At 44.2% G+C, this 144,179-nt stretch overlaps 2 protein-coding genes, 3 long non-coding RNA genes and 2 other non-coding genes across 8 annotated transcripts; 3 read left to right on the forward strand and 4 right to left on the reverse strand.

The window, feature by feature from the left end:
* Positions 1-22,766: 22,766 nt before the first annotated feature.
* On the forward strand, positions 22,767-23,866 carry LOC135397861 (uncharacterized). Its single transcript, XR_010423812.1, has 3 exons — positions 22,767-23,213; positions 23,500-23,532; positions 23,812-23,866. It is a non-coding gene; the product is annotated as an uncharacterized LOC135397861 (long non-coding RNA).
* Positions 23,867-41,600: 17,734 nt separating this feature from the next.
* LOC135398497 (uncharacterized) lies at positions 41,601-45,767 on the reverse strand. The gene is made up of 3 exons (XM_064629898.1): positions 45,705-45,767; positions 42,922-44,512; positions 41,601-42,324 (listed from the first exon to the last, which is right to left on the reverse strand). The coding sequence occupies exons 1-2, from the start codon at positions 45,765-45,767 to the stop codon at positions 43,124-43,126; spliced, it is 1,452 nt and encodes a 483-aa protein (XP_064485968.1). The 3' UTR covers positions 41,601-42,324; positions 42,922-43,123.
* A 1,770-nt stretch (positions 45,768-47,537) lies between these two features.
* LOC135396552 (activating signal cointegrator 1 complex subunit 1-like) lies at positions 47,538-104,425 on the reverse strand. 2 transcript variants are annotated; one of them, XM_064627594.1, is made up of 8 exons: positions 103,878-104,425; positions 93,935-94,064; positions 92,713-92,810; positions 77,614-77,789; positions 77,374-77,507; positions 73,177-73,311; positions 71,540-71,738; positions 47,538-47,830 (listed from the first exon to the last, which is right to left on the reverse strand). In XM_064627594.1, exons 1-8 carry the CDS (start codon positions 103,945-103,947, stop codon positions 47,684-47,686), a joined length of 1,089 nt encoding a protein of 362 aa, XP_064483664.1. In that variant the 5' UTR covers positions 103,948-104,425; the 3' UTR covers positions 47,538-47,683. The 2 variants fall into 2 exon arrangements, with proteins under 2 accessions (XP_064483664.1, XP_064483663.1); XM_064627593.1 differs by lacking the exon at positions 103,878-104,425 and adding an exon at positions 97,986-98,145.
* LOC135396553 (uncharacterized) lies at positions 57,917-67,696 on the reverse strand. Its single transcript, XR_010423430.1, has 3 exons — positions 67,042-67,696; positions 66,870-66,931; positions 57,917-60,045 (listed from the first exon to the last, which is right to left on the reverse strand). It is a non-coding gene; the product is annotated as an uncharacterized LOC135396553 (long non-coding RNA).
* Positions 74,296-74,368, forward strand: Trnaa-ggc (transfer RNA alanine (anticodon GGC)). The gene has a single exon. It is a non-coding gene; the product is annotated as a tRNA-Ala (tRNA).
* On the forward strand, positions 74,626-74,698 carry Trnaa-ggc (transfer RNA alanine (anticodon GGC)). The gene has a single exon. It is a non-coding gene; the product is annotated as a tRNA-Ala (tRNA).
* A 24,185-nt stretch (positions 104,426-128,610) lies between the features above and the next one.
* Positions 128,611-129,499, reverse strand: LOC135397862 (uncharacterized). The gene is made up of 3 exons (XR_010423813.1): positions 129,243-129,499; positions 129,075-129,110; positions 128,611-129,017 (listed from the first exon to the last, which is right to left on the reverse strand). It is a non-coding gene; the product is annotated as an uncharacterized LOC135397862 (long non-coding RNA).
* Positions 129,500-144,179: the final 14,680 nt, after the last annotated feature.

Consider the following 144,179-nt stretch of genomic DNA (forward strand, 5'->3'; position numbering starts at 1 on the left):
GAATACCAAGCTTGCTCTCATGCCCTATGATGATAAACGCTATCAATTCAATGCCATCGATTCATACCCTTATGGAAGTTGTCAAATCAAGGAAGAAAATGTGTGAGTATGTTTCATTCTCATGTTTTTAATTGCCATCCTGTAGCATCTTTGTTGTCTTGTATGTTTCTTCTGTTTCAGGTGTGAAGGTTTATCCGCTGGGGTTTTCTCCTTCACACAGATTGGCAACACAATTGGCAACATAATTGGCAATCCCCCCCCCAGCACCATTGTCTTTAATTGGCATTACTAAGCATCATTGGCTTTAATTGGCATTAATAAAATATTTTTCACTTGTACAAATGTGTATGTCTATTGCTTGCATGTCTTCAGGAGGAAAGTATGCTATGTTAAGTGCGGTAGGAAACCTCCCCGCTCGGGGATGTATTAAAAGATGTGGAAAGGGAATAAGATGTATTTTGCATGTTCACGCATGTTCAAACGCGAGAAGGAAACCCCTCTCTACGCGCGGCCGCGAAACGCGCGGGGGCGGTCTTGGCTCGCGCTCCTCCTTGGGCGGAAAGTATCCTGCTCCAAATATCCTCCGATATCAGACCTTAGCGATGGTCGAATCTATCCTTGGACGATTTAATCCTGCACCCAGTACTACTGCTGTGATAATAGAATCATTTGGCAGCTCTTCTTTTTCGAAACAGCTTTTTATCATGTCATCCCATTACATTTGGTAACGAGTACAAAATCCATCCATCTCTTCGCTGAAACTTCCTTGTTTGTTCTGTTTTCTAGTGTGCTTCTACACTTAATTAAATCATATCTGTGCTCATTTTATTGATTAAAAATTTATTATGTTATCAGGTATAGAATATTAATAATATCCCGCGGTGAGAATTATGGAAAATGATTTACAAAAAGATGCGATGTGTAAGGAAAAATGTACGCTTCCATTGTCTCTGCTGTGTACAAAGGTTGTGCCTGATATGCACCAAATGCTCATAACCTCCAAACGCTCAAAACCTCCAAACGCCCATATGCACCGAAAAAAAGTTGGTGATTTTGAGCGTTTGGTGGAAATGAACAGGATGGGAGAACCTGCTCATAAGCTCCAAACGTCCAGAACACCCGAATGCTCATATGCACCGAATGGAGACTGGGAGGTCCGCAGTTCGAATCCGCGGGCCGGCTGTGCCGTCTGGGGTTTTTCCTGGGTTTCCCTCAGATGTGTAATAGGCGTATGCCGGCACAGTTCCCCTGAAGTCGGCCCATGGACGCAGCTATCCTCCCCCCGAGCGAATTCCGCTCGGTCTTCCACTTCACCCTTTCCTCTCCTCCTCTCCACCACCTTTCCCTTCCCGAGAAACATGCCGCCTATTCAGGTAGGCAGACCTCTCGGGTTCCTCCCAACGACACTCCTCCTCCTCCTCCTCCGCGGGAGGCCACAAAGGCGAGGAGGAGGAGGAGGAGTGTCGTTGGGAGGAACCCGAGAGGTCTGCCTGCCTGATTAGGCGGCATGTTTCTCGGGAAGGGAAAGGTGGTGGAGAGGAGGAAAGGAAAGGGTGAAGTGGAAGACCGAGCGGAATCCGCTCGGGGGGAGGATAGCTGCGTCCATGGGCCGACTTCAGGGGAACTGTGCCGGCATACGCCTATTACACAAAGGCCGGTTCTTCCTCTCCCGCATTTGGAACAAGGTCATAGGGTGAGAAAGGTGGAATGAATGACGATTACCAAGGCCGCTTAATGTGTCAGCTTGAAGTTTATGTAACAGCTTGGTCCTGCTTGCGAATAGCGCCTTCTCGTTTATGGATTTCAATTTGAGCTTTATTTTCATAGACATGGAGGCAGCCTAGGACGGAAAACTTGATTCTAGCTCGAAAGTACTCGGCTCCCAGGGCTGTAGCAGCAAAGAACGCGGCCTCCTCCGAACATATGTCCGGGCTCACTAGCAACAACAACAACAAATAAATTAATCACAATGAATGGGGAAATTCGCCACATAAAGTGTGGCCCACTACCCCAAGACACAATGGGCAGAATGAGATGTGTCCTGATGCTGAGGTGATGAAAGATGCTAAATAGGGTCACTTACAATGCAGAAGCTGGAATACGATATTTATGTAGGGTTTATAATATTATGCATGCATAGGCCTACAGTGAACATTTACGCAAAACCCTTCTTTCGAGCTTTGTTCTTCGCAAGTTGGTTAATCAATGCGTCATAGTCTATGAGATATGATAATCTTGCTTTCGGTTGACAATAAACTCAGAAGGCCTGACATTTCTCATGGTTGAGCGCAGGATATTCTTGATCGATCAGTTTCATTGTGCTGAAGCTTCTTTCAGCATCCGCGACAGTAACTGGTGTGGTCAGAAAATAGAAGCCTGACGCAAATTATGCAAGGATTCTGATATATCTCTTGGTGGCTTGCTTGTATGTGTACGTTAAAAATTGTTTAGCGTCGCTTTGTTTGGCGTCCTTTTTCTCAATGACACAAAACGATATTCCATTATGCGTTCGTTGGCATCAATGTCTACCATTTTCACTTAAACATTTTTGCCGCGACTCTCCAGTTCAAGTTCTCATTCACACTGCTACAAGCTGTTAGCGTTTTACAGAAATCCAAACAACTTTTAACCACTCCACGAGTTGGTCGATGAAACAGAAGATATGGCCTGATCAGTGAGAATAAGAAAGAACTGCAAAGATTTGAATTTTCGTTCTGCACAAAGACGACTCCTACTTTTTTCCTTTCTTTTTTTTTTCACTTTTAGGAGAAGGTAGCAGATACTGCACTTGATAGCACTTGATTGGCTATGATCCGGTTCATCAGATGTCCACAACAACGCTCCTGTATTTTCGGGCGCACGGAACCGCGCGGGGCCATTTTTTTCCGCCACGCAACCAGGGACCAATTTTTCCAGCACCAACTTTTCCGGACTACTTTTTTCCCGGAACTCCATCCAGCATGCTCTGCACATTCTCGCTCCTATAGGTCTTCAATCTTCGGTCTGGAAGATGACTGGCTTGGTTCTTTGGATGATTGCTTTTCAACTCATTTCTCTTTGCAAACCGTTTTAGGCATTCAAGATCAACGTTACTTCCTCCTATAAGTAGAACTCGGAAATTTACATGGTAAAACGATGACAACAGACAGGTATCTAGGCCCTCAAAAACACCTAAATAGGCAAGAACATGCAAAAACAGGCGCGTTGTAACACATGCCAAAACTACTTCTAATGTACGCTCCACGACGCAGACTTTATACTGTGGAAGTGTAGCGAATGCTACAGGGCCATTCGATGACGCCAGTGGCTGACTGCGACGCTGTGCAGCGTCAAGCCTCCTTCCTGCACCGCTAATTCAAGCTCACTGGGTGTTATCGTTGATCCTCCAACATATACTCAGTTTAATTTTATTTCATCAGTTTATTTTTACTACTCGTTTTCTCCTATGTTTACTCGTTTACTTTAGCATATATGTCGCTTTAGCCGCTATGGAGTAGACGGCGTTCCATGTTCATTATATTATCCGTCCATCGGTCACATTTTCTCTTACACGTTTTGTCAGCCACACTCTCCCTCACGTAGGCGAATTTAATCCACTGTGGTGATGATGAAAGGTCTCGCCGTTGTCGGCCTCACAGAGGTGGGCAACGTCACGACTGACGGCCTGGGGAAATGTGCATCCTGGTCCGACTTCTAAAGGAACTGTGCCGACATATGTCTGGAAGCGTCTGAGGAAAACTCAGGAAGAACCCCAGACAGCACAGCCGGCACCGGGATTCGAACCCGGGTACCTCTCAGTCTCGACGTGACATGACCAGTACGCTAACCACTGAGCCACGCGAGCTGTGGCATCGCTCATCACAGCTCTCTCGCGGCGTAATTCCACGCCAATTAGGAACATGCTGCATGCGCATGACAATAGAAGACTGACGGCGAACGTGTTTGTCACGTTCAAACACCCGTTGACTCACGATGATTCCATTCAAGCCCACACATCCAGCCAAATTCAAACTTCATAAACATCCAAACTGACACATTAAGCGGCCTTGGTAGTCGCCATTCATTCCACCTTTCTCACCCTATGACCTTGTTCGAAATGCGGGAGAAGAAGACCCGAACTTTGTTGTCTCCCGCCTTTCGGTGCATATGAGCATTCGGATGTTCTGGACGTTCGGTGCTTATGAGCAGGTTCTCCCCTCCTGCTCATTTCCACCAAACGCTCAAAACCACCAACTTTTTTTCGGTGCATATGAGCGTTTGGAGGTTTTGAGCGTTTGGAGGTTATGCGCATTTGGTGCTTATGAGCTACTACCGTGTACAAAGGCCACACTAGAATCCGTCCCTCCCTATCTTGACTTGGGTGTGCGGAGGGGCGAGTTTATGGCTTTCAACTACATTGTGTACCAAGGACCACTGGAGAATTCCCCTACTCCCTGCGGAACTGTGTCGACATTCGTCTGGAAAGTCTACTGGAAGCCCCAGTGAAAACCTGCGGGGATTCGAACACGTGTCAACTCTCAGTCTTGGCGTGGAAGGCGATCGTCGTAACCGTTACACCACCCGAGCTGGTTGGTCGTCGTCATCTCTCAGGTCGGACGTATGCTTGCTTCCTAGTTCTGGCTGCTAACTGTATCCGTTTGCACTTTGTCGAGCAATACCTGCCCCGCACGGCTACACTAGGTCCCAACAGCCGGACAACCAAGGACACTGCCCCGTCAAGTATATTGGCCATTGCCACAAAGAGCATCATGAATTTCGTGGATCAGCCTAGACAACAAAAGAAAAAGAAAACACAGATACGTATGAAGACACCTCTTATTGCCGAGGGAGTTAAAACAAGAAACAGAACGCGAAGCAGACCACACAAGACTAGGATAAGAAAGAGCAAAAATGCCTAACACACATACAACAGAGGACGACAACAGCGCGGCCGGCCCGATAACCACAACGCGACCCCTACGTCCTCCTCCTTGTCTCCGGAGTTTCGAGGAAGGTTCAAGGTCACTCACGGTCCACAGCCGGCCGCGCTGACAGCACCTCTCCGCCTCCGGCGTGCCACTTGCGTAGCCCAAACGACATACTGCAAACGTAATTTTATTCGCGATGTATTAATTTTCGCGAATTTCGCGACCGCTAAAACATCGCGAAAAATTGTACTCGCGAACACAGATTTACAGTGATCGCGCGGAAGGAAACATACCTGGAATCGCGAACTTAAATACTCGCGAATAACTTCCTAAATGAGATTCGCGACAATTAGTACATCACGAATAAAAATACGTTTGCAGTATCCGCAGCCGGCCACGAGTCCCATTGTACCCCCCCCCCTCTCAAACTCCGGGAAATGTCCACGGCAGTTAATTACACCCATTTGTTCCCCTCCTACTTTTAGGCGCAACAAATACAAAAATGATGTAATTAAATTTGTTTATCATTTTGGAATGAGTATTGTTTCTATTACTAAATAAACTTGACTTTCTCTCTTTGCTTCAGATGTTCACTCGATTGATATTTTGTGAGTTGGGAATTATGTATGCATGATTTATTAGTTGTGTCTATTGATTTCTTGATTGATTAACAATAATCTGAAATACATTTAGCAAAGATAGCTGGCTTGGTTGTACTGTGTGTTGGATACCTCCGTCAAGGTAATGTTTATAGTGCCTGAGTAGGGTGTATACGAAGAGGGGAGTCCGCCGGACCTCCGAAGAGGAGGTCCACGCTTCCTCAGGTACGCTTACATGAGGAAGCGTAAGCTTTACGTAAGCGTAAGCGTTACCTCCACGCGAAAGCTTGTACAAATTAAACTTAAACAAAAATTTTCAGTGTCGGTTTCTGTATTTTGTTTATGCCTGAGTAGGATGAAAATTGTATATTGTTCGACTAGATTAGGTCGCAAGGATGATTTTATGATAGTTCAAAAGATATATTATTTCATTTCAAGTTATTAAACTTGTACTGTTTCTTGTTTTGATAGTTTGTTTCACTATTATTTTCCTGCATGTGTCTGTTGTTTACACGTTGGCAGATGCGCCGTTCAGAGTGTTTCTCTGTTATTCAGCGTTAGCTCTGTGCTAGTCACAGTATTAAATTTGTAAGTTTCTTGTTTTGATAGATTGGTTTTTCAATTATTTTCATGTATGTATCTTTTGTTTACGTGTTGGATGATGCATAGGTTTGCCTCTCTGTTAGCTGTTGATCGTGTTTCTCATTATTTCCTTGCATGTGTGCTATTCACTTCATAATAAATTGATTAATTTTGTCGTGTTGTAATATTCAACTTAGCTTCTCTATTGTGCTTGAAATTACGTACATCTATCAGAACTTGTAATTAAAACTCCACTATTGATCATGGTGCTTGCGTCTCAGACATTTTATAATATAATTTGTAATTTGATTGTAATCGTATTGATGAAGAATATCTTCTGTGATTAAATGTGCTACTCCATTTTAATTCTGATTCATTGAAAACTTGCGTGTATGATTACCGTTAAAGGGACCATGAAATTCTTCATTCTTCATTTCGTTCGAAAGAAGACATTTTTCTGAGTCTAGAACCGAAATTTTACTTTCGTCGCGCGAGCGGATTTCTCGGGAGCGAATTTAAACGGAGCGGCGAAGGGAGGACAGCTGGCGCCGCGCCGTGACGAGCTGCCGAGCGGAGACACAACGGGTAACTTGACGCGACCACGGCCGGCTCAGCAACACGTCATCGTGACGTGTTGCTGAGCCGAGGAATCCCGCCAGGAGCATGCGCCGTAGGATCCCGCGTATGCGTTCATCGGGAGTGGAAATCTCCATGACAGCAGCTTTCGCGCGATCGGCAGATTTCGGCAGTGGCGGCAGCCACAGCGCGAGCTCGCGGCATTACTTGCCATTGTGCAATACCGGTGACGTAACGGGGAACCGAAGAGCGGTCCGTACAGTTACACCATCGGCAGGGAAATATGCGCGGGAGAGGAGGAACGCGGAAGAGACATTTCCAGCGCGCGCTCCTCGCAGAGTGGAGCGATTTCGTCCGGAAAAATTTGTGGCATATTAGTTGCTCTGCGGGAAGAACAGTTTCCATCGAAAAAAAGTATGGGGGTTCGGGAAATTTCATAGTCCCTTTAATACAAATATTGTGTTTGATTCTTTCTGTGTGATACCTCTTCAATGCTATTGCTTCATACCTGTAATAAGTAAGTATATTATTTATTATGTGTATTGTATTGTGTTTCTTCCGTTTCATATTTTTGGCTGGGTTTTTCTCCTTCACGCATAGTCACAACATAATTCCTGCCACCATTGGGCTTTAAAGCTCAGCTACGCCGATTTTCGAGTGTTACAGAATGGAATGGTACTCACACGATGTGTTCATAAGAGAACACTAATTATGTATGCAAAATAGTTATCCCAAACTCCTCGCGGTTTTCCGAAAAAGTGAATTTTTGGTTTCACTGACATCGCGTCTTGTGGCCCGCAAACCCTGTGTCGACGACACATTCGTGGCCTGCCCGCGCTCCAGCTTGGCATGACTTTTGGCTTGGTTTCTTCCGCCAAGCCGGCCAGTTTCTTCTCCCGAGCCGTCTGCTGCAGATTCACATTGGGGAAGTGATAACCAGTTCGCTATTAGGGAGCCAGTATATTTCTGGACCCACGAGGAACGTGAGTTTTGCTTCCTTCGACTGAAAAGCATTTGCTAGGCCAGTACAGACTTCCTGGTGTGATTCGCGTTCTGTGCTGCGTGCCGAGAATGCGTGAGCGTTTTGCTCCCGTCTGCAAGAACACTTCAGCATGCAGTTCCAATGTTTCAAACCACAATTTTCCGAAAGGCGAAAGAGAAATCTATTGACTGCAACAATCGGTTACAACTCCGACTGGGTGCCACATTCGAAAGCAGCGATTTGATCTGTTCATCTGGCTCATACGAATGTTACGGAAGCAATACGCAACTTGTTTCACAAGAAGCCGAAGATGTCTCGTCCGGGATGCTGTGCCAACCTTATCTGCAGCAGATAAAGGTAAGACGCCTAATGTTAGACAAGTCAGTCATGCGGTGCAAATTGCATCACGTAGAAGAGAAAAGTACGCTATCTGTCAGTTACTGCTTCATCCTTTGGAGATTACGCCCCAGCGGGTGTATTCTCAGTACAGATTTGGAATTGCCTTATTTGTTAAATGATTTCGCAGGCATTCCGGCACCACCGAAAAGCTTGCACTCCACGTCTCAACTATCGCCGCTGGGTTTCAAGCTGAAGGCTGTCACCAGTGCCAACCAGACGCCCCTTCAAAGTTCATCTGTTTTTGTTGACGGAAAAGTGACACCTGGTACTGAGACATTTCATTTTCTGATTAATCAAGTGCATTCCATCACTTGTGCTCGGCTTCTTGTGTTCGTATACCCTTGCTGTTGCTCGCTAGCTTAGAGCAACCATGCCTGAGGTGCCAGCGCTTTCAGGGTACATTTTGAGCAGTATCATCGTACCACATGCACGGCAGCACATCTTGTGTATTTTGAGTAAGGTATACATTCAATGTTGGCTCAGCTCTTGTATTTTGGTCACAAATAAGGTGTTCTTCCAGAGCGCTCAAGGGCAGTTCAAGCAGTTTCATGTGTGCAATAGCACATACTTTTTCTCAGTTTTGACTGAGGTAAATCGAAACCTTCCAGTCCACTTCATCATCACAATATATATGTTGTTGTTGTTCCAGTTGATATCTTTCGGTCATAAATTATGTTTTTCGAGACATTCAAACAGCATCATGTGTGCAACAGTACATACTTTTTCTCACGTGAAGTAAGGTAAATCTGTCCGCCGTGGTGTTCTGGCAGTGCAGCAGAAGCTTTTGTTGCATTCAAGTGGTATCATGTATACAAAAACTTGTTTTATGCCTTTCTGTAGCTGCTGTACTAATATTGTGAGTACAGAGACATTCCTGCAGAACATATCTGAGCATCTTGTGTGCTATTGTTTGTATCATCTGCAGCAGTATATTGATAATGTTAATTATTCGATGACTTCAGCTAACGTTTACATTCTTACTTCCAGCTAAACCTGTCACGCAGATGCCCTACCCCTTGGTATGCATAGTTCAAGATTGTACCGAAACAATCCACCTGGAGCATTATTCTTCAATTGGCAGTGGCATTACTATCACAACACACCACATACTGCATGTCTATGGTGCGCGTACAATGCATCAAACCTATTCTCAGGTACAGGCCAGCTGGTACGCAATTACAACATGAAACAACTGACACAGAGACCGTAAAGTCATGCCTTTTCCTCCGCGCCTCGGGTTTCATATTATTATCCTCACATGCAGCTCAATTCGCCTTGCTGTGCAGCATGAGCAAAAGCATATATTGTTTGTGGTCACATGACACGGAACATAAATACAGTGAAACCTTCCTATGTTGGACACCCGCACTGCAGCCGAAGCGTCTCCTACTTATAGAAGTGTCCGAGTTACAGAATATGACGGCAACAAAAAATGGAAGAGATCACAGCTGTGAGAAATGTCCTCCTTCTTCAATTTAAGGTCCTTAGTGGTACCTGGTGGTGGTGCCTGATAGTGGTACCTCTACCCACTCTTCACTCTTAATTATTACTGATTTTAGCATATTCAATTCCGTTCAGATTCTACTCAATGGCATTACCTCTGGAGCTTTTCGAACAGCAAGGACTTGTCTCTGAAGCGTCAGCCACTTCTCATAGCTTTGGTGCAGTGCTCGTTCAAAGGCTCTAGACAAACTGAAGACAAGTGCTCACATAAAGAATTACAATGTAGACTGACAGCACTTGTTTTTGGACTCTAAAAACTAAAGCAACAAAATGCTGAGACCAGTATAGGGGAAAAAAGGGGCAAAAGTCAAGGCCACTGGCTCATTTTGGGTCTTTTTGGTGCAAAGATGGGCCGATATTGAGATAATTTGGTCAGGGTTTTGTCCGACTTTGCAGGGAAAACCCTATCCTACTTCCAAGATAGGGAGGTGTCCGACATAGAGAATTTCGTCCCCATGTAGTTTCAATGGGAGCCTGCCCGTGCAATGAAATCATGGGGAGTTGTCCGAGGTAGGGAGGTGTCCGACTTTGGAGGTTTTACTGTACTATAGAGCATTCTACATCATGTAATCTAACAGTTGTTCACGTTTGGATATTTTAACCATAGAATTTACCCTGCATTCACCATACCATGTCCAAACACGAGCAACTGCTAGACAGCAGCATGTACTGTTGCCCTATAGCACTTATGGCTTGCGTCCTGTGATCGGAAACAGTGGTATCTTTTTCTGCTACAATCGGTAAACTACAGTAAATATTTAGAAATGCTGTGTCATACCATGAAGCACTATGGGAAATGGCAGTTTGAAAAACTGGAGAAGACTGTCATTAGAATGGGGGACATGAATTTTTTGCAGTATGTGCTGTACCACGTAATGCACTGCAGGCCCACCACAGTATGGTAACGCTCTGAATACTGATTTGCTCAAAAAAGGAACGTGTGCGTTTCTTGTACTAACTTCCCCTTATGCAAAGTAAAAGAAAAATGTTTTCAGCCAATGGGGAGGGAGAGGACATCATTCTGGAGTCTCGTTGACCTACAGTGTGTCGTGTGTGAAGGTCATTTTGAAGAGTGTAGGTTGTACAAGACTGTGTTGACACATTCTTGGCAGTGTTGACTAATAACCATAATAAAGTAGAGGGCACATTTCTTGCTTCATATATTTGTGTCATGGCAAAGTATGTAGAGATACATCTGTCTCAACATGCAGGTGCCAAAACTGCTTTTTGTGCATAAAATATGACAAATCGTTGTCTGCTCAACACCACTAATCATGTGCCGGCCTCCATGACATTCCAAAGTGATTAACATGTACCATAGATGTGTGCAATGCTGAAGATGACTGTGTACCTTCTATGGATTCTTGTTTCAAGAAAAGTACTGTGTGATTTGTACCTTCACAATTGTACATAAAAATATGTAAAGTTTCCGGAAGGAAACATCATGAAGGTCCATAGCGAAAACCCTGAGACGAGGGATAGGAAGGGACATACACAATGTCTCAACATAGCGTGTTTATGTCCCTTCTTGTATCTCCTCTTCAGGTCTCGCCATCATGGACACTATCACCAGCTCGCTTGCTGTTGAACTGTTCTTTCAACGATAAGGGTCACTTTCATGGACTGGATGGCAGCCAACATCTTGTCAATAAAAAGAATAATGGAAGGAGATCAATATGATCCTTAGGCTGTGCGTGGTCATTGCTTTCTGACAAATGGTGACTTAGAATTTCAGGACAGTGCCTGCAGTGGTAGTATTCTTGTGTTCTCACCCTTGACGCCCATTGTGTGTCATCGGTCACCTGTAATCTGCTAATATGCACATAGCTAAAACAAAGTATATTTGTATTTCTTTGAATACAGTTGGTACAGCACATTGTTTTTTGCGTGTTCTTTGGAAAATATAAATAAAAAAATTCTCTACTCTGCAAGTAGAGAGTGGTGTCTCCTGTCAGCTCTACAGAGCAGCTTCGAATTTCACTAGAAGCCACATGTGAAACCTAGACCAAACTAGTGGTGAAGGTCCATATAGGTCATAGATAGATACTATTATTATTATTAGATCATAGGTCAGGCTTAGGTCCTGGTTGGTAGCAAAGCATTTGAATCTTATTAAAAATTGGTGCAGGAGGTGACCAACATAACTAAATACACCAACTGACTCACACAAATTTTGTGGTGTTATACTTTTGAAACAACATTAATACGCTGCAGTGGTCTTTTCTCCTTTGTTCCTTTTAACCTAGAAATATTAGGTCTTCGGCATCACCAGCCTTAGTTGCTGAGCATGCAGTTATTTACGTTGAGCACTGCAGTTTCATGTTTGTTTCTCTGGACAAGCAAGCCCGCTTCCCCATTTTGATAAGAGTCTTTCAACTTTGACAGGGCATTTGTGGACAAGGAAAACATTTGGACTATTGTGTATTTTGCTATGAAGTGCACCGTACAAGGCAGAGGACACCATCAATCATTTCCACCAAGGTTATTAAATTTGTGATAAAGTACATATACCTTTTGTCACTGACTAATTTGGTAGCAAAGTTACTTGAGTGTCAGTTGTGCAATATTAAGCACATGTTTAAAAAAATAGGATATGGGAAGTGCTGACTGGTTGAACATGTGGAGTACCCAATATAATAATTGGGGGTTTACGTCGCGAGACAACTGAGTGTGGAATACACAGCACAGTGTAATGTTCCTTATTCTGGCAATGTTAGCATGGTTCAAGAAGTGGGAAATGTTGCACTGCCCTTAATAACATCTGTTGGGCCCAGCAAACAGGATACACATACCCTGATCTGAAGACACTATGCCTAACTCAAAAGCAATATGAGATCGACTCGTACGTGTTTATTTGCGAAACTATTATGAATGAAATATGGCCTGTGTGGTATAGAACAATGCCCACACTCAAGTAAACAGCAAAAAAAATACGTATAAGGGCTCTCGACCTACATGCCACGATGCGCTCTACGAGATAAACAACACACTACAAAACTACATCCAACACTTTTTGTGCGGGGCAACTCTAATGAGCACTTTCATATAACCGACGAATGGTTCAACGAATGCAGTTCGAGTGGTCACAATACATTCCTACGTCGTTCATTGCAGTCGCGCTATGATGCTGCACAATATATGTATCTCGTGTAACAAGCCTGGAAATCGCACGATGTGCATGGGCAGAAATACGGCCTTCTTTCTTTGAGACCAGTCCTCTGCAGGTATATGCTCAAACAATCACCAAGTCTCACGTTGTTGCTCAATCGCTCCCATTCCTGCACTTGTAGTGAAAGCAACAAACGGGTTGACGTGAATGACAGCTGAACGGTTGAACTGCGAAGTTCTCGAGCACACAATCACAATTTCACGCCGAAAATGATGTTCAGGTGAGTTCGCGGATGTTGTTTCCATCGTTCAATAGTTCTCGGGATTACCTCGGACGAAACATTCATCGTAGCCGGCGGCCATAACTGGACTTCCTCGCAAACGGAAGAAGATGCCAGGGAAGTCAGCGAAAGCCTCAGCTTTCATCCAATGAGACGCACGATTCTCTATCTACGTAGATGGAGCAGGTTTATCCCATCTACGTCACAAAAATGGCTGCGCCCATGGCTTGTTTTGGTTTCTTTGATTAATTAATTTTCGTAATAGGAAGACAAAATTGAGAAACGAAGGTGCGTTTCGGGGGCAGTTGGATGTGCTCGTTCTGAATATCACAACCGTTTCAACACATCGGGAAATCGGCGTAGCTGACTTTTAATAAATATATTTCATCTTGTACTTTTGTGTATGGCTATCCTTTGCTACTAACTACTAACTATACTTACATGTAAACCGTTCACCGCACGGCTGTTGTAAGGGAAAAAATGCCTGTGAAGCTGGCCCAGGTGTGATGGTAGCATTGCTTGGTTGTGTTGGCAGCGTGCATGTCTATACCTGCATGTAAACCGCCCACCGCGCAGCTGTTGTAAAAAATACGAATGAAGTCGACCCAGTCGGAAAAAAATGTGAATCAAGTCGGCCCAGGTGTGACGGCATCGTCGCTTGGTATGGTTGCCGGTGTGCATGTCCCTACTTGCATGTAAACGGCTTACCACACGGCTGTTGTAGCGAAAAAATTATGAATGAAGTCGGCCCAGGCGCAAAAAATGTGAATGAAGTCGGCCCAGGTGTGACGGCATCGTCGCTTGGTAGGGTTGCCAGTGTGCATGTCCCTACTTGCATGTAAACCGCCTAGAACACGGCTGTTGTAGCAAAAAAAATATGAAGTCGGCCTGGGCTAAAAAATCGTGAATGAAGTCGGCCCAGGTGTGACGGCACCATCGCTTGGTGGGGTTGCCGGTGTGCATGTCCCTACTTGCATGTGAACTGCAACGCGCCACCTGAAAAACAATGCGAACGAAGCCGGCCCAGGCGGAAAAATTGCCAAAGAAGTCGGCCCAGGATGAAAAATGCCCAACGATAAGGGCACGCACAGCCCTCCGGTCCACAGGTAAGCACCCGGACAGCTCCTCACCATCGCGCTAGAAAAAATTCGCGAGAGAAGTCAGCCCAGTTGAAAAATGCGCGACGGTAAACGAACGCACAGCCTCCGCCAATGTGTCGACCACCGATCACTTCATAAGAATCTAATTAAATTTATGTCATGTTGGAATATTCAACTTAGCTTCCCTATTGTGCTTGAAGTTACTTACATCTATCAGAACTTGAAATTAAAACTCCACTATTGCAATGATGGTACTCACGTATAGGAATGTTACTTTTTATAATAAAACTTGTAATTTTGATTGTAATCGTATTGATTAAGAATATCTTCTTTGATGAAATGATCTACTCCATTTTGATTCTGAATAATTGAAAACTTGTGTGCATGATGATTACCGTTCATAAAAAATTTTGTGTTTGATGTGTGATACCTCTTCAATGCTATTGCATCATACCTGTAGTAAGTATATTCTTTATTACGTGTATTGTATTGTGTTTCCCCTGCTTCAGGTTTTGCGGCTAGATTTTCCCCATTCACAGATTTACATTACAGCATTGGCTTTAATAAATATATTTTCACTTGTACTTTTGTGTATGGCTATCGTTTGCATGTCTACACTTGCATGTAGACCACCCACCGCGCACCTGTTGTAACGGAAAAAATTGTGGGTGGAGTCGGCCCAGGCTGAAAAATACGCTGCGATAAGCGCACGCCAGCCCTCCCCCCCCCCACCGGTAAGCGCGAGCACAACCCCCCGCACACGCGCCGCCCGCGGGAAAAAATACGCGAGTGAAGTCGGCCCAGACGTGACGGTGGCGCTGCCCTGGTGGCCATGTCTGAGTTTCTCATCCTATTTATACTACTTACTTTGCATAAGTGTCGGTAGGTTGCAACTTTTCCCAACTCGCAGTATTTTCCCCCAGGAACCGGAGAAAAGGCCCCGGAAAGAAGATCCCCGGAGAAAGGGTCCCCTCAAAACTCCGTCCCATGGAGTTAAGAGTTACATTTTATGGCTCGTAACTCAAATCAGTGACTGCGCGAATTTTCATGTCATTTTTTTTATTGTTGACGTGGTCTTGCACTTGAGCGCTCGAAACACGATTATGGTCCAAACTTATGGGGCTGATTAGATTAGTTCTCCACGAATGTAGCAAGTAGGTTGAAGAATAAGAGGGGAAACAAAGCAGCGTGGAACTTTCAGCTACCGCGCATGGAATGAGGGGACTGTATTGCAGCGACGACTACGTCGGCACTCAGGAAGTCGACACCATGGATTTTTCGCCACCTTATTTTTAAACTTACTTTTAAACTATTTATTTAAGCGTCATGTATCGGATCGGACGTAAGTTCGCTTCCTAGTTCTGGCTGTTAGCTATCTATCCGCTGAACCAGTTCCCAACGGCCAGAAAACCACGGACGCTGCCCTGTGAGGTATATTGGCCATTGCCATCATGAGTCAATCTGAATTCGTGGATCAGCCTTGATGAGCGTCATCCGAAACCCATGAGAAAGTCATATTATCGAGGGCAGAATACACCTCCTCCCTGTATTTTTATGAATAGTCGGATCTAGGACATTTCGGTACGGGACGTTTCGCTACAGGACGTTTCGGTACGGACATTTCGGTACACAGACATTTCGGTGCGCGGACAATGAGCCTCTACAGAGAAACGTCATCATGACGTTGGTAGACAGACCGAAACCAAAACAGATCGGAAGGGGAGAGCTGGTTTCCACGAATGGACACTTTTTCGCTGCCTCCTATTGAAAGAAAAGTAGAACCGAAGGTCGCGTCCCTTTCAGGGATCATCGTAATTCCATCACGACCGTGGCTTTCTTGCGCGACCTTGTTCGCCACTAGCTTTGAATGTAGTTCAACTCTACCAAACTCGTGGCGCTGTCGAACATTATGACGTCATTTGTTTACAAACAGGTAGAGGTCTATACGGTGCACGGACATTTCGGTACAAGGACGTGTCGCTAGGGGGTCCGGAAAAATCATCCCCAGTGGGAACCAGGTTAGAATCGGGTCCTAGGTTAGTTTTCAGAGCTTAGGTTAGTTTAGGCTTGTTTTTGACAGTTCACCATGCGGTTGAGGGGTGCTACCCACAGCTAGGTACGCACCGTCTGACGAAAACTACTTTTCTTTATACTTTTCTTGCGGGGACGATTTCTCCGGGGGACATTCTTTCCGGGGGTTCATTTTCTCCGGGGGACGTTTTCTCCGGGGACGATTTTTCCTACACCGCTATGGCTGTCCACACATTTTCGCGTCGCTTCCGTGATAGTGATAAACTGATAAGATGCTATCGCCTCTTTGGAGCCTATATATACTGAACGATGTTGCCAGTTAGTGGGGTACTGATGAATTATGCATTGGTATATCATCGTGAGCAGCATCTGTGTGATGACACCACTATAGAAGGTGTTTTTTCAACCGGTACAGAATTAATCATAAAGCTACTCGAGCCGTACTTGGATGCGGTTTTCGCATGGCCTGGCGAAAATCCCACGAGTTGATTATAATTTATCACTCGACTTCTTCATCAAAGCTTTTGATGAAAAAATAAAATAAAATCTCAGAACAGCAGGCGATCCTTTTTTTTTTTTATGTCCACACCCTTTCCTCGAAATCTTCAACGCCGGCGTGAGGTTTAAATTATTCATCTCCGAAATTTTTGACCGTTGTTTTCGCTTTCTTTTTTGCCCAATGCAAGGAAAATGTTGCTGACGAGTGCTGCAGACAGTGAAACCTCGACCCAGTTCAAAGCAGTCACAGGACCTATGGCAAACAGGTTTTTAATACACTAAACAAAACACAATTTTATAAAAGTAGAAGCGATACAGTAACATTGTGCGCAACTCCTTTCATATAACCACGTGATATAATGCAACAGCTGCGTTTGGTCGTAGTTCGCGGCCAGCGTCTTCAGTCTTTGTGCGCAGTCTCTGTATTTTTTTTTTTTTTTTTTTTGCTGTCGTTCGCGGTGGCCCATTACCAGGAGTTCAGAGCGATGTAAATTCATTACGTCTTCCTTGTAGAGAACGCCGAGGAACTTAGAGATAGTTAGGCTGGAGCACTGAACATGTGTCTGGAAATCTTGATGCCAGCCTTCCAGGCTGTTAGTCGTTTTCGGGTCGCAGCTCAGAGCCGATTCATAGTGGTTCCATATCGCTATGGGGAACCGTGGGTCTCGTCTGCCTTGTCCGGTCCTTCGGCCGATGAAGTTATCCTCGAAGTAATCTAGGACAGGAAGGAGATTTTGCGGAATGTTCTCTTCCAGAGACTGCATATTTGCGACAATGAGAACATTATCGCACATTTGAGGACATGAATTCTTTGCACAAAATGTTTATTTAAAAAGTACACAGAATGACACGTCATATCAGTCTGTGTACTTTTTAAATATTTTGTGCAAAGAAGTCATGTCCTCAAATGTGAATCGATGTACTCAGTCTCACAAATATGCAGTTTTTACCCCCTTATAGAGCGCATTAGTACTCAGTAGGCACCGGGCAGTGCGAATAAAGGAAGGAGAATGTATATGTCCTTTCTAACCAATTTCTTTACAATCTCTATACATTTTTCTCTATCCACTTTCTATATGAAGAAGTGCCCAATTATTGAAAGGAACTACGTTAAAAGTATACGTAAAAGTTGTATACATTTTGAATGGATTTTAAAACTACCTTGTCCACCTTTTCGATATAATTTCTATAGAACCTAGCTTTTATTTTTCATAAGTGTTGTATCGGAACTACCTCCCTCAGAGCACCTTTCTGGGATAACCCAGGTGCATTGACCCATTGGACTGCTCCAGGAGAACCGTCCACCTAGAACATTTGAATAGAAACCTGACCTGTATGTAGCCCACATCACATAACTAGAGGCTAGACTAGATTTATTTCAGTTCATTTCTAGAAAGTAAAGTTTGTTTGAACCTGATTTGTTAAAACCATGTGATATAGCGCGGACGATAAATAATGAGATTGTCCACTTCAATGTCTGCCTGGGTAGAATGGCGGCACGTTGCACGTATATTTACCTGCTGATTTTTCTTTGTCTCGGAGTTCTCACACTAAAACATTTTGCGAATGAATGTTCTCGCAAAGTAAATTGCTGCGTAATGACAGAAAGAGTGTGGTTTATTGATTGAATAAACTCGCCTGTTTTGCTGCATTTCTTTCTGCTTATTTGTATTTTTTCTCTTTTGCTTCATTTTCCTCTCGTTACTTTCCTTTTCTTGGGAAGTGCAAGCCGTTTGTGGTGGCTGATTATTTCCACCTTCGCTTTTATCGTTCTTTTTGTCACTGAATTTATCTCCACTCATGAACCAGCACACTTTGGCCAGCCCATGACCACAGCATGCAGCGATTCATCCAAGAAAACGCGAACTGTAACAGTGGTACAAAGCATCTGTTCATCTAATATCAGGTACGTTCCCGACCGGTCAATAACATCAACAGGCGCAGTACGTCTGAATGATGCCGGCGACTTAATTGTACCGAAACGCACGTGTACCGGAATGTCTGTGACTCTGTGTACCCAAATGTCCCTGTACCGAAACGTCCTGTACCGTAACGTCCGCATACCGAATAGTCTTGGCAATTCTAATATAAACAAACTGTAATTTTGAGAGGCCATACCAGTCGGGGAGCAACTCCGATTCACGATTTTCCAGATTCTAGATGGCGCCACGCTCGCCGTCCTTATCACGCCGTTCGCCTCCGACTCCGAAATAATCCCCATTGTGCATGGTTGACGTCGCGAGTGTAGTAATAAATACCCAACTTTGTGAAAAGTGAAGATAGACAAGTTTTCTGTGATATCTTCTTGGCCTAATATTGTCGCTCGCGCAGATACCCGATGCTGTGCTGAGGCAGAGGAAGCACCATACAAAACAAAAGTAGCGAACAAGCCACCTCCCAGTAAACCAAACATCTATCGGACGTACCAGAAAAATCCAAACGTCTACATCCAAAAGCAACATCTCATCGATGTCCATCGTACGTACAGAAAGTACTTTAGAAAAGTTGGATGTCTAAGGAACGTACACTGCACCCTGATTTCAGACGTCTAATGTGCATCTATTGTTATGTGCATTGAACGTCTAATATATGTTGTACACATATGGCGTCGAGAAGGTGAATGGGAAAGGTTGTTTCCAGTTTGATCGGCAGTGCGAAAACGAGCGCCCACACTCTAAATCCAGTGACGGACACGTGCCGGTTCGAAAAGTTCCCTCAGACAGTATACAGCCGGTACACGGCTGCAACCGTCTGGAAATAGCCGTACCAGTTCTGAAACAACAGGCACAAGGCTCCCGATCGACAAATTTGAGCAGGTATACAAAGCCGTCACATTGGCATCCAACAGCTTTGTGTCCGCTGAATAATATGTGTGCCTGATGACTCGTGTGCTTGTTGAAGAATCCGTGTGCCGGCTAATTACATGTGGTTTCGTTGCAGCGAACTACGTTCCTCGGCGCACTGCCGATGAGGAGTGACATGGCATCGCGTATTCTTCCAAAGTGCATTCTTTGCTTTGTCGCCTTCCCGCCCTTGTCTGAGCTGCAACCTCTCCGTTGAGACGAATGACACCCGCACCCAGCAAACCATATATATCCAGAAAACGTCTACAGGATATCCTATCTCGGACGTTGGGATATCCCACGGACTTTACCACAGAGCCCATCTACATCCCCGATACGTTCTGTGGACTAGCACTTCTTTGTCATTTGTAGATCCTGCGAATATCCCGGGAACGTCTTTTTAGGATATATGGACGTACGTGGGACATCATGCAAGCAGGTCCAAACATGCACTTGCTTTTAGTTGTACATATCTGACATGACAACACAAGTCTGATATGTATGTAAATATATATGTATTTGCATACGTATTATGTACAATGTTAATTTTTACGTGAGTGTGTTGAAATAAATGCCTCGAACATCAACAACAGGTCAAAAATTCAGGGAATGTAGTAAGCCCCGCCAGCGTTCGATCAAACTCTGACGTACGGTCCACCAAGGCTGACCATGCTACCACACGTGCTTCCACCCTAAAAAGAAGAGCAGGCTCCCTTTTTGTCCCCTCCACCGCGTACGCGAATTTGAAGGGAGTATTCACAACGGTTTATGCTGACAGAACGCCCAGAACTTACTGAATACTGAAATAAAAGCCGTTGGGGCAAGTTCGTTACGTATTTGGGCCGTGATACACCTGTGACGGTGAGGAGGTGCTTCTTTGGAATTAACCCGTGAATCTGCAGAGACATGGTATAACCAATAACGTTTCTCACATTCCTTCATGCCAGATACTGTGTTTTTAATTCAAGCTATTGTCTAAAATGGGATTAGCTGCTGAGTGGAGCTATAAAAGTGATCAAATTCCACTGTTGCTTGACGATCGTTACGAATACAGATAAATACTTTCACGGCTAGCAGCACGCGAACGATAGAAATATATAACAATTTTGCTTGTTCCCCCCATCCAGTTAACGTTTACAGAAGTTTTTGCTTGCTCTAAGCAGAACAAAAATGTGGCTTTCGGAACAAGAGTCATAAACTTCACGTTTATTAGCATATCTTCAGTCAACGTCCTGGCGACGTTCCTGTGACGTTCAACCAGTGCCCAAAATCTCGTGTACTGGATCTTTCATGGGTATCCAAGGGATCTCCAGGCTTTTCCTCCATTCAAATGTCCAAAGCGCGATATCCTGCAGACGTTCCTCGGACATCTGTGATTTACTCGATAAAATAGAAACGCGAATGTCGTTCTGGGACATCCCACAGATATTGCATGGATGTCCAGATATTCAGGACGTTCACGACCTTGTAAGGATGTCCTAGGGATATTAGTGGTTTACTGGGCACTTTTCAGTATAGATCTAGTGTTCGGTGAAGTACAAGAAGCGTAGGTCAACCTATTTGTGATGCATCGTACAACGCCTGCGTTTTACTTTTGTTTAAGTGTCAGAGTATGTTCTGTTGCAGACGGTGGACGCATCCCAGCAAACCAGATACATCCAGGAAATATCCGTAAGATATCTCGCCCGGGACGTTGGGATATCCAGTGGAGTTTGCCACAGATCCGTTTTATATCCATGCGATATCCCAGCGACTAGCATTTCTGCCATGTTTGTAGATCCACTGAAAGTCCCTGCGACGTCTGTCACGGATATTTGGATATATACGGGAGATTACGAATATCGAACATATTTTGCTTTTAACAATTTTGTGCATCAGATATTTAGTGTTTGTAGATTGCGTAGAGACCACTGCAACTGTGCACCAGCAAATATTTATTTGCTGTGTATATGCTGTGTATATTTATTTATTGTGTGTTTTAACCCATTTGATACTATTGGGAACAAAACATTACCTTAGCCTAACAGGATACACCACAGTACTGCAACACCGTGGGACATAAGTGCCGAACCCTGCCTGCCTCACTTGGACCAGGTGGGAAAACCCGCAGTAACCTCTATTTGCGAGCTGGATGGAACATATACTGAAATACAAATCGTTACACACACGTTCGTTAGGGGTAGCGTGGCGTACACCATTTGTAATGGTGACGAGGATGTATCTTCGCAATTCTTGTGTTTCTGCATCAACCCACAGTATACCCAACAACATTTCTGACATCCCTTCCTATCGACTACTGTGTTTTTAATTCAGGTTACCGTCTCTATAAGGACAAACAAATATTTCCTGGATCTCCCATAGACATCCCTAGGATCTGCAGGCTGCTTGTCAGGGGACATTCAAACATCCAGAGCGCGATATCCTTCCAACATACCAGGGACATCTGTTGTTTACTGGGGTAAGCCCAAAACGCAATGAAATTGTGCGATATCCCATAGATATCCTATGGATGTCGAGATATTCAGGACGTTCGCAACCTTGTAGGGATGTCCCAGGGATATTAATGGTTTGCTGGGATTACAAATGGCGGCGGGCGAGATCGGCTACATGGGTGAAGCGACCTTGTACATTACAAGTGAGGCCAATTGTATTGTTTCATTCTAGGTGACCGTGGGACTGTGTTGACTGCAAGAAAGTGAGTTACAAAATGGTCTAGTGTTCCAGCATTCACGTTGGAAGACTGCCAACCTGCTTCTACTCACTTCTGTTTCTTTACAGGTTATTTGCTGTCTCAGCGGTCACACATAGCAAAATTGCAACTGCTTCTTACATCGAAGCGTGTCTGGTGGAACTTTTTGCTTGGACTATTGTTCGTCGGCCATTTCGTTTGAGGAATTATCGTGTTCGTCACCAGGGATGACCTTGATTGAGTTTTGCAGTGCCTGGTGCATCGGATGGGTTGTGTGTCTGTGCAATGTGTACATGTGTTGGAATCAGGTGGTGGTGGTGGTGATGGTGATAGGGCTTGGAATCAGTGAACTGTGTATGGATGCAATTTAAAGGTACGTACGCGCCAATAAAATTTAGTGTTTCAAGTTCGATGTCCTTGGAGCAGTTTTTGTTTTACGAAGCCTTTAAAGGGACTGTCGCATCCGGAACCGTGGTTACGAATCCCATACCAATGTGTTCGGTACACTACCACCGAGCTATTTGCCAAATTTTCTCCTTTCAAAACTGACCGGGTGATGAGGAATCGAATTTAAAAGATCCGGTTTCGTTTTGATCCTCGAAAGCGCCAGCAACATCGCGTGACGCAAGGTGGAATCTGGCTAATCCGCTGTGAAGGACGCTGTCGTCTGCCGCCAAGTCTGGGGCTGCTTTGTTTTTTTCCGGCACGTCGCCCGTATTCACATGTGACACTTTCTAGCGACGCGTATACTATCTCTACGCCTGCATCCTTCGCATGAGATGTCGTTTGGAAACCGACGCAGCGTTCCTGACTCCAGAAAAACTTCCTTCGAAAACCTCCATGTTTGATTTGGCACGCCTAGAATACAGCTACAGCCATACCCCAGACGAAGCGAAAGTTGGAAGCAGCTACATCACTAGTGCACTAGCGGGTATCCAGATGAAGCAAGGAGTGTTCATGCTGTCCGTGTATGCTCCTCGCATTTCACCGATAATATGTACCTGGATGAGAACATCATGCAAGTGCAACTTGGATTGACACAAAAAAGGAACGAATTGAAACTTGACGCCGTTCCGACAGTGTTCCACGAACAAAGCGAGCCAGTAACTTCGACAGTAAGTCACAATATCTATGTAGTTTCCCAATCAGATCTGTCACTCTTGCGCGTGAGTAACTTAGCAGCAAAAGACGAAATCGGTACAACGTAAGGTATCCCCTAACCTATGTTTAATAACTAGATAAATAAAATATAGTAAACAAGTAAAAGAACATGATGTCATTTATATGAACGTGATTGGCTTTTCTCGTTGTCGGACGCGTTATCATGAAACTTTCCCTGTTACTGAACCTGTGACTTTTGTGGAATGTGGTAGACATGATTGGTTTTCATGTGTATTACAGCTGCAGGCAGCTCGACAGGGTCAAGCGCAAGTGGTACGTATATTACTTAAATACATATAATGTGTTTACAATTTTTGGGCACAGAAGAATTCGCAAACTATGAACCCCGATCACTTAAAGGAAGAACTGATGCAGTTTGTGTGCTGGTGTTAGAAACAGGCACCATATACAAGCAGTACCTCTGTCCGTAACATAAGCGCCATAAACCACTTCCCAGTTTCCTTTTATCTCGCTGTTTGTGAGCTGTAGGGCGGCGGTTTTTGCGGTTGTCGTAGCCAACTTGAGGTGCACTTTTGACGTTCTGTGTTATAGAAGGACCAGGTGCTGCTGATCCAAGTCCCATCCATCCATGAAACGGCATCAAACTATGTACGTGTGTGCACGGCAATTTTGCTGAGGGACCTGGTTTTTATACTAATGCCTTTACGACGCCTCTGACAAATTAGGATCCTCCAGAACAGTGCTTTCTTCAAGTTCAAGAAGTAAAGAGAATGACTTCATGGCTTTACTGACATCTCACAGCTACATGCCAAGACAAAATAACTTGAAAGAAGAAAAAAAAAAAGGTTCTTTTCAGGTCCACCCAAGTCTTTGTGCAGAGGCTGACAACAACAATGTTATTGGGAGATGATGAATGATGTTGATGCAATGTTGAGATTAAACCCTTGTTTCCTTTTTTGCAATGCTATACATTACTGCTGGTTAAATGTAAAATGGTGCACCTACCTCCAGAAATTAAAGGGGCTACCAGAAATGTAGTGTCAATTCAACAGAAAAGCTGCATGTTCTACGAGGCACTGTCACATAAGCATTGGCCAAATTTACTGTCCTGTGAGCTTTGATAGGATATGCCGTAGATAGTAGGAAGCCTTTTACTGTAAAGGGGAGGTGCATTATTCGAGTAGTGGGGTCTGAGGCATGAGGGTCATTTCAGGATGTACTATAACTCTTCCAAAATTTTACACTTGGTTGTGCCCAGAGATCGATCCAGGTCCTCCCAAATACCCCGAGTTTTTTTCCTGTGTACCACTGTTATAATGAAACCGCCCAATTTACTGTCCAACCGTTTTATTGCAATTGAAGTACCTACGAAGCTTTTTTTTTTTTTGTGAGTCCCCGCTTCAGATCCCAAGGGACATTGCCAGTGTGGTGCACGCTGATAACTGTCTGTGCATAGCAAATAATAAATATCTGTGCGTGAAGAGTTGGATGTGGACTTGTGCAATGGCTCTTGAATGGACAACACTCAGTCAACACAAAGATTTATTCACATTTGCGTAACATACTGCCTGTCATTATAATAATTATTATAATACATAGACAAGAGGTAATGCTCTGCCAAGGATCTTTGAAGTTACAGTCTTGAAAGCTGTTTTCAAAACAGTGGTACTAAAAAAATTGGATCAATGGCAGGTATCAAAATTTGTTTTGCTGTATCAAGGCAGAACAATCTTCCGTGGGAATGACAAATTGTGGACCTTCCCAGACAGATGTATCACTTACTATGATAATGAGGTGTAATTGTACCATTAGTGAGTTATGAAACGTTACCTGAAATTATTGGACGTGTTATATCCCTCACAGGCTATAATACTGCCAACGATAAGAAGAATTACACTACCATTAAAAGTATAATTGTCACTTATGGCCAGGTAGTTTATTGCTACTGCCTATTCCTTTGCACTTCGGGATTACTGTGGTAACGCAGATTCTGTTTCACACTTCTCAATTGGAAACTACTCAAGTCTATTATGGTGTAGGTGTGAACAGGAAATGAGGCACACTAGAGATGATAGTCCTGATAGGACCGGGATGGAAAAACGTTTGCGAATCATGCGGACGACACAACCAGGTATCTGTCGTCTGTTTCTCGGTCCAAGGAATCTCCGAACTCAGCTTGTAAACACACAATAAGCCGTGAACCTGACGTAGCTGTAAAAAGAAAGGGCACTTTCTAAACACGTAGCACAGTAATTTCCTGACAGTCATTCTAATTCTAACCAGGCCCTTGAGTTGCACAGTTGGTTAGAGCCTTCGTAACTTTCATGGGGCATTCGTCGTGTGTGCAAACAACGATGAAAATAAGATTGCTCAACGTGCCTATCATGCGCACAGTAGGCGAAGACTGTGATCGTCGCTGCAATACTGCGGTGGATACACCACCAGAAGTTCTGGCCTAAGACAGAAAGCTGGGAACAAAGTGTAATGCGTTCTTGCACTGTACTTTGCCGTCATTGCACAACTCTGCCACTTCACCAGCACCGCAGCATATAGGTACTCATCCGGTTCCTGGGGAGCACAGACGACGCACAAACACTTGAGTTGTTTCCTGCGTCGTAGTATGAATGTCACGGGATTAAGTATTGAGCACTCCGATCATGAACGTACCTAAAGCAGTGGTCCTGAGGCTCGTTCTGTTGCGCTAACGCAGCTGCGCCACGTACATCACCAGCGACTTGCAGAAGAAGCGGATCCGTCGAATATGGGCCGTCATCAAACATGTATATTCGTCACGGGAGCCATTACTAAAGGAATTTGAAAAGCACGATTCGCCACTTCCGCGTTCCGAGTCCGCCGTCTCCGTATGTGCCTTCGCCTTCGTCTCCCTGACCTTGCTCATGCAAGCTGCAAGCAGCGGGGACTCCTCTGGCTCGCCGCGTTCTTATTGGTCAGATTCCTTGTGACGCTGCTAAAGATTCTCAGCAGGGAGTTCCGCTTGACGACCACATCCGTCGTCTGCTGTAGCGCCGCTTACACACGAATTATGCAAAAAGTATTCCGCCGATTGGAATGGGACTTTCGGAGTCATGGTCAGGGAAGGACGGGGAATCTCATTTCACTGTGGTTTCGGAATCGATCTGTGGTCGATGCGAGTGTCCTTTTAAGTCATTTTTATTTTTTTATTTTTTGCTTACGGTTCTCGAGAGTGTGTCGTGTATTAGGGGGTCCGTTTAACCCTTCGAAACGATCGCTACTTTCCAGTGGCCGTGGCCAGTTGATCTGATGGCACATATCCGTCACTGGGTTCAGAGTGTAACGTCGAACAAACGAAAAAACGCAGTATTAAACAATATATTTTTAATCGGTCGTCGTTGTAGTTCTTCCTTAACTGACACAATAATGCCTCTCTACGTGTGACGAATTGATCAATGCTCATTTAATTCCACCTTCTTCTGTTTCTTCTTTTTTTTTTTTATTCCAAACACCACGCGTGGTTCTTCACGCAGGTTCGGTTTCCATCACTGACGGACGAGTAGCCTTTCCCATCTTCTGATATTTTGTGTTCAGTGACAAGTGAGTTAATTGGAGCGACGGCGGTAGCGTGGTAAAGTGCGCACGTTTGGTATTTGCCTTACTCTGTGTTCATTGCATAGTTATATAAATTGTGACATCTCTGGTGAAGCCAATCAGCATCTCATCCTTATTGAAATGCCGTGCTGCGCGTAGACGCTGTATAATACCAATATTAGCTTTATATAACTTTCAACCACAGCAAAGGTAACATGGGTAGCGGAACTACTCACATGCGACTTCAGACAACTGTGTCGCGATTGTAAATTTTAACTCGTGTGATGCTATAATACTGAAAGTACCAAGGTACAATGGTGTGTACTGCATTACAACAATTTCAGTGAGATTTGTATTGGAAGTATTTGTTCTCAGTGTATTAAAGGTACTGTAAAGCAGTAGACAAGCATGATATGCCTGTGATGTGACTAGACTCTTTGTTGCTTCTAAATACCATATGCGGAACCATACGACCGACAACACGCTATAAATATTTTTATTTAGCCATGAAAGATGCGGCGTAGTGGAGCGGTGCGACGCCTGGTGTCAAACAACCCCCCCGTACAGCGGGCAACACTGAAAATTGGTATTACACACTATGACATCCGAACTTCGTTATTTTAGTAACCATGTTATCAGTTTTCCTGTTTACCTATGCATTCTGAAACCCCTGTTAACAGTTTAACCTGTCAACCCCTGTTTTTGCGAAGTAACCCAGTGCTGGCCGCTGTTCGATGGGGGCTCTCCCTACTTCTCTGCTGCGCCTGCGCGCTCCTTTTGTTCGCGGCCTCTTTCGAACGACCAAACTTTCTCTGTGAACCTCTGTGAACAAACAAGTCCCGACGCTGTCTGGCTTCTTGAACGTCTGACACATTTTTTTTCAACGGCTCAGCATTTCATTTCAGTTCGCTAATCCGTTTATCCTCAGATGTGGATCGTTGTGTGGATTGCAGGGGCGGATTTTATGGTGGATTGTTTGTCGGGCCCAGTGTTATACGCATGCAATGTGGTTGCCGCCGTATGTGTCAGAAGTACGGATTAATTTCGAATACATAGTACAGTGTTGCCCGTAAACTTTAATTGTAATTTTCTAATTAACTCACCGTCGATTGGAATGAAACTTGCAGAGTTTTTGTCCTAGTGGCTTGGACTATCGAATAGCCACACTAGATGACATTTGATCGGTGCTGCTTTACAGTACCTTTAAAGAAATTGTGACTCAGAACTGTGTTGTGTTGAATTACTATTACCTCGCTTCGACCAAGAGGTTGAAAAATTGTGCTGCTGTTCATGTGAAATGAAAAACATTTCCTGTATGACGCATGGTATGTACAGTGTACAGTGGTGGTCATATAGAACGTCCGATGGATATCCATGTGTGCTTCGGATGTATGTCCATTAGAGGGGAAAAACATCCAGCTTGGATATCTCTGCAACGTACCAGCAACGTGATTTGGACAAGCATTCGATCATCTATAGTACGTCTTTTCAACGTAATCTGGATATATCTGGATATCCATTGGACATATTAAACGTCCCAGCTGAACCATCCTCTGGATGTCTAAAGGATATTTGTGGTTTACTGGGCTTAAACTACATATACTATTTTACTCAACTGTTGATTTCGATTAGCATTATCATTTGTAGCCGTTCCTTGCTCGCAACGACGCTATAAATCAATTCAATTTATTTACTCATAAAAGACCCTGGGGAAGCCGTTGCATGAGAGGAGCAGGGAAACTTTCGCTATGACACATGGCTTCTCAGACCCCGAGCATTCACCAGAATGCACTTTAGGCACATTGGCCCCGCGCAAACCTGAGGTGAAGATTTCAAGTGAAGATATTAAATAGTGACCTTTAAAAGTATTTGTAGGATACAAAGTTGCTCCAAAAAGTATTTAAGATAAGGTATTTCAGTTACGTACAAGTCTACTACGTACGTACACTGGCTCGGACCAGTCTGCCAGTCTCGGACCACCATGAAGAACGTAGTCTACGGCGCCTTCTACGACATTCACAGGTGATGGTGGTGGTCTTTGCCATTCGTTGGTTCATGCACAGGGCATCACCGTTTAGTACGCTCAGGACCAATCACTATGTACGATGGAAGTTAGTTATAGGGGTGCTAGCGCAAATTGGAGTGATCAAAGTTATATTTGCAATTTCCTACCAAAGCAGGGCATACGTTTTTCACTTACACTTAAAATCTATGCAAAGTATCAAATAATGTATCAATCGAGCAACCCGTTCTCAACTTCTCACATGAAATAATGATACAATTCAGAATGGCAGTTAACTCTGATTGTGGTGGGAGGAGAACATCTTATTTAATAGTGCACGTTCCTCGTCTCCCACACGAGACTGCTTCCAGGTGACACCACCCAAAAAATCAAATCCTAAAAATCGCGCAACAGACGTACCGCGGCTCATTCCGATGGAGGCAAGTTCATATTATTGAACCGGTCCATGAACCGAACCATTTAGAATTAACCGGTTTGAACCGCTCTAGTTGCCTTCAGGAGCTAAACCGGAACTGAACCATTATGGCCGAACCCGAACCGAACCGAAAACATTTTGAGTTCGACTCTCTGTAGCATAGCCTTTCTCATTGTTCATGAGGCTTCCCTTGTGGGGAAACTTACTGTTTCAATTTGGTTACAGTCGAAACTCGTTAATATAACTATGGCCGTTCCCGCGGAATTGTCATATTAACGAACACCACGTGTTAAGAGTCGTACCATGATCGTACCGTACAGCTTCGAAACGTAGAAAATTACGCAAGCTGGTAACAGGATATGAATAATGAGGCATTTTAAAATAATGTATGGATTTAATGTATGTATGCATGCATGGTCGCTCCTTGAATCCGATGCATATCCGCGTCCTCATTCCAGCAGTCAGCTGTCCAGTCTGTTCGTTTGCACTTTTTCTCAGACATGGTCGACGAATGCCGTTCGACTGCAGCAGGTCACTGTGACTATGACACCAAGGACACTGCTCCTTTAAGCACGTCAGAGGGGCATCATGAGAGACACCGAAAGCGGGGCTGCGTTTTGGCCGCTATAGGTCAGGAGAACCGCAGTTCAGTGACCAACGGTTATAGTGACGAGGGTAAAGCACACGTGTTCGCCCCTAGTTGTGCGGAAAATACCGGTCACTGTCATATAAACGAAATGTCATATTAACGAATAAGTGTTACCGCGGAGGCCATTGGGAGGAAACGGTTCCCCAGAAAAACGGCCATAAAGTGGGGATGTCGTATTAACGATTGTTATATTGCCTTCCACCTACAGCAGGCAGTGCGACATTTTCACGGGGAATAACAACAAAAACAAGCGTAACACAAACACAGTGGAACGAAATGAGCAGACAGGAATACCGCAAATGCACATTTCTAACAAATTTGTATTATCTTACACATGGAAATACCAGGTGTATGTACAGTGCTGGCCGAAAGTTTACGGAACACCCTCCAGCGCATTCCTTCCTCAGAGTGACACGCTCAGGTTCAGGTTCGCCTAATCCCTTTTGTATCAGGGCAGGCACCACAAGGGTGAACATGAGATAAACTGATGTTCTGAGGCTGGAACAACATAGAAAGGACAGATACAAACAAAGCCTCAAATTGTCTAAGAAATCAACGATGAAAGATGAAAGTCACTGAAAAGGTTAGCCAGCTGTAGGGATCGAACCCACATCTTCTGGATTACCGGTCCAGGGCTCTACCAATTGAGCTAAGCTAACACGCCTTTCCAGCGACTTTCGGGGTGCGTCATCTGAAGGGACGACAAACCAGCCACTCACTCTCACTCCTTTCACTCTTACATTTTTTGCTCACTCATACACACATTCATACGACGGAAATCGACGCAAGCGGCACCTGTTGAACATGAGATAAACTGATGTTCTGAGGCTGGAACAACATAGAAGGGACAGATACAAACAAAGCCTCAAATTGCCTAAGAAATCAACGATGAAAGATGAAAGTCATTGAAAAGGTTAGCCAGCTGTAGGGATCGAACCCACATCTTCTGGGTTACCGGTCCAGGGCTCTACCAATTGAGCTAAGCCAACGCCTCCTCTAACTAGATGCCTGCCGAGGCGAGCGCGCTTCCATTATAAGCCATCTGCCACCTGTTTCTGCAGTTGTCCGCGGTATGGCGCAGCCTTCTGCACCGCACCGACAATGTGGTTCTATGTGCAACCGCGGAAAAAGCGCAGTTTTGGGGGGTTTTCTGTGCTTTCTTTTTTATAATTTGAGCTGCAATCGATACAGTAGCCAGAACTGACCCTGTGTGACAAAATTCTCACCTCAATACCAGAACACTGAGCAGTAATAAAGGGAGAAAAGGGGAGGGAGCAGATGAATCGACGCTCCGCGCGGCCGCAATTTGGCAAAAATTTGATATAAAAACGTTTGTTCGTACCTGGAGTTCTCGCATCCTTATTTGCAGTTATCACAGGAACAGGGCTGCGCAGTGTTCCATGGACGATTTTTTCATCTGATATCGTTGATGCGTGTCGCGACCGCGGATAACGGGATGTGCATCAATGATGACTCGGGCCGAGGCATGGCCTGGGGCGACGTGCCGAGAAGCTCAGCACAGCTGCGACATCAGCATCGAAGCAGCAGCTCCGCAATCCATCTGAACACTTGGCTCTCGAGAGCATTCCATCACCAGCGGTCGGCACTCGTGCCGTCGTTTCCACATGCACTTTCGTTTTTCATGAAGGCGACGCCGTCCCTGTCGATTCATCTGTCTTGCTGGCGCAGCTGACGTATTTAGAGCTTCAAAACTTTGCGGGAGAGCGGTTTTCTGTTAAAATATTTTGCCACGGCGTTTCTATCAGTAATGTCCAGCGCATGGTTCGAAAGCAGTGGTTTCATGAATTTCCTGCAGATAAGCTCTAAGAGAGTGTGCCTGTGCCCATCATCATCGATTGTACACCGAAGTGTGGCAGTGCCCTTGAGTATCGGGATGCTGTTTTTGACACACGTCTCGAGGGGCCTCTTCAGACGCTCAGGATGAGAGAGAATAACGTCCACAAATTTCTTGAGGGCATAGAGGACCCTTATCAGTTCTGGAGTTGGGTAGGACAGCCCTCCTCTGTCTTGATGCTTGATCATGCCGTCCAGAACAGAATTTCCCTTCGCTTTGAGAACTAGATTAACACAGTTCTCACATGGGATTTTCTCGGTCACCACACGAGATATATATCCACCAACAAGTGCAAGAGCTGCCATGTCTGGGCTTGGCACGAACGGACGCGACGACGCGCACAGGTCCCGTAATACTTGTTGTGCGATCACGATGGTCTTGTCAGGCGTTGACGCAGTTGTGTCAGGGGCTCTAATTAGTGGCCGCGACGAACAAAATGGAGTGGAACTGCTAACGTTGCTCTTCTCGGACGATGCCACAATTCCAGTTTTCAGCATTTTCTCCAGACCGCACAGCGCGCTTCTTACGTCGAGCATGTCATTGCATCCCGCGCTGCGCCTGAGTATGCCGAACAGGGATTCAATTGGATCGCTGGAGAATTTGCGGGTGAGAACGAACTGGAAACCTCGTTCGCTTAGGAGAAACCGTATGCATTGCACGTTGGAAAGCGTCGTGAAGACAAGCGCGTGGTAGGTCTCCTTGCTGAAAAAATGTCCTTGCGGACTGCCGTCCTTGATGCCCTTCAAATATTCAAGGAAATCGGCTTCTAGCCAGTGAAGTCTTGGGTCTTCAGTATCGGAGAACTGCCTTGAATCTGGATTGTTCTGGTGAATGTGCTGTTGACAGTTGCTCACATCCATCATGCCAAACCATCTGTACACGGTGGACATAAAGTCGATGGTCGGGCCTGCGTCCGCAAACTGTAAGTCACAAGTATGCCCCGCTTGGTCCTTCATAAAGCTCAAAGCTGCTGTCACTGGAGGTGAAAAGACTTGAATTGCGGTTTTCACGCTCATCTTCTCAATATTCGATGGGAAGATGTGCTTCCTAGTGAGGAAGCGCACTGGTTTTACTGTGGACCCCTTTTGCATCTTGTACAACTCCTTGAGGTACACAGATGAAATTTCCTTATTGGCGCCCATGTCCTTTGCCAAAAACTGGGAACGGATGTTCTTCATTATGTGGCTTTGGTCGAAGGCAAGCATGAGACTTCTCGTGGGGTCCGCAGGGTGTGGCACCCGGGTTCGGGGCTCCCCTTTTGACAATACCTCCATGGCTGCAACATTGATCTTATGGTTATCTGTTACAAGCCTCACGACGTCATATCCTATCTCCTCTGTCCTCTTAATGACGTGCCTCACTGTTTCTGCTAGCAAGTCACCAGTGCAACCCTTTGTAAAAAAGTAGCCCACTGGGATCTTAAACCTCGCGTGGAGGCCACACAGCAAGAAACACAGGAGCGAGTTGGCGAGCTGATCCTTTTCAGATTTTTGCAAAAGATGCTCAAGATCTTCGCTCATGTCAACATGCCCAAGAAAGGAGTCCCTTTGTTTGTGATATTCAAGTTTTTGTTTTATGTGCATTTCGTCCACGACGAGGCTACACATTCTGGACTCAGGTGTGTCCAGGGATTCAAGCTCAGTGCGCAGTCTTTTCGTCACCAGGTCGCTGAAGCCGATTTCGCCTGCAGAGCTGCCCAGGTACTTTTGAAGTGTACTCCTGCAGGGAAGGGAAAAGAGGTTTTCTGCCCTCATGTATTCGTACGACTTCGCTGAAAAGTTGCGCAGGATTATACAGTGTCGAATGGTCGCTTCGGACCACTTGGGTTGCTTGGCACCGTAGTTTACAGCTTGGTCCATGAGAAGCTTTGCTTTTATGGCGTGTTCAGAATCCCTTGCGACAGCAAGAAACTTGTCCACGTAGCATTCTTTCTTCAGCTGCTCAAGTTCTTTTTTGTAGGCCTCCACCGTCGCTAGAAGTTTTTCATACCGTGATTTCCAGGCTCGTTCTTTTTCACGGAATTTTTTTCTTTCCCTTAAAAGAGCTGGCGAATGAGCCCATGATGTCTGGGTCCCGAAAGATCGCATAACTTGCACGGGCACAGCCTGGCCTGGCGACACTGATTCCTGAGCTCCCTCGCCCTCACCAATTGAGGTGCTACATTCTGCATTTATTTCCGCTGCCACATAGTCGGAAGTCGTTGTTAACCTGATCCGGATAGGTACCGGCTCATTCATTTCTGGGACAAGCGACGATTCACGTTTCCTTTTTCTGATGCTGCTATCGTCACGATCTTTCCTTTGGACTGGCTGCATGTACGAGGGGTATTGGGGAAAGATACTGGGCACAGCTCCTTGTTTTAATATTCGCCTCTTCGTATCGGTCCGGAAGTCACTTTCGGGGAAGTGAAGACTGCAGAGAACTGCGCAACTGGACGGTTGCCAGTCCTTTCTAGAAATCACTGTCAGCCACTTTTCACGGAGTTTCAAATCCGCAGGGATCTCGTGAAATGACACGCCTGTTTGTTTGTTGCGCTCGGACGACGCGCAAAACAGCGCGCAGCAGCACTTCATTTTGCTTTCAACTGATTCCTTGTTTCCAGGAAGAGGCAGAGCAAAAACGTGGGTACAGGGGAACAAAGTAGTATTTCGCCACTCACAACGTGTTGAATATCGGAGGGAGGTCGACTTAACACCAAAAACTACTAGATTCCATTTCTTATGATGTCTGTCGTCTGCTACGTGGTGGTGCGAAAGGCAGCCGCGCGGCGGCGCTGCCTTCCGCACCAGGAAAACGAGGGAAAGGGTAAGGCGGGAGACTTCGCGCCGCCTCGGCAGGCATCTAGTTAGAGGAGGCGTTGGCTAAGCTAACACGCCTTTCCAGCGACTTTCAGGGTGCTTCATCTGAAGGGACGACAAACCAGCCACTCACTCTCACTCCTTTCACTCTTACATTTTTTGCTCACTCATACACACATTCATACGACGGAAATCGACGCAAGCGGCACCTGTTGAACATGAGATAACCAAGAAGCACCACAACTCAACAGTGATTGGCAGTGGGTAGGAAACAACAGAAAACAAGGAGAAAAGAAAGGAGGAGGAGTGGGATTTATGTACCGCAGACAGGCGGTAACAGTAATGGGGAAAAACGAGTGTCGAGAGCATCTATGGTTGCACCTCCAAACAACAACTGGAAACGCCTTCTCAGTAGCCGTAGTATACATGGCAACCGGTAACGAAAAACAGTGGAACGACGATATACTATACAGCTGTCTACAAAGGGACATACTTGAAATCGAGAGGAGGCATGCGGGAAGGAACATAGTAATCATGGGAGATTTTAACTGCCACTGTCTGGAATTGGATGGAAAAGAGACTGCTCAAGCAATGAGGACACTAGCCGAAAAAAACAGCCTGACGATCCTCAACCTGGAACCTAGTTGCCAGGGTCGGAAACGTGGTCGCGAGGCACTCAAGCGTCATCCATTGACTATGCGTTAGTGAACCACAACCTCTATCAGGACAAGGCGTACAGTCTAGATGTCAACATTGATGAGGAGGGCACGTTCAGCTGCGACAGCGATCACAACCGACTTAAAGTGACCATAACATCGAAGAAGAAAATCGCACCCACACCGAAGAGAACGCGAAAGAAAAGAATAGAACAGCTTTGGAAAACACACGACGAACAGGCCTTGGAAAAATTTTCGGATGCCTTAGAAGAAGCCTTCCAGGAAATGTCAGACATCACATATGAGGCTTTCGTGTCACTACTGGAAACCAAGGCGGCGGAGGCAGTACCGAAAACTACCGGCAGACATAAAATAAGACAGGATAAACCATGGTTCGATACAGAGGTAAAAACCGCAATCCAGGAGAGGCAAAAGCTCAACAGAGAACGACGAACGGCGGTAAAAACAAAGGAATATCCTACAGAAGAGGCCCTGTATCAAAGACAGAGACAGAAAGTAAAAGAGTTGATAGCGCAAAAAATTCGATCATTTCACATGAAAGTTGAAGCAGAGGTACTTGAAGGGGGCAAAAAAGCCGGGTCAAAACTGTGGAGGTTCATACGCGGGATTACTGGTCAAGAGAGCACAGAACCGACCTACAAGATCCGCACCGAAGACGGCACCGAGTTACACGCGAAAGGTGACATCGAAGATTCCCTCACGACATACTACAGGAAACAGCAACAAATACTGCGAGATCGAAAATCGCAAAGTGGATCGGAAACACAACAACAAACAGAACATAGGTCAACAGGAACGGTTGCGGAAATTGAAATTGGAATAAGCGAAGTGGAAAGAAACATAAAACCTTGTTGAACGGGAAGGCGACTGGTCCGGACGGTATCCCGAATGAATTTCTGAAAGTCTTGAAAGCAGGGGCGATAGGGACTTTATGCAAGTGTTTCAATGAAATATTGCAAAGCAAACACATACCCGAAGCATGGAAGGAAGCTAATGTTAGACTCCTATTCAAGGGAAACGATAGGCCTAAAGAAAATCTGAATTCCTATAGGCCCATAGCGCTTCAAAGCAATATATACAAACTTTTCTCCAGAATCATGTCGAGAAGACTACAAGACGAAGCTGACTGCAATCTGAGCGAAGCACAGAATGGATTTCGACGAAACAGGAGGACTGGAGACAACATATTTATTCTCACCCAGATAATAGAATTATACCAACAACAAAAGAAAGAACTGCTCATGGCATATTTAGATCTGGAAAAAGCATATGATACCGTTGTACACGAGCTCCTTATCCAAAAAATGAGATCAAAACAGCTGTCGGAATCCACAATAGCACTTATCCGGAATCTCTACAAGGAAAACTACAGCACGTATCACCTAGGACCATACAGATCAGGAAGAATAAAGCAAGACGTGGGCCTGCGACAGGGATGCCCAATGTCACCCATCCTGTTCAACATCTATATTAACGATCTACTCGAAGAAATCACTGCGGCAGGAAAAGGCGTGCGTCTCAACACGAAGAAAACAGACGGCACTGACGAATACTTAAATATTTCCGCTCTAGCATTCGCAGACGACATAATTCTCATCGCAGAAACGAACGAGGACCTCCAATATCTCCTAGACATATGTAGCACCAAAGCGACCGCTGACAGCATGAAGTTCAGTACAGAAAAAACCAAATGAATGGGCTTCGGAACAAAGACCGGTAATAAATTTTACCTACAAGACAAAGAAATCCAACATACGGAGGCATACGTATACCTCGGAATAACCACCCGGAACAATATGGACTACCTAATCGATCATGAGCGTAGGCTACTCCAAAAATCCCACAAAAAAAAAAAAGGCACGCATATCATCTAGCCAGACATTCATACAATCAGTACTCAGTGGGACGCCTACTATGGAAAGCCACAGTTGTTCCAACGGCAACCTATGCCAATGAGGCTGTCTGTTATCAGAAAAAAACTATAGATCTCCTCGATCGGGAGCAGCGAGAGATGGGGAAGTGGTTGCTGAGAGGAAACTTTGCAACTCCAAATCCAGCCATCGAAGGGGAAATGGCGTGGTCGACGTTCGCATTCCGGGACGCGCGATCAAAACTCAGGTATCTCGGCCGGCTCATACACAGTCCCGACGATAGCTACATAGGACGAATGTTCCGCCACATCCGGTACATACGCACTAAAACCTCATGGATCAAAAGAATCAACGAAATAGACCGGATGTACAACAAAGGAACGACAAGACAGAAAGCCAAAAGCGAAACAGAGTGGGCAAGGATAATCACCAAAGAAATGAACAAGATAGAAGAAGAAAGGTGGCGAACCGCAACGGGTAAAAAGAAGAGCATGGACTTCTACAGTGAAAACAAAGATCAGCGAGCACCAGAAACGTTCTATAGGGGCGACCACAGAAGTGGACTCCTTTTTCAAGCCCGGACTGGATCCCTATTAACTAGACGACGAATACACGATTTGTTCCACACTGACAGCGCGGAATGCACCATCTGCAACACCGGGGAAGACGAGGACCTCCAACACATACTATTCTCTTGTCCGACACTGGAACAAACAAGACCGAAACCGGAACCAATGTCCTCGCTATTGGGCTTTGGCAGCGACTACTCGACACAGAGCATAGAGCAGACAAAGCGCCACCTGGAAGCCTGGCAAAAAGCGTCAAGAGAAAGTTGACGATATTGTAGTGTTTCTTTCTTCTTTTTTTCAGAGACTTTTCCTGTCTCTACGCCTGTGAAGCTCTTACACGAGCTCTGCCCTGATTCAAAAGGGATAAGGCGACTCTGATCCTGATCCTGAACTTCTCTCGAGCACAGAAAGAAACATGCAAGAGCTGTTAGACATCTGCACAACCGTAGCCGGGGAGGATGGATTTCGATTCAGTCAGGAGAAGTCCCAATGGATGGGTTTCAACGTTGTTGACCAACCAACCTTGCTACTACAAGAAAAGACTGTTGTAACGTGCACTTCGTACAAGTACCTCGGGGTCACGATCACGAATGAACCGCAATACTCAGACGCCCATGAGAGGAATTTAGTACTTAAGTCAAATCGATTGAAAGGGTACACCTGGAACCTGGCCAGAAATTCCTATAACCCGTACACGGTTGGACGCATCCTCTGGAAGACAGTGGCCGTCCCAGGTGCCACCCACGCAAATGACGTGCTGGTATACCAGCCCCCAACACTGAAAGCTCTGGATAGACACCAGTATGAGCTTGGCCGGTGGGTTCTTGGCGGCAATTTCGCGACAGCTCGACTAGCGGTGACGGGCGAGATGGGCTGGTCGACATTCGGGGAGCGCGACGCTCGGTCGAAGCTGACGTACCTCGGCAGGCTGACTCACCTGCCAGACCGTAACTATGCCACCAGAATTCACCGGCACGTAAGATACCACGGCGTGAGGACAAACTGGGTCCGAAGGATAGCCGCCCTGGACAGAACCTATAGCGCGGGCACCACGCGACACCTGTCTAAGTCCGAATAGGAATGGTCTCGGAAGGTAAAGAAGGAAGTACGAGCAAAAGAACAGATACTCTGGCGCGAGTCACTGGCGAAGAAAAAGAGCCTGGACAACTACGCAGCTTGCAAGGAGATCCCGGCCCCAGTAGCGGAGTATAGAGGCGATAGGGACAGCGCTCTGCTCTTTCAGGCAAGGACAGGATCCCTCCTTACCCAAAAGAGGATCTTTGAGCTCTTCGGAGAGGGAGACCCTGTGTGCCTCCTCTGCGGCAAAGAGGAGGAAGACATCGACCATATCTTATTCCGATGTGACGCATTAAACAGCCTGGACACCCGAGGGGAACTCCTCAAACACCTGAGAATAAAGCCATGCTTTTGGGCTTCAGTGACTTTCGCCCAATCGTAACGGACGCCGCTCCTTGCACCTCAACGAACAACGAATCTGATACAGTGCCATTGGAAAGCTGTGGAGACAGGAGCCCCCGCGCGCCGCCTTCCCCTCAGCGCCCCACTCACCCCATCCACAGAAACGGCTCTGCCCCACTGATCTCTATGTATAAAGGCTGGATCGCGCATGGGAGAGGGGCTCGTGGGGGAGAGGCACGCATTCGGGCCGCCATGTTGGGAGGCCCTAAAGCGCTGTGTGTGCCCATAGAAAACAATGGGAGGTAACAGAGATTGTGAGTATTTATTGCGCTGCAGGCGTTGATCGTTGTTTGTCATCACACAATTTTGTAAGGTGCCAGTATACTGATGTATCCTAACAGTGTTTCACAGGTGTCCTGCCGTTCGATTCTTAATTACGTTATGTTTTGCATTCCGAAACTAGACCGTCACTGCAGTGCAGCGCTGGGGATTGTACTACAGCACGTTTCCAAGCCAATATTTCAATAAGAAACGATGTGAGATTAACAACGACCATGTAATAATCTCCCGTGCTGCGTTGTGGGCAAAAATTGTTCCACAAAGAACGGTCCCAGAAAGGATATACCCGCATGGTAGAAAGAAATCGCCCCGTAGAATCACAGCCGTTGTTTTAGACAGGCGTATGCGTTGTGATTTATATCAAGCAAGAAAGGGTCTTTTAGTGAACGACAGTGGTGTGTTCGACGTAATGCCTCGCCAATATGGACACACCGAAGCATCCCAAACAAACAATTACTTCACAAACAATTTACAAACAATTACTTCAAACAAACAATTACTTCACGCAATTATCACGCTTAGGCCAGTTAATCTAGGTATTGATGTACGTAAACTTAATCAAGTTACTTAGTAAGTGGTAACACCTCCTTGAGACACAAGACATATCTCCTTTCCAAGTACAGCACTTCTTTTTTTGTTTGTTTCTTCCTTCATTTGCTCTGATTATTTGCAGGTGAAATTGAATGTCCTTCTCGTGTACTCACATGCTTTTGCTGAATAGAGCTGCAGCGTGAACAAAGCTGCGTAGGGACGGGGGCTAGCCATCCACTGCTGACTTTGTCATGCTTGTTATGTGGAGCACGTTTCAAAAAAATGCAACTGCACATCTGAAACTCCAATCATTATCATCGTCATTTAAAAGGGAGTGTGGTAGCACCAGTGGCGTAGCCAGACCTGCAAGCTAGGGGGGGCTCGATACGAAAACTCGTCCCCCCCCCCCCCGCTGATCCTAGGTGCGACAACACACACATACTCGTGCACGCCGCAAAATGCGGTTCACAAAAACAGAACGAAAATAGTTGATTTGGACGTGCACAATACGATTACGTGTATAGGCTGTCATGTCCAATGAGGTGGTGTCACGAGATTGGAAGGATTTTGAAGAGCTCATACTTTGAAAACCATTCAAGAGTGCTGCTTAGACGCCATGAACTGTAAGAACTTTCGCGATCGTCACACTGTCACCTCCCATATATTATTTTCTCCTCGGATTTGCACGATTTCCGTGGGTCGGTCCGTGGCAGGTAGGGGGGGCTCGAGCCCCCCCTAGCCCCCCCGTGGCTACGCCACTGGGTAGCACTGCCGTGAAACCAGGCATGATATCTGAAGATCTCCTCTATGACACTTCCCGCAGTTTGCACACTTTTCTTCAGCGTGAGTCTCTCTCATAGGAGTCCCGTCTTCCATTTTAATGTGCGAGGGCCCTCTTGCACTACGAATATACGGTTTCCAAACTGCAACATGACGATTTGGAGCTTGAAACTGGAGCCCTGGTGTACACTGTCTATGAAATGATACCAACTGAATCATGTCAAATGTGATGTTTAGTGGAAGATGGCTTTCTTGGTTGTGCATTCTGCATGACAAAGATGTAACACGATATGCTCTTGTAAAGAAGATAAGTGATGTTATGCTCTGTGAATAAAGTGAATATATATTTTTCAAGTTCAACATTTATTCTTGCATATATGCATTTCAAGATACAATGAATGTGCAGGGAGGTGACAAAACAATACGTTTATTGTTTTGTGACCTCCCTGCAATGACAATATATATCTCAGGAATAACAATGTACAGGTAGACTATGTAAATTTGTTGCACCCAATTTCCATACATGCCGAATTTTAAATTTTTGTTTTGCTGCCTATGTGTTCAGTGTATTACAAATTACTTAATGCAATCCACACTTTGTTAATTTCAAGGACATAAGTAGAGTAGACAAGCGAGCTGGTGTATACGACTGAACGGAAACATCTCCTTGAGTCTGAGGAGCAACGAAGGGGGGGAAAAACTACACAGGACGGACACGCTCCCATCTACGATATTCCTACCTTGAAGGAACCGCCACTTCGACACCATAAAATATTCAGTAAGTTTCACTGTGGCAGGCCCTGCCACTGCAAATTTCCTGAATTGAAATCCTTCAAATTGTGTCATAATCTTAAATACGCCAATATTTTTGCAAGTAGTTGACATGCTGGAGGACACTCCTCCTGTAGCTAAGGCAACTACAGAGAGTTCCAAGAGGCCGAAGGTAAACCTACAGCTGCATGAATGTGATCAAGAGTAGTGCATTCTCAAGAAATAATTTTCTTATAGCATATATGTGCATGCCTATTAACTGAAACAATGATCACAGTACCCCAACAAGTTTTAATTCCTGGGGGTGTATACTGTAGAGGTGGGCTAGATCTACAACAGTTAATACAAGGTATTATATACTATGAATACCTTTAAAAATCTCATGTGACACATATGCTTTTACTTTTTGGAGGTGCTGCGGTGATCGAAGTTTGTGGGCACTGCTCAGGTTTTGCACCCATTTCTTGAGTATGTCGAGGCAGCTCTGAAGGAGAGAACACTGGTTAGGACGCAACTAGTTAAAAATAAATATGTTGTTTAGCAAAAGCATTGCATAAATGTTTAAAACATCAGTTTAAAACGGGGTTTACAATCCCGATTTCTTTTAGAAATTGCAACGTCTAAACGCTGTTTTAAAAAGAATTATAGCTTCATCACCAAGACAATGCTGGGTGTAGAGAGAATGGGCAAAATTGAGAGTGGCTCATCACAGTGCGTGCACTGAGGTGATTCCTCCCCGTAAAGTAGGAACCCGTAGATGAGGAACACATGATACTTATCTGCATGCTCGATCGCATCACACTGCACAGACGATCCTCTGGGTAGCCCCCGTGAGGAAACCTGTATTGAGAGACCACTTTTGAAACACTGCTACAAATAACATAAGAAGCTACAAACTATTATTAACATTATTAATTATTAATAAAAATTATTATTATCGCAACAAGCTTACAACATAGCTCAGACACAAAGGCGGTATCTATAAGTCACACCACACCAACGTCACGTAGGATTCTTTGTCACAAATCAAACCAAGGCACAAAACAATACCAATACATGAAAAAGATTGACTCTCTTGGTCTCATTACGTCGTAATACTGAACTTGTGCGCGAAAGTGATTCAAAGAAATGACTGTGCACTTGCTTCCGTAGAGAACACCGTGTATACCGTGCTAGCAATGCATGCAGAAAAGCGCTCGAGTGCTCGGACATATTGATGACAACACTATCAGTGTAGTGTAACATGTTCTCTCCAGCATATTATGCACTGAAACTGTATTTGCCGCCGGGTAAAATGCAAGTGTGTTCGATTGAACCTCGGAAGAGCGATCAAACAACTTGCACCCAGTGCTGGTTTTGGGCAAAAACACACTTCATAATTGTCAAATAAATGTACAAAATGGACGCCTATTTATTCCTTGATAAAGAATGGCTCACCTGTAGAAATTTCAGCCCTGTATCCTTGCCGGTACGGTTGGTACGACCGTAATTGGAAAAAGTTGCCATGATCGCTGCAGCGACTGTTTTGGGTACAGTAAGATGGCGGCCGGTTGCCGCACGCTCGCGCTCCCTATCCGCGATCCAGCCTTTTACAATCGAGATCAGTGGTGGTGGCTTTGGCGTTGGCTCCGGTTTTAGATCATCGTCGTCTACGTTGTTGGCCCTCTGGTGGCTCGTCCGCATCCTCTTTTTCGCTTTCAGCGTCTTCACTGTCTTGAGAAGTTGGAAGGTCTGTGTTGCCTTGCCAGATTCGGTCTGTATTGGCCTTTCGCAGACGTGTTGCCTTTTCCCACGCGAGAAGATGCCGTTTAGTGGTCGCGATTTGTGGTTCGTCCTCCTCATTCGCCCCTGTTTGGAAGCCTAAAAGGACCTTAGTCGGGTAGTGGTTTGGGTTCCTTGTCTTTTCGAGAGCTGGACAGGATCGCAGGATATGTTCCAGGTCCTCCTCTTCACCTGTGTCGCAGAGTGTGCATACTGGATTGTCCGAGCTGAAGAGTTCGCTGATCCTCTTTCTTGTTGGGAGAGAGCCTGTCCGTGCTTGAAATAACAGTCCACTGGCTCTATCCCCCCAGTAGAACCTTTCCGGCGCAGGGGATGTTTTGTTTTCGCCGTATCGTGCCATGCTTTTTCTCCTTGCAACGGAAGAGGTCCAGCGCTGACTTTCCGTTTGGTGTAGTTCCTTTCTGGTTATCCTGGTCCACTCTTTTTGATTGGTTGCGGTGTGTCGTTTCGTTCCTATGCTGTAAACTCGGTCGATTTGTTTAATCTTCTTTATCCAATGTATTTTTACTCCGGTGAACCGGAGGTACCGGAATACGCGAGTGATGTACGCTTGCTCTGGTCCGTGGATTGCTCGTCCCAGGAAGTTGGTCTTCGATCTGGCTTCTCTGAAAGAGTAAGTCGACCAGCCCAGTTCCCCTTCTATGGCGGGGTTCGGTGTAGCGAACGATCCCTGTAGGAGCCACCTTCCGAGCTCTCTTTGTTGTCTCTCCAATTGGTCCATCGTGGTTTTACTGTAAGATATTGCTTCGTTTGCGTACGTTGCTGCGGGCACGGCTGTCGTTTTCCAGTGTAGTCGCCCAATTTCGTATGGGTTGAACGAATGCCGTGCTAAGTGCCACGAGTGTCCTTCCTTTTTGTTCATCTTCCGGAGGAGGTCCTGTTCGTGTTCCAGCAGATAGTCTTCTTTACTTTCAATTTGTATTCCCAGGTATGTGTAGGAGGTGGTGTCTTTCACTTCTTCATTTTGGAGAAAGAAGCGCGGTCCCGGCGTGTCATCTCCTATCTTCATAATATTTGTTTTTTCACGGCTAAACTTCATGCCTTCTTTCTCAGCTGTTCGAGAGCATACATCCAGAAGGTCTTGGAGGTGGGCTGCGTCGTCCGCGATGAGGACGAGGTCATCCGCAAAAGCAAGGCAGGTTATAGGGTTGTTGGGCTGGGCCAGAGGGCGCTCCTGATTACGGCAGTCAGCGCCACTTGTGGCGATAGTGCTAAGTTTTCCAAAGTAGCGTCGGTAGCGTGTTCTCTGATCACGCACACGCGCACACGGTATGTGCTGTGTCAAAATGGCCAAGCTGTGTTGCGATTTTTATAAGGCAAGAGAGACCGGAGATTGTATCCCCATCAAGTCTGAAGAAGGGAAACCGTCAATAGCGGCGCGTTTTTGGCGCATGGCGGAATATTATCGGACAGGCTCGAAATATGAGTAAAATGCTTGTGCTCCCCAGGTGCCGTAGATCTACTAGCTCTGAGCGAAACCTAACTGAAGAATAAAGCATGAATGCATACAGTTGGATATCTGTGGTTTCAAATGTTTTACTCGGGTTTACAAAGAAGGTGTGAGAGCCGGTGGAGTAATGATTGATAAAATTAACGGAGCGAGCACTATGCATACTTGTCAGTAGCCAGTATAGTTGGGTCTTTTTATGAGCGTTACATTCCCTCCTTGCTTACTCGAAACCATGCTACCACTTATCACATATCCGTGACTGTTTCGAAAGAGAATAATATGGGAGTCAGATCAGAACAGTCATCAGAACAAAAATTTGAATGTCTTTGTGGCTGAGATTATTGACTTTGAGGCACTAACTTAACGAGAGACATGTCTCGAGTGCAATACAACTTCTATAATACAATGACCAATTGCAATGACTCCCGGTGGATCCTGCACAGGTCTGATCATTTTGGGATTTACATGCGCTCGTGACGTCTCATACTTCTCGTATGCTTCCCACACACTCGCTGCCTAGGAATTTGTTCCACCTATATCTGTAGAATATGTAACTAAGAATTTAAAAAAAATAAAGGAATGCGTAATCCACATTACTCATGATTTTCACATAGTACTATGCAGTCCCAGACATAGGTCTACGCATGGATCTACGTCTACGACAGAATGGCGTAGACGCAGACGAGCTGATGGACGAAATTCATTATATTAAAAAAAAAAAAAAAAAGCTGAGCGTCGTGCACGAAGCAGATACAAAAGACCGAACAGCTCAAGTTTATAAGCTTGCAGAATCATACAGCTATCAGCTTGAGTTTGAATGAAAAAAATAACAGAAAAACAGATATGATACAGGTACGCTCCGGTGTTCTTTGTGCAGTCCATCCGTACGTTTTATAACAGTAACGTGGTCCGGCGCTAATCCCCGAAGGCATAGACAGTGCTGACACACATGGGTGTATTTCTGGGAATGTAAGTGACCCATTCTTACATGTGTTAGACGTGGCAACCTTTGATCATCATCTTCAGTGGAGACGTCACTTGAGGGTTTCATAGTGAATGGAATTAGAGAAGCAATCGTGTTTAACCTGAATTGGTCATAAGTCAGTTCGGGAGGGAATAACTAGGCGGAATCGGGTTTAACCCGAAAAAGTCACTCCCTACATATCAACAATATCAATTATTTCCTTCTTAATGTTTCAAAACGTTGTCTTTATGAAGTCAATATTGACTGCAACCCACAATCTTTGTAAACCATCGTCGGTCCAGGAAAAAGGAACAAGGTAAGCATCGGGGTTGCGGAATATATATGCTTTTGTACTTTCTTGTGGATCCGTTAGCCTGAGAAAATCAGTATGGTCATTTAAAGATTGTTTGTATGATGTTGCAAGACGATAGGCGTATTGACGGTAGACAAGTAAAATGCCATGTTTTCTGAACAGCTGAGTGGTTGTAGCGTAGTAGGGCGCTCCTTCAGTAATTCGCATGGCTCTTTTCTGTAGCAGGAATAACCACAAAAGAGACATTTTGGATGCGGATCCCTATACAAGGCTGCACTAGTTAAGTTGGGACTGGGTCAGACTCTGGTAAATCAGCTGCTTACTCCAAGTGGGTAGGAAGTACTTATGTCTCTGAAGTAGACCAAGAGCTTTGCTGATCTGAGATGCCACAAATGAAATGTGTTTGTGCCATAGTATATTGCAATCAAACATGACACCCACGATCTTGACACTCTCAGTAAAGTTTATCTCTGAATTTCCAATGAAGAGGTCAGGGGTTGAGGCAATACTTGATCCTCGTGGCGCAAATAAGGTGGCTAAGACGCCCAATGGGCGATGGAGCTCAATGTATCATTAGCGTCCTGAGTTATGCCTTTAAGTGGTTTCCCAGTCACTAGTAAAGATACGTCATCTGCATAAAGTATAATGTTCGAGTGAATAAATGCGATGTCATTTGTACATAGCAAAAATAATAGATGACCTAATATACTGCCTTGGGGTACGCCCGCCATGATCGGAAGAGTACTACAGTTACTTTCATGGTTAAAAGAAACATACTGATATCGTCCAGATAAATAGGATCGAGAGAACGAAAGGCTCTGTCCTCAAACCCTGTAATGGTCCAGCTTGGCTAGGAGCAGAGAATAATTTATGGTGTCAAATGCTTTTGAAAACTCAATGTACACACCTAAGGAGGTTTGTCTGGCTTCGAAACTGTCTAGGATAAATTCTTTCTGGTGTAGAGGCGCTAGCTCCGTCGACTTTTTCTGTCTAAATCCGTGCTGTCTTCATGACACTATGCTATGTCTTTCAAAATAATCGACTAAACTGTTATGAACGACTTTTTCTAGGATTTTGGAGAAGTGTGGAAGGATGCGCAAGAACTGGGGATAATGTGGCAAACGTATTTAATGCTCTTTGTGTCCAATCCGAAGGCATCTAGGGCGCAAGTGTTTTTCATAAATCTAATGGTGGAAGAAACTTCCATTTCGTCTGTAGGTTCAAGAAAGATGGAGTTTACAGGCGCTTCATCTAGAAAAAAAGTTTCCATTGTCCATCCATGCAAGGGACAACAAACCTATGTTGACTGTGTGGCACAACACATACTTCAGTGGAACAGCAGCAGCAACAACAACTACATGCATGACGATGGGATGAGGTGTTTCAGTGGGCTGCCAGTCCACCTATAGGAAAGTGTACATTGCACAGCAATGTTCTTGAAGTTTCACCTTGGTAGGCAAAAAAAGAATGGTAGCACAATAAGTGGGTGGCCTGTGTATTGATGAATTCTGAAGAGCCATTTTGAATTGCATAATGCAAGCATATTGAAAATAAGCCACTTATTTAATTTCTGAGCGACCAGTGCGCCATTAAGAACGGTCATTTGGAAGAACATGTCAACATGGAACAACTTCCATCCTCTGTAAGCAGTATGGCAATTTGTAGAACAGAAAGATTGCTTTCTTTTTGTTTAGCTGTGTGGCTGCCATTGCTGATTCCCGCTGGGCAAACTAAGTTGGCCAACGTTCACATAGAAGCCCTTAGTGTCGCAGGTTCTGGGCAACAGGATGCTCACGTAGGGTATTGTTACCTTGCCGAAGTTGTGGTCTCTGTATCGCTGAAACAGAATAACATCATAAACATGAGCTACAGATGACTTCCTACGTTACACTACAACTTTTGGCCCCCAATGTCCTAGTTAGTACAAAAGTCCTTTTCTTATTACGATGTTCAGCAAAAATAATTGTAACCTTAGTAGGTTATCGTTCTGAAAATTATCCCACAAAACCACCGATAGCCCCGTGACCTTACACATGCAGGATTGTCCTGTCTCGGTGGTTTCATGAATTGTCCAAATCAGGTCTCTGACAAGATGTTACAGGGAGCATTTATTGTGAGAGAGAGAGAGAAACACACGATCATGTAGCACTGCAAAAGTTCACTTTCTATGGACCTAGTGAATGTCTCAAACCAAAAGCAGCAAGAAACACAGACGTCATGTTGATGGTGAGTTAATACTCCCAGCAGTCCCTCACTTCTGTCCGTAATCGAATTAATGTGGTGGGACAGCCAAATAAATGTCGACAATTACGTACAGCCATCAAGTCCGCGAAAGAGCCAGTGCATAAATATGCAGTCCGCTGTTTTACGCGTTGTGCACTACCCACACAGAGTGCTTCGCTAACAATGTCAAACTGATAAAAGAAATAGAAAAGGCGCGTCACGGAAAATATATAGACAACGACATTCGTGTGTTGGGAATATAACAAGGAAATTTGGTTTCAATAGCTAAACTTCTAAACTTGCCGAATCAACATGTTCTCTTCTTTTTGTCACAAATAGAAAGCGCGAGTAAGGCGCGTGTAGGGAAAGTGCGTGTAAAAACTGTCGTTCGCCTTCAAATTATATCAAGCAGCCACACGAGGAAGACTCTCTATTATCTCGATGCTGAAGCAAGCAAGGTAACAAGCAAAACAACAGCTATCTGAAACAACAGCGAGAAAGGAAACGCTGCTCATAGCCCCAGTTGCTTCGGGGCACTAACACGTAATAAAAAATCGAAAAAGTATGAAGAGGACAGGTCAATTTTTTTTCTAGCTTCGCCGTATTACGCATTTGTCTCTCTCTTATTTCTTTTCCTTTTTTTCAAAAGTTACCGTCACGCTTTCTGATATTGAAAGGAGTATGTCGGACAAATCCTTTTTTATAGCAAGAAGAAAAACAAAGGAAAGAAAGAGAAAACAAGCGATAGCAAATCGTGATGAAATTTACTTTTTCTTTTAGAAGCTGATAAAATTACATGAGGCATATGCTGTTATACTGCCTTAGTGTGAAGTATTCTCTGAAGGATCTCGAAAACCTTCCGTAAAACGTTCCTTCCGTCTGCCAACGCCCTTGACTCTTGCCTTTGTGAAGGGATAATAGGCTCGTGGGGTAGCCCAAGTTCGAAGGGCTATTTTGGGAGTACGGATTTCCTAGGGAACCTGTTTAGAGAAAGCAGTTCCTGCTGGCCGCTAACCGACAAGATAAGGATGGTGGCGCCGCATAGTAGCGGCTGATTCGACGTGATGGGGAAGGGAAATGGTGGGACCTCTACCTGTTCGTAAACAAGTGACGTCATATTGTCCTACAGCGCCACAAGTTTGGTAGAGTTGATCTATGTTCAAAGCTAGTGGCGAACAAGGTCGCGCCCGAAAGCCACGGTCTGGAGGGGATTACGATGGTCTCTGAAAAGGACACGACCTTCGGTCCTACTTTTCTTTCAATAGGAGGCAGGGAACAATTGCCCATTCGTGGAACCCAGCTCTCCCCTTCCGAGCTGTTTCGGTTCTGGTGTGTCTACCAACGTCATGATGACGTTTCTCGGGTAGAGGTTTATAAGAATAACAGCAACAACTTTATTTTATAAGACCATGAGATGAGGCTTGAGAAGATTCTTGACGTGAAATACGCTCTCTGGACAAATAGACGTTTCTGTAAAGACTTAGTCGCCACTCACAGCCACAGTTGCTTCACGGCGCTAACATGGAATAAACGAAATCAAATAAATACTTTGTGCCATCCGACGCCTTCCTGAACAAGTTTACAAGCGAACTAATGTATCCACAAACCAAGAGTTTATGCCTGTGCGCTTCTCATAACCCATGTGCAAGTTTCATATTCTCCCAGTCTTGTAAACAGAGTAATGAAAACGTTTTTGGCTATTTTTTCTTTTATGTGTTGGCTATGTTTGGGCTATTTTCTGAATCTGTTTAGGCGGAAGACGAGTTTGGCATCCGGCAACCCTGCCCGCGAGTCGTGTCTTTTGATGCTAGTTGCGTCTCTCGTTTGCACATGCGTTTCGTGATGGCCCCCAAAGCGTGTTTCCTACTCTGCCGTGTTCAAGCGGAAAGTGATCGAAGAAGCTGAAACCACGAAAAACAACGTTGAAGTTGGTCAGCGTTTCGGAGTTTCCGAGGCAAACGTACGAAGATGGCTTGGACAACGGAAAGAAATCTTCGACTCTTCCAGCATGAGGAAAACCTTCGGTGGGACGAAGAGTGGACGGCAAGCTAACGAGAAGGAGCTAACCCTAACCGGACGTCTGAAGCGTGCCTCTCCGAGCCAAGTAGTCACATGGATTTTGGACGCATGGAGGGCAATCCCCGAGAACATCATAGTGCGCGTTCAAGAAATGCAGATCTCGAACGCGGTGGACGGGACTGAAGACGACTTGCTGTGGGATGACTCAGACAAGGGGAACAGCAGTGATTCCGACATAGATGAAAGTTGAGTGTTCTTAATAAAGTATTTTAACTGGAAATTTGTCTTTTTTTTCTTCCTATTTTTGCGGTCATTTTCAGGGGGGTCCTCCTGCAATCGGCGGCGTCTTGCATTCGAGCAAATATGGTATATGCGATTGTTATCCACAGGACATAATTTTCTGACTGGGAGCAGGGAAAGGGGTGTAGTGTACTGCATTAACAACCTCCTTGAATGTCCTGAAAATCATCCTCAAAAATGTCATGAAGGACGCCTCCAGGACTGCCAAACTCAAGTCCCGGACTGTTCCCATTCCTGATGACGACACAGCAAACAAAAATGCATGGACAATAGCCAATATATTCTCGAATTCGGTTTGGGCTCAACATATTGTAAACGATGTTAATTGAGTCGTGGCTGAAGAAATAAATGCAAACATGTAAAACAGATTATTTTCTACCCTGAGATGTTTTGATGCTTGCCTGTACATAAATATTTTGGAATTAATGAGTCTCATATATTTCTGGCATCACGTGATGGTCACACTTTTACGGCCGTAGTCCTGCTGTCCCACCAGCCTACTTGTGGGATGGCATTTTGTCCCTCTTTTGGCTGCGGCGAACCCCCGAATAGAAAAAAGATGGGGCTAAATTGCGAACAAGCTTTCCCTTCTGCTTGGCCTCCTGCCTGCTCGTCTAGCTCGGTCAAGCCAACGAAACATTCAGACGTGTTGGCGCTATCCCAGGGTCAGTGCTCTGTCTTAAAGCTCGCTTGCAATGCTTTGCTCATCAAGCTTCCTCGGTGGGGGCATAGTTTTGGTATAATGAGGAAATTGATCCGCAAGTTCAGCAACTCTACCCACTCTCCTAAGTCCAGCATGTTTGAGCTGATATTTTCCCTTCATGTCTGCAAATATGAAGACATGTGTGCGATTTAGTAAGTCAAAATGCAAAAAATAAATAAGTGAAAGTTAATAAGTAAAATAATGGCTTTGGGCATAAGCGAAATAAGAACAGCTTGATTTGTTCGCTGACAGCACCTGTGGAAGGAATACTGTCACTCAAAACGATACAGCACAACAACGAGGACAAGAAGGATCACACAAACACAGGCACTGACTAACAACTGAAGTTTAAAGTAGAAGGAAGAAGGGAAACGAGGCTACACAGGTCACACGTTTCGATCAAGCGTTCAGATAGGCAACCTCCCGTTCTTGAATATCAATGGATCAATGGACAGCTTTCTTGTCTGTTGCAGATCGTGAATGCCTCATATATCTCCCTGGTTCGTTTATCCCTGGATCTAGCAATCACCCGTGTGCTCCCTAACTGTGGCGCGCAGCCACAGGCTGCACAGTGGAGCGCGAGATTGCTTCCCGTCCCTGATTTCAGGGAATTAGCATGTTCACGAAGCCTGTCATTTATGCACCTCCCCGTCTGCCCTCCATACAACTTGCCACAAGTCAACGCAATGCATAAATACCTCACTGTGGCAGCTCACAAACGATTTCCTGTGACTGACCCTGCATGAAGGTACTGCCTGCTCTTCTCTGTTCACCTGCGCGCACAGCCCCCACTCCCCCAGAGTTCGCCTAGCGCAGAGAATACCACTCTGACACCAACGCGCTCTACAGCCTTCTTGATTCTGTGAGACACTCCGTGCACATATGGAATCACCATTGTCCTACCACGCTCCTGGTCCTCTCGCTCCCCTGGAGTGCCCCTCCTAACCTTCCGCAGGAGATTCTCAGCGAGGTCACTTAGCAAGAGTGGAGGATAGCCAGACATTTCAAGTCTGTCAACCTGGGACATCAGGCTAGCACGAATTTGAGGAGCGTAGGATCCTTCTGAGCGCGTTCGTCATGGCCACAGTTGATACTCCACGCTTGACCAGCTTCGAGAGCGCTGAAGAGAACGGCAGAAGGTCCTTTTTGGACCGCGGTGAATACTTCCAACAGACGTGGTGATGGTCAAAAGTAAGTTGCAGATTGAGAAATCTGAGCTTATTCTCACACCGTAGCTCCTTCGAAAGTGTGAAGTCTGGGAGGCACCCCTCAAATATAGAGAATATGCTAGTCGCTCAGACATCAGAGTTCATTGGGGGAAGGTACTTGTGGGCCTTCCCAAGAGGACGAGAGCACCTGTGCCCCAGGCGCCAGCTGTGGGTTGTTTTGGTTCTGTTTGGGGGGCTGTGCGCACGGGTGAACAGAGAAGAGCAGGCAGCACCTTCATGCGGGGTCAGTCACAGGAGACCGTTTGTGAACTGCCGCAGTGGGGTCGTTTATGACATTCCGTTGACTTGTGGCAAGTCGTATGTAGGGCAGACGGGGAGGTGCATAAATGACAGGCTTCGTGAACATGCTAACTCCCTGAAATCAGGGCCGGGAAGCAATCTCGCGCTCCACTGTGCAGTCTGTGGCTGCGCGCCACAGTTAGGGAGCACCGCGGGTGATTGCTATGCTAGATACAGGGATCAATGAACGAGAGAGATATATGAGGCATTCACGATCTGCAACAGACAAGAAAGCTGCCCATTGATCCACTGACCTTCAAGAACGGGAGGTTGCCTATCTGAACGCTTGATCAAAACGTGTGACCTGTGTAGCCTCGTTTCCCTTCTCCTTTCATTTGCCTGCGGTTGCAGATTAAACTTCAGTTGTTAGTCAGAGCCTGTGTTTGTCTGATCCTTCTTGTCCTCGTTGTTGCGCTCTATCGTTTTGAGAATGTACCAACCCACCCAACTCTCCGCATTAACTGAATATTGTCATGTTACCCATGCAGCTCGTATGCAGTGCCGCGCTTCACGCCTTCATTCAGGGCAGCTCCCCTTAGTTCGTACTCCACTTTATTCTAAGAAATCCACAGTCCCCTATGAGTTCGAATTAATGGGATTGCACTGTACATTCAGAACTGAGCACCACAGCTGTATATATTACTGGCATTACACATACATATTTGCAGCCACGTCCTGCTTATACGGATGCCTCTGTTGCCACTTTTTATCACCTGAATAGCAGATAAGAGACATTAGCCTTGGCATTTTTTATGAGCATGTCGCCATTGACAATAGCACGCCAGGTCTCACACTGCCAAACCAAGTACAAAACACTTTTTCGTGGTCTAAGGGCAGATATTCACCTGTGATCACAAAAGGGTCGCTAGAAAGCCACTTCTCCCGCAGAACATTGCACAGTGGACTGCTCTTAAACGGAACTCCAAGGGAATGGAAATATTGTTCCATTTATCAGAAGTTTCATTTAAAGTAACACAAAAGTAATTTTTAACACCCTGTTTTCTTCCTATAAAACTGTTAAGTAGGCCAGTAAGATGCACCATGAGAAGTAATTCACACCATAGAGTCATAATTATTGCAGAAATTGAATTTAAAGTACGCCACAAACAGCGACAGTGCACAACGATGGTGGAGAGTAGTACCAGCCTGTGATCTGCCTGCGACCTTGTGCTGATGCTACAGAGTCCATGCTCGCTGATTGGTTCAGAGAAACGTTGTCTGCTAGTCAGCTGTCGTCCACTACTCGGCTGTTCGGGGCTTTGAAAAAGCATTGCTCCTGGCTCGGTCATGATTCAGCTGCTCCTTCTGTCCCCAATTCTCCGGGGGAAGTGGCAAAAATGGTTTACAGTGGCAAAGGGACAGGGCGCTGACCCCCACTGACCAGCGAACCAGAACACGTAGACCCTGCAACGTCATCGGTGATGTGGCATCATCCGTCTCCTCCTCGTTATACCCGGAGTGGAGAGTTAAGGGTGAAGGGAGCTATGTTTTATTGAGTTTTTTTTTTTCTGGGAAACAAATTGCACACATTAAAACCTTCGGTAAATTGACACACACACTTTCATCAGACGTCTCAATCTAAAATTTTTTTGGATGGCCCTCTGTGCTCCTTTAAAGGGACCGTCGCATGCAGCAGCATGCAAACCGAAACTCTGGTGTGGGTGTATCACACGGCCAGCGCCTCCTTTATTACTCTATGCCTGTCAAACCAGCCTCCCGGCGCCGTCCCCCGCTAAGCTGCCCACGCAACATTTCTCCCGCCAGGAGTGCTGTGTAAGTAGGGTAGAATATATGAGAGAGCAAGCCAAAGTTCACAGTGGCAGTGGTTCTAGCGTGTTTCACGCCTTGCTTCTTGCCTTCTTCTTTTTGCACACGTGTGAAGCTGGTCCTTTCTTAATGAAAAGCATGAGGGAAGACTTTATTCGTCGCTTTTAGTGCATTAGCGAAATGTATATAAGCGTGGTGTTTAGCTACGAGAATGAATGCACGCTTAGTCCTTCGAGCACCCGTTTAAAAGAGCTTTATTCCTTCTCCTTTTAGGTAATGGCATATTGTTGCATTCCACTCTGTCGATCGGACTCCAAGAAGAAGCCGCCCGGGGTGTCTTTCCACGAGATTCCCGCGGATATTGACACACGGGAGCAGTGGCTGAAGCGCATCAAACGCTGGGTGCCGAACGCGACGTCCATCTACAGTAAAGTGTGCAGTCAGCATTTCACAAATGCAGATTTTGTGGAAGGTTAGAGACGGAGGCTCAAAAAGGGAGCACTACCTCCGGTGTTCCCGGACTATCCATCGCATCTTCAGCCACGACAAATTTCGAACCGCGGTGATAGCTCTATCAGGAAACGAAAGTTGGCCAATGACACATGCGGCATCATCGATTCAGCAAAAAGAATTAAGCTTGCCCAGAATGTTGCGTTGCCAGAGGAAGAATTTAAAGTCGACCAGACTCTCAGCACGGACACTGACACTGTACGGTTCGGCCTGAAGAAAGGCTGACACCAGCAGTAACAGCGGATATGAGCAAAGCACCACAGCAAACACTACGACAGGACCAAGCAACCCAAGTGGACAACCTCAAGAAGAGGGACATCACTGCACCTGAAAGATCAAGATGGAACAGGAAGCTGACTGAACATTAGAACGCTTCACAAGACCTTCTCCGTGCCGTGGACATTCTGAACAAATTTGCTGATGCTGCGTTGAAGAGCAAGCCAAACCTGCCTCGCCCACTGGGTACACTGCTCAAATATGCTGTGCCTGCTCTATCTTGTTCCCCGCTGTTGCAATGTCCTAGCCATGACTGTGAGCTTAGGGAAGAACTGTGCACCTTGATTTGCAGATATTTCTTCAGGCCACTTCTGAGCAACTATGCCTTCACTGTCACCAACAAGAACGATGTGTACAAAGCATTCTGCCAAAAGCCACTCTCTCGCAAAGTTGTAAAACTGTAGTTGATGTGAATAATAAACGTTATGTTTTCATTGTGTCTTGTATTCTGGCGTAGAAGGTGTGCTCATAATGCTGGATAGTCTTGGTCCCTTTGTTACACGGGCGTGCATCCTTTGTAACCGCACGTGAACATTCATTCCATACATGCTTGCACATTGGTACGTTCCTGTTATACTGTCGGTGATGTGAAGCTGAACACTCAATAGCTGACTGCAGAACATGCAGCATCAGTTCGTTCCAAAACAAGTGATCTTCACACGAAACCTAAGCTATTGCCGTTTACCCGTCATTAGCTCGCGTCCGCAACCTCGGCAGCCACCCTACTTCAACAGCGCCACCACTCACTTTTGCGGCGGAGCTGGGGAACTGGCAAGGCCAGCCTCTCCTATTGTTATCACTCCTTTCTGACAGGCATACAGTAATAAAGGAGGCGCTGACACGGCCGACAATATTCACGCCGGCGAAAATTTCACTTCAGACAACGTCATACTTCGCACGCAATTTGAACAAACGTGCAGCTAGAGCAGACGACGGTGAAACGGAAGTCCCTCACCCAAAAAACTGTCAAAACGTCACACAGAATCTCTGCAGAGGAACCAATCGCCGGACACGGAAGACGACCGCTTCCGCTTTGCATTGAGGTTCCCGCTGTGTCGATGTTTTGCCACGCAGAATTGTGGAATCTCTGCTGTATAAATTATTTTGGAAGATCAATGCATCATTTGCTGACGCTGGTATAATACTTCGTAACTGGAATCGCAGAGTTAAACGCGTACGCCGACATGAACACACACCGACCAGCGGCAAAACGCCAGTGCGCCACTTGGATAATCTTTTGTGGTTGTCTCTGTGTATTCATCTTAGCGCTTCCAGTGATAACTCGACACCAACAGGACTATCACACAGTTTTAACAATTTGTAAGCTAACCCTTTGTAAACTGGTCACTTCGCTCACGGAGTGTGCCCACATTTGACGGATGGTGACATCGTTCATTCATGCAAACAGGTATGTGTGCTTTCTTGTTCAGCAGTAGTCATATTTAACAGGACATTACACAATGTGCGTTACTGACTCCTGCCCCGCTGTAAATTGGCTTTGCAGTCACCTAGCTAAGTCTGCGAACGTGCCCCGATCGAAATGTACTTCGCACATTTCCCATGTTTTGAAGGGCATAGTTAGCAAATGCGCACGACGTAAATAATGGGAATTAGTCGAGGCAGGCCACAAACATAGACAACACAAACAAGTAAGAAATCAGGAGGAAAAGAAAAAATGAAATCCGGAGGAAGTTAGATATCGAATTTTAGCGTAAGCACCTTTTTCCGGAGTTATTGGTTGTTTGATATTTAGCTAAGTTGAACGTAACCTCTCGAATCTCTGTTGGCACTACATTTGAGCTGTTGGCAAATTTATGCATTCTGAAATCACAAAGCATCACCTAGGATGCAAGATATTTTTCTAGAGTTACGATATTGGGCTGGATCAAGTGTAATATCACTGATGCAACTACTTTCATTGCTGCCGTAAAAATGAAGCATGTATCAACGAGAAAGGGTGATACAGAGACATAAAACTAAACCAATGAACTGCACAGGTTTAGGCAGGTTCTTAACTTGCAGTGCCGTAATCATTTGCAGCACTTCCCCACAGAGTCTGATGTCGACGTGAATGGCAATGAACATGAGGCAGGAGTCCAGTCCCCTTAGAATTTCACAACCTCGATAGTTCCCGTGCTGACCGGCCTCGGTGGCTCAGTCAGTAGCGTGTTCGCCTTCTGATCCCGAGATCACGGGTTGGAACCCAGCCGAGGACCCCAGCAATTTGGTGGCAGGGTACAAGTTGCTTAGACACGCCGTCTTCCGCGAGGAACGTTAAATACGCGGTGCCCTGTGGTGAGCTTTCATCGCACGTTAAAGAACCCTCAGGTGGGCAATAGCAATCCACAGACCGACCGCTGTGGCGTCGTTCATGATCTCAGTTGTCTCGCGACGTAAACATCCAATTATAATAAAAAGTTCCCGTGCTGTGCTGCCACATGCAAGTTAATGAGATTCAAACTTGATAGTCGAGGTTGACAAGCTGCGTTCAGTTCCTGACAGGGAAAAGAGTCTGGTTCAAACCACAAATAGCTATTGTTGCATGGCAGACAATATAATATTTTGACAATCAAGATAATGAAGTTGGACAGAAAACAAATTTAAAGCTGTAGAGATCTGACACGTCTCGTTCAAATTTATTCCAAGTGGTACGTATTCCCTTGAATTAAGGGTAATCTACACGACAGTCCAAATTTTCTGCTAGTATTTCAACCATTATATAAAGTGTTATGTTATGTTATGTAAATACAGTAATCCCTCGTTACAACGAAGTCGTCGGGATGCTGCAGTGGTGCCCGAACTGCGCGCAAACAACGGTATCCCAAACCACACATACGTTGGGAAGTTATCAGCTTGGTAGCACTTTTATTTATACCATTACCATTTATTATTTATACCATTACAAAAAAGAGGTGAGCTGCGTCTGACGCGCGGCCTTGTTGGGCGCCAGGAGGGCCTGCTCCAGTCTGTGCACGCACTGCAGGAGGCCGTCGTCACCACCGCCGCACTCAATTTTATTGTGGATCAAACGGAGCATGTCCCATGTCTCAGCCGTCGTTGGAACTTCCCGGGGCTCATCATCCGAGCTATCGTCACTTTCGCATCGGCGTCCTATGACAGTGTCCACAATATCCTTGTCCGTGGTAGGACAGACGACGGGGACATCCGCATCTTCAAGTGCAAAAGAAGAGAAGTCGTCGTCCGCCTCCTGTCTGACGAGCTCATGCACTCGTCATGCACTCGCCTGTAGAGATCGTCGCAGTCCTCTGTCTGCGACGTGCTCTTGTTCGTCGTGCATACGACCCCTGGAAAATCCAGCGTGCGCAATGCAATTTGCGATCTTAGCTGCCCCTAGCTTCTACCACGAAAGGCATAGTAGCTTTTTCAACTTCTCTAATTAGCGCGACTTATTGCTTGAGCGTAATACACTTCCGTAGGATCTTCGGTGGAGTCATTGGAAAACGTGGGAACTGCGCGGAGAACAAGACGCCGATCGAGCGAAGTGGAACGTGCGTGCTACCCTTTCCGTGCAGAAAAGGAGAGAGGGTATGAAACTTTCGCCTCTTTTCTACGAGGGAAAGAACGCTTGCAGAGAACGCTGCCCAGCGTCTCCACCGCTCCGCGAGTCCGCGACTAAGTTCGTGCGGGAGCTGCGGGCATACGGGCCGGCTTGCGCTTCGTAAAATGCGGAGTCGGGCGACAGTATGCTTCGAATAATCCAGTTAAAACTGCATGCGTTTTATACGGGACACAGGGGAACTTCGAATAAAGCGATAATTCGAATAAAGCGACTTCGTTGTAACGAGGGATTACTGTATTGTACGCGCGCAGCATCTACACAATAAGGAGTTCTGAAAATCTTCAGCCTTGTGAAACTGTGCAGGAATGATTTTGTCGAAGCCATGGAGGACAAATTAAAACAGTGCAGCTGCAATGGTCGGTGTGTAAACAACAAAACAGAAATGCCAGCTTAATTTCACAGATATATATCTCCTAACAGATCCTACTCAAAACCGTCTTTGTGCAAACCTTGACAATCAGGAAAAATGAAATTTTGCACATTCATATTTCAGTTTCTCAGATGTGCTTTGCTGCCTGTTACTTCCCTTGATGCATACCTACCTTGGGTGTGCATACCTAATTGAGTAATATGTTGTCTGAGGATGTACCAATTACTGGGATAGAGACATATTAGGTCACCATAGATGCTGTTGGGAAATTTCTGCTTTCTGAGACCAATAGGGGAAATCGAAGCCAAGATAGATATTTCTACAACTGCAGCACTGAAGTGGGCTGTCACTAATGTAGCTTCTTTCATTGTTGTAGTGAAAATGCAGGTATCCAAGAAAGAACAGACGGGCACAAAGCTTAACTGAATGCACTTAGGTTCTTCTTGCAGTGCTATCTCCTTGTAGAAGTGTGGGGTTGCCTGAAAAGGGCCGTTTTGAATAGCTGTGGTGGTGGGTCTCAAAGTGGCACACACGGGTGGGTCAGCAGCATTAACTCTTCACTTATGGAACCCCTGCAAGGAGGGTAAATGCAATCGGTTGTAGATGCTTAGATAGTACATTTCCTCTTCTTTTTTTTGTCTCTAGTTTGATCCCACTTCACTCTGTTGCTCCACAGCTTCTGCAAAAATCAGTTTGCTACCACATGCACGAGCAGGGAGCACTTCAACATCCGGAGCTTCGTTGGTGATCTTGAATGTAGGACACCACCGTATGAGCCCCAGCACCTGTGTATAGCCTACACAAAAACAAAAACATTGTTTGTACATTGCATCATGTCATGTGCAAGGCAAATTATTCAAGTGAAGTCACGCATTGAAAAATGTGTACATACGGTGCTGCAATGTTGTTTGTGTACACGTTGCTCGAGTGTTACAAATGAATGTTGCAAATGAAGTTAGCGACGTTTGGGCAACGTCGCAGTATGACATTGATGAAACATTGCCATACCATTCGGTGCTACCTGGGGTGTGTTCAACAAATACAGATGTGATGCTTTACAATGTTGTAGGAATGTTACATAACTGTCGCCTAAATGCTGTGTTGTGGTAAAGTAATATGGCTGGAACACTGTCATAATGTAGCGAAAACATTACCCAAACATTGCTACAATATTGTGTGTTCATTGAAGAATATTGCTGTAACGGTGTCTCAATATTTTGAAAACATGACGGAAATGTCACCCCAATATTGCATTTGTGTTGGGGAAACATGGTTCTAGTGCTGTCACAATGTTGCTGCAACAGATTTTCAAGAGGACATTAGCCACATTTCCGTAACGTTTGAGTAAAAGATTACCACAACGTTCCGGCAACAAATTGTCCTAATGGCAGAGACCACAAGCTCGAGGTGATGCTTCCCACCTTAACGTTACATCAGCTCGCTTGTGTTCTTTCCCTTTTGGCAGACTAATTATTTGTGCCCTGGTCTTCCTTTAAATCCACATACGTAGTGGAGGAAGGCAAAGGGGAGCCAGTTCTTTATGTATTCGAGAAGGGCCCTTTGATACCTCGGTCTGCACCCGGTTGGGCTGTGTCTTTGAATGCACGACCTCTAAAACAGGCGTCGGGGCAGTATCCTTCGTGATGCTGTTCCCAGGAAGATTTTTTCTAAAATTATTTATTGACGTGGTGCAATATAATGTACAGTTTCTTTTTTGTTGTCAGTATTGAAATTATTGTTGAACTGATACCTGTGGTGTTATCTGCTAGATAGCTGTGCTCATTCTTATCTAGGTATGATTCGTAAACATCACGTGGTACTTCTGATGTTATCCTGATGATGTAAAAGCCAAGAGGGGATGAAAATAAAGGTCTTTCGTAGGGTGGAACCCGCCAGCTCGCGGGCACGCACATTATCGTCTGTGTCCCCTTCCCTGACAAGACATGGTGTCAGGAGTGGGGTTGGAAGTTCCACAACTTTAGTGCCTTGCTTGGACTACTCTATCTTCGCCAACCTACTAGCGTTAATGACCAAGCCAGAAGAAAAGGGCAGCACCCAAGAACGGGAAGAGTGCACTTCGCTTCAACCACGACCCACAATGACAGGCCTACAACAACCACCGCAATTCAACTTCAAAAACGTAAGCGAGTGGCCAGATTGGTGTGATGAATTTGAAGACTTGTTGCATGCCTCTGGAATTATCGAAAAGGGTGACAAAACGAAAGTGAGGACATTACTCTATTGCATGGGCAGAAAAGCCAGAGAAATTTTCCGTTCGTTCAACTTGACCGAGCAAGAGGCGAAAAATTATGGCACTGTGAAAGGAAAGTTCCAGTTGTACTTCGTGCATACAAAGAACGTCGTTTACGAAACAGCAAGATTTAATCTCTGCAAGCAGCTACCGAATGAAACGCTAGATCAGTTCATGACCAACTTGCATTCTCTTGCGGAACGTTGTGAGTTTGGTTCATCTAAGCAGCGTATGATACGCGACAGATTCGTCGTCGGCCTTCTGGACACAATTGTCTGAGGGTCTCCAAATGGATGCCGAGTTAACACTTGAAAAAGCATTTGCTAAGGCACATTTGTTGGAAGACGTAAAAAAGCAACAAAACGATCTTAAAAGTGGAGCGAATAAAGGAGCAACAAGTGAAATAAATGTAGACACTTTGCAGCTTGCTAGGAAGCAGACGCCTAGAAGAAAACCGCAGGAAAAATGTGGATTTTGCGGCCGTGACTTCCATGCAAGAAGCATGTCCTGCATTAAGGAAGTCATGTTTGAAGTGGCACAAGCAAGGACACTTCGTGAGTGTATGTAGATCCACATCGAAACAAAACGCAAAAAGGAACTCAAACAAAATTAAAGACGTCGACACCCTTGATTATGACGATGATAATTATAACTTTCTCGGAGCTATAGGATGTCGCCAGTCCAGAGCGCGGTTCATTGAAGTTATGGTGAACGGACTTTCCGTCAAAGCAAAGGTTGACTCCAGTGCAGATGTGACGGTGGTCAGTCATGAGTTTCCAGGCCTTCGAAGAAACTAAGTTGTGCAGAGGAGCTCATGGGTCCGAACAATGCGAAGTTGAACGTTATAGGAAAATTTGACGCCGTTGTCCAGTGGAAGGAAAAGTTTTTGGTACAGACTATATTTGTTGTTGAGAATCTCGAAGTACCATTGCTTGGAATGCCTGCTTTGGAAGCTTCAGAGTAGCAAAGTCACGTAGCAGAGTCGCATTTTGAGTCGCTCTCCGTCATACGCAAAGTAGAGAAGCTTACGCAGTGGTGTGCGCCCATTGTGCCAGTGCTTAAGCCTAACGACCAAGTCCGTATATGCGTCGACTTCGTGCAATTAAACAAAAGTGTGCAGAGGGAACGTCATGTTCTTCCTACAGTCGAAGAAGTGCTGGGAAATCTCGGTGAAGCAAAGTTCTTTTCAAAAATGGACGCAAACTCAGGGTTTCATCAAATACTGTTGTCACCGGAGAGCCAGGAACTGAATACTTTTATAACACCCTTTGGGCGTTATTGTTACCAGCGGCCTCCTTTTGGCATCACTTCAGCACCGGAGGTATTTGAAAGAAAGATGACCGACATTCTGAAAGGACTTGACGGCGTGGAAAGTTTGATGGACGACACCTTGGTCTACGGTATAGCGACAGAAGAGCATGATGAGCGTTTGCGAAAAACTCTAAATTGTCTTCGTCAAGTTGGAATGACGTTAAACCGGCAAAAGTGCATGTTTGGCGTGAGCAAGATTCCATTTTTGGGAGTTATTTTAACAGTAGGGCTGTGCGAGTACTCGGATTTTCGAATACGAATCGAACAGCTCGCGCTATTCGGTTGCTATTTGCATCCAAAATTTCCTAGTACTCGAAACTTTCGAACAATTTGCGAATAGTTTTGGAATAATTATAGAGTATTTCATGGCGTGGAGTACAGAGTGAACGCAGTGAAGGCTTACTTTTAGGGACGCTAATACCCTTCACTATCGGGGCGGGCACTACGCGCGTGCCATAGCCAGAAACAAAACACGACAGAGCACAGCACACGCGCAACACAGACGCATAAACACGCTGACCACTGACAAATGCACAACGATTTGAAAGACAGCCCACTTTGGCGCGGCACACTTGCGTTTGGCCTGGCTTTGCTTGTTTCGGGAGACACAAGCAAGGAACGCAACCCGCAACCACGTGCTCTATGTGCGCGCTCCCCTTTCCCTGCAACTTTCCTTCTCTCCAAGAGAAGTTGAAAGCACGTGACGCATGTGATGCGATGCGGTGACAAGATCGAAAGTGCGCTTGGCAATTCGATCGTAGCAAGACAATGGACGCAAGCATGCAGAACCCAAGTGAGGACGCAGATGGAGACGAAGGAGCTCGCAAGAGAGCAAACCGAAGCGCTGTGTGGGAACACTTTCAACGAAGTTCGGCCGTTTCCGCTACATGTAAAAAATGTTCTGCACCCATCCAAACACCCACGGGGACTACGAGCAGTCTTGTTAACCATCTCAAGTGGCATGTGTTGCTATACAAAGAGTTCCAGAAGCGGACTGAAGCCAAGAAAACTGAACAGCGAAGAGTTGACTTTTCTGAGAAAGGAACGAGTACCACGGTGTAGGAAAGACGCACTGGACGTGGAAATCGCACGCATGATCGCCTTGGACTTCCAGCCGTACAGCAACGTCCAAGATCGCGGGTTCCAAGAGTTGTTAGCTGAGGCAGTGCCTCATTATGAGCCTCCTTCGCGAACAACGCTTTCGCGGACACTGACTCCAAGGCTGTACCACGAGTCAAGGAGTAAGGTTCAAGCAGAACTGGATGCTGCTCTTGGAGATGGAGCTGAGTCAATGTCATTTACGTCCGACATGTGGACGTCGCTGACCAACGATAGTTATATAAGCCTCACATGTCATTTCACCGACGCAAACTTCACTGTCAAGAGGTACAGCCTTGACACATCGCTGTTCTCGGGACGCCATACCGCCGCGCAAATAGCAGAAGTCCTCGACAACTTGGTGCAGAGCTGGAATATACCAGTCGATGAATTCCCCGTGTACATCGTGACCGTGACCGTGACAGATAACGCTCGAAACTTCAGGGCAGCTGCACGGGAGCTACCGTGGATCGAGAGACCATGCTTCGCTCACTCGCTTCAACTGGCTATTCAGACAGCGAAAGAGCAAACTCCGGTGCTTGGAACCCTCCTCCGCAAAACGCGAGCCATCGTGGGCCATTATAAACATAGGCCGCAGGCTCAAGAGCGTCTGGATAACTACCAGAAGAAAACTGGGAATACGCCACTGCATCTAATCCAAGACGTTGAAACCAGATGGAACAGCGAATACAACATGCTGAGTAGGCTTTTGGAACTCAGGGAGCCTGTGACAGTGGATATGGCTAACAGTGAGTGCATAGTGGACTGCTTTACTGGAGCTGAGTGGCGACTAGCTGCGGACTACGTCCAGGTTCTAAAACCTCTTGCTCAGGCCACAACTGAGGCAGAAGGTGAAAAGTACCCAACACTGTCTTGTCAGGTCCCTACCCTATACTGCATCATACAATCTCTGAGAACAACCTGCAGAACTAAAAAGAAAGCCGACGGCTGCGCTTTTGCTGCCAATGTTGAGAAGAGCCTAAGAACTCGCTTTCCAGACTACGACATGGACAAGGATGCGTGTGTGGCCATGTTTTGCGACCCAAGATATAAATTGGTGGTGTTCCATGAGGACTCTGCTCGAGAGGAGTGGCTCAAGTCAGTTGTCTTGGAGGAAATGGGCCAACATGTTGCCACAAATATGGAACATGAGGTCGAGCGCACGGACACTGCAACAGCATGCTCTTTGTGGTCAGCCTTCGACAGGGTGGTTGAAACACGACACAACAAGTTTGATCCATCCAGCGAATTTCATTTATACAGTACTGAAGGTGCGGTAACTAGAGGCAGCGACCCGTGCAAGTGGTGGAATGAGGTAGGCCAACACAAATTTCCCATTCTAGGGAAACTAGCATGCAAATATCTTGGTATACCTGCCACCTCGGCCTCAAGTGAGAGAGCATTCTCTGTGGCAGGAAATGTTGCAACGCCACGAAGAGCATCTTTGCTCCCTAGTCACGTTCAACGTCGAAACGTCGACCATTCTTTTTTTAATCTCTGTGTTAAGTTGCCCATTAAACAAATTAGTTTTTTTAACGTTCCTGTAATCTGTAGTCCACGTCTTATTATTTCACTTTTATTCAACTTCGTAGCCGTCTGATATATTAACCTATTTGTCCTATATATATATATATATTTTTTTTTAATCTTTCCTCTCCCTCAAGACAAGACTCAACACAATACAATGGTTTTGCGTCTTCCTCTGTCTCTGGGTTTTCTTCCATCATATATAATCGGCTAGCCTGAATGTTATGTCTTCTACATTACTTTAGTATTAGATGAACACAATGACTCGTGGTCAAATATTGTTAGCCATTGCTTCATGTGTGGAGATCATAGTATGAATTTTAATGCCAATATGTCTATTCATGCAGAAATGGTATAGTTTCAGTGTAGAATGAGCCTGTTATGCTGCTCTTTTTGTAAATGTCGGTGTTTCCCACACTAGTGTTCCTCAAGTTTACTAGTGAGATCATTTTGTTACATCTTACAATAACACAGCTTCTGTGAAATAATGTGCACTAATTTCTTTTCAAAATCTGCCCCTTTCTCTATTCTTGTTTAGTTGCAGGGCTACGTATGTGACCTATAGAGTATCATGGGTGTTATTACAAGCTTATGCTGCCAAGAGTACTCACGAGGGTCAATGTGTCTGGCAGGCAGCCAAGGTAGCCATGCGGGGTAGTTGGTACATAGCCATTCTTGGTAACTTCAGCAGGACGAGGACACAGGAGAGAGGCTTGAATTTGTGCCTTTCTAGTCTCTCCTGTATCCTCGTCTAACTGCTGAAGGTTTTCCATGAACGGCAGGCAGCCCCCATCACAGAGACAATGGCCCATTATGTTTTTACTGGACTGACAGAAAAAAAATGTCACCAGTTAAGATAACAGGCCCTTTCACAAGTTTTGAACTACGGGATAGTTTTTGGAGAACCTGGTCTGGTACAGGTGTCCTGTGTGGCTACAGGTGTAGAGAGTACAGGTGTCCTTTGTTCCATAAATTACCAGGGCACTGAGCTGATCCGATATTATAGGAGGGATTGAGACTCATGCCAGTCTGTATTGAGGCGTCGAATGAAGCTAGTCTGAGCCGCTGTGAAAGAAAGCACTGGCATAATGAAATTGATATTACATAAATCACAAGCAAATTGCAGGTCAGGAACTGCTGTTTGTGTTGTCCTGTGCACTTGCTTTGCGTTTTTCATGTCGCTACTGATGTGACACAATTGTGCTGAGGAATCCACACTGGCTTACAGTTTGGTCCAGTGCTACTAAATCTACACTAGAAAACGAAAATAAGAGGCGTAAAATAATGATTTCATGCGCCGTGAAACGAAAACAGCAAGTGCGAGTGACCGCGTCAAAGTGCTCCTGTCAGTATCATAACTACCGGTAGTTTCAATTCAATTGGTGTCCACGAAACCTCGAACTCATGTATTGCAGAAAGTCTAATGCTTATACCTGTCATTGTGTCCCAAGTGCGAATGTCCATCGATGTGCTTGGAATATGCATGGGTTTCATTCTGAAAGCAAAAGAAAGCAATAACACAAGTTTACAGCACTACTATTACTTCAACGCTACGTCATCTTTATCTCGTGAATGTAAGCGGCCACAAACGTACGGTAATCTTACCTTCATATATCTTCTCCACAGGAGTCATAAAAAGACGGTCGGCACGACATCAACTTTTAGCGACTTTTTTTTCTTTTCTTCTTTGTCGGTGGCATGCTCAGTCTTGCTTTGAAGATATCACTACGTCGTACTGCACACGAGTCTGAGAAGTGCATCGAACACACACGAGACGCTGTTTTCAGTTTTATCCCACGCTTGATAGCACACAACAAAGTGCAAAGTTGGGGCTATCAGTAATGATAGCATGCAATCGTAGGTTACCACTTTCGCTCCGTACATCGAAAAATCCGTACATCATGGTCATTCCTCATTGAGGTATTCTTGCAGTAAGGCACACTGCAGACATTATCATCCAGCATCCTTGACAACAAATGCCGCGTACAGCAATTAGGAACACTTTGAAGCTTCGGAATCAGGACAGAAGCAGACGCGGGAACACTAGCCGTACGTCGTCTGCTCAGGCACCATCCGGGGCCTCTCGAACAACCAATCAGCTGAGATTCTGTAGAACGTAACTGGTAGCTGTTGTTGCCAGCTCACTTTTGTGTTGAGAATGCGGATATGATTATCTGAAAATTAATTTTCTTGATAACAATGCAGATTTTTTGCGGCATAATTTGTAGGCTTACATTTCAAGCTACGGGTAACCGAACGGTGATATCTCCCAAAGCGAGTTGCTGCATGCTACTATCCCTTTAAGCAAAGTACAGATTTCATGAAATGCAACTTTATTTCAAGATAATCAATTTCCACTACTGTGGGTAGCAAGAAAAAAAAAAGAGTTAATGGCTGTTCTCTTCGCATTTTACGATTTTTAAAGTTTCTTACAAAATATGCATGCATGCCTGAGGCTTGGAAAAAATTTAATGTTTTCAAACACCTCAATTGTCTACTATGAGGTTTATCTTTCTGTTCTGCCGGGTAAACTGCGCATCCACTTCCTGCGTCCAAGTTTCCGATATTACCTGCCAGTACCATGTGGCATCGTCCACATCCTCATTCAATGCGTGGCCTGCTATGACGACAGCATTGACTCTGGCATATCAAATTTCATGGTTTCTATTTTTGATTTGCTCTCGCGATCATGTCCCTGGATTATCCGCAACAATGACTCCAGCGAAACAGCTTTATGTGGCTGTTTCTTGACAGACTTCATAAAGACACATGTGGATGCGAGCTAAGCCTAACATTGTATGAGTGACTAATGGATCGAATTGCACTGGCTATGACTTCCACCCGGATTGTGAGACGTGAATGGTAGTCTTCCAGGTTCACCGGCATCTCGATACCTTCATTTTGTTCCGTTTACCCGAAGTACATAAAACGGGTTGTTTCAATTATCCGAAGATTTTTATCATTGCATATACATAAACAAAATACAGCAGCCGACACTGAAGATCTTATAACGCCTTTATAACGAAAAGACCGTTATAAGGAACGTTTTTTGCAGTCTGGTCAGGCGCTCAGAGGATTCAATCAGGGTGTCTACCAAATTGCAGTCTTCAAATTCCCTGACTTTTCCAGGTTTTCACTGCCAATTTCAAGCAAATTCCCTGACAAAAACAAAAGGGAACTTGGTGCCTGCTCCTACACTTTGATACATAAAACAGACCATTTATTAAGTATATTAGTGAGGCTACTCTACTTTTCTACCTCGGAGCTTATCGTATTGGCGAACTGCTATTCACCGCAACGTCCACAGGTCGGCACTCGCGATTCGCCGCGCATAGTCACAGCACTTGTCTGCGATTTTCCCTGACTTCAGCTGCTTTTTGGCCAAATTCCCTGACAATCCCCTGACTTTTCCAGTCACATCAAAATTCCCTGACAGTTCAAGTGCCCTGTTTTCCAGGTTGGCAGACACCCTGTCAATGTATACTTCGGACATTTATAACGAAGTCATTTTCGGTAGGGCGAAATTCGCGACCTTTACAACGAAGTTTTGCAAGCGAATGTCGAATTGCGAACTTTTTGAGAGCGTTTCCCATTCCGACGCGGCGCGCTCGGCACCACAGATGATGGTTCCGCGGGGGTCATAAAAGGTGGGGAGAGAGAACAGGTGTTCATCCTCCTGGCGTTTGTCTAACCAGATGACTTGTTCACGTGGGTGGGGCACAGTCGGGATTCGTGGACCTCGACTGTGCGACCTGCTTCTTGTGGGCAGGCTGTACGGAGCGTATGAGGTCCGACATGCGAAACAACGGTGACGCTGCATCATCTCTTAGGCGAGAGCAGAGTCTTGGGAAGTGCCTGCCCTCCGCATCCTCATACTGACTGGCATCCAGGAGGCGGAGCCTCCCTCGCTCTTGGTCAGCAAACGTAAGGATAGTCGCGGAAAAAATTTGTATAATCCGAAATTCGTATCAAAAGAATTAAACCAAAATAAAAATTGAGGCAAGAAAACAGACAGTGACTGTTCATTTTCCAATACTGTCAGTGAAAGGCCGGTCATAACGCTTTTGTGTCTTCATTTTTGGCCTATGCTGCCGAAATTCGCGAGATGATTCAAAAGGCCCAGCACGTGCTTTCGAGGTGCGAGGCGCTCGCTCGTAAAGCGAGCTTCTCCTAAAGCACACAGGCGTTAGGTGAAGCCGACTTGCAGAATGGTGACTTGTAATGTTGCCAGAAGCTGTCCTGATATGTTCCCTCCACATGTTCTGGTCGCTGCTTTCGCCACACAGCTTCGCGGTTTATTGTTGCGAGGGGGGGTAAAAAGGTCAAAACAGACATAAGGTTCCATGTCTATTGTAGGCTGAATGTCTGAGGTGCGTTTTGATCAGAGCAACGAAATTCTACCAATAAACAAGATTGCTAGCATTTTAAGGCATTTTTCCTTTGAAAAATCGGTTTTAACGAAGTTACCTTTACAACGATGATTTTCCGTGGTTTCCTGAAGTTCATTATAAAGGAGTTTGACTGTATAGGAAACTATTGTTGGACCCTATTGTTCCATTTATCCGTAATTTCCGTTTAACCGAGTTTCGTTTAGTGGGAGTCTACTGTAAATGGTGGGTGCACTTCCCTGCATCAACGATTAGCAGTTCTTTGGCCCAAGTGTGCAGGTTCGAAATGCTTTGTGATGAAAAGCTGGCGCCTGCACATTGACTTCTTGTGCCCAGTAAATATGAACTGGGGCTCTTCTGCTGCTCGGAAACCATCAACACCCCCGTCTGTGCAGTTGGTGTCGATTGAGAACAGGGCAAATAGGAGTAACGAAGCAACCGGAAGGCTTCCACGAGAGGTGACATTACTCCGGGACAATGCATGTGTCACCAAATGCAATAGGGCATGGTGCCTGGCACATTTCCAGATAAGGGGACATGACTGCATATAAATGGAACATAAACACTCCAAACTCTTTCTGCTTGCAGGGTCCTCAAACTTCTATCTGTTCTTACTCGATGCTTGGCCTGCAGCTGGAGCGTAGCTAGGGGATGGTTTAGGGGGTTCAAACCCCCTCCCCCAAATCGTCCCTTTTTGTAGTGCATTTGGAAGAAGGAAACAAGGAGGAAATCCTCCTCCCCCATGTAAAGTCCCCATAGAACCCCCCCTGAAATATTCTTCTGGCTACCATCCTGACCTGCAGCACACATTTGCCGTCTTAGGAAACTGAATTACCAGAGGATAGTTTCAATCCATGAATCACTGGGTGCCACTCTGCTCATTGACGATGTCCCGGGAAGCTCATTTAACGTTTACAACCTCAGGAACACACTCATGGCCAACAAAACAGATTACACATTTTGAAGCTGCCAAATGAGACAAAAAAAGTTGGCCCCTATAAGGCAGGATTTGCCCAGGACTTGTTCTTGTGTAGCTCTTTTTTGTTTTGTGTTTTTGCACTGTACGACATTTCAAGGCTCTGATTTTTCCGCGATTCCGCAAAAATGCGCAGAATTTAGGATGTATCGTGGAATCTGTAGTTTTATGTGCAATTTTCTGGAACTACGAATCTTGACTGAGGAACACAGCTTTGGTGACTGAGATGGATGTACCCACGGCTCATAATGCCCTTTCCCACACCATCTAACTCAGAGGAAAACAAACATGTACCACACATCTCACGGTGCCAGCACTGGTTGAGCTCACGTCCATCCCATCTTTACTACTTCTGTGCTGATCCCATCAGTGATATCCTGTCAAGCGTGTTTGTCACAGCCATTCGTGAAATGACTAAGTGTTCCCACTTAGGAAACAAGAGTGCAAACGTTAGTATGGTACTGAAGAATTTTACAAAAATGCCAGATTGTTTTTCTGCCATTACTGTATTAACTGTGTTACGCTACTCTTAAAATAGCACAACGTACCATGCGATGCTTAGCTAGAACTCTATTTTGCATTTGTAGCCACTTTACTTGTATGTCATGCAAGTTAATAAAGATTTTGTCATTGTATATACCCTGTCAGCCTAGACGCGCAAGCAATTTTTTATTCCTTGTAGCAGAATTCGAGACTTGCCGCAGCAGAAAAAGCAGACCCTTAATTATGATATAGGTACCTTCAAGATGGCAGATGCATCAAAGGATTGTCTGGGGTTACGAGGAGCAGTGCGGGAAACATTTTCTGTGGCAAAGCGCTGCTCTCGGAACTTGGTGTTCATAAGTGTTATGTGCAGCTTGACTTGTTTGCTCTGTGGTTGCAGCATCAGCCCAGCATCCAGGAAACGCTGTGCAACCTCATCCGCAAACTGTTGCAGCCTGCACAAGTAGACAACATACAAACTTCACTTCCTAGGTAAACTATACAATCTACTACTCAATAAATCCAAATAGAAAGCATGCCCACTAATGAAATGGTTTTTGTCAATGTTAGCCAAACACTGATGCTTCTGTGCATGCTGGGGTCTACTTGAAGTTGAGTGCACTCAGTGGCCCCATATAGAGCAAACTTATTTAGTCTCTGCTGCATTGTCAACGAGTCAGATTTTGTTTCCATAACACTCACACAGGCTCTGCTGTATCAGACTTCTAGGAACCATAGAATCTGTCCGACTTCTCGGGCAGTCTGAATTTTTACTCAATGGCAAATATCCCAGGGTCATGATTCCAAAGTGATATAAAAATGATTTGTGTGTGTCTGGTTTGCAGCACAAGCATGAGACAACGCACTGTGGCAGATTTCTGCCGGTGTGGCATATTAATTTGCAAGCGCACTGGCGAATGCAAGGATTGCTGAGTTGTGTCACAATATCCTCGGTGCAGTCCCCACAGTCATCGAAGCAATCCACTGGTAGACAAAGAACGTGACAAACGACCTCGTTACTTGTTAGTTCAGTGCAAGATACAATGCAGATGTCAACACAATCTGCTATAGTGCCCCTAGTAGCATTCCACGAATCTGCAATAATACCAACTGTGGCGAGCGGTCAAGTTGTAGTTAGATTCATTTACAGGCAACAAGACAAAGGTGTGATACAAGGAAAGATCTATGCACAACTTTCACATTTATTATAATCCTCTGACTCAACAGACATTTTGTTGGTGGTCTTTCCAACACTGAAGATGACACTGGTGCTATCTTTGACGCTGCTGAGGCGGCTGCTGGGGCATTTCAGTCATCGCCGCACCCAGCACATTTGCCGCAATAATATTCTCTCCACTTGACATGGAGGACAACATTTAACCACTTCGAATGTTCGTATTTAAAATATTAAACGACTGGAGCATGTGTGCAGTAGTCGAGCACACATATATAAGCTCAGCCTTAGCGCATGCTTGAGCAGCGCTTCCGTGCATGCATTCCATTGCTGCTAGTATCAACAAAACTATTCAGAGTCAAGTTCAGTTCTACAGTGCCTCCAGTTTTTGGGAGATACTTCAAAACGCCAAGCAAGCTCGAGCCAAAATGCATTCGAAAAGTCGAGCTATTCTTTTAAGAAAAAGTCTAAAGTATTGGAAGTTGAACTACATTGGCTATTTATGGAGCGTTCAATGGTGCCTATAGTTTTGTTCAAAATATAAAACGCTACACATTTTTGGAATCGAAAAATTGGTCAGCGACTGTTTGTAGCCCACTCAATGAGAAGAATGAGGCAGAAAAGAGAAATAGCAGAAATCAGCCGCATTGCACACAGTCGCAATCAGAAGGGTAGGAATCTCAAACATAAATTTTCTCTATGTGTGTGTTCATTTTTACCTGTTGTTTGGATGCCCATCCTTGGTGCTGTAGCTGACTGCCTTAGCATACAACACGTCCACTTGACTAGGATCATCGTTCATGTATTCCAGTCCCTGCACACGTACTCGCAAGGGTTCATCCTCCAGGACTTTGCTGCATGATTACAACAATTGTATCAGTATACTACAGAGTATGATATACAGGGTAGCATTTCACTTCTGCTTTTCGTGAGTTAGACACTTTCACACTCCACGTTAGCTTGAGGTGTCCCTTATAAGACCTTTCTTCAAGCTCAAGCATAATACCAAAACCTTGGCATTAAGCTTGGCTTGCTCGCAAGCCAGGGGTTAGCAGTATTTACAATACTGTCTTGTATATAAATACAATCTACGAAACTGTACATTGTAGAGAAATGCGCATGTACTTTCAAATTTCATAGCTGGAGTTACCGTCATGACTGAAACCTTGCTTAGAAGCCACAGGTTATTCACCTGGTTTGAAGGATTAGTACTATTTTTACAAGGTTCTTGCACATAAAAGGGAGATAAAAGACACCTTTTCTCAGTCACAGACAATCAGTTTCACGATCAACAGCTAACTACAATCAATGCAATGTAGTGCACAAACTTGGATGAAGATTTCATTGCTGCCATTGTGCAAAAAAGAAAATATGTACAAGCAAGATAAGAGACGTACAAAAGCATCATCAAAGGGCTGTACTGGCCAACTTCAAACTCCCAACTGCATCAGAAGGTAGGGATGTTTTGATGGTGTCGACGATGACAACACCATCAACTGAGAAGGCGTGTTAGCTTAGCTCAATTGGTAGAGCCCTGGACCGGCAATCCAGAAGATGTGGGTTCACGTCCTACAGCTAGCTAACCTTTTCAGTGACTTTCATTTTTCATCGTTAATTTCTTAGGCAAATTGAGGCTTTGTATGTATTTGTCCCTTCTATGTTGTTCCAGCCTCAGAACATCAGTTCTTTCATGTTCAACAGTTGCCGCCTGCGTCGATCCCGTCGTATAAATGTGTGTATGAGTGAACAAAAAAGTAAGAGTGAAAGGAGGATGAGTGAGAGAGAGTGGCTGGTTTGTCCCTTCAGATGACGCACCCTGGAAGTCGCTGGGAAGGCGTGTTAGCTTAGCTCAATTGGTAGAGCCCTGGACTGGCAATCCAGAAGATGTGGGTTTGAGTCCTACAGCTAGCTAACCTTTACAGTGACTTTCATCTTTCATCGTTAATTTCTTAGGCAAATTGAGGCTTTGTATGTATTTGTCCCTTCTATGTTGTTCCAGTCTCAGAACATCAGTTCCTTCATGTTCAACAGTTGCTGCCTGCGTTGATCCCGTCGTATAAATGTGTGTATGAGTGAGAAAAAATGTAAGAGTGAAAGGAGGATGAGTGAGAGAGAGTGGCTGGTTTGTCCCTTCAGATGACGCACCCTGGAAGTCACTGGGAAGGCGTGTTAGCTTAGCTCAATTGGTAGAGCCCTGGACTGGCAATCCAGAAGATGTGGGTTCGAGTCCTACAGCTAGCCAACCTTTTCAGTGACTTTCATCTTTCATTGTTAATTTCTTAGGCAAATTGAAGCTTTGTATGTATTTGTCCCTTCTATGTTGTTCCAGCCTCAGAACATCAGTTCTTTCATGACCGTCAACACGTTTGAGAAGATTAAGTGTGAGTTAGCAATTGCAACACTCCTGATACACCCTGTGCACAATGTACCCGTATGCATCATGGTAAACACATCCCCGACAACACAAAACCTTGTGGGGACGTCCCAAACTAATCCCAACGTCCCTGGTCGAGCTGTGGACGTTTCAGTGACATTCGCGGGATCTGTGTTAGAAACACGAAAATGTAAAATCCGACCAACTGCCGCGTGGGTGCTGCAGCAGGAGCTCGTTGTAGCCCAGACAACACAAAATTTGTGGGGATGTCCCAAACAGGTCCCAACGTCCCTGGTCCCACAAGGGAGGTTCCTATGACATTGTAAGGATCTCTGTTTGAAACGTGATGCTGTGAAGTCCTACAAACTTCCATGCGTGTGGAAGAGCGAGAGCTCCGCCTCCTCAGTGGAAGGACAAGTGTCCAGAAATGAAAGGAAAGAAGCACAGAGGTTAGGAGATAGAAGCGACAGGCATTGCCATTTGTTGAGAATGTGCACGGTTAAGAATTCAAAACACGGGAAATTAAGAGACATGTCTCTTGGCCTCAGTGGTTCAAAATTGACAAAACTTTCAAATCCAGCGTTTGGTGTACTGAAGTGCAGACGTGCGGCTGGGGAGAAGCTGATGTCAAAGATTAGCCATGTTCATTTCCGGTGCAGCTTTGCTGTTTGACAGTTTGGCAGTTGGGTTGCTCGATTTGCGGTGGTTCGTGGAGTCTGTCGAGGAACTGCTGTGAGCTGTGGCTAGCAAATGTAAGTATATCTGAATTGCCTTCAAATTTAGGCTGTACTGTCATTCGCAATTGTGTGTGAAGGCTTTTGGTGACCTACGTCGATAAGACCGCCAACCCAGTTAGAACACTATCCTGTAGACGTCCAAAATTTACCAATAACTTTATTGTTAGACAAAGACCCCAAACGCGGAATAGTTCCTGTATTAAAAAAATGGATGTCCATCGGACATTCCTGATTGTATTTCGACAGGATGTCCCATGTCAGCTGTTTCAAGGATTGTTCAAATCACCTCCCTCACAGGATGTTACACCGAATACTTGTTGCGGGCGTGACAGAAACTGGAGATTTTGCAGCAGTGTGGAAGTTTAACTTTCGATCGACCAACTGAATATCCCAAACAAAACCAGTAAGAAACATAGACATTTTGTTGATGATGAATTAATACTCCAATCAATTTCTTCCTTCAATGATGTTTGTGCGTGTAATCGAATTAAACTTAGACACCTCACCCTTCTCTTTGTATCACAAGCGAGCAGGACTCTCGAATTCGTGGAAGCTATTAAAACTAGTTGTGTATAGTATCTGTTTTCTCTACGAAAACGAGTGAAGGATGTTCAGGTCTCCCTTCAAATCTGCATACTTACGTTAGGAGGGGGGCAGAAGTCCACCTGCTCTCCTGTTAACACAGTCAGCCTTGGTGTACCGTGTCTTGGTTGCGAACGGTTGTGGGGCCCACAACAACACATACTGATCCCAGGAACATAACTGGGATGTAACATTGGGGATGTCCTCAACCCTGCCCTAGAATATTCCTACAATGAAAAAAATTAGACACCCAAATATGCTTCATGGAGGTTCCAGGGATGTCTTTTGCGATATCTGTTGGATGCAGGACAGTAATGAATGGGATGTGCCAGTCGTCCCATTCATTACTGTCCCGCATCCAACAGATATCGCAAAAGTCATCCTTGGAACCTCCATGAAGCATATTTGGGGATTCATTGTAGGGACATTCTAGGATGGGGTTGAGGACGGTTCGGGTTCAGTTCGGCAAAAAACAGAGTTTTTTTGCGGTTTTTGGTTACGGTTGAGTTCCGGTTTCGACCCCTGGTTCGATTGAGAAAATTCAATTTTTCACAAATTAAATTTGATAAAAGGGCTCGGAAGTCATGGAATCTTACCCGAGATAAATAGTGTTGACCCCATAATGTTCGGAAAAGTAGATTTTTTAATACTATTTTTATCGTGTTAGGTGAAATACCCTGTAGAGAAAATTTCATGTATGTACACATACAGTATGATGACAGCAACTCTCAATACAAGCGCAAGTATCCTGTCCACATGAATGAGGCCAGAAAAGAGGGTGCTGAGGGCTGGAGGGGCCATACAAATACAACGTTCCTATTACATATCATACCATACCTGCTTACAACGTAATAATTAATACTAGTTCTACATTTAAACCTGCAGGAGTTGCATGCATTGATGCACAGAGCATGGCATTTCTGGACACCCTAATATAATCTCCTAACTGATTTTCATTAGTGGTTGAAGTACTTCAAATATGTGCTGACCCTGAATATCACAATCTAACAATGAAATCAGAAATATTGTTAGAAGGAAACCTCATGGTAATTTTTTTCCACATCTATTGTCAGTATGAAAATTACTAAGTATGACAAGATATGTTCCCTACATGGCACACAAACCAAACTCCATCACTGACATTCACCTTAATTTGGGCCTGGCTCTTTGGCTAACTTGGTACATTATGTTAAAGAAAAGACAAACAAGGAGGCAGCACTAACGTGACAAGGTCACTGCAGCTGTGCAGTATGTTCTCTGCTTGCTTGACCTCTTTCTTGCCCAGAAGCACTAACATTCCAATTGTCATATGCAACTTCCCCGGAGTTTGAAATAAGGATCTGTCAATGTCACGCATCTGCAAAACACAACAAATTATGCCAGTGACCTAAGGCTACAAAAATATTATTCAGTGATTATTTTTGGACTACTAAGGCAGAGAAAGAGACAATGTATCAACATACTGAGCAGGTCTTGAGAACAATCTCTTCAAACTCTCTTAATGCATAGTCGAGGACAGGCAAGTTCAAGGGCAGTGCCACAAAGTGGGTGAACTCTTCCTTTTGTCGCAGTTGAGACACAATGGTACGTAACCGTAGACATGCAGAGTCCACACCGTTCTTGTCAGGTCCAGATACAACTGAAGCACATGCACAAAAGTTACAGCATACATAAAACATACATACAAAAGGCTAAACAGCTAGGCAGCATTATAAACCACATAGGAATCAAATGATATCCTTTGATTCAAGTTGCGATGTAATGAATAATTATAATTACAGAAGAACCTCGCTAATTCGAAACTCCTGTTAATTGGAAGGATTGCTGCGGTCCTGTCTTCATGTGTTGCAATCTGACCGCATAATTTGAGGAAATCTGGCCGTATCCCGCTTAATTCGTAAGTTTCCCACCGAATTTCATCATCTACCATCGGGTTCGACCCCACACAACGACGAGCTGCCATAAAAACCTGCAAAAAGAAAAGAAAAGGAGAAGACGCTCGCCTCAGTATTGGCACGGTACATGATGTTGCAGACTGCCAGCCAAGGAGAGCAGGTTTTCTGACCCGCGAGACTGAAGGTTCTCTTGCGCTCCAGGATTACGTGCTACACTCGCAGTTTTTGTGCAAATGTGTGTCCCAGGCAGGGATGGGCATAAATACACTTTTCGGGTATTTAAATACTATAAATACAAAGTACTACATGTTTTCATGTATTTAAATACTGCCTATAAATACTTTATAATGAAAGCAATTAAATACAAAATATAAATACATTAGGGCAGTATTTAAACACTGTAACTACTTCTGTAAATACTTTGAGCCGTCCAGGCACATTCTTTCAAATTATATAATAAATGGAGCATCTGTGGATGCATCTCTGCTGCACACAATGCCCACATATTTCTTTGTTTTTCCATGATGCAGTGTGATGATTTCAACATCTTGCGTGGACCGACTTTCCATTGAACAGAAACATCTCCTGGAGTCTCAGGAGCAGCGAGGGGGGTATTAGACAGGACAGTAACAGGACAAGAACCGACGACGACTCAAAACCAGCTAATGAGCTCGTTATCGCTTCTTCCACTTTCTCTATGTTGAATAAAGTGTTCATTTGTTCATTTGCTGGTTTTGAGTCATCGTCGTCGTTTCTTGTCTCCTGTCTGTCCTGTCCAGCCCAGCCTATAACTATCGAAGCGGGAAAGATACTTCGTAATGGGGTGTGGTCCACCCTACATGTGCGTTCTATCTGTGACAAAAAGAAGAGAACGATATGTTCACTCGGCAAGTTAAGAAGTTCAAATATTGAAATTAAATTTCCCTATTATATTCCCTAAAGACAAATATTGTTAACCACAAAATATCCGTGACTCGCTTTTTCTATTAATTCTTTTATGTTTTTGACATTGTTACTGAAACACTCTGTGTGAGTGGTGCACAACGCGTAAAACAATTGAATAGTAGGCTGCATATTCATTATTTATGGCCTGACGGCTGGCCTATCTGCGAAAGCGAGAGGTTCTTCATCCGTCTTATGTCACGTACGTATTTTCCACACTATCACCTAAAGTTTAGATATGGTACTAGACATGTGGAACAGCAACGTAGTTGTTTTTGTCAAAAACGGCAAAAGCAAAAAGAAGAGATGGAGGGGCGAAGGGATACTACCTACCACCAAAATGTGTCACAGTCTGTTTGGTCAACCCCATAGCACCAGTACGTTGCTCCTTTATCGCGTGTCGTTTGTGGGAGCGGGAAGTCAAATTTTGTGAGCAAGTTCACCACGGTGGTGGGCACTCGCTCCACACTTTCTTCGCTTTTTCTTTTTTCTTTTTACAAAATCTCCAAACTCTCTTCAGAGTTTCGGCTTTTTGAGTTTTTGATGTTCCGTTTCTTCGGCCTTCTGATAGTTGGCGCTTCATAATTTTTCGGAATATAACAACTAACACCCCCCGTTTTCTGCTGCGGCAAGGAGTCAACGGCTGCTTGAATTGAGAAACACTTTATTTTCTTGGATAATGTGGGAACAAAAAATATTTTATCAAATTACAGATTCAAAGCACTGTTGTGGCTCAGCATTACATGATATTTTGTGTTCTCCTCTGGCAGAGAATGCCGTCTGTCGCCTACAATCATCTAATACCTGCTGAAAGATCTTTCAGCATCTACTGAGTTTATAAGAATTGAAAAATACTTGATCGCAATAGACGCTAAATTTGGTGCAAGCACCCTCATTCCATTCCAAAACCCAATTATGTGGAAGGCTTCAGGAGGTGGGCTGATCTGCTTAGACACTGATGGACCCAAGTCACAGTCCGCTCGTATCACGAAGAATGATGTGGTATTGGGTGATCAGCAGCGATGTTAACAATAATAATCAGTAAATAAATTCCAGACAAGTCCTGCTTGAAAAATGCTGTGTGAACGAAGGTGGTACTATAAAGCCACCTGAACCCGAAATCTGTTATACCTTTTTGGGTGCAGAGCTGTTAGCACTCGACACAAACGAACATCGCACAACAATCCGAACACTAGCAGCATACCACTTCCCACCCACTGCTAATGTGCTTACATTCACCCTTTTGGGGTCTGGTTCAGCACTGTCAGCATCCCCCACCCACACACATGGCTCTGGGCACCCTGCCATTGTGGCACCACAATGCAAGAGGAGCTTATGACAGCCCAGCCTCTACACCTACCACCATAAACAAAAAAGAGCAAACGGCAATCAAGGCAAGAAAGCAAACAGGGACGAGGAGGGTATAAATAACCTTTGCAGTCCACAAAACCCAATTCGGTTCAAGTTTAAAACTTGTCACCGGAATCCAACTGCAGAACCCAAAATTTTGGGCTCAATCTCATAGAGGCAAAGTCGGCCCAGAGGACGTACCGTCCCCGAGCTACACGCCGCCGTGGAAGGCAGGTGGACTACTCGGTATCAAACAGCACTCCCCGAATCTCATAACACATCACAGGAATTAAACTTCAAAGTCCACCATTCGAGACGATAGGTTTTGAAGTTGAATGGTTGAATTATGGCCTATGATATGGCTGTGACACCAAAAGATGGATTATGATGTGATGGGCTGTGATGTTGAATGATGGGTTATGGTGTGATGGGCTGTGAAGTTGAATTATGGCCTATGATGTGATGGGCCGTGATGCTAAATGATGGGTTATGATATGTGATAGGCTTTGATGGTGATGTCATGGTATGTGCTGTAGGCAAGGCCAACATAATGTTATGTTGAACGAATTGTTCAGAAAATGCTGAGCTCTCACATCCTGAAATGGTTTGGAACAATGCAGCATACAAGGGAGGTGTATGGGTGGAAAGGCACGAACAAGGAAGCGGAATACTACGAAAGAACCTGCAAGACTTGGCAGGCAGCTAAACCGTCACTGGCATCTGTAGCATTGCCAGAGACACCACAGCAGAAGCTAGCAAATGGCATAATAGGGCCTTTCGACAGAGCGCCTCAAGGGACTAGACTTGTCATACCCATAATAGACTACTACAGTTACTACCATAGACTACAGACTACTACAGACTACTGCCAGAGGTTGTGTTTGTTAGAAGTGTCACACATCAGGTTGTCATCAGTTTCTTTCTACACACAATCAGTTGCAAGGAAATGCTGGATGAACTTATTTCAGATCGCAGGCCCCAGTTTACATCAATAGTTTTGAAGCAACTGTTGAAGGACTGGGTATCAAACAAAAATTTTCTTAAGGATACTACCCACAGGCTAACTCATAGAAAGATTTAATCGTGCTCTGAAGGACCAAACACAGCAGCAGCAGAGCAGCAGGTGGTACAGCACCATCTTTTGGTTTTCCCGTGGGATCAATGACTTAATGTATGCCACCTCCGATAGCTCGGTCGGTAGCGTGTCCGCCTGCTGATCCCAAGATCGCGGGTTCAAACCCGGCCGAGGACGGTGGCAACTTGGTGGAAGAGTATAAGTTGCTCAAACACGCCGTCTTCTGCAAGGGATGCTAAATGTGGTGTGCCGTGTGTTGAGATTTCGGCACACGTTGAAGAACCCCCTCGTGGGCAAAATTAATGCACAGACCTGATCACTGTGGCGTCACTAATGATTACAGTTGCCTCGCGACGTAAAGCCCTGAATTATGATCATTATTATTATTACTTGATGTGTACATCCCAGCCATTTCATTGCATAGGAAAATGCCAAAAAGAATGTTTCATGTAGCTGGGATATCATTATCCTTGCCATCAGTAAAATGCGATCTTCGGAAATAGGCAGCGCTCGTGAGGGCACATTTAAAACGGTATATGGATAGGTGCTGAAATGTGCTGAAATTTAACCCACAGACATTGTGCATATAAGCCTTAAAGAGAGACTTCGGAGTGAAATGGATTTCAAGTTTGTGTTATTTCTACAATCATTTACATGGCCAGAACACGATTATGAAATATTTCCAACGAAAAAGAAGCAGGAATCATAAAAACGATTTTTGAAATTTGTGAGAGGCTGGTTCTGGCCAGCCCGCGTCGATGGAAGTCTTTTTTGGGCAGCACTGGTTGGCAGACGTCGCAGTGCATGCATTCCTTTCTCTATGTGCCTTGTGTTCTACTGTCAGAGCTCTTGCGCTAATTATTCGGCAATGAGCTAAAAGAGAGGTGGGTCAAGATGATGCTTCAAAGTGCGTGAAAACAAGTCAATTTCGACGTCGGGTGTCACCTATTTCTCCTTTCCAATAGATGAACAGCGTTGCCGTCTGTTGGAGGCAGCGCTGCGAAAAGTGAGATAAACAAAACAGCATAGAGCCGAATTTGTTCCGACCATTTCACACCTGAGATGTTCGACATCAGAGCACGTTTCATACATGAGCTCGGAGTGTCTAAAGAACGAACAGTCCTAGAGAGTCATGCTATTCGTACGCTGTTTCCCGACTCTCTGAAGCCGACTCAATGTGGCGCGTACATCAAACAAGCAACGAGGTATACATTGTCAATTATGATATTTTCCAGCGTGTTAATAGACACTTGTCCGATAGACGCAAAAGTATATAGGTCATAGATTATGCTCTGAGGGAAGTGGCTGACCGTGGTTCCCTGAAGCAAGCAGTACACCTGCATAGGCATAAAAAGCATCATATGTGCGTTATGGACATCCTGTCAACTGAATCCTTAGAAATATCTTCTAACGTCGATTCTGAACGTCGGATCATTCCGATTCTTCAGAATGCAAATCGTACCTCGCGTTGTCAGCTGGAGCAGCATCGATAGAAAACGGAGGATTGTCCTCCGTTGCAAATATGCATCTCACACGCACACAACCGTCCACTTCAAGCTGTCGCTGTGAATAATCTTCATCTGTGTCCTAGTATTCTGATCCCGAACCTTCATCCACAGTGTCGTACGGCTTCACTTTCGGAAACGTAACACAGCGTAGCTACATATTTATACACATATATTTACATATTTATTCCTCTGACAGAAGACGACCGTCCAGTTAGTACAGCATGTGAGGTAGCTTCAAGTTTGCTGACTACTTCTCTTCCGTGTTCAAGCATGCAACTGATGCACCGAGTATATGTTCACTTGTCGATCCATCCACCTGTCTCACCTCATCCCAAATTCATATTGATGGGTCTCATGTGATCTGTGCTATTGCTGAGCTCAATCCAATACGTCGGCTGGGCCTGATATGATTCCTTCCTTTATTGTTAAGGGATATGGGTCAATTTTTGCTCCCACATTAACAGTGCTTTTTAATAGATTTTTTTGTTCTTCAGTTTTCCCATCTGTATGGAAATTATCCCTTATCGTCCCTGTACACAAAGGCGGTTCAAGAGCTAAAGTATCAAATTACAGACCCCTTTCGGTATTGTTATTGTCTTTCTCCAAGATTTTTGAAAAAGTTGTTTTTAAACTTCTATCGTTTCATTTTCGTTTTTTTCTAACCACTGCACAACATGGATTTACACCTAGCAGGTTCGTTGAAACAAATCTTGTTACCTATATGAACTACCTAAGCATGAACACTGAAAATCGAAAGCAAGTTGACTTTATGTATTTTGATTTATCTAAAGCATTTGATACTGTTAACCATGGTTTGCTTACTTTCAAATTGTCATCCTATGGAATGGCATCTGAACTGTGTGCTTGGTGTTCATCATATCTTCATAATCGCTGTAACTATTTTCGGTACATGGGCTCCTGCTCTCGTTAATACTATATGTCTTCTGGTATCCCACACAGGGGTCAACCTTAGGTCGTTTCCTTTTTAATGTGTTTATTAATTATTTGCCAGCCTGTGTACGTAACTCATCGGTGCTCCTCGATGCTGATGATATCAAGTTGTACAGATGTATTGAAAGCTATCATGATTGTACTCTGCTGCAAGATGACATTTCTCGCATTCATAGGTTGATGATGATGATTCAGGTTTTCTTGGCGCATAAACAACGAAGGCCATAATGTGCCAAGACAATGATAAGGAAAGTACTAGTTAAAAGTATAGTGATTCAGCTAAGATAAAACTGTACAGTTAGAGAATAAAAGGACATAAAGCTAAAACTACAATGCGTTTAAAACACCAACGTCTTCAAAGAAACTAAACACCATGGTAGAAGAGCCTTCAAATGGTAGAAGAGCCTCATCCCCCAGCAAAAGGGATGGATGTAGAGGTGTGTGGTATGTGTAGAGCTCATGGAAATGGTGAAGTCTGTGTGTTTCATGTGATGGACATGTAATAAGCATGTGGAGGACAGACTTCATCTCGTCGCACCGAGTGCAATGTGGAGCCTCTTCATTGTAGAGGAGGTGACTGTGGGTCAAATGAGTGTGCCCAATTCTCAACCTGGCAGAAACAACTTCATGAAGACGACTGTTAAAAAGCTGTGTCGGTTTTACAATGGTGGGCTTAACCAGGTGAAGTTTGTTGGTGTGTAGTGTATCCCAGTGCTGCTGCCATCTGCTATTTATGGCCCTCATAAGTGTATGTCGGAGGTCTTGGGATGGTACATGAAAAGGATTCATCTCAGATGAAAGAGCAGCTGTAGCAGCTGCATCAGCGAGTTCATTCCCGGGTATACCCACATGACTGGGTACCAAGCAGAATGTTAAAGAGAGACCCTTTTTAATTACCTTACCAGCAAGGCACTGTGCCTTCTGCACAAGGAGGTTTTTGGACATCACTATGTTGCCTATTGCTTGAAAAGAGCTCGAGAATCTGTGTAAATGACTGACGACTTGGTGTGACTTTCTAAGATGTAGTTCAGTGCGAGGATTATTCCGTATACTTCGTCATTAAAAACTGAGAGCATGTGAGGTAGACGATATGACTGTGTGAGTCCATCGGTTACCATTGCGCATGAGACTGAGGTGCGTGTTTTGGAACTGTCAGTGTAAAAAGCTCTGTGTTGCCCAAGACTTTCTTTAAGGGACTCAAACTCCTGCTGGAGCACAACCGGTGGTGTGTTCCGTTTCTTAAACATAGTCAGGGAGCTATTGAAACATGGAGGTGATTGCCACGGCGGGACCAGAGGACTAGCCTCTACTATGGTGAAATCATTACAGTCGAGCCCACTTATAAAGGTCACACCTACAACGAATGCTCGCTTATTACGAACTACAATGACGCGACCGTCAAAATATGCATTAAGCCTATGGTATTTTTTCTCAGATACAGCGAACAATTGCGCGCCCGCAGCTCGCTTACAGTGAACCGACACGTGCAATAAACTTTTATGAAAAGCTGCAGAAAGTGCTCCCTGTTGCCCTTTTCCCCTCTTCTCTGCGCCCTTTCCTCCTCCAGAACGCGCTGCTCCATCTCTTCCTGAGGCGCGCCTCCAATCCTGCGCGTCAGGCACCGCACGGGCTTCGGTGGCCTCTCTTGCCCTTCAGACCGCCGTGCCAAGGGGATGAAACTCGCAAGTGCACTTGCGGACTAAAGTGAGGCGCTGAGAGCTTTTCACGTCATCAAACGTCATGAAACGTCAGAATTTTTACGTCGAAGCGCGAGTTCTCAACCGTCACGAGCCCATTGGCTCCTGGGAGAGGGAAGCCCTGGGAGAGGGAAGAGAACAGATGAGAGAGGGAAAGGGGAAAGGCACCGCCACCGTGTCTCCAAGTTTCAGTTTCAGTCCTGTGCACGACGGTGAAAGAGTAGGAGGTTGGAGACACACCATGGCATCAACATGCGGTGCAAACGCAAAGCCGTGGACATTGCAACAAAGGTTGCAATCGTTACTGACCTGGTGAGGGGCGAGAAGAACTCGGATTTGGCTAGGAAGTATGGCTTGTCCAGGTCCACGATCTCGACAATCGCAAAGGACAAAGAGAAGTTTTTGCACGCCACCATCAACGCCGACCCGACGACACGGAAGCGGATTCGCAAGGCGACCTACGCAGACGTCGAAGATGCCTTCTTGAAATGGTTCGTGGAATGGTCTCGGAACATACCGATCAGTGGGCCATTGATGCTATCAAAGGCAAAAGACTTCGCATTCCTTTTGGACTTTCCTGATTTTAGCCCGGGGAATGGATGGCTCCATCGGTTTAAAGTAGCACCAAAGTCATTTTTAACACCCAGTTTTCTTCTTATAAAACTGTTAAGTTTGCCAGTAAGATGCACCATGCGAAGTAATTTACACCACAGAGTCATAATTATCGCAGAAACTGAATTTAAAATATGCCGCAAAAAGCGACCGTGCGCAACGGTGGTGAAGAGCAGTACCAGCCTGTGATCTGCCTGGAACCTCGCGCTGACGCTATAAGGACTCGCTCGCTGATTGGCCTAGAAAAATGTTGTCTGCTACTCCGCTGTCGTCTGCTACTCGGCTGTTCGGGGTTCTGATAAAGCCTTTCTCCTTGCTCGGTAAAGCTTCGGGCGCTCCTTGTATCCCCAATTCTCCGGGAAAACTGGCAAAACAGGTTTACGGCGGCAAAGGAACAATGCGCTGACCCCCACTGATCGGCAAACCAGAACGAGTCTCCTTATGCCGTCATCGGTGACGTGCCATCATACCTCCTCATCCTCGTTATAGCTGGAGTGGCGAGTTAAGGGTGAAGGCGCAGAGCTATGTTTATGTGAGTTTTTTTCTGGGAAACAAATTGCACACATCAAAACCTTTCGCGCTATTCGGTATAATGACACACACACTTTCATCAGATGTCTTAATCTGAAATTTTTTTGGATGGCCCTCTGTACTCCTTTAAGGTTCGCCATGGGATCGTCTTCAAGGGTGTCGCCGGAGAAGCCGCTTCTGTCAACATGGAGAATGTCAACACGTGGCTTGACGAAAACATTGATACGATCGTAAGCTACAGTGTGCAGGATGTGTACAATGCCGACGAAACTACATTATTTTATCAAATGCTTCCTGCAAAAACACATGCACTGAAGGGGGACAAGTGTAGTGGTGGCAGGAACAGCAAGCTTCGCATAACTGTGCTCTTGTGTACGAACATGGACGGCAGCGACCGGCGCCTGCCGTTCGTAATCGGGAAGTACCAGAAGCCGCGATGCTTCAGCCACTACGTGCCAGTGCGCTATCGCCACAACAAAAAAGCTTGGATGACCCACGACTTGTTTGCCGAGTGGCTTGCAGAGTTCGACCGCGACATGGCACGACAAAAGAGGAAGGTCCTGCTTGTGCTGGACAACTGTGCTGCGCACAACGTGAAGCCTTCTCTGGCGGCGGTCACAGTGTTGTTTTTGCCGCCGAACGCCACGTCGAAGATTCAGCCGCTGGACTATCATCCATGCGTTTAAAGTGTGCTATAGGTGGCGTTTGGTGCAGCGGCTCCTGATTGCCATCGACCGTCCAACTGTTGACATCCCGCTCCGCATCTCCTTGTTTGGTGCCGTGGAAATAATCAAGGCATCTTGGATGGAAATCAGCAGACAGTGCATTCTCCATTGCTTTCGCTAGGCGGGATTCATGGATGCTGTCAACGAATACGATGCGGTTGTGGATGCTTGTCAACAAGATGGGCTCCACGAAGAGTTGTGGAAGCGCGTCGTAGATGCGGATCTGGCTGATCCCAGCATTGGTTGGGAGGACTTTCTTGGCGCAGACGACGGCGCTGACATCGCAGAGCCGTTCACCGATGAAGGCATCGTGAGTGAGGGCAGGGCAGAATGTGACCCACAGGATTCTGACGAGAATGACGAAAACGCAGAGCCTCCCCCGCCAACAGTAAGTTCGTCGGCAGCGATTGAGTACATTGCTTCCCTGAAGGGGCTTGTGTGCAGCAAAGCTCTGGGCGACGATCATTTGGCCGCACTGAATAAGCTCGAGAGCGCCGTGATAAGCTCGACTTTCGGCGCGCAGGCCCGTATCACTGACTTTTTCTCAATATAAACTCGCATAGTTGTGAATTCTGACGTTTCCTCGCTTCACTATGGATGGTTCACTTAGTACGAATGCTCGGATATAACGAACAAATACCGCGCGACAGTGAAGTTCGTTATAAGTGGGCTCGACTGTATGTGGGAAACTGTAATCCTCACATCCCTGAAGAACACGCATGCTAAATGGGGGAACAATGCTGGGCTTATTAAGAAACTGCTGCTTGAAGCGCGTGCCTCCAACGCAGGTAATAACTGGGTTATTGGGATAACCTCTTACCCTCAAAGAGTACAAAACAGATAAGTAAAATCTCCTTCTTTCGAGTGACCATTCGTTGCTCTCAACATAGAGGCTTTCCACTGGCGACGTGCGGAAAGCACCAGTTATCAAACGCAGTCCCTGATGATGTACTGGGTCTAAAATCTTCAGGAGAGATTTCCGCGCAGACCCAAAAACAACACATCCATAGTCCATTCTATTATGGTATGCGGTACATCAACGCATGGCTATCTTTATGCATAAAGTCGTGACTGAACACTTTCCCCTGGTTACTGACCCTGGTCAAATTAAACGAAGAAACACGAGAGAGAGGTACCTGGGCAACTTTAATTTGCATAACGTAAAAAATATTTATGGTACACGAACGTTTGGATATGATGGTAGAAAGATATGGAATTCCCTTCCCCCATGCGTGAAGGTGGCAAAGAATTCTAAATCTGCCGTCAACAGGGCTCTTTTCGATCATCTTAACCAGGCAGGGTGGCAAGGCGCTCTATCTCCTTTGTAACGTTTGTTGGTTATTAAATGGGGACACGTGGGGGTCAACACAAACTTTTAGTTTCTTAATAAGTTATGATGAAAATTTGCACAGATGTTGATGATGCCCTCAAAATGAATTAACTAGAAGCTAGTTCCATCTCAAATTGAACAAGCCGGTACATTTGATGTCTCGAATGAACAGGAAAAAAATATATGTTGAAGCTATCGGTGAGTTAGGAGAAATAAACTCTTCCCGAAATCTCTGCACTGCGCGGTTCGGGAAATAGGACAGGAGGAAAGAAATGCCTCTCAGAAGACGATGTCGTCGCGCGCAGGTTTGAGTGCCCCGTGCAAGGCTGTTTCTTGTCACATTGTAGTGATCTCTTGCTCTGGATTTAGACCACCTAAGGCGCAGGAGGCTCCCATGTTGACAGCGCTATGTCAGTTTTTGTTTGTCTGGAAAAAATTATCAAAGTTGACTCAAAGCGCCAAAATGCACCATATTCACTGCAACTTTCCGGACGATATACAAAACGGATAAGATTGAGCTTTATGCCATTTAATGTGTCATTCATGGGGCTATTGAGTGGTATATAATTTGATACTCTACTCTATCAGGAACATGAGCGATACCTCTTTAAGTAGCCCCATACCTCCGAAAAATGACGAGTTTCTATCAAAATTTCGACGAAATCGAACCGATCAAGTCCGACTTTTGATTTTTTTTCTGTGTAGTCTAGGGGACTATCTAATACTTGTCAAATATTTTAGGCAAGGTTTTGGTGGGGTTTTTTAGATAAGGGCTTTCGAAATTCGCCATTTTTCGGAGGTATGGTGCTACTTACAGAGGTATCGCTCACGTTCCTGATAGAGTAGAGCAACAAATTATATATCATTGGATAGCCCCATGAATGACACATTAAATGGCATAATGCTCAATCTTATCCATTTTGTACATCGTCCGGAAAGTTGCAGTGAATATGGTGCTTTTTGGCGCTTTGAATCAACTTTGATAATTTTTGTCAATGCAGCTGTCTCTTTTGCCTTAGGTGGTCTAAATCTAGAGGAAGAGATCACTACAATGCGACAAGAAATAGCCTTGCAGGGGACGCTCAAACCTGCACGCGACGTCTTGTGAGAGGCAGTTTTTTCCTTCTCTCCTATTTCCTGAACCGCGCAGCGCACAGTATTCGGAAAGCGATTATTTCTCCTAACTCACCGATGGCTTCAACATATATTTTTTTCCTGTTCATTCGAGACATCAAATGTACCAGCTTGTTCAATTTGAGATGGAACTAGCTTCTAGTTAATTCATTTTGAGGGCATCATCAACATCTGTGCAAATTTTCATCATAACTTATTAAGAAACTAAAAGTTTGTGTTGACCCCCACGTGTCCCCATTTAATAACCAACAAACGTTACAAAGGAGATAGAGCGCCTTGCCACCCTGCCTGGTTAAGATGATCGAAAAGAGCCCTGTTGACGGCAGATTTAGAATTCTTTGCCACCTTCACGCATGGGGGAAGGGAATTCCATATCTTTCTACCATCATATCCAATCGTTTGTGTACCATAAATATTTTTTACGTTACGCAAATTAAAGTTGCCCAGGTACCGCTCTCTCGTGTTTCTTCGTTTTGTTCGTATTTTTTTCCCGTTCATTCGAGACATCAAATGTACCGGCTTGTTCGATTTGAGATGGAACTAGCCTAGAAAAAAACATAACGATGTCTCAAGAACTTTTTTTTTTTTACAAATTTCTTTGTCTTTACATTTTGTGAAAGACCTGCTGAGTTTGAAAAATGCGGTAGAAGACTGCTTGAACTTGGAGTGTATTCCCAAATGTATGGTTGAGGTCATTTAGGTTTTTTTAGGACATTTTTGAGGACATTTTTAGTTTTTTCAATTTCCACATCAACAATTTTTGGTTTTCATTTTTCTGCATGTGATTGCGACTGATGCATCTGGCACAGAAACGTATGATGATAGCATACATCATAAATTGATTTACCTGAAAAAATAAGAATAGACCGACTGGTTGTGGAGATATCTGTTTCACAAGCAGAGCAGGTAGATCGTAAAGTTGTTTTCAGAAAATGAAGTGCAAAGTTCCACGATTTTAACTGCAAGTTAGAAGGCTCCAGCACTATAGTGTCTTTTGTGTCCTTCTGTGCACAGGTTCTCTTGCCTTTCTGGCTCTTTGTTTAATGCACTTTGGCTGCTTTTGCCTTTGACCAAAAGTCAGTCAAGGCAGTAGACCCCTGTCCAACGCTTTTGATGACTTGGATAGCCAGCTCAGGTTCACTTCATACACTCCGCTGCCTTCTTTCTGTGGTAATAACCACTGATCTGCAATTATGCCACAATTCTCGGAGTTCAGGGTCATCTTCGTAGCTTGTGCAAGCCTGGTTCTGGGAACTAGAGAGGTTCCCAGTTTCGAACATTTTGGACATAACGTCTTACTCAGTATTGAGCTCGACGTCGCAAAGCAGGTACTCATAGGGGTTCAGCTTTCCTCAGGGTTGAGATCCTGGGTGTACCGAGGGGGATACCGTGCCCCCCCCCCCCCCCAGTGCTCAGTGGCAGACACGGAAGTCAACGACGCTTGTACTGCAGCGGCGCACCTCTGGCAACACAAACGATGGCTCCAATTGACTTGGACGATGCGACCTGTGCTCGTGAATGGCATAGCCTCCAGAACATTACAGGAAGAAGTACTTGGTAGTGCTTCGACGACATCACCACCGCTAAACACGTCAACAAAGCACTAACTTTCAAATTCCGGCGCAGAAGCCTTTTCTTCTTCTTTGTTATCGGCGGCCTCCACTTGCGGCTACCGAAATGGTGGACAGTGCCATACTTTCATTTGAAAACTTGTTTGTCCATCGTAAGAATTATCCAAGTTCAAAAACATAGCATGAAATAGAAACCAGAAGTTGCGATCGCAATCCCCTCGTGAGAAAGAGCAGACGCTCCGGTAGCCAGAAGAGCCGGTTGCCAAGGGCAATCGAGGAGCGCCCAATCTTAACGTGCACAGAGATCACGTGGCATGGATTTCTCACTTCGGGACCCTGGGACTTTCCCTCTCCGTCTGTGGAGTTCGGAGCGCGGGAACTTTGAAGGGGACAAAAAGTACTTTCGATTGGTGCAAAGATAGTGTCGCTCGGTGGTGTCATTCCCCAGATATGGCTGTTTGAAAAAAGACAACTTTTTGGCAGTTTCCCGATATTGCCTGCTACCATGTGTCAGAAAAAATGAATTTTGGGGCACTTTGGGGCGGATTTGAACAAAAATACTTTGCGATCACTTTTTTGCGATCATTTTTCTTACCAAAAATATGATTTCCAGAAAATCATTTTTTTTTAAATTTTTCACGAGTTGGAGTTGATACCCGTATACCCCCTTAATGATTATATCGGCTATTGATTATTGATTTCTAGATGATAATCTGGCATTATCTGCTATTGACAATCTGTTACTGACTAATGATCATATCTCTATTATTGCTGCTGCGAGTGGATCTATGTATAGCGTTTTTGTTTGGAGACCCCCACTAGCACTTTGTTATGGGTTTCCACATGTTATCTTCCACTTTCTATTGTATTGATATGTAGACAAAAAAAAAGATTGTTTCATGCAGGAAACCCTTGATGTAAGAAAGCACTTCAAGCGATAAAAAATTAAAAAAGTTTAGGGTCACAGAAGCTGATGATGATTCGGGTTGTTATGGCGCATGAGCAACTAAGGCTATAATGCGCCAATACTGTGATATATGATCTCTTTACCAGTTAAAAGATAACGATCAATTTAAAACTGATATATTACTTAAAAAATTATGTGAATTCAGGTCACAGAAGCCTTCCCGGCTCATGTGGGAACGCAATACTTAGGCATGAGTATTGTCAGTTTGTCACCTGGAGGCTCATTGCAGACATATGGAACGGAAAAGTCAGGAATTAAGGTATGACACACCTACCAACATCACCATCTGTGTCCTTCCCAGGTACATCTATCTTGGTGTTTGTTTCCCTCTCAATCTGGTTGCGCCGCACATGCTTTGCACCACAGATTCGACTGAAAAATAAGATATTTCTTTATTAAATTCTCAAGAACTATTGATTGGCATATATTAATGATTTACCTGAGTATTTGTAGTCTATCTGTATTCTATATGCCGATGATGCTAACATCTTTGTAGAAGCGAGAGATATGGAGTCACTCTTCTCTAAAGCAAACATTGTTCTTGCAAGATACTCGTCATGGCTACCCGCAAATAGAATAGTCCCTAATATTAGTAAGTCTAACTTTATTATATTTCATCCTTACCAGCAAATTATTGGAACAATTTGCTGTAAACTTTACCTTGGAGCAAATGAGATACACAGAGTAGCATCTACAAAGTTTATGGGCATTACTATACACGAAAACCTTAGCTGGAAGCTACATATTCTAAATGTTCACAATAAGATCGCTCCTGGTCTAAAGCTAATCATATCCTACCTGTCCAGATGCTTTTGTTAATATATCATGCATTAATTCAGACACACATCAATTATGCATTAGAGGTACGGACTCGCATATATAACACACTTGAACACGTTGTATGTTGTTCAAACAAGAGCATTAAGACTTGTGTTGTCACTACATTCACAAACTTCTGTGACGTTTGCTTTTACTTTGTTGTCCGTGAGCGATATTTTCAACTTTCTAAACATAAAACTCTTATTTCTTGCTTATAGATTTATAAATGGGCTCATTGACTTATCCATAATTACTGTATTTATTTGCATAATCTGTGCACTTTTTCTAAAAAAAATATCGGAAAAGTCATATAGGCTCTCGGTAGAGTCGATATTGACGTTATTACTGCATTGCACAAACGCGAAAGAAGTACCCAAATACTGCACAACCGCCGACGGTCGAGAGACAAACTGCCGGCCCACTACCGCTCATACTAGTATACTGGTGAAATACGCTGCTGGAAGACGCCGCACTTGACAACCAAAAGCACGCTATGGTCATCAAATTTGTCATGTTGTGCTTAAGGTTTGTCCGGCGTTTCTTTCTGCGTTTTATAGTTTGAGAGACAGTAATTGCATTTTACATTTTATCCAGCATAACTTGAAACAAAGTGTTGCAACCCCTTCAAGCTTCACGGTAGCACTTGTATCAACTGTTTCATAAGAATGGATACATACGCCAAAAACTGTTGGGGCACTGGAACGTGTTCGCAGAAGTACCCTGTTGAACGGGTTCCACTGTCACCTGCTACCTGAGAAACCGAATTTGGTATCATGCAGACTGGCTCATCTTCGTAACTGTTGTATCCTGCATGAATAATACTCATGTAAAAGAATGGTACATTCAAGCGTAATCTTTATTTGATTTATTTATCCATGATACTTCTGGCATTAAAATGCCGTTGGAGGAGGGGCAGACATAGGCAAGAGTCACAAATACAGATAAATATTGTATAAATATAAATCAACAAACTTGTAAGCGAAGCTTTGTCAATGAAAATTAAGCTTCAATAAGAGAAAGAAAGGTAGACAACGTGTCACATACAACAGCTTCATTGGGTAATTGGTTCCACTCAGTGATAACAACTGGAAAGAATGAGTTCTTTAGTTGCCTAGTTGCCCACTATCATGCTTCTCAGTTTGGCATAATTTGCAGTCCAATACTTTATTCCTAATAAAAAGTAAAAAGAAAATATTGGTTGTGATCGACCCATTCTGACATCTTTCAATTAACTCTTATTGAGCAATGACTACCATGCAAATGGCATTACCAGCATATCGAAGTTAACAATGATGTAAAGTTCAAAGTAAAGGTCATTCAGTTCCTTCATGTGCAGTAGACTCTCACTTTTTCATCTTGAGAGTCTCGCTCAACTGGCAAACAATCTACATCCATCTACATTTTATTTGTTCACACTTCTATGTTATATTCCCTTCACGTGTAACTGTTACTTTCTAACTTTTATGTCTAATAAATTGTAGCCCTTTATTCTAATTTCAGGTGACATCACTGACAGTACCAGTTTGCAGATTAACAAAACTTCATAATGTCAACTGTGTGCAACGTTGTGCCAATGCTCGCCGAGCCTCACGGTCAGCTCGTTCATTCCCCGGGATCCCAGTGTGGCTGGGGACCCAGCAGAGACAGATTGAAAAGCCTCGGGAACAAAGTTCAGTCGCAAGCGCTCGCACTCGCTTGACGAGGTGATTCTTGCTTTCATAGCATGAAAGCAGCGCACGCACAGAGCTTAGCGAATCGGAATAAATTACTGAATTTTGAAGGTCGTTTTGTTGAATGTGCCGCAGAGCCAGGAGAATCGCGTAAAGCTCTGCGGTGAAAACTGTGGCGTTCGTGTTCAGGCGTGCCATCATAATAGAATCACCTTCAAGGGCAACGGCCGCCACACCATTGCTTACTTTGGTCCCATCAGTGTAGATTGCATGGTGGTTCCCGAAGTTATGGTGAATCTCCAGGAATTCCTGGAGAATGGCAGTGTGTGCAGTGGATTGTTTGTCAAACTGTGTCATTTTTAAATTGGATTGTATGAGATGTCTCTGCCAAGGGGCAGCATCGAGGACTGCCTGCTGCAGGGGAACGCCACAGGGACTGAATCCCAGACGGGAACTCGCCGCCTGCACGCGAAACGGAAACGTGGGTACAACAGAGGGCTTTGCAAGGAAGAGTCGCTCCAGAGCGGGGTTCACACTACAGTGTACAACTGGGTCATTGCCCTGGCATCTGTACTTTAGCGCAGCCTTCACATGTTCAAATTGTCTCCGTCTCTCGAGCGACCATTCATTGCCCTCAACATATAAACTCTTCACAGGGGACGTCCAGAAGGCACCGGTGGCGAGTCGGATGCCTTCGTGGTGGATGGGGTCCAAAACCTTCAATGCTGAAGGCTGTGCCGAGCCATACACGACACTCCCGTACTCAATTACTGATCGTACGACCGAGTCCTAGACCCGCAACAGTATGACTTTGTTGGCTCCCCACGATCGATGGGATAAAACTTTGAGTATGTTGGAGGATTTCAGGCACTTCTGCTTTATGTAGTTTATGTGTGGCACAAAAGACCATGTGAAGTAATTCACACCACAGAGTCATAATTATCGCAGAAATTGAATTTAAAGTACGTCTCAAAAGGCGACTGTGCGCAACGGCGGTGAGGAGCAGTACCAGCCTGAGATCTGCCTGGAACCTCCCGCTGACGCTATAAGGAGAACGCTCACTGATTGGTCTAGAGAAATGTTGTCTGCTACTTGGCTGTTCAGGGTTCTGAAAAAGCCATTCTCCTAGCTCGGTAATGATTCGGCCGCTCCTTCTATCCCCAATTCCCCGGGAGAACTGGCAAAACTGGTTTGCGGCGGCAAAGGGACAAGGCGCTGACCCCCACTGACCGGTGAACCAGAACGAGTTCTCCCTATAACGTCATCGGTGATGTGCAATCATACCTTCTCCTCCTAGTAATACCCGGCATGGCGAGTTAAGGGTGAAGGCGCGGACCATGCTTATGTGAGTTTTTTTCTGGGAAACAAATTGCACGCATCAAAACCTTTAGCGCCATTCGGTAAAATGACACACACACTTTCATCAGACGTCTTAATCTGAAAATTTTTTGTACGGCCCTCGGTACTCCTTTAAACGATAGACTTGTTTTTGGTTTTTAACTTTACTGAAAGTGTGTTACACGTCATCCATTCAGCACGTGTCGTGTAGCCACCTGGTGGCTGGGCAGCATGCCACTCTTGTCCTCTCTGATTAATTTTGCCTCGGTTCCGATGAAGAGCAAGTGCTCGAAACGTCAACCCTCTACTTTTATTCATTTTTCTTATTTCTTGCCCCCAAGTTGTTCTCCCCCTTTGGTACCCAAGTCTCTTTGTTGTGCTCATTTTGTTCCACGTGCCTGGCAGCTCGTCCACTCCTCCTCTGTTCTGCGTTATGTCCACATTGAAGTAGCCGCATAGGATTATCCGTACGTGGGCGTCCACTTCGAGAAACGGATGAGGGCTGTTGGTGGCAATGTAAGGTGCTAGCGATTAAAACAAGAGGATACCGATGTCATGTGACGACGAGTCGGGACGGGTTGGGATGATGTTACAGTTGTGTATGCTCAACGCAGCGTCCGGAGACTGCAGAACAGGTGATCTCGCGAAGTGATGGCGTCGAGCCAGTGATGATGGAGATGCCGGTACTCGGTTCCGATCTCCTTCATATGCGGCATGTTGCTGTAACAACGTCTGTGATGGAACCACAAGACGTTCAGCATGTACAAGCCCTCGATAGTCTCTTGACTCTGAGTAACATAAACAAGCTGATGCTGTTGGCCGCTGTCGTATTTGAAGACAATCCGATCAAACGTGACACCCTGGGATTTGTGTATGGTGATTGCGCACGCCGGAACGACAGGAAACTGTTGTTGTTTGCACTTCACCGTTTTACTGAGACTGATGTTGACAGTGCGCTTATTGATGGGGGTCCAGTCGCAACTGCGTGTGTTTGGTTTGCTGAGAACGTGAGGTCAGGATTTGAGTCGAGACTTGCGACCGATCTGGACGTTTCCAAAGTCAATCCACAGGCGTATGTTCGCGATGGACTCCACTGTCTCACCATCTCTATTAGTAAACGGTTGTGGTACGTCGTCGCCGTACATTGATGTGTGATTGACGTGATGTGGTACATTGAAATCTTCATTCACAAAGGTCCCAATATGCTTGAGAACGCCTATGGACCCATTTATGAGACCGTCCACGACGTCTATGTTAATGGTGATCATCAGGGATCCTAGTTTCCCATGATAAAAAAACCCAAATTCTGTGCTAAAATTTTGGAAATTCCGCGTTTTCCTTGTCAACGATAGGCTCATTCATAACTCACGGTTCCGCAAGTCAGCTTCACTTCACTGTCGAAATTGGTTTTCGGGAGGCGAGGCAAACTACCAAAGTCGCACTAGACTAACCTAAAATACCACTAGTTTCGGTTTATTTATGATACTTTAGGTTAGTTTAGGTTAGATTAGTGCGGCAGTGTCGAGGAATCGGCAGGCAACGTCTAAGTGCCGTTGTCGAAGTCTATTCTTGTTGTTCATAAAATTTTGGAGGCCTTTCCCTGCCTACAACACCCATGCATTTGCCAAACTGCGTCTTTGACATCATTTGGCAAAGGACGTTGAGCTTTGACAGCGCCTTTGTTGAACGTACGATAGCTGTGTATGCTTCAGGCACTTACGACAGGTCTTCTTTTTTGTACTTTCGCTAACCGAGCAAATTTTTCGGTAACATCTTCCTTCAATCCACAGCAGTTCGCAATTTAAAACGTCCATCCGAACTCAAGAACTCAAACTGCTCAAATCTGAAACTCGCAAGATGGACGGGGACGGTGTCAGGGTTGCCAGATGCCAAACTCGGGAATTCAGAAAATCGCCAAAACATAGCCAACGCATAAAAGAAAAGATAGCCAAAATAGCCAAAAGCGTTTTCATTACTCTGTTCACAAAACCGGGAGAATATACAGCATAAGATGTAACTTGCACATGGGTTATGAGAAGCGCATATGCAAAAATTCTTGGTTTATGGATACATTAGTTCGCAGGTAAACTTGTTCAGAAAGGCGTCGGATGGCACAAAGTATTTATCTTATTTTGTTTATTCCGTGTTACCGCGAAGCAACTGTGGCTCTGAGCGGCGACTAAGTCTTTACAGAAACGTCTATTTTCCGCATAGCCAATTTCACGTGAAGGATCCCAGACAGAACACCATCTCCCACGGACGTCCGAAATAGATCCCAATGTCCATATCCGAAAATGGATCTCCGTGGGACTTCCCTGGGAGGTATATCCGTAGCCATATATCCGCAGGAGGTCCCGTTGCGATTTGTCCACGGATTGTCCAAATCGGCTCCGTGATGCACAGCACAAATTCGACCATAAACCAACTCAGTTTCTCAAACAGAATGAGTAAGAAACAGATACCTCCACAGTGACCTAATACGCCAAGCAATTTCTCACATCACTGTTGTTTGTGCACGCAATCGTATACAAACTTGCATATCTAACCCTTCATTTTGACCACAGGCGAACAGGGCTCTCGTACTTGTAGACGCTTGCGAAAACGTACTCCAGCATGGCGTATTGCAAAATAAGCTAAAAAAACGCCAAAAAAACTGAATCCAGCCCTCTACCACTACAATTTCAATTCCGAAGCTACACGCAGATTAGGCCCTGCGGCATCGTTGCGATTGCACAATGTTTGCACTTCACAGTGCAACGTGCAACGACCGTTGCGACCGGCGACGCGGCGCAGGTGCATCCGTTTCCAGTCCTGGACGGATCGTCGCCGGACAGCTTGAACACGGCACTTGAAGAGGAAATATTCGCATCCTCGTGGGACTTCCCTGGGACATCTGCCCAGGATGCGGACATGGATGATCGATTTGGGAATATTATGGGACACAGTGTTCTGTCTGGGCGGTGTCTGTTTTCTGTTTGGAAGCGAATACGACTTCATTTCCAAAGTTTTTCGGCTAAGTAGCCCAATCTCTTGTTGCTGTTTTTTTTTTAATGTACAAATGTGCACTGGTCCTGACTGAGTGCCTGTACTTTTTTTTTGCGGGGTGTCGCGTTTTAATTGCACAAGTACGCTGTGCAGAATTTGTGAGCCTGGTGACCGTTGAAAATTAACACTGCATTCCCATATGCTACCTGCCATTTGTAGCGTTTAAAAACATATTGTTCTTACTTCCTACGGTGTTTTTCTATGTGTTAGATGCTGTTGCAATACGTTCAAATAAAAACACAATGCATTTTGAATATGTGTCTCTTAAGGCTGGTAATCCTGCTGAGACATCTGTGGGTGCATGAGCTATAACAGTCCCATACATGTCCCTGCTATGACCTCTGAGGATCATAGCAGGACTTCCACAGGAAATCAAAACTGCGGCCACGCGGAGCTCCACAGGACATCCTCTACACGTCAGCTCCCCAAAATGGTCACATCCTGTGGACGTCCGGATCTCCACCTCAGGTTTTCCACGGGAAATCCACAGGAGAGCATTGTTCCCTCTGAAATGTTCTCAAGCCTCATCTCATAGTCTCATGAAATAGAGTTGTTGTTGCTGTTATTCTTATTCCTAAGGTCTTTTTTCGTCAACGCGTTTGTTTGTTTGCTTGTTTGTTTGTTTGTAACGAAAAAAAAGAGAGGAGAAATTGAACTCGTCTCCCGACTTGTTCTGCTACTCCTAACATAAATTCTCACCCCCCACCCCTCCTATTCACTATGCATATGTTCGCTATTCAGAAGTCCACTATTCACATGTTCACTAGCAGTCCGCTATTCACAATTATCATAAGATCATGCACAGAGGATCCTAAAAGGCGGTGTCCATCCCACAGTTCTGAACAAATTTCACAAGTGCCGCCAAGGCAGCATCCCTCGTGTTCGGTGAACAAAGTCCCAACACCGAGTCGAGCAAGTGTAGCTCTTTGAGACGCATACCTAGTACAGTGCATTATAATATGCTCACTATCTTCCACCGTTGCACAAACCGAACAATTAGATGAGTCGGCTTTTCCAACTTTATGAAGAAAATGACGGCCATAAAGCACATTCAACCGACACCGGTGTAAAAACGTCTGAACAGAGCGCGGTAACGTAGACGGAACACAGAACTTTAGCTCCGGATCTATGCGATGTAGCAGCGACGAATCACTCTGCAATTGTACCCCATCGCCGTCTGCACAGTTCCTCCGACAATGACTTTAGTGAAGTTGTAACATCTGACTTTGTGTATATCACCGGATGTAGTGTTGAAGATAGGTGTGCTATGTCCGCTAGTTCATCTGCAGCTTGATTCACTCCTATACCCACATGTCCAGGAATCCACTGCAAAGTTACTTTGTGGCCGGTGACTCTACACGTGTTGTATTCATGGAGTATTTGGCGAACTGTTGGTGTCATACAGCCATTTCCCAAGAATGAAAGTATGGCTTGGAGTCCAGCTTTTGAATCGCTGTATACAACCCACTCGGCAGGTGACTGTTGTGCCACTACGTACGTATTGCCAGCTGATGGCTACCAATTCTGCTGTTGTTGAAGATGTTTTGTGCGACAGTCATGCGCTCTTTCCTGGGCAGTGGAACCACAAAAGCAGATGCTGAACTTGATGCCGTCGTCGATCCGTCAGTGAAAATAGCAGTGCTGCTACAGTGACGCTCCATCATAGATAGACAATGCGCTCTCAGCACTGCAGTGAGCAAAGTGGACTTGGGATGCCCAAACAGAACAAAACTTCCCGTGGTGTTCCTGGGGATATCCTTTCCCGAAAATTCGGATCTCCCTAGGAGACGGGAACCGGAAAAAATGTCCCCGGAAGAAATGTCTCCTGGAAAAAATGCCGCCGGAAAAAACGTCCCCTGAGAAACATCCACTTTTGGTACGCGTGGAATTGTTGCGAAGTCCCCGGTTTAAAGTCCTCGGACTCAAAATAAATACTAAAATGCCTAACCACTTACTAAGTGTTTTTGCTGGGAAAGCTTGGGCCACTTCCACTCACGATTTCGCGTAGATAATACACTCCAATCAATTGCCACATTTGTTGATACAACGTGCGCACATGGCTGGGATATTCTTATTTTGTTTCTTTCTTCTTATACTAAGAAGTATATCCTGCGTGACGTCACACTGACTGGTGTGCAATCAGAACGCCGGGAGTTTGCGACTGTAGATTTTAGGCCTTATGACACAGCCTTATGACACAGCTCGCACACAGCTGATGACACAGATGTACCAACTCGCGTGGAGTAGCGGTTAGGATGATTTTCACGCCTTTCACGCCGAGACTGGGAGGTGGCGCGGGTTCGAATCCCCGTACCGGCTGTGCTGTCTGACATTTTCACTGGGTTTTCCCGCAGACTTTCCAGACGAATGTCGGCCCTGGACGCGTACTAACCCCCTTCACCCTCCTTCCTGCTGTCCTCTGTCCACGCCTGTACATCGCGTACAGCAGCAGTTGCTTCGCGGCGCTGACACGGAAAAACATTTTCTCTGCTAATTAACACAAATGTAAAGTGTCACAGAAAGGCGTACGCCGCCCAGTTTCAACAAATCAGGAGAGAAGATGTCATTCGGAACGGCTAGGAGCATGTCAAGTTCTTTTTTAAGAGTGTGCTGATCGACGTGCAGGGTGATGTGTAAAAAGGAAAATAAAATGCGGGGGGGGGGGGGAGCAACAAAATTGACAGGGAAAAATGTATTCCAATATGTCTAGCGGTGTCACGCGTTGCGTCTCGGGAGCCCCATGACCGTACAGGCCGCTTTATTGCAAGAAACAACGAAGTAAATGCACCAAAACTGACCCTGGTCACTCACAGCGACCCCCTAGGCAAATAAATGCTATGTGTGACTAGTCATTTTAAAACGGAATTGAATACGAATAAATTAAGCGACTCGTTGAGTAACCATTTCGGATATATTACCGGATATGTTGGAATATAAACATGTACGGTATGTATGCGTAAGTATATAGCTGATATAGCGCTCACTCTGTTTTATGCCCTCCATGTGTTGGCCTTACATGTGCAGCTTCGGGACTATTAAAATATATTCGGTTTAGAAGACACATCAATTAGATTCGGAATTCGAACATTGAATTCCATATTTGATTCGGAAATGGAATAAGATATACGATTACTCGCATCGGTGTTCCAAAAATCCAAATATTCACACCGTCCTAGTAAAAAGCCAACGTCCGAAGTCAACCAATCCAAGCGTACCAAAAGTGAATGTTACTCAGGGACATTTTTTCCGGGGACGTTTCTCCCAGGGGACATTTTTTCCTGCAACACTTTTTCCGGGGACATTATCAGTAAAAGATGGTTGGGCGTAAGCGGAGATGAGAGTTAGCAACATTGACCCCTGACCCCTGTGCCGGTGACCCCTGGGCCCTTCGCGAATGTTTTCCCGCTTATCGGCGGGCGGAGCGTGTGCGGAGGGTTGTCCGTGCGGTTACCGGCGGGGGGAGGGCTGCGCGTGCGCTTATCGTAGCGTATTTTTCAGCCTGGGCCGACTTCCCTCGCAAATCTTTTCCGCTACAACAGGTGTGCAGTGGGCGGTTTACATGCAAGTGTAGACATGCAAAGGATAGCCATACACAAAAGTACAAGTGAAAATATATTTATTAAAGTCAATAGTGCGAGGAATTATGCTGTGACTCTGTGTGGAGGAGAAAAACCCAGCAAAAAAACGTGAAGCAGAAGAAACACAATACAATACACGTAACAAAGAATATACTTATTGCAAGTACGATACAATAGCATTGAATAGGTATCACAGATCAAACACAATATTTTTTATAAACTGTAATCATACACACAAGTTTTCAATGATTAGAATTAAAATGGAGTAGCACATCTAATAAAAGAAGATATTCTTAATCAATACGATTACAATCAAAATTACAAATTGTATTTTAAAAAGTCGGAGACGTGAGAACCATTACTGCATCACAGGAGTTTTAATTACAGTTTTAATTACAAGTTCTGATATATGCAAGTAATTTCGAGCACAATATGGAAGCTAAGTTTAATATTCCAACATGACACAAATTTAATTAATCAGTTTCTTATGAAGTGAATAGCGCAGACATAGGGAAATAATTCGAATCAACATGATCAACAGATAGCATTAATATAGAACCAATCCGACATATCCTTCAACATTTAGGGAAATAATAGCTACACAATACCATATCAAAACGAGAAATGGACACCACATTCAATCAAATAAGATATTCTTAATCAATATGATTACAATTAAAATTACAAGTTGTATTATAAAAAGTATAATATTCCTATACGTGAGAACCATCATTGCAATAGCAGGAAGTTCTGATAGTTGTATGTAATTAACTGTGAACAGCAGAGACCCTGGAAGACCATGGGACACGAACGACACGAACACAAGAGGAAATAAAATCTATAACACCACATTTAATCAAAGAAGTTGTTCTTAATCAAAACAACAGAGGAGAATAAGCTATCATTTTAACTATCATAAAATCATCCTCGTGACATATTCTCATCGAACACAATACAATTTTCATTCTAAAAGACACTAGAAACCTTACTTTGTTTTATGAATCCAACACCCAGGCACCCATGAGAGGATCTCGGTTTTTCTTCGAAGCTCGGAGACATTATCTCTCTGTCTATACGACCAAAGCACTGCGTATGCTTTATCACTCGAAGGGCTGGGGGCTATATTCCTTTCCCTTCCTCAAGCAAACAGGGCGCTCTCGAGGTCAGATAAGATACAAAGGCGATATATTTTATTGTGCAGCTCAAATAGATGCCGATATTATTCGCGGGGATCACTATCTTTTCGCATCCTTTCCTTGAAACGAAAGTCTTTCGTCAAAGTGGATGACATAGTCGGCTAAGTTTGTACAGAGGCAATATTTCTTATTGAACATGTAGAGAAAGTCCAAATTATTAAATGATAGCAACAATACTCAATCAAAAACGAGAAACAAATTTAATTACATCAATTTTTGTAATATCTTGACAAAAAGTTTTATATATAGGTGAACCACACAGAAATATCAAATGTGAAATGCAACTCAGAGTTATGAGGCATTCCAATCTTAGAGGTACTTACTTATGTCATGCGAGTGAACAATTGAAGCAAATGCAAGACAATAATTATTTCAGGCAGTAAGTTCACAACTCATAGAGTATCAGACGAGTGAATACTTGAAAGAAAATCAAAACAATAATTCTCACAACAGGTGGATATTATAGCATTCTAAACCAGATAATAAATTTTTAATCAATAAAATAAACATAGATATGCTTTTAATTAAGTGTAGATGTGCACTTGAAAACAGAAGAGACAATTGCTCTACACTCTAAAAATGGTGACACTTTTGTGACGCGTTGCAAGCGTCACTTTTTTGCAAAAAAGTGACGCTTTGCTCAAGTGTCACTTCCAGACGCTTTTTGTTCCTTTTTGCTTTTTGAAGCATGTGTCACGAGAGCTCCCACAACAAGTGTCACAAAAGACGTCGCACACTCTAAAAACAGAGCTTCACCGCATAGCACGCCGAAGGCCAACCATATGGTACAGAATGATGCATTTATCACTGTTGGTTAGCTGAAAATAGCAGGCGCAAGCCTTTTTGGGACACTTATGCAGTTATGATAAGTGTCCCGAAATGGCTTACCCTCGCGTTTTCAACAAACTAACAGTGATGAAGACATCGATCTGTACAATGGTGGCGGTCGGCGTGCTATGCGATGAGCTCTGTGTTTAGAGTGCAGGTGGTGTCGTGGTCACGACTGTGCTGGTGGTGCTAGCGAAAGGGCTTGCGGTTCTCGGCCTCACAGAGATGCCGGCTGTGCCGCTTGGGGTATTTCCTGGGTTTTCCTCAGACACCTTGAGTCATATGATGTCGGCACAGGACGGACATTCCCTCACGGCGTCAGTCATGACGTTGCCCTCGTGGTCGCAACATCGCAAGGTTGCATAAAAACTGAGTGTATTGTCTCAATCTCAATCTTGACAACCCTGGTAGTGCATTGAGTGCGCTCCCACCAGCCCACACGGGGAAGGATCCAAAGCGTCCGAGACAGCATGAGACAGAATATCAGACATATACTTAACTTTTATGCAGAAGACTCTCAGAATGTGGCTCTATAGACTTCAGAGATGGGTGAAACATGCAGCGGACACTGACACCTGATGTACTCGTATGTGGAAGGCACGCTCACATGCTAGGGGTCACGTGAAAAGAGAAACATTTTATTTCAGAATCGATACACTGCGAGGTAATCCCGCGGCAAGCACGAAGTTCAAGACCCTCCTGGTTGCTTGAGTCCGTAGAACCCCGACTAAGATGGCAATCGTTGCTCGAACGGCATCTCGAAATACAGGGGTGTCCTGAAGGGAAGCATGGTAACTGAATAATTAGCAAAAGAGCTTCATTTGCGCTTGCGTTGGCGACTCACACGCTATTCTGAAATTTCCTAGTAGGGGTTCTGCAGGTCCTAAAAATAAGTGGTCAGTTTAGATCACGACACATTAAAAAAGAGAAGTGAAGACAAACGAAATGCAGAACGTAATCGCAAGAAACGGCGCAATGAAGTATGAAGAAAAACAGGCCGCAAAGCCTCCATTCTCGGGAGCTGCTCAAAAACCTTTCAATTTCTCTCCATGGCTGTTACTTGCGATTTCGGATGTCAAAGAATTATGGCGCACAGATGCACTGGTGAAGGACGCTCATTACGCGAATACGCGTCGTGCCCGTGGTGCAGACGCGCGGATGCGATTGTCTGCTTGGTAACGATTTCACATGCATAAAGTCAAGTATTTCCTAATGCTTTAGGGGAAGCAAGGTGGGGTTTCCGAAAGCGTGGTCGCGTTCGACAGAGGGGCAGAGGCACAGAGACAATGCGGCACACTTTGCTCCAATTTATCCTCCAGCGTCCCTGTATTCACATGATTTCATTGCGTTCGTCGTTCCGAAAAGAAAACAAACCCCAAATAACTTACCGATACGTCCGTGCTTCACTGAAGGATGCCCTCACATGATGCACCATCCTGCGGTGCACACGGATGTGAACGGTGTGACCTCATATATGACAGGCACTAGCATAGGTCATACGCACAGATTCCTCGAGATGTTCCAGTAACATCAACGTCTAAGTCGTCACAGTATTCCCGAAAGCGAGATAAAAAAGCTACATTAGCAGATAAAACCGGACGCGACAAAACCTCGTGAGCGTCCTCGCTTGAACTGGTCAAAGACTTGCCCATTGTTGGTAGCTGAACGAGAAAACATAGAGATTCGAAGCGTTCAAACAGCGAAAATATCAAACCATGTGTCACGGGCAACGGCCGCAGCTGCGGCAAGTCTCACAACTCCAGTGTTCAAACGCCCTCCCAGGCTTCAGTAGTCATCTACAACACCTCAGCCACTTCGGTGGCAACAAAAACGCGTTTCCGGAAACTTCATTTGGACTAAGTTCGCTCTGTGACGCATTCCAAATCCAAGTTTGGGCTCGCCCCAAAGTGTCACACCAATTTCATGTGTCACTAAAGTGTCACCGTTTTTAGAGTGTACATTGAAAAGATGAACAGATTTTGTACTCGATACCATAAGTCATGGGAAGATGTGATAAAAAACTGCTTCGAAAAGGAGGAGCCGCGAAACGATTTCATTATCGCTGCATTTCAATACGTACTGAACATGGTCGTATTCGGAGATATGGTACAAACTACAGAACTGAAGGTGCAAGAATTTATATGCCGAATCTACAATACTTATAAAAATATCTGCACATCAACGTCGGAAGGGCCATTGGGATTGATGGCGGAGTTTTTGAGGTTTGCCAACGAAGAATTGAAATACACTAGACCAGATGTAATTGTAATCATTGCAATGGGCATTGCGTACATCAAGAAAGCAGTCGGATCAAATTATCATATACAAGCGGTCTATATCGCACGATTCATTACGGATTTGTTGAAATTACACATATCTGAGATGGAAAGTACATAAAATCTTATCACGTGATATATTCCACTACCACGGCAACGCAATTATTTTCTTCTACCAGTCTCTGCAACGATGTCGAATCAACAGAAGTTCAATATTGTTGTGCAAGGTCTGATGTATTATCACCTGTTGAAACTCAACAAACGTATCAACTGCGGTGGACCACCGGACGATTTTCCTCTAATACTCTCTTGTACGCCATTCAAGAACCTTCATACAAAGAAAGGAAGCATCAATAAGAGACTGTGCAAGTTCATCGCGACAAAGTGCAAGTTGTTGAAGCAATACAAACACGGCGACTACATAGCGCCTGCGTTAATTAACGCTGGATTCAAGCGCCCAATAATCAGAATAAACTATTTAATGTCTTCGGAATTCATCAATGAAGACAAGAAACGAAAACTTCGGAGTTTGAAATAGAACTGTAATTTATCGAAATAAACAAAGTGTATAAGTGAAACAGTAATTGTAATCTTTGTCATCATTATAATGAATTCTTCGCATCACAATGAAAAACACTTTACATTTAGCATGGCTAGACTGAGAACAATGATCGCTAAGGAAACGAATATTCCACAATTTGTGTAAGAATTCTCATATGGAATGAGACCTGACCACCAAATAGGTTTTACTCGACTACACTCTGTACAAATTCAACACCCGATGGACAGAATTGCCGGAGAAGGATCGGTCATTGAAATTTAGAGACATGATACATCGGTCTATGATTACAAAAAGGATCACTAATCTCATGTGAAAACTTATCATATTTCATGAATTAAATTCCACAGTGCATGTATATTTCTCAATCAGTTGCACTATCCCAGACTTAGTAAAAGAAGAAAAGGGCCCTTTGACAAGCAACCCGATTGGAGTGCGGAACAAATAAATAAATATTTTTGTCAACACAGTTGTCCATTGTTTGAGTAGGAAAAAGGAGCCGTCCAAGGCTTGCAGTGGGGGCCAAGATATGGCAAAACGGGAAATAAGGCAAGATAACCGATTGCGGCGAGTCGTTCGCGACAACTTTTACAATCGCATTGGGGTTCACTGCCTGGGAGATAATACGAAGCCTTCGCGAAAAGCGAATCTATGATCAGATGCCACAATGCAAACGAAAGATTTTACGAGCACGACGTACAGGCCAAGTCTACGTTTCTAATCACGTAGTCTTCGTAACACACGGCACACAAACGTATATGAAATAATTTCCAAGTGGCAATCAGATTTTGGGAGAAGCGGATCACACAACAGCCGTCAGAAGTGTTTAACCAATGTACAATGAAGATGAGCGTTATGCATAAACACAATGGAAGATATGTTATATTAATTATAATAACCAGATCAGCGCAGGTCACACATAAACGTAGATCCAATTCACAAAATATACTCGAGATTTCCCGTAAACATACAGAAAACCTATCACATTATTTTAGTGTCATGGCATCTGGGCACTACAAATGGAAAGGCCATACTTTAATTTTATAAGTCTTTAGCTCATAACGTTGTAACACGCAATTTCCACACTAAAGATAATTTTCTTCTTATCTCCACGCACGCGAGCGTGTTGCTTTTTCTGGAAACGGGTTCGTCGACCCGGGTGACCCTTTCTTCGAGTCTTAAGTAAATTTTCGTTCGAAAAATATTCGTAACTTTTAATATCCGCGACATAAAGAATTCGCATTATGTTATAGTGTATACAGAAAATATCAATCCATTCGATTAAATTCCCTGACATCATGAAAGAGTGCTCGTCAAAGTGAGCGACCTAAAGCTTGCGTATTGTGAAATTACACATTCTACAACACTGATCATTTTATTATCAATTTAAAGAAGAAAATTATCTTTAGTGTGGAAATTGCGTGTTACAACGTTATGAGCTAAAGACTTATAAAATTAAAGTATGGCCTTTCCATTTGTAGTGCCCAGATGCCATGACACTAAAATAATGTGATAGGTTTTCTGTATGTTTACGGGAAATCTCGAGTATATTTTGTGAATTGGATCTACGTTTATGTGTGACCTGCGCTGATCTGGTTATTATAATTAATATAACATATCTTCCATTGTGTTTATGCATAACGCTCATCTTCATTGTACATTGGTTAAACACTTCTGACGGCTGTTGTGTGATCCGCTTCTCCCAAAATCTGATTGCCACTTGGAAATTATTTCATATACGTTTGTGTGCCGTGTGTTACGAAGACTACGTGATTAGAAACGTAGACTTGGCCTGTACGTCGTGCTCGTAAAATCTTTCGTTTGCATTGTGGCATCTGATCATAGATTCGCTTTTCGCGAAGGCTTCGTATTATCTCCCAGGCAGTGAACCCCAATGCGATTGTAAAAGTTGTCGCGAACGACTCGCCGCAATCGGTTATCTTGCCTTATTTCCCGTTTTGCCATATCTTGGCCCCCACTGCAAGCCTTGGACGGCTCCTTTTTCCTACTCAAACAATGGACAACTGTGTTGACAAAAATATTTATTTATTTGTTCCGCACTCCAATCGGGTTGCTTGTCAAAGGGCCCTTTTCTTCTTTTACTAAGTCTGGGATAGTGCAACTGATTGAGAAATATACATGCACTGTGGAATTTAATTCATGAAATATGATAAGTTTTCACATGAGATTAGTGATCCTTTTTGTAATCATAGACCGATGTATCATGTCTCTAAATTTCAATGACCGATCCTTCTCCGGCAATTCTGTCCATCGGGTGTTGAATTTGTACAGAGTGTAGTCGAGTAAAACCTATTTGGTGGTCAGGTCTCATTCCATATGAGAATTCTTACACAAATTGTGGAATATTCGTTTCCTTAGCGATCATTGTTCTCAGTCTAGCCATGCTAAATGTAAAGTGTTTTTCATTGTGATGCGAAGAATTCATTATAATGATGACAAAGATTACAATTACTGTTTCACTTATACACTTTGTTTATTTCGATAAATTACAGTTCTATTTCAAACTCCGAAGTTTTCGTTTCTTGTCTTCATTGATGAATTCCGAAGACATTAAATAGTTTATTCTGATTATTGGGCGCTTGAATCCAGCGTTAATTAACGCAGGCGCTATGTAGTCGCCGTGTTTGTATTGCTTCAACAACTTGCACTTTGTCGCGATGAACTTGCACAGTCTCTTATTGATGCTTCCTTTCTTTGTATGAAGGTTCTTGAATGGCGTACAAGAGAGTATTAGAGGAAAATCGTCCGGTGGTCCACCGCAGTTGATACGTTTGTTGAGTTTCAACAGGTGATAATACATCAGACCTTGCACAACAATATTGAACTTCTGTTGATTCGACATCGTTGCAGAGACTGGTAGAAGAAAATAATTGCGTTGCCGTGGTAGTGGAATATATCACGTGATAAGATTTTATGTACTTTCCATCTCAGATATGTGTAATTTCAACAAATCCGTAATGAATCGTGCGATATAGACCGCTTGTATATGATAATTTGATCCGACTGCTTTCTTGATGTACGCAATGCCCATTGCAATGATTACAATTACATCTGGTCTAGTGTATTTCAATTCTTCGTTGGCAAACCTCAAAAACTCCGCCATCAATCCCAATGGCCCTTCCGACGTTGATGTGCAGATATTTTTATAAATATTGTAGATTCGGCATATAAATTCTTGCACCTTCAGTTCTGTAGTTTGTACCATATCTCCGAATACGACCATGTTTAGTACGTATTGAAATGCAGCGATAATGAAATCGTTTCGCGGCTCCTCCTTTTCGAAGCAGTTTTTTATCACATCTTCCCGAGACTTATGGTATCGAGTACCAAAATCTGTTCATCTTTTCAATGTAGAGCAATTGTCTCTTCTGTTTTCAAGTGCACATCTACACTTAATTAAAAGCATATCTATGTTTATTTTATTGATTAAAATTTTATTATCTGGTTTAGAATGCTATAATCTCCACCTGTTGTGAGAATTATTGTTTTGATTTTCTTTCAAGTATTCACTCGTCTGATACTCTATGAGTTGTGAACTTACTGCCTGAAATAATTATTGTCTTGCATTTGCTTCAATTGTTCACTCGCATGACATAAGTAAGTACCTCTAAGATTGGAATGCCTCATAACTCTGAGTTGCATTTCACATTTGATATTTCTGTGTGGTCCATTAGAAATTTCTGTTGCAAGATATTACAAAAATTGATGTAATTAGTTTTGTTTCTCTTTTTGATTGAGTATCATTGCTACCAATTAATAATTTGGACTTTCTTTACATCTTCAATAACAATATCGCATCTCTATAAACTTAGCCGACTTGTCAACCACTTTGACGAAAGATTTCCGTTTCAGGGAAAGGATGCGAAAAGATAGTGACCCCAGCGAGTGATATCGACATCTCTTTGCGCTGCACAATAAACTGTATCGCCTTTGAACTCTCTTATCTGACCTCTTCAGCGCCTCGTTTGCTGGACAAAGTAATATAGCCCCTAACCGTTTGAGTGATAAAGCATACGCTGTGCTATGGTCACATAGATATAGACATAAAGTCTCCCGGCTTTGAGGAAAAGAGTGAAAACCGTGCATATTTCCTATGTCTTGGATACCTCCATCAAGGTTCGTAATGTTTGTTAGAATGAAAATTGTATATTGATCGATTTTATGATGGTTCAATGATAGATTATTTTCCTCTGTTGATGTTTACGTGTCGCCGCGTGTTCCTCTATTCTTCAGCGTTAGGTCTGTGCCATTTCGCCATTGATACATTGATTAGCTATTATTTCTGTATGTGTTGGATGGTGCGCAGGTTTGGCTCTCTATTAATTGTAGCTGATGATTGTGTTGTTTCTCATTATTTCCTTACGTCTATGCTATTCACTTAATAAGAAATTAAAGTTGAGTAATGTGAAATTGAGATTCCCTATTGGGCTCGAAAATGTTATGACAGATATTCACGCTATTGCGTTGATGGTTCTCACGTATAGGAATATTAATTTTCTGATGAGTTTGATTTTCTGAATGATAGATTACTGTGTTGTTTTGATTAGGAATATCTTCTTCGTAGTGGTATAGATTTTATTTCCTCTTGTCGTTCGTATTCCATGGTCTTCCATACATCTATCGGCACCCGTCGTCAACAAATCAGGGTAGATATCATTAGATCTGGTTGTTGGCTAGAAGCGTGCTATGTGGTGAAGTTCATTTTTAACATGTATATTTTCTGATGAGTTTGACAAATGTATTTGTATAGATTTTATTTCCTCTTGTGTTCGTGTCGTTCTTTGTTCTGTTTGTTGGCTAGGAGTGTGCTATGTGGTGAAGTGGAATATCTTCTTTGTATTGGTATATATTTTAGTTCCTCTTGTGTTCGTGTCGTTCTTTGTTCTGTTTGTTGGCTAGGAGTGTGCTATGTGGTGAAGTGGAATATCTTCTTTGTATTGGTATAGATTTTATTTCCTCTTGTGTTCGTGTCGTTCTTGTTCTGATTGTTGGCTAGGAGCGTGCTATGTGGTGAAGTTCATTTTAACATGTCTATCTCCTGATGAGTTTGATTTTTTCATTTTCTGAATGATAGATTACCATGTTGTTTGATTAACCAAAGTAGTGGTATAGATTTTATTTCCTCTTGTGTTCGTGTCCCATAGTCCTCCAGAGTCTCTGCTGTTCACATTTAACTGCATACAACTATCAGAACTTCCCGCTATTGCACTGATGGTTCTCACGTATAGGAATATTAGACGTTTTATAATACAATTTGTAATTTTGATTGTAATCGTATTGATTAAGAATATCTTCTTTGATTAAATGCGCTATCAATTCTAATTCATTGAAAACTTCCACTAATAAAAATATTGTGTTTGATTTGTGATACCTATTCAATACTAATGTATCATACCTGTAATAAGTATTGTTACGTGTATTGTGTTCCTTCTATTTCAGATTTTTGGCTAAGTTTTTCCCATTCACGCGGAGTCATAACATAATTCCTAATGACTTTAATAAATATATTTTCACTTGTACTTTTGTGTATGGCTATCCTTTGCATGTAAACTGCACACCTGTTGTAGCTGGAAAAATTACGATTCAAGTCGACTCAGGCTGAAAAATGACGAAAGTCGGCGGCCCAGGCTGAATGGTAAACGCACACGCAGCCCTCCGGCCATGGACGCCCAAGTAGGAAAATTGTGAAAGAAGTCAGCCCAGAGTGAATGGTAAGAGCACACGCAGCCCTCCGGTCACGCTCCGCCCACCACAGCAGCCCTCCACCCGAGCCCTACCCTGTTACAGTTGGTGAAGGTTTTTCGGTTGGGTTTTTCTCCTTCACCTGATTGGCATCACAATTCCCAGCACTATTGACTTTAATAAATATATCTCAACTTGATTGGCATTAATAAATATATTTTGACTTTTTGTGTATGATCCTTCTTTGCATGTCTCTGCATGTAAACCGCTCACCTGTTGTATCGGAAAAATATGTGAAGTCGGCCCAAGTATGGCCAAAGAAGTCTGCCCAGGCTGAAAAATATGCTACGATGAGCGCACGCGCAGCCCTCCCTTGCCGATAAGCGCGCGGACAACCCTCCCCACACGTGCCGCGCAGGGAAAAATACGCGAAAAAAGTCGGCGCGACGGTGGCGCTGCCCTAGCGGGGGTGCCGGCGTTTAGGTATGCCGTTGTTTCTGACCCAGTCTCTACTACTCTTATCGAAATAAACAAGCATATAACTGAAATAATAAATGTAATCTTTGTCATCAATATAATGAATTCTACGCATCACAATGAAAAACACTTTGCATTTAGCATGGCTAGATTGAGAACAATGATCGCTAAGGAAACGAATATTCCACACCATGTGTAAGAATTCTCATATGGAATCAGAGCTGACCATCAAATAGGGTTTACCCGACTACACTCTGTACAACTTCAACACCCGAAGGACAGAATTGCCGGAGAAGGATCAGTCATTGAAATTTAAAGGCATGATACATCAGTGTTTGATTACAAAAGAGGAACACTAATCTTTTATGAAAACTTATCATATTTCATGAATAAAATTCCACAATGCATGTATATTTCTCAAACAGCTGGACTAGACCTCTTATGCATGAGCAAACGACAAATCTATAATTCAAAGTATGTCTATAACATCTTTTGACAGTATATGTTGAAAGGATTCTATTATCAAATGCCGCGGTGCAAATGGAGGATTTTACAAGCATGATGTGCAGGCGAAGTCTACATTTCTAATCACGTAATCTTCGTAACACACAGCACCCAAACGTATATGAAATAAATTCTAAGTGGTAATCAGATTTTGGGAGAGGTGGATCACACAACTGTCGTCAGAAATGCTTAACCAATATACAATGAAGATGAGCATTATGCATAAACACAATCGAAGATATGTTATCTTAATTATAATTAGCAGATCAGCACAGGTCACACATAAACGTACATCCAATTCACAAAATGTACTCGAGGTTTCCCGTAGCCCATACTGAAAAACTATCACCTGATTTTAGTGTTATAGCATCCGGGCACTACAAATGGAAAGGCCATACTTTAATTTTATTATAAGTTTTTAGCTCATAACGTGGTAAAACGCAAACTCCACACTAAAGATCATTTTCTTGGTTAGATTTTCAAAGTCAAAACTGTATACTATTTCTTGCATTTTTTAAAGATTCATTATATTGATGATATTATTTCGATAAATTACAATTGTCCTATTCCAAACTCTGAAGTTTTCCTTTGTTGTCTTGATTGATGAATTCGGAACGTATTACATAATGTCTTATTATCGGTCGCTTGAATCCAGCGTTGATTAATGCAATCGATACGTTGTCGCCGCATTTGTATCGCTTCAGCAACTTGCACTTTGTTGCGATGAACTTGCACAATCTCCTATTGATGTTTCCTTTCTTTGTACGAAGATTCTTGAATGGCATACAAGACAGTATTAGATGAAAATCGTCCGGTGGTCCACCACAGTTGATATGTTCGTTGAGTTTCAATAAGTGATGACACATAAGACCTTTTCAACAATATTGAACTTCTGCTCATCCGACATCGTTGCAAGAACTGGTAGAAGAAAATAATTGCGTTGCCGTGGTAGTGGAATATATCACGTGATAAGATTTTATGTACTTTCCATCTCAGATATGTGTAATTTCAACAAATCCGTAATGAATCGTGCGATATAGACCGCTTGTATATGATAATTTGATCTCACTGCTTTCTTGATGAACGCAATGCCCATTGCAATGATTACAATTACAACTGGTCTAGTGTCCTTCAATTCTTCATTAGCAAACCTCAAAAACCCCGCCATCAATCCCAGTGGCCATTCCGACGTTGATGTGCAGATATTTTTATAACTATTGTAGATTCGGCATACAAATTCTTGCATCTTCAATTCTGTAGTTTGTACCATATCTCCGAATACGACCATGTCTAGGACGTATTGAAATGCAGCGATAATTGAATCGTTTCGAGGCTCTTCCTTTTCGAAGCAGTTTTTTATCACATCTTCTCACAACTTATGGTAACGAGTACAAAATCCGTCCATCTCTTCAATGTAGAGCAATTGTCTGTTCTGTTTTCGATTGTGCCTCTACACTTAATTAAAAGCATATCTACGCTCATTTTATTGATTAAAAATTTATTATCTGGTTTAGAATGCTATTAATATCCACCCGTCGTGAGAATTATCGAAAATGATTTACAAAAGGATATGATGAGTAAGAAAAAACGTGTGCTTTCAATGATTCTATGTGCAAGACCACGCTAGAATCCTCCCTTCCATAACTTGATGTTGGGGTCGTCGGCCTTCATCACTCACTTTAGCGTTTGAACCCACTTGTTGATCTTGTTTATTCATTTTGAATGACAAGTTTCTGTACAGATTCTGTGGTGTATTCACGCTGCTTGCTTAGAAATGATTTGTCTGAATTAATTAGTGTTTTGACTTTTTTTCAGGTGTTCACTCGATTGATATTCTATGAGTTGGGCATTATGTATGCATGATATATTAATTGTTTCTGTCAATTTCCTCTATAGGAAAACTTTTAAATATTTCTCGCTTGCTTAGAAAGTTACTGCCTGAAATAATTATTGTCTTGTATTTGTTTCAATTGATCACTCGATTGACATCAGTAAAAATAATCTCTGAGAATGCCTCCCCAGGCAGCACAGCGCGACGACCCAACGTCGGTGCGCCGGCGCTTCGGCGCAACGTCGGCGCGTTGGCGCGCCGACCTGGTCGGGTCGGCTCCCGACCATGGTCCGGCATACGGTTTGCAACACGGGGATGTTAATGGTCCGTTATCGGCAGCCTGTATCGTACCCCAACGATTTCCCGAGGGGCAGCCAATGCACACTTACGGGTACCTCCTACCCCCAAACAAGAGTTAATTTGCGCGATTTTTAAAAACAAAATCAATATGTCATTGTAGAAAACTCTTTATTGCATCGTAGTCACAAGATACATGGGTTCTTTAATGCATCACTTCACCAGCAATGAAAAAAAAAGAGTGTTACATTGAAAGTATATAAGCACCAGTCCCGCATATGTACTATTAGTTCACAAATATTCACTTAACAGAGGTTATATGGAACAGAGATAGAAGTTGGAACTCGTTGCCAGTTAAGTTAGACTGTTGAAAGATGGAAGTCACTGAAAAGGTTAGCCAGAAGATCATTGTAGGCCGGTTCCAGGTTAGCTCAGACGGGGAGGTCCCATGGACTTCTTGAATTTTCATGATTTTTTATATATATTTAGACGCTCATCGCAGATGATGATCAACATTGGTAAAATTAATCATTCGAATACTTTCCGTGCAAAAAATCGAGAAATCCAGCCCTGAATTCGATTGTTGCAATTTTGCCGTGTTTGCACGTGTATACATCCTGAGTTTTAAAAGATATCGGAGTGCAATTTTTTTGTGCTTTACTATACCTACCTGCCAGCACTCCGAGCGCAAATTTAGGCGCACAGGTGCAACACTGTATCGTATAAAAAGCGGCGAACATGCTCTGTCGCGCAGTTTTGTGCAAACTTCGACGCTTCTTGCTCTGGCTGTAGATATCTCCGACACGTTCGTATACGCAGTGGGGCCGCGTTTTAACGCGCTAATCATCAGTATACGCCTTTGGAGAAGAAGCTTTTTCGTTAGATGAAAGGCCTAACATCGGGCCATATCCTGGCAAAATATACCTGAAATCAAGTGTAACCTTTTTGAGAAATACACGCGCAAAATCCATGTTTATTTCGAAATATGCCTAAACATTTGCCTATTTCAGCACATGCCGCTAGGAAGTATATGCAGGATAGATATATCAAATGAAAGAGCATTAAAAGCTGAGTGAGCTGATACCAAGTATTGCGATCAGGGACATCTATAGCCAGAGATATCAGGCGTCGAAATTAGGACAAAAGTGCGCGAGGGGGCATGTTCGGTGTGTGTGTAACGTCTGAAGTGGAAAAGTGAAGCTCTTTCAGGGTGACTATTTCGAACCACATCTCTCGAGATTTTCCTCGACTTAGAAAACAAGTGGCACACCAGTTGCATATAAAAGTAGTGCGTGCAACTTAACGTTTACCAGAAAGGAGGAAAATGGCGAGCCAGTTTTATGTAAATCTGCTCTCGAATGCTTCCACTAATGAATTTCCCAATAACACGATGAGCAAGTTTCGTGTTAAGCTCTCTCAACCCATAAGTCTAGATGGTATGTGGGAAGTTGCCCTGACAGAGGTAAATATTCCTTTTGCAATCAAGAATGTCACATATGATGTTAATGAGATAACAGAGACAAGCACCCCGACAACACGTATCGTTTTGGGGACGTCCTAAACAGATCCCAACGTCGCTGGCTCGATTGAGGGATCCGTGGGGATGCCTTCAGAACTTATACTTGCTACGTCGAGCAACGAGGTCCGAAAAACGTCCCTATGGGAGCATGTCAGAGACCTCTGTACGAGTGGAGGGGGAACTGCTTCACGGCAATGAGAGGAGGAGGGCGAGACTGCTGACTGCGCGGTTCAATTTTCAACGGTCTTCTTGCGATCGCATGTGCTCCAGCGAGGCCTTGTCAATGTTGCTGCCAACGGCGTTATGTCAATGAATTGTAAGTATACTTTTGATGTGTTATTCGGAATCGAGAGTGAAGCTTGCTGTTAGTTTGAAAGCATGCAAAGCGTTGTAATGCTCAAACGCGTTTTTCTTCGTTTAACTTCGGTTTAGGAACATCGTGAGCTACTCCTCGATCAAAGTGTGTTCATCATGAGATGCAGCAAACGAACATCGAGGCGAACACTTCATCGTCATGTGAGCCAAGCTGTAGCGGGAAGCTTCTGCGTGATAAACTGAAGGAGCATCATATGACTGTCGCAACGATGGTGATGCCGGCAGTGAAACGCGTTCGATGTTTGTGGGTCAGTCAAGCGAACCGCTTTCGATGTTGGTGAACACTCCTAGTGATCATGAGCCACGTCCCGTGTTAGTAGATCAAAGCCTTGGTAACCACGGGAGCGGTGATGGGATGATCGAGGTTCGTGACACCCAGTAAACCAACAATGACCTGAGGACGTCCCCAGAACGTTTAGCTACGGACAATAAAAACGTCCTTCGGACATCCTTTATCATCCCTGGGACGTCTGTGGGACTACCTGGAAACTGCCAAAGTCACATCCCAGGATCTCCTGAAAACGTCCTTATAACGTTCCGAACTACATTTCACGGACCTGAAATGGATCTTTCTCCCATACTGTGTTTTCTTTCATGTCGTGCCCCGAATGCTGGTAAAATGACAGATACAGGCATCTGGTGGACAGACTTGCTGAAATGTTAAACAAGCCTGAGCAATGGGTAAACACTGGAGACTATACAAGACAACTGCCCTGTGCAGTCTTCAGTGCTCACCACCTGCTCAGGCATGTTTATCATAGATTGTCCAGTAGCTTGCCTGTACGTCAGTTCATCGGTTTGTTCTACTCTGTTTGCACATCAGTGCCTATCTGCAGCACAGGCAAGCAACATAACATAACAAGTCTCCAAAAGTTCTTTATTTTATGCTGCACAATACGAAAACACTTTCACTCTTTATATTGTACTTAAAAATGTTTCACTTTGACTTGACTTAGTCACACACCGTTGCCTGGTTCTCTTGATTTAATGTTGAGACACATCTTCAGCTGCCGATTGTTTTGATGCAGATTATTTGGCGTCTCTTGATACTGCACTTAAAAATGTTTCAGTCTTGGCTTGACTTAGTCGCACTGTCACACACATTTATCTGGATGATATTGGAACACATCTTCGGCACCTCTTGATATTGCACTTAAAAATGTTTATCTCTTAACATAGTCGTACACAGTTCCCTAGTTCTCGATTTAATGGCGAGATGCATCTTCGGTTCTTGATTCCTTTGATGCAAGTTTTTTGCCGAGGCGTAGCCGCCTTTTTTGTCGCAGTGTCCACTTCAAACATAATAGTGGCACGAAGTTTTCTGTTTCGCCTAATGGCATATTGGGTCAGATGCAAGATGAGACCACACATAAAGCTCGTCGCACGCATTGCACAGCTCGTGCTCGTTGCCCGCAACGTCGCGCTCCTCAGCGCCCAGGAAACATACGCTTTTAGTATGTCACACCAACCTGCCCAAGTTTTAACCTGATTTCATATGAAACATACACACAGGCTACTTCAAAATATTCCTCTTGTGCGACGGCCATAATTCACACAAAGAACACGTTGAGTACTGGCTACGTTTCACGGAACAGCACTGCATATGTGAGGCGCCGAGCCAAGGGGTTCACCATACTGAAATGCCAACAGCTATAATACCCTCGGCTAGAACTAGCCAGATCCGCATGCTCACCTATCCAAGTCACAACTGACTTTACTGAACTTTGCTTTGCAACTTTGCTTACTGAAAAAACTTAAGCACTGGCAAAGTGGCGTTCGTTATGTAGTCCGCATCTGTAAAACATGGCAACTTTCAGATCATTTCTCATAACACTCCTGTGTATATGCTAGTTAGTCGGGCATAAATGATGTCTGGAGTCAATGATGGAAAAAGTGCAAGCCGACTATACTACGACACCTGTACCCGAATATACTGTTATCACCGAAAAGAAGAAATTCACACCAGTGGCAATGCTGCTTTACGTGAAGATAATTTGGTCTTACCAACAGTCGGCAGCCCAGTTCATCTCGAAGCTATAACACAGGACAGAAACGACGATTGATAAGAACTTACTGCTTTTTCACTCGTCGTCCTTGTCTTGTGTTGCTGCTTTGAGATGAGCCGTCAGCACCAACTACCCACATTGCTACTTTAGTATCTGCAATCCTGTTTCGTGCAAAAAGTACAGTTTATATTTATATCAGCCTGATAGCCAGTAAGAAGTGCTGCTGCTCCTACCTCATTGTGAAGGACACTTCGTGGCAGATGAGACTGGATCCATTCTTGCCTCATCCGAGGACAAAATTACATAAACGTGGTGCATATTGAAGCGATAAACTGGGAATTCAGTTTCAGTGAGAAAACCTGTAGAGAAACTTTTCGCAGAAGTACACGTAAATGTTTTCCTGCAACAATCATATGACACATACCTCTTTTCAGTAGCTGGCCCTTGTTCTGCATGATTCATAAGCATCCTGCAAGTCTCCTCCAGTTGTATGACAAACTGCAAGCTACAAGACAATTCATAACAAAGCCAATTCAAGCACTAGCAGGCTACACAAAGTTCAGATAATAGTAACCCCATGGGAGAGAAGCCTGAGCAGGAGGGCGTGGAGATTACCCAACAGGTAGCCTGCACTTACGATATTTTAGACAACAGTAATAACGGGGAGTAGAACCGAGATAAATATGTACATAAATATCGAATCACTTCTACTTACCGGCGTAATTGCAGTCCTGCGCATCGCTTGTAGTTTCTTCCGACTGAGCTGGTGCAGAAGTTGTAACACAAGCAGTTGTACATAATACAGTGCCTGACGACTGAGATTCTAAATATTCACGTTTTTGCCCGTTTTGAAGAGTTGAAAGACGAAAACTGCGAACCGACGAGCCCGACGACCAACAGCAACGACATTTCAAAGGTGAAATAAGGGTGAGCAGGCAAGCGAGCTGGTGAAGGTTCGACGAAGGCATACCTTGAGCTTGAGGGAACGATAACACACGAAGAAGTAGAAACCTCGTCATGTCTACTTCTTCGTGTGTTATCGTTCCCTCAAGCTCAAGGTATGCCTTCGTCGACATTTCATGATGATGATGTACTCACGTACAAAACGTTCAAAACACGTACTGATGCAGATGGCACTCGGTCTTGCTCCTCGTGTCGACGACGAGGCCATTAAAGGTTCGGTTTCAAACTCAAGTGAAAATTGTGCAAAGTTCGATTCCGGTACTCTGCGCGAATGTTTCTGGTATATGGACCCAACAAACAGTTGGAAACCACTTGACAATCAAGTGGAAGCACTTTACTCTGAACCAGAGACGGTTTACTCCACTTCAAACCACTTTGGCATACAAATGGAACCACTTCGGAATCCAGTTCAGATTTTCACCTGGGGGATATTACCCACCGTAACCACCATTGTGATCTTGAAGGTTGTTTCATATAATTTTACTGTGCGTCTTTCAATACGTTTTCACCGTCTTTGTGCGACCTGACAGGGCTGTAGCGCCATGTACAACATCGAACACATATATGTGGCGTCACCAGAACTCTCTGAATTCAAAGCAGTAGTAGTAAGCACTGATTTTAGTAAGCGGGGTTTGTGCTGGCCCACCGTTTCATGCTTGCACTATCTTCGCAGCAGTTGCCAGGCGGGTAGTTTCACAGTCACAAAATACTTCCCTCAACTCAGCGCAAGGCATTTCAACATTATTAATTGATCCATAACTTAAAAACCCGAGACTAGGGGACAAAAAAAACGACAAACACAGACAAGGTCTCAATTTTGTCCCCTAGTCTCGGGTTTTTAAGTTATGGATCTATACCACCAGCTCGCTTGCTACCTCTCTATCCTCTCATTATTAATTGATTTCACGGATTGTGGAACTACAGCCCGTATACTAAGTAATCACGCCCGAGCTGGAGGAAGACAAGCTTCGTGAGACTGATTACCAAAGTTTTAGCGTGATTCCATTTTCAACAAGCCCAAGTAGTATACAGGGTGCTTATTTTGATGCATTGCAGAATTTTTATAAAAAAAAGCTATGAGGACAGCACAGATGTCATTTTTGCAGTGGACATCCTCTCGAAGAATGTATAAAACTACAAGTTGACTAATTACATAAAATTCATTAACTCTTTAATTAGGGGATTCTGTGCAAAAGCGCGATAGCAGAATGAGAGACTATGCTTGTTAAAAGCCATTTCGCGTCTAGCAATTCCTGAAACACGCACGTGCGTTAAAATATCCATCCCTGAATTTTGACACGAAACCGCAGTGACTGGGAACGCAGGGAGCACAGCGCTCATTTCATGTCAGGGGCCACGTGATTTGGAGCGACGGAGATGATAGGAGTTGGCCGATATGCTGGCTAGATAAAACGCTTTCCGGCCCTGAGAAGCCTTCGTCGGCGTAGATGATGTGCTCTGAGGCGCGGTTCTTCGTTTTTACTCATCTGCATACCAAAATCCAGCGATGAATATTTCACGGCACGCGCTCTTTTCTGGATTTTTAAAAGATAGAATGGCTTTGAACGAGGATTTACTCCTATTCTGCTATCTCGCTTTTGTCAAATTCCCTAATTAAAGAGTTAATTAATGAATTTTATGTATTCACTCATCTTGTACTGACATACACTCTTCCAGATTATGTCCGCATGGCCGCATAACTCAATTGGGAAAACGGCATCTGTGCTGCTCTCATAGCCTTTCAGAAAATGCTGTAAAGGATAAAAATGAAGGTCCTGTATTTTTGTTAGATCAACAAGCAGATCATTGCAAACTTCGGACACAGAAACAATGGATAAAAACCCGGTAAGTTACCACGTAAATAGGGACATCTGGTCACTTGACCTATATAGGTGCACTTTATCAGAGTACGAGACTTTTGTGTAGTGAAGCATGTAATATGTGTGTTTCTGCATTCCAAAAGTAACTCGCTCTCATTCAATTCAGGTAAGCTTGGGCCATGCGTTGCAATGTTGCTTTCGTGAACAGGTGATATGAACAATGATATGAGGAACAGATTTGGTGAAATATTGGTTGTTTGATGTGTTACCTGCCATGTGCGCTTCAATAATGATTTCATACTTTTTTGTTCGATGCTCAAAATCACCATGGACCTGCCTTTCCAACATACTGTTCAAAACTGTGTGATGTACTATGAAGCTGCAATAGTTTCAGCACAAAAATATGCATGCATTTCAATTTAAGTTTGACATCCAGGTAGGACGTTGTCAGGAAGTCCCAGTGACATACTGCTCGGACATCCCACTGGATAAAATTAGGACATTTTTAAAGACATCTTAAAGACATTTTTAGGACATCCATGAGGGACCAGGACCACAGGATGATCTGAGGATGTCCTTAGGACGTCGGTGGTTTGCTGGGACGGTGCGAACTTGACTGAGTCACGGCCTTCCCACCCGGAGGAAGCACTTCCAAAACTGACTGCAATTTTCATACCTGAAGCATCATGTGTGCTTCAATATGTGGCTACCTGCACCTTTTACGTTTTACAAGTCCGTATTTTTTCACCTTTCATGTGTTGTACGTGCAGATAAGTGCACAGTGCTTGGAACTTTGATACATTTGAGATGATCTCATTTTCTTATTGGAACCTGCCATCGCCTAAGTACCACCATTTATTCACACTCACACACTGTTGCGAGAAGAACGATACCTGGTCGCCGCATCTCATCATGCTCAGGCGAAGTCAGAGTCTTTTTCATTGAAGTTTTTCTTAGTGTTTGAATGCCAGGGTATTATGAAAGGTCGTATTTTGTCGTAAAGGTCGTAAGGTTCTTTTTTACAGATTGTTTTGTGGGTACCTTGTAGTGTGTTGCAGTCTTTGGTGCCATGATATTTTTATGGTCATTTTTCATTTTTATTCAACACGGATATCACAAAGTTCATGTGACATGGAGAAAGGAACACTCTATCCAGTTCTTTCATAAGGTGATATGCCCAGCGATTAATTTTTAGGTAATTAGGTTATGTTTTAAGCTTTCTCTTTTTACTGTGCTGCATGTTTGATAAACATTTTGGAGCATCTCCCTTCCAGCAGTGTAATCCGTTATTGTAAGGCTGAGTTGAGTAAGGTAAGTTGATACTTTACTGACAAAGTACTTGTACAACAAGACAAGACAAAAGTACAACAACAGGAAGGCCACAACAATGCTGATCTGTGATATACAGTTTATTACTGTGGATTGCTCTTGATGCTGTGATATTGTGATTTACTGTTATGCCAAGTGCTTCAATTCCGCATGCAAATGATGGATGTAGAATTACACTTGCGAGTCTCAATAGTAAGAATAAACTAGTTCTTTTCTGAACTCCCTGCTTCAAATTTTCAATCGTGTTGTGCAAGCGCATTTAGTATTGAGTGCGCATTTTTTGTAACGGGGCCAAGCAACGCAGAAAAAGGGAGGGGGTAGGAGAGGAGGAGCAGCCTACGGGCACATCCCATTTGCGTACCACGCTCATCCCCAAGAAAGCCCCTTGGGACCTGCCAGATACGTCCCAGAGGCATATCTGGGTGTGCCATTGTTACGTGACAGGGATCATTTTGGGCTGTATTTCAGATGTTTTAGGGATATCATCGTCTTCCCCAAGTGACGCCTTAGAGATGTTTTTCGGACCTGCTTGTGTTGTCGGGGCATGTTCGGTGCTACAACTACAAAGGAGAAGATCAAGTTTCAGGCGGGAGAAAACATTCTCCCACCCATCAAACAGTTGCTCGCAAAGCATTACAGGACACAGGCACGAATAATACGTGCAACTGGTCATTATGAAATACAGCTTCCGCTGAATGCCGGCTTGGAATTCAGTTCCACGCTGGCAGCTAAACTTGGCTTTACTCAGAAGATTATTGGTCGCTCGGAGATTGATAAAGGTCGGTCTGTGAAGGTACTCAAGTATCAAGTGGATACCGAAGAGGAAATCACCCTAATTGTTTATCAGTCGCGCACAAAAAAATATGAAATTCCAGAAGGCTACTACAGCTCAGGACAGGATCTCGTAGACGCAATAAATCATGCATATCGGACACAGTTACAGCTACCTCAGGACGCTCGTATTTTATTCTACAATTCCTACAACAACGTCTGCCAGCTGGAACGTCATAACGATGGCTACACCACCTTTCATCCATATTTAGCTCTAATGTTGTGATTTGGAGCGAGAACAACTTTGTCCAACTTTGCTGTGGCAGAGCGTGATATATGTCTTTTCCCGGCACAAAATTACATCTTCGTTTACACAGACATCATCGGGAGCGAAGCTGTAGGACATATAACTGCACCACTTTTACGTCTACTTCCATTCAGGGTACAGAATCGTAACGAAGTCATTTCTTATTCTTTTACAAACCTGTACTATAAATATGTAGTAGCAAAGGAATTAACTACCATTCAAATCGAGTTGGCAAACGAGATAGGTGATTTCATTCCATTCATTGCAGGCTCAGGACGTGTCGGGGTCACATTACACTTTAGGAAAGTCTAAGAAAAAAATGCATATATTGCAGCCACCTTGTTGCGTCGCACATTTTGGTGGCGGTAAGCGTGATCTTCCACATTATTCGGGACCGCTTTATCAAGTTGGATCAGGCTTTTTCTCAGACCTGGTGCAGCAGTTCATGCCTATACTAACTAAACAAGTGGCACCATATGTGGGACGAAAACTCCTCGACACGGGACGTCATATAGCTGAAGAAGTTCAACAAGGAACAACATTTGGAGAGGCTGTAAAGAGAGGTGTTGGCCGCACGATCCACTCAACCCATGACGATTTGCTTCGCAAACTTAAAGGAAAAGGAAGAAAAAGCAATAAAAGCAAACGCAAGAGGGTTGGCCGGTCAGTGAAAGTGGTGAAGAAACGAAGAAAGGTTGACTTTTTCACCTGAGAAACATGTCTAGCATTGCTATTGTACACAAGAATTCCTGCCTCTGCACAACAAATCAACTGGAGCTCTTTTCATTGCCTCCAACCAACTTTTCCTTGGAGAAGTCAGAATACGTGGAGTTCTTTCCTGTTTCAGCACCACCATCGAGTGGTGTGATTGAGTATAATGTTCCCGGTCTTGGAGGTGCCTTCTTCGATCTACAGTCGAGTTTCTTACACATTCAATGCAAGATTGTTCGCAAAAATGGGGACGTGGCATCCGCCACGGTAGGCACGACTGTGACACCAGACAACGTGATCCCCGTTCAGGGTTTTGCCTCTTCCCTCTTTCAACATGTGCATATTTATCTAAATTCGACACTGGTTTCTAATTTCGAGCACTATGCATATCGCTCCTACCTGGATATCATTACCAATGCAAACAATGTTACTCAAACTCACACACTGTCCGCAATGTTATACGAACCAGATCCAGTGGGAGAGTCAGAAAATTTTGCCGTGCCTGCTGAAGCAAAAGGGATGTTTGCTCGTTACAAACGTACTAAAGGATCTGCACTCTGTGATCTTTATGCACCAATCTTCAGTGACATCTGCCAGCAGGAAAAATTTTTGCTTAATGGAACCGATCTCAGGGTTGTGCTGAGGCAAACGACTGACGAATTTAGACTTCTCTCTGGCCCCACTGAGAATGAAAAACATACAGTGGAGTTTGCACGCATTGTCCTCTACCTTCGACGAGTGCAGGTATCACCCAGCGTACTTGTCGGCATTGAGCGAAGACTTCAAACGACACCTGCCTCGTATCTCCTCCGAGGTTTGGAAATTAAGTACAGAACGATTGCACCAAACCAGTCTCAGGCGATATTCGACGACCTCAACAGTGAAAGAGTTCCACCAAAATTGACGGTGTTGATGGTCAAGAGTGTTGCATACCAGGGCAACTTGCAGCGAAACCCTTTCAAACTGGAGCATTTTAAACTAAAGAGAGCAGTGCTCAATGTTGGTGGTCAACAGTACACGGATGACTTTGACTTTCCACGGGATATTTACACAAAGGGTTACATGAACTTGCTTCACAAACTGAAGCGCAAAGACATCCCCCTACCTCCAGAGGCCTATCAAAAGAAAAAATTATGCTCTATTACCACCTCACACCAGACGTGGAGGTGCACTCACTCAGTCCAATAGTGCAAGCCAACGTTCGCCTTACACTGACATTTGCTGCAAACCTTACGGAAGCTGTGACTGTACTTTTTATTTTGGAGACTCCTCGTGTTCTGGAAATCAACAAAGACCGGCGAGTGAAATTCGACTAGAGAAGATGGAATAGTGGGAGTTCTATGCAACGTTTTCCCGCAACCATTGCACAAGGTCTTGCTTCCGTGGGACATTTCCCAGTAAACCACCGATGTCCCAAGGACGTCTACATGATGTTACCCTGAGGACGATGAAGACATCCTGAGGACATCCTGAAACATAATTTTGACATACTTGGGACGTACTCAGAACTGCCAAAATAACATCCGCGCACGTCCCAAGGAAGTCCATAGTACGTCAATGACGACCTTTTACGGACCTCTAGTGGACCTTTTTCTCGTGCCTTAGCCAGGCTTACTGGCGTTCTCTGAACATTACATCAACACCGCACAGCAGTGCGTATCAGTGGCACAAACAAGCAACATTAGATCAAACACTTTATTTCGTATGAACTGAGCGTCATAGCATCGTATTACCTCACCAGGTATTATATCACAGCGTAACATGACCAGCATTTTTTTCGCATTATTATTGAGAACTTACATGTCTTTGAAAACATGATGTCCATGAACACACACAGCATCGGTCCACAAGGGCCCGCAATGTCCGAAGTGCGACGCTGAAACATATGTTGAAGCACTGGCATAACCGACGACCATGCTGCACTGTGTTTCGTACAACTGGAGATTTGCGATGTGTCCAGCTTGCCTTTCGTGCGCAAAAATTAACGCTATCCAACTTCGGCTATATTCACTTTTCGCCACGGACTCCCTTCCGTGCCGCGTCATGTGAGCCTAACCTGCAAGAAATGTAATTTCAAAAACACTGCTACAGCAAAATGTCACTGTGAAGTACGCATCGACGTATACGCATACCTTTAGACACAGCGCCTATGGTTGCAGTCTGCAGTAGCCTAGCATTCTGCCTATCAACAGCCCTATTGCCTGCGAAGACGGGAAACGCATGGATAACCACGTAGCAGGAACGTGAATGCCTCGCACATTCACTACGTACCTTCAAAACGGGTAAAATCTTGAAAATGACGCGGGCGACGCCACTTGGAGATCCATAATTCACATTCATCCGCTACGACGTTTCCACACATCTGTTAAAGAGTCAACAAGGTGCGACACATTGTACTTCCCTGCAAATTCTTTATTAAAATCACTCAGCATTTTTTACATACAGTGGCACAGCCGTAAAGCCGTGGGCACATGACGAAGTTGCACGGGTGAAGCGTATGCCCAATCTGTTTCGCAGTAAACACAAGTCACTGAAGAGCTCTGAAACGCACTTTAGCGTAACTTACCTGATGTCTTTCAACATTTCTGTGACCTTCCCACGTCGTGAGTGTGCTGTCCCAACCGCGTTGTTCACCGCAATGAATACATCGAAAGTATCTGAAATTCACAGATTAGACATTAGTAACGGGGCCACTGACGATGTTGCATCTTCACCTTGAAAAGTGCTGGTAGGGTCACGAGTACACTTAGCTGAAAGATAAAGCATAGGGTAATAGGAATCAAAAGGGTAATAATCACACTGCTAGCATAAAGTAATAGAACCCACACGCTAGGAATGATACCAAACAAAAGTTGCTCGAATCGTACAAACATAGAACTAACCTTTAATCTAAGAAATCGCAAGGCTTCTGGACCTATCTTCCAGGGTGCACACATAAAAGCACCCCCAGGCAACACTAGCAGGGCATAAAAACACAATCACAGCAGTCCAGGGCACCAGAGCAACGACGGAACGCGAGACAACGGGAGCCAGAAAAAGGCGAGCGAACGCAACGAAGCTTGCAAGCGAAATGGACGCCGCCCGCAGCGCGCAGAAACGGCAGGAAGGCCACCTGCCCGCCAGGCCATGCCCCAGCGCCCAGGCGCTCCTCGGAATGTAGCAAGGGAACGGAAAGTCGCGCGAAGACGGGACCAACGCTATCGGAAAGAGGACGTTTTCCTCTTCAAAAACACATCTCAATCACCTTCATACGCCAGCAAGAACCGATATCGAAAAAAAATGCCCCAGGCCCATGTATCAGAGAACCGCCGTTGCCACGGTGTTCTAACTCGAAAACCGAGAGGGATAGAAAGATGCGGCAAGTTTCTACGCGTTTCCCATGTCGAGTGCGTGTGCCCATTAAAAGGAAGTCGGATCCGCCGTGGGCTTCAAGCCTGAAGACAGGGACAAAAATCGGTGAACGGTGGTCGGTGTCAGGAATTTCGAGAATGACGTCTTAACCACTGGAAATCGACGGCTAGTCACAATTGGAAAGTTGTAGAGCAGGGAACAGAGCACGCGCACACAAAATTTCGACTAAATCGAACATCGGGTAATCGACTTACGACACCGAAAAGTGGGAAGCGTTTCAGGGTGGCTCTAGCCAGCCTCGCAGCTCATCATGCTCTTAAGCCGATATCGGGAGAACGGAACATCGCGTGCCTACGGGACAAACGCTGTTGGAAAGAGCACATTGAGACCTTCATAACGAAGGCAAACATGACCATGTGGCAGCAACGGGAAGGCTTTTTTTTTTGGGGGGGGGCCGGGAAACCGCTGGTCCCATGTATTGGGAGGAGTGTGAACGCGGAATCCTCTAACTCGAGAACTGCTAAATTTAGAGAGACGCGGTGCATTTTATCACGTGCTCCGCGTCGAGAACAGTGGGTTCTCCAAGTATGAACCCTGTCCGAGGCGAACTTCTTTCCAACAAGGGCACTGAAGTTCGGAAAAACGAATTTTACTAACGCGTCTCCGCCTACGAGTTCGAAACCACTACAGATCAGTTCCTGTGTGATTTGCGCGATCACACAGCTAATCCAGGCCCGTTCGGACCTGAATTTTGGTCTCGATCCAACAGTTCGGGCGGGATTTACAAGACTTTGAAGGTGTCAGAAGCACCGACGGTTGCCTAGAATTTTCAAACGCCAAAAGAATTCATAACCGCCAGGATTTCTCACAAGCCGCAAGGTGCACGCGTAGGGGGATGGAAGGGAAATTCGTCACAAGAAACAGCATCCCGATATCGCCGCTGCAGGCCAAGATATTAGACACGGGAACCCATCGCGAAACACCGCGATGTCACTCTGATGGGGTTAAACCATCACTGGATGGCTAAAAGACGCCGCGGTATCAACCGCCACCTCAAATGGCATGTGCAGTGCTCAGTTGGAATCTGTATGTATATCTGATCTATTCTGACCGATGATGTCACTACGGTGCCGTAGGGGACCTGGGCACATTCTTCTTATTTGTCCATGCTACCAGCCTTCCCGAACAGCGCTCTCTCAGATCCTTAGTCAGTTGGAATTTCACCACTTCTATCTCTATGAAAATTGCTTGGCCCCTGGTGAAATCCAGCCCATCACACTCTGTGATGAGCTTTTTTGGTCTTTTAAGACACGTCAGGACTTCGATCCCTATGGTGAAGGGGCACATTTCATCGCATTTTATGCCAGTGGGCTCGGGTATCCACACTAGCGACGAAACTCCTCATTATTAACCTTAGAAATAAAGTTGTTGTTTTATTGATACTCTAGGCCAATTCCTTCAATTGGTTTCGCATTCTTTGAACTGGTGCAGTGTGTACAAAACATGTTGGATTACATTAAATCAAGTGGAAATCAGCGTTTAGCATTTATATCCATTAAGCCAATTCATTGAATTGCTTCTTTATTCCGTGGGTACGGTCTTCGCCACACAACATAGTGGAACATGATGTCGCGAAGTTATAGCTTCTCTTCAAAAACCCTGATTCTGTCAGTGAGGAACTTGTACCTGACGGCTACATAATGAACGAATTGACTGTCTGATTTGTCTTTGGATCTCGTTGGAATTGTGGCGACAATTCAATGATGTTATGTCTTCTCGTTCCGGCAGGGAACCACATCTGGAGATGTAGTTGTGTGTGTTCCGTTCTACATGGATATATTGCAAGAGATATCGAGGTCTTCTCGGCCTTCCCAACTACCTTTATTAGCACTACAGTAAAAGGAAACAGAAGCTAGATACTGTGGTACATCTGCTAAGCTCGGACCATGTCGGAAGTTTCTTTGTAAATTCCGATGAATAATTTTTGTGTGTTGCGACTTCGGTAACACGGATAAAAATTAGTGTCACTGTTTTAGTTTCTTGCTGCACGCTGTTGAACGTTATCATAAGGATACAAAAATATAATGAGCATCGAAAGTATGTTTGCATTCTACTTCTAAATCAACATCCGATCGGGACGCCATTCGAAGTCCCAGCGATATCATTAAAATACATCCTGGCTAGACAACGCTAGGACGTTTCGAATGACGTCTTATTTACAATCATTGGGACATTCTTCGCGGATCAGGACTTCGGATCTTTTCAGGACGTCCATGGGACATCGGTGGTTTTACTGGGTTGCATGTGACGAAATTGCGCAGCCAAAAGCCGAACCTGGTCTTTTACGTGGTGAACACCGCTCCCAGATCTTCACATGGAGAACACATGGACACTATGTCATATTGCCTGGAATGGAAGCATCTCTTATTTCGACAGTTATGGTACCCCTCCAGTGTACAAGGAATTTTACACATTCATTGATCACACGAAATTCGTTTCACTATAATCGAAAACGACTCCAGGGATATGAATCTGCAACCTGTGGACTCTACTGTCTCTATGTAGGTGCACTTCTCTGTTGTGGATTTCCACTACAAGAGTGACTCGAAGGTTCTCACCAACAAATTTCAAGCTCAACGACAGACTTATACCAACTCTTGTGCGTAAACAATTCCAGAAAGGGAAGATGCCGTCATGCTGCAGTGTGCTCTAAGAGATCAATAAAAACATGTTTTGTTGTTTTCCAAACAAACTGATTTTATTTACTTATGCCAACAAAAGGGTATACAATAAAGCATTATTCAGACTCTGAGATACACAACATTGTAACGATATTACAAGATAAGCTACGTAAAAAGTTTTGTGTGAGTACAAGAACATTGAGAGTATCGCTCAAAAGTTACTTTTTTCAGAATAATACAAGACATGCTACTTACAGGCATCTGCTGCCTAAATCAAGTATACAATTTCATCTTGAGACTCTGAGATGCGTGCACAACATTATAACAATATTACAAGATAAGCTACATACAAAACTTTTGTGCGAGTACAAGGACGTTGAGAGCATTACTCCAAAAAAGCATTTTTTTTTTCGTGAATGTTAATACAAGATGGTGCTGCTTATAGTCATCGCTCTCTAAATCAAGCATACAATTATTAGAATAGGGATAACACAACTACAACCATTTGTGAGACACTGGACTTTTAATTACAATTACAAGTACCTGTGGGATACAAAAAAAAAGGTTCGTCACTTGTGTTGCTTGAGAAAAAGCATTGACTTCCCTTTTTATTATTCAACATGTGAACTCCATAACAAAGTCTACGATACAGTCATCACTCTTTCATTACAGTAGCTAATCACAAGACTGTCATACCAAAAGGTAATGTCTCTACTCCATCCGAGCAAATATATCGCTTTGTGTCCAGAGGGTTGAGAGCTATTTTTCTCACGGTCACGCTTTTGTTTACGTTGTCCTTCTGCACGATGAGGTTCTGTTTAACCCTGTGTATTGTGCCATGTTCAAGAGCATCTGTGTACATGGAAAAGTGAAGTTTTCGTGCTTCACACAGCTTTACACCTTTGGCACTGTTGTACTGTTTCTTGCTACAGAGATCTAGCGCATATAGCTTGGGTTTTAAGCAACAAAAACCAAGTATATGATCACGATGCATCTCATTCTTAAACTTGCCCAGTACCATTTTGTTTTTCGTCGAATACAAAGGATTGTCTTGCTCATAGGCTGAGTTGTCCGACGGTGATCGTCAGCTAGTTCCAAGCAGTGTCTTTTCATCGCTCCTAGCAATATTATATAGGAATCTAGTGTCCATGTACCACAGTCTCGTATCGGGAGCTACAGCATCAGCATGATTGTGATAGAAGTCAAACTATCTTAAGCTTTGAGAGTCCAGTATTGTGAACCCAAGTATAGTGGTAGTTTCATCTGAAGCACTGCCATGGAGAAACTGAAACACGGATTACATGAGCACTTAATGCTCGAAACTGTTTGAGGTTTGGCTTACGCAAGAGTTTACCGAAACTTGTTCGATCAGTCACTGTGCAGGCGACAGTCTACAAATTTCCCTCACTGACATACAAATCTGCACAGAAAAACAGCATTTATCATATACTTACTTTTCTGACGCTCGAATGTCATTAGTGGCATTTTTTCGCAGTTCGTGATTGAAATCCACATAGTCACGAAGAAAAGGTTTCTGGTTGAATTTTAGAACTCTGTGAACCTTTGTGACTTGCAACCCCAATTGCATGTACAACTGCAAATTGCGATAGTGAAGAAAGTACTTCTCTTTGTTGAACAATGTTAGCAGCAGCTTTGGCTCGATAGCTTTCGACGGAAGCCCAAACTTTTCCATCAACTGTTTCTGGTAGTCTGACAATAGGTCGTAGGGAATGGACATTTTCTCTGGTGCAACTGGAAGATCACTATGACGATCATGAATTTCTTGATCATACAACAGATCCACTTCGAGAAAGTAACCAATAGATGCATCATGTGGAATGCGAGTTATGTCTAGGTTCTCAATTTCTTCCTTTGTCAACCACTGAAACCCTCCATAGGGTAGCGACTCCCATTACTGATCCATACAGACCGTTAACGTCAATGTAGTTAATTATTCTTGTCGGTTGTGTTGGATCAAACTGCTCTGTTCCCGGAATATTTGCGGTCGCTTTTCGAAGAGAGCATTGTGTTACACCTCCTCGCAAGCCATTCTCAATTAGCAGGTACGCATCAGGGTCGTGAATGAGTTCTAGTTGTATCTCACTCATTTTTAGTGCGCAGGACATGCTTAACCCTGGGAGAGATACGAAATGCAGGGGTTCAATTTTGTGCACATCAAGTGTCCATTTGCGAAAGTTTTGAAACACGTCTGCTAAAAGCAGTGTGTCAGTGAGCAGGTACAAATCTGAATATTCGCCTAGACTTGTCATTTGGAATTTTTCGAAGACATTCTGCGCATGGTTGTAGTCTTCTTCACTTACTTCCACTCCATTGAGTGTATTGAAGAATTTCTCACGAGGTGGTAAACAAGGCTCATCATAGACATCGAAGTCAGTGATATGGCTGTAGCAAAAGACTCCCTTGCGAACGACAAGTCCAAAGTGTTCTTCGTTTGAGAAAAACTGTCGCAGACAATGAAAGTTTTCCACCCCCTTCTCACGCAGATTTTTCACCAACATTTCAAGACTTGCATTTAGGAAACTCAAACTGTCCATGAATCTAAAGGACCCAACGTCAATAGATTTGAATTTTTGACAGCTGCTGGCAATCACTCTTATTTTCGATTTTTTGAGCAAATGCAAATGAGACACAAGGAAACTCATATCATAGTTAGCATTGTGAGCAATGATTGGAATCATCTGAGGTGTTCTGAAATTGAGGTTGCACGATTGACACAAGGATTGTCGAAACGTTCCACTTACATGGTCATGGTCGCGCACTTTCTGTTTCTTTGCAAACGACTCTTTGCAAAAGTTACAGTGGGTGGCGGCGGCGTGCTGGCGTTCGTTCTCTTCGCTCATTTCCAGAGGTGCAATCTGCTGTATCCACTCCAAAATTTCGTCATGTAATCTGTGCAGTAGACTCATGAACACAGCAACACAATTTGGTCCACGAAAAAGGTGTTTCTGGAGAACATTTGAATCTGACGGACGTATAACTAAGAGGCAGAAGGAGGAGGGGATATGATCATCATACACATTTCCTCCATCAAAGACACGGGTGACAGGACACTCTCAAAGTCATACACACAGTAGAAAGGTACTTCAGGCCAAAAGACGCTCACCAGCGAACTCTAAAGTGTCTCCTTCTTTGGATAAACTGTCTTGCCTACTTTCTGAAGTTTGCACATGTTTTATGATTACTCAGGACAGCTTGTGTAGTGAAACCCTTGGTACATCGCTTTGCAATGGAAACGTCCACGTTTTTGAAAGAAACCATTGAAATTTGTGATGACCACAAAATGAGAGTCAATCATGAGTAGATCCACATGTTTTTCGCATTCCTCGATCACAACTTTTATAGGATAGACAAATTTCTCTTCCCTTTACATAGCATAGACATTAATGGTGATGCCATTTTGCTTTTCAAACATTTCTACATCTTTGGGATACGCGATGGGAAATGACTCTGGAGCACATACTGAGATAAGTATGACCGATACGAGGATGCTCTATGTCTTCGAAATCGATCAGCAGGATGCAATCCTGCTATCATGGAAAATGCAAAACACATATTTTGCTCACCCTCGTGCAGACCGTAATCCACATTCAGTAGAGACCTATTCTTTCGTTTCAACTCTGCAGGCAGCTCAAAGTCACTACAACCGATTAGTTCAGGCAGTAGACATCCAACATTGATAATGCTTGTGAGAATACGAAAGAGGAAAAAACCAGAGCCTTCGATTTCGAGACTTTCCAAGTTTGTGCGCAATTTCGGCTGCCCTGACTGAATAATAGTGGGTTCTATGTCAACTTCTGACCATACTGTCCTCACCTTGGAAGGCACGAAACGGTGTATCAAGTCGTATCTCATCATCATCCACTGTATGTCGTCCAAGTTCTGCTTTGAGAAGGATGTAATAAACGTATTGGGAAACCAAAGTATCGCAACACACTACCAATATACTGCCCGTATAAGATGAAAGAACGTTGTCACATCATGTCCAGCCTCGTCTCTGTCATGCAAGTGCAGCTCGAAGCGTCTTGTGTAATTCGAAGTGTGCATAAAGTCTCACAGAATGGGGATGCATGGTGTCTCCAGTTGGTGTACGTTTGCCAGATGAATTTGGAGTGCCTACCGGTGTTACGTAGAACTGTCGCTCATGTGGAGCAACACAAGTTGACAGGTGACCATGATTTTCTGAAGTTACTTTTTCTTGCAATTAGTGAAAATGATGTCTGGATACGCCAACTTCTTGCCATTGCGGTATCCATCCTTCTTCTCCATTTGGAGGTTTGGTAACTGTCTCATCTCTTCCAGGTCTTCGTCCGAAGTCGCTTGAATCTATCGGAAGGTAGACTTTCACCTTGGTCTCATTGTCTGTCAGTAATTCTACGTAGACAGTGTCCTCCATTCATTGTCTCAATTCTGCGAATATCCAGAACATCAATTTTTGATTCTTCGATAACATACTCATCTTTTGAATTTCTCCATCTCCCGACTTTTTCAGTTTGTTGAGTTTCTCCAAAATCGATGACATGCTTTCCTCGGAAAACTGAAAAAACGCATGGGGAAAAGTTAGTTGACTCAACATGTACTCAGAGGGCGGCATACCTCTTCACACTCAGATTCTCACTGAAGAAAACCCAATGTGCTGTGACGGTTTATATACGAAAGACAACTCAACATTTTTTTCGCAAATCATGACCTTGAATGTCTGAACAGTGAACAAACATGCATATAGTCACGTTATATCTTGTCAGGCCTTTTGAAAGTCTGCATCCTCCTCACACCACGTGGTGAACGAACTTGTGTAGACATGTTATATCTTGTTAGTTCTTGAAACATCTTGCATGGACATGTGCTACAGCCTTGAACCTACTGTCCTGCATCTTTTTTTCTAACCTGCATAGACATGTATGTCTTGCCAGATCTTTAAGACCTTGTATAGTCGTCTGCGAACCCGAACGTAATCTCCACATTTCTTATATTATTTTCCTCTTAAGCAGTTGCTGCAACACGATTTCTATTTTTTTATTATGTGGAGTCTTGAAAAGAAATATATTTATGAAGTACGAAAGAGACAGTTATAAAAGCGAGTTTGAAATAGATAAATGTGCAGTAGCTCTTGACGGTGACACCAGAGTGCCATGGCAAAGGAGAGCTCAAGGTGGTCCGATATTGAAACTCACCCGTGATTCGTGGTCCTCATCAGACGGTGATGAAGAAACACCAGACGGAGATGAGTGCGACAAATCGAACAAAGTGTCTTTCGTATGCTAGCACCATGTCGCCAGCAGCACAGATCGTGGAAAGAACTTTCCAGGTGTGGTCTAATGGAGACGAAACGAATGTCTTTGGTGGAGGCTTTCAAGATTGTCACCAATATAGTCCTCTTTCAAGAACTCCCCAAAAGTCTTCCAAACATTGGCGTCTGGGAGACTGCCAAAACCATGTATCGCGAGTCTCAATAGAGAGCGTTTCGTTTCATACGACACACCATTCGGTTTGTTAACAAACTGGTCACACAAAATCGATGATTTGATGGACTACAAACAACCAAATCGATCCTCTGTTGCTTTCAACAGAAAGCCTATGTTTTATCGAAATCGCTGTGAAGTTGGGATACCACTCAACAGCAAAGTTCATCATGCTGTTCGTGATTGACTTTCTCAATTGTCGACTTGAAAACTAAGTATAGCAACTGTCAAATAAATTCAGATTCTATGAAAAACTTTCTCAGTTGCCTCTAGCAAGTAGATTGGAGCGGTGTCTCTCTCCTACATGCGCTGCGAGTTTCTGAAACTTCACATAACATCATACTGTATAGTATTTCACTGTGAAAAAAAAAGATGACCGAGGTTGAATCGTACCAGCTTCATTACTCCTGCTTCGAATAACCATTTCGGGGCAAAGTCAGAGTGGGAAAACAACGCTGGTAACAGACTTTTGACTCACAGAGCATCCGTTTTTGACAATCCATTTGATCGTATATTTTACATATACTTATACAGAGCAACCAATCTTTGACAAATTCCCCGAGGTCACATTTACGCGAGATATACCAGATAACTTGGAGAATGTCAGAAATTCTTTAATCATATTTGACGACTGTCTGGCCGACAAAGGTCGACTTAAAGAAATCTGTAATTTCTACGTTGCCGGCTGTCACCATCTAAATTGTTCATGTATTTTTATTACAGCAATATTTATTCGTCAACGAGCCCCTATATCGGTGCATTCAGTTTAATAGCAGCGCTCTGATTTTGTGTCGTTCTGCACGTATAGCGGATCAGATGCAGTTACTTTCACGACAGTTGTTTGGTCGAGGTAAAGGTGATTTGCTCTCCACCATATATAAAGATGCATGCAAGGAACCATATTCATACGTAGTAATCGATTTGTCTCAAAAGTGTCCGGACCACCTACGAGTGTGGACAAATATTTTCTCTGACGACCGACGGCAGATAGTATATAAACATGAAGCGTGTGCGAAGAATATTCATTTGCTGCACTTGCTGGCTGAAACAAAGTCACCCGAACAACGTTACCATCTCCTGGAACATGCTACAAAGAATCAGTTAACAGCTATTAGAGAGATTTGTATAAATCTCTGTAAAGGGAACATCCAAGTGACTCCGAGTGTGCGAAAAAACTGAAACTTATGCAACCCCAATTCGAGCATTGGCAAAACGAGACGGTAGCAGTGTACAGAAAGTTCGCAGGAGTATTGCAACAAACTGGTGGGTTTTTGCAGTTCCTCTTGCCACCACTACTCGGTCTCATCTCATCGCTAGGAGGCAGAGCGATTGCTAAAAGCAATCGGTGTATAACTCATGCAGAAGTTCGAGCTTGTTCCATATCGCGAATCTCCTATTCCTGAAATACTGCGCAAGAATGAACCGGATGACATCAAAGCAAAAGAGATAATTCAATATCTCCACTCTTTGCTGCATCCCAATGTGGTGACGGATAGGATTACGACAGCTACAAGGGGAGAAGAGAGCGCACACAGACGACAGAAGATGAGAGAAGTGACGCTGTCGCTGCTTTTATGAGCAGTGGCTTATAAGGTCAAAGCCAACAACTTTTGCATATACTGCAGCAAACCATTTCCTGGGATCCGAAAACCCTATCAGATCATTATTGATGGACAGCCACAAGAGGATACCATATAATTGACCTCGTTTATTATCTCGTATCCAGAGCTCGTAGTACTCCGAGACCTCCATATCTTGATCGCATGTTACCTCATCTGGAGAAATTGAATTTGCAGTCACTCATTGTAACCCTCATCACGACTTCAAAAAGAGGTGTCACAGTATCGACTTCAAGCAGACGCTCACCAACTCTCGCTACTGAAACATCGCCACCACTTACACGTGCTGCAAAACGCGCTCGCCATCAACAATGGATTCTCTTCTAGCTCAAGATGAAAACGAGTTACTTTGAAGATGCAAATATAACTGTCTCACTTCCCCTCAAGACATCATAAAAAGGTATTGGCAATGCTTCAACTAATAACTAACTGTACTGGCGTACGACGAGAGTGGAAGAGTTATCTGTCACGGCAGAGTGATTCCCAATCGTCTATTGTGGAGTTATTGCAGTACGAACTTCACAATAAGCAGCCTGCTTGGATGAGAGGTGACGTTTCAGCTACGATTAATGCATATCTGACTCTCGACGCTCTTCGAGTGTACGGCAGGAAGCGAAAGTGCTGATAGGCTGCCTACTACGATCCACAACATGTTGCCAGTTTTGGCGGAATACAGAGACTTGAGCAAGGCATTCGAGTAAAGAAGAGCAAAGTTGTCCAGTTTCTGGAGACGAGTGACCCTTACAGTCTGCACAAAGAGTTCAAGAGACCTTCGGTGTTCCTTAAAATAGTAGCTCTTGGTGTGAAGGAACCTTCCAAAGCGACCTGAAGGATGTACAGAAACTTAAACATCATAACAGAGGCTTTCGCTATTTGCTATTCTGCATTGACGTTTTTTCTGCCTTCTTGCAGTTGAGCCCATGTTGAGTAAAAGACCTCCTGAGATAGTACGTGCTTTAAAAGCTTGCCTTTAGACGAATCGGAACACCCCGTCTTCTGCATACGGGATCGCGGGGCGGAGTTCGTCAACAGTTTAGTGCAAACGTTTTTAAAGAAAAAGGGTATTCATTGGTATAGCTCACCATAGCCCAGTACAAAGCCGCGCACTGCGAGAGGTTCAAAGAAGTATAATGTCTACACTATATCGTATCTTTACATATCAGGGGCCACAAACGATATGTAGACATCTACCTCTCGTAGTTAAAAGCATACAACAATCGAATACATAGATCTCTTTCTGCTAGACCTGTGGATGTAAACAAGGAAATGAACACATTTTTCGAGCGAGACTCTACCCCACCCCCAGCTGGACCACCAAAGAAACCTCGATACAACATTGGAAATATCGTGCGAATTGCTAAATACAGACATCAGTTGGTAAAGAAGTACTTCAAGTTCTGCAACAACAGAATTGTTTATTGTGCGAGCTATCAAACTGGGTTATCCCAATACCTACCTATTACGTGACCTGAACAATGAGGATATCATTGGTGGTTTTTATGAGAGCGAACTTGTACGAGTGCGACAAATTCCAACAGTAGAAAAGATTATAAAAAGACGAGTCAAGAATGGCGAGCTTCAGTACTTGATTCACTCTGGTGACAGCTCGAAGTGGGTACCGGGAAATTATCTTTTTGATTGACTGGCTGAATATGGACTGTTCACAGACTTCGGATGTACCTGAGGGAGGCAGGACTATCGAATACCTCGATTTTCGAGTGCAAGATCTGTGTGGAAAGCCTCATGCAACGTGGAAAGAAATGATGGACTGCAGTTTGACAGAGGGATCCGACCCAGTGATAGTGGAAGCCTTTAAGGTAGTCACAGACATGGTGCTATTTCAAACGATGCCAGATCCCCCTCCAAGTAGGGATGTTTGGAAGATTGCAAAGAAAATCTATGCTGGAGTCCACAGTGGCTGTTCACTGAGGTCGTCCCCAGGAGGTTTGAAAGTAATCCAAGACTGGGCATGCACAATTGACAGTCTGTTGCTTTACGTGGATGAAGTGGATGCTATACGAATTGCTGAAGAGAGTCTATGTTTCATGGAGTATGCCGTCCGCTCAAAACTTCATTTTGTGGCAGGCTACATTAGTATGATGACCATTGACCTTCTTAAAAATAGACTGTTGCCTAAAAAAAATTCCATGTAGCAAAAGCGAAACAAAATTCTCTTTAAAGCCTCGTTCTTGTCATTTCACTGTGTGACATGGATAAGTGCGGGTGGCTTGTCACTTCTCTTGGATTCCATATATGTCTAGCAATAGTACTGATATTACAGTTTAAAAAGCCACAATTTTCCACTTGTACTTCAACAAGGCAACTGTACCCTGGAGGTAGAACTGGAGGAATACGTTTATGTGCACAGGTGCCCCTCGGACTTGCTCTCCATTAGAATGTGGGATAAAGATGGTCGAGCGAAGCGCTATGGTGTTACACTGACACAAAACGAGACGCGTCAGTTGGATTGAATGTCTCCATCGAATCAATGTTAATGAAACATTTGATTACCAGCATGAGTGTTTGCAAAGTGTGTTGTCTATGTGATGAACGCACGATGACACTCCGTCGGTGTCCTGGCAACATGTACTCTCTGAGTCGAATGGTTGGCAGACGACCTTCCGGCTATGGAATTTCCCTGTCGAAAAAAGCATCACTTCACTGTCCTTATATCTGAATAATAAAAGTGTTATGTCTGAATAAGTATGTCTCTAAAGCTTACCATGTTCGTAATCTTCACAGCGTCAGCTGGGAGGGATTTTCATTTTTCCTCCTCAGGAATTTCTTCTTACGTAACCCACGCGAGATCGATTAGTATCGCCTCTCCGGAAAAAGAGAAGATGGTGTGATTCGTGCGCCTTCCCCTCCCAACGGATAACAAGTCTCAGGCTGGTTATGCAATCAGGTAGGAATCGCTTGTGAAATGCGTAAGAGGGATTCTGGAGAAAAACAAAGAGAAGCTAATTTACATGAGTTGCATTGCAAGTATGAGGAACACCAATACTGGAGTCACGTTTGGCGAAAAGAAACTATTCACTACTTAAGAAAGACTAAATAAGACTCCATTATCTACACGTACGTCTTCGCAAGTCAAGAAAAAAAAACTGTCAAGTGAATGCAATTTATAAAAGATGCAAAGCAGCCAGGTACAGTCGTATGAGAAAAAACCAATGCCAGACACGCATTCGAGATAGCGATCAAGAAGAAAAAGAGGTTATTCGTTGATCAAGTCGCCACGGGGGTTGTTATCTACATCCTCAACAAGATACTTTGTACGAAAACATGCAAAGAGGAACTAATTCATATGGGTTACACGATCAAGAGTGTAAGGAAAAGGCGATATGCTTAATTGCTACAAAGAACAACGAAGAACGAGAGAGATTAGTCAGACATAGTTGACTATATAAGGTTTACTTGATAGCCACATGCCGTGTGTCAGTGTACGTCTTCAGTGACCGCCGGTATGTCTCGTAAGTATTCTTCCTTACGTACTAGTGTCGCCTTTTCGGGTCACTATGACTTGTTAGCATAAGAGAAAATCACTTATGTATATAGCACGAGAAGTAAGATATATCGAATAATATATTTGGGAAGCTTTTTCGAAAAAATGACTGAAAGAGGGTTCCACTTTCTAGGAAAGACATATCTTTGAGGTCTGTGACTTGCTCAGAGTTGCTGTGCTTCATGCATCCATGTAGTCCTCTATGAGTAGGTGTTTTGTAGGACCTTTCCAAAAGTTTTTTCAACTCACTGGAACGTGCACTTTCTAGGAGTATCCCTCCGGTTCAAATAGTCATGTCCATGATTTTGAGTTGCTGTGCAGCTGTGCTTCAGACATCCATGCAGTCCCCTAAGGGTAGGTGTGGTCTTTGCAAAGCTCTCTCGACTCAGTGGAGCGTACACACTTTTTCTAGGATCACCATCCAGGTCCATTTTTCGTCAAATTGTTGTGCCTATGCTTCGAGTTTGTGTGCATCAGGCAACCATGTAGTCTTCACGGGTATGTGTCTTTGTAGAACAATTCAAATAATTTACTCACCTGAGCATAATTTTTTCTAGGATGTCCATTCAAAATGTCGTGTCCATGCTTCAAACTGCTGTGCTTCATGCAATCGTCTTACAATGAAAATAAAATATAAAAAACTAGACATATGTTTGGTTATCAATCACTTGCATGAGCCGGGGTGGGGCCGGCGCGAGATTGGTCTGGGCTATCTTGCTCTCAGCGTACTGCTAACAGCGCCTGGCTAGTTATGCCACTGCTAAATACGCACTGCTCCCAGGCAACGTCTGGAGAGCTCCCAGCGTCCTGCTAACAACGTCTGGCTAGCTATGTCATTTGCTAACTACGTACTGTGGCTACCGTGCCCGCCCCCCAGCGTAGAGCAACGTGTTGCTAGAATTACGTGATTGCTCCCAGCGTCTACTGCTCCAGCGTCTGGCTGGCTATCTCAGTGCTACGTACTGCTGTGCTACGTGCTACTGCAGTGCTACGTATCTCCAACTACGTACTGCATGCTCCCAGCGTCCTGCTAACAACGTCTGGCTAGGTATGTCATTGCTAACTATACGCACTGCTCCCAGTGTAGAGCAACGTGTTGCTAGAATTACGTGATTGCTCCCAGCGTCTAGCTAGGTATCTCAGTGCTAACTACGTACTGCTCCCAGTGTCTGTAGAGCTCCAAGTG

This window comes from Ornithodoros turicata, chromosome 6, assembly GCF_037126465.1.
Source record: "Ornithodoros turicata isolate Travis chromosome 6, ASM3712646v1, whole genome shotgun sequence".
Lineage (NCBI taxonomy): Eukaryota > Metazoa > Arthropoda > Arachnida > Ixodida > Argasidae > Ornithodoros > Ornithodoros turicata.

What these genes read in the sequence shown, in the direction of transcription:
- LOC135396552 (XM_064627593.1), bottom strand. Translation starts at nt 98,079, where the DNA reads ATGGACGTTTTAAATTGCGAACTGCTGTGGATTGAAGGAAGATGTTAC. An exon ending in GGACACAGATGGTGATGTTG is followed by an intron (nt 77,790 to 92,712) that starts GTAGGTGTGTCA and finishes CATGTGCTTCAG; the next exon opens with TTGTATCTGGACCTGACAAG. An exon ending in GATGGGCATCCAAACAACAG is followed by an intron (nt 71,739 to 73,176) that starts GTAAAAATGAAC and finishes CTACTTGTGCAG; the next exon opens with GCTGCAACAGTTTGCGGATG.
- LOC135398497 (XM_064629898.1), bottom strand. Translation starts at nt 45,767, where the DNA reads ATGAAACCCTCAAGTGACGTCTCCACTGAAGATGATGATCAAAGGTTG. An exon ending in GGTTGCCACGTCTAACACAT is followed by an intron (nt 44,513 to 45,704) that starts GTAAGAATGGGT and finishes GTGCGTGATCAG; the next exon opens with AGAACACGCTACCGACGCTA.